The following is a 139361-nucleotide window of genomic DNA, read 5'->3' as shown; positions in this document are numbered from 1 at the left end:
AAGATGAATAGGATGTCATTTATATCTTGTGTGATCTGTAATGTCGTGGCCTTACTCCATATCTACCCGGGACATGATTCTACGACATGGAATTGGCCTTTTGGTGATGTGGTTGAGGTTCCCCAAATAGAATATTAATTTTCACTCTTCACAGCCAGAGAAACATAATTCTGTTTCACAGTTTAGTAGGCCAAAGAGTCTCCTATCTTCTCATACTATCTTTTTATAAAAAAATAAAATAAATGTTAATTTCGTTTCTTTGTGGACCATTTGCAACAAACTTGTAATTTCAAGGCACTCACCCATCTGCAGGTGAGTGGACTCAGCTAAGGCAGACCATTTGGAGTGTTAGCCAAGAGTTCAGTGATAAAAATACATTGCTTGCGAAAGCTCTAATTTAGCACTCTGCTGCCTCCTGTGTGGTTTTGCCAACGAACTCTTCTTTGCCTGAAATATAGGGCTTTTAAGTCATCCGCCACTCTCTCTCCAAGAGGCAAGGCGGAGAGACTTTGTGGCTTTTGCATCCATCGTGAAGGACTTTCCACCCCCGTGTTGCTCCCCGAGGCTCCTGATTCAAATAGCAAAAAGTTGAGAAACAGGGAAATGAAAAAGTCTTGCCTAGACATGCAGTAGTTAGTTCTTTTGAATTAGAAAAATGTGTATTCATAATCACCAAATTTGAAATGTATAGCCATCACTGCTGGAAATTTGGGGCTGGTTCAGAGTCAGATCAGCTGCTCCCTGAGCCCTTTCCCACTTAAGAGGTATCTGTCTAGCCTGTAGTCAGGCCTGTCAGAGCTTGCCCTGCCTCAGAGCTCTGGTGTTCCTTCTCTCAAGTTCCATCTATTCCTTCTTGTCCTACCCAGAAAACCTTCTCTGACACCTCAAGGCTTAGCTAGGTATCCTGCCTCTGTCTCAGTGCAATCTGCATATTCTCCATCACAATATTGAGATCGCCCTTTCACTTATCTTTTCATGGGCTCCTCCCTCCAACTGAACTGTAAGATCCTTAAATCCAGAGACTAGGTCTTTTTTGTTCAACAAGACTCTCAGATAAGTTCACCAAGACCAAAATAGGGTTACTTGTTCCCCAGTATATAGCCCTGCACAGAAATTCAGTGGTTTTCGAATGAAAGAATAAATGAATGAATGAGGGACTTTAGATCTACCTGGGGCAGGAACTTCAGAGTTTGAGGCAGCTGCCTTTTTTACAGCCCGAGAGACAGGGAAGTTCCAGAGAAGGCCTAAATGAGAGGAGAGCTCAAGGTGGTGCCTGGCAGTTTGCAGCTGCCTCCCCTGCCCATCTTTCCTCTCCCAACACCACAGTCTGGCTGAATATATGACTGGCTGAAGACCCTCCATATACCACTAATGGAGCTTTCATTGTTCACCCCATTCTTAGAAAAGATCCCTGTGTTTCCGTGTTATGTCTAAAAGTCACTTAGCTCCAGATGCCGCACTGCAGAAAATGTGCAGAGCGTGTAGGAAATCTGTACCAGTGCTGGGAGACTTATTTTAATTCTTCCATAAAAGTGCACTTTTTGCTCAGTGTCTGATTTCATTTGGGGGCTGACTTCCTTTTTTGCAGGCCCTGGACCCATGAAATCTATATTAATTTGTGTTTGTGGCAGAATGATATCAGCCGGTTCTTTCCCCACATTTATCCTCCTCCTTCCTTCGCCTCATTCAAGCAGCAGCTAGTGTAGTTTGTGCTTCTTCTATCAGAGGAGGGATGTGATAGCAAGAGACAGAGAAATAAGAGTGTCTTCCTGGCTTTTGGTTTCAGAACTGCCCTTAGGAGAAAGAGGGAGGGAGGCAGGAGGAGGAAAAGAGAAAACTAGTAGCTTAAACAAAATGTTTGGAAGATAATTAAGGTAAAAAAAGTTCCCTATTCCTGAAGGGAGGTGGGGGTGGGAGCGGAGGGAGATGAACTAAATTCATGGGAAAATACCAAGAGCGGAGATGTTGCTTGGTCCTGTGTGCTACTCTGCAGGTTCACCCTGGGAAGGTGGCACAATCCCTGATTGTGGGGTGTCAGAATAGAGAGGACATGTTCCTTGCATTCTCAGTAGAGCCCCAGGAAGGTTACAAGGCCTCAGAGAAGAAATGGGTGCATAGTAGGTCCCCCTGAAGGGACCTTAGAAGTCTTGCAAAGTTGTCCATGCCCCAATGAGTTCTGGAAGCATATCTCCTGTGCTCAAGAGGACACTGGAGAAATGGAGGGCGCTCCTGGACCTGAAAGGGTCATGCAAACAGGATGAAGGATGGGTCGATAAATACCAGTGTGGAAGGATGCCCTTGGGGACCAGATTCCTCACTCCCACCACTCCTCCGCCTATTGCATACCTTGGCATCTCATAATCACCTCCCAGAAACTAGACACAATTCTTGGGAAAGGGGAGGCTGAAATCAACAAGTTCTCTGAGATTGAGTTTCTGACAATGCAAAAAAAAATGGAAGCTTGAAATAAAAATGAAGTTATATTTCTTTATATAAATGTGTGGACTAAGAAATGTATCCACTGCTTATAGCTTTTATTCCAGGATGACATTTCTCACAGAGGAACAGTTCTCAACTAGCTACTTAAATGTCTTCCTAACTGGTTTTAAGGTTCTAGACACCAAATGATGATATACTATCCAACAATTGCCAGTAGAACTAGTACCTAGAGGGAAAGTTTCTCTCCTAGTGGGAAGGTGTCCATATTTTCTGAGCTAAGAATGAAGTCAAATGATCTGACACGTGAACACTGTTTTGACATCAAAAAAAGTTTTTTTCTTAAACTCAAGCATGGTATTAACTCTACTTTTAGTATCAACTGATTAAGAAAACACAACAAAAAGCTAAGATATATTCAGTGCATTGTAAGTTCATTTCTTTTATTCATCACAACATGTATGCATATGAATGAGTATATTTTGCATCCAGTCTACGGACATAACATGCACATGGGTTTGGAGATCTGTAAGGTGACCCCACAGCAACCAGTTAGGACACGCTGGGCGATCAATTTGAAATTGGTCTAAGTTGGAAAATCCAATATGGATGATGGCAATGTCTTGCATAAATATTTCTTTCAGTATTCCAGTCTGTGGGCTCTGGCAGAAATAATAGTTTGCTGCAAAACAGATCACTCTTTTTTTTTTGTTTGCAAAGTCTTCATACCAGCTGAATCACAGCTTGCTTTTCACTTCTCGTTAACACCTTGCAACATCGCAAAATATTTGCCGAAGTTTGTGAAGGGCGGCTGCAGAATAAGTAAACTGAAAGGAGGCCTGCCTTCACTCCCACCCCTGTCAGCACCTTCTGTTCTAGCAGACCGACAGGCAGCTTGAGAACTCTGACTGCTTCTCCAGATTGGGACAACTTTTGGCACCGTAGCCTGGAGCAAGAGTGGAAGCAAAGGAAACAGGGAGTTTTGCAGGTGCCAGTACAGAATATTGTCACTTTACAGAACTGAATTTGTAAATGACTTCATGAAGGTGAATTGCTATGGAAACCAACCTTTTTAACTTTAACATAAATAAGGCTGGTGTGGGCCATTTCTATTTGGGATTATCTTATCTGGGTTTAATGACTAACTACCCATGCTCTAAATTCTAGTTAACTAGGCTCATATAATGCTAGACCAAGAAGGAACCTTAGCAATTATCTAGCTCCACCTCCCAGGTTTAAAAATGGGGAACTAAGACTCAGAGAAGCGATGCTACACAGCTGATGTCTCAGACCTGAGCCCATGTTTCCTCACTTAGTTTTCTAGTGCTCTTTTCATCGTACCATGCTGCCTTTTTGAATGGACTCAACTTCCACGAGTGGATAAGAGAAATGGGACCACAATTAGACATAAGGTCATCATCACTTCTTATGAAGGTGTTAAATCAAGTCTTATCGATATGCTGGTATCCAAGTGTGTAACTCTCTCCATCAGTTATAAATTCCAAATTCCAGCAACTTTCATTTACCCAGAATGACGGATGGAAGAACAGAGTGGGGAGGTGAGACGTGATCTGAGGAGACATGATCCACTAATGTGGTCCCATCATACACCATACATAGATGAGCAATTTGCAAAGAATTAGGATGTGCCAAAATTATATTGAACATAAGGCAAACTTCCTTTAGTGATTAAAAAAATATCCTTTAGGATTTTCCAAGGCCTAGTTTCTTGGAGAACAGTTCCCATTGCATAACTACATGCAAAGGTGCTTTGGATAAGAGCGTTCGTTCCAGTTAATAAATCACCAGACCAAGGAAAATTTAGCTATTAGGAATTTTCATAGGTTTTTGTAGAGAGGAATGGCAGAAGCTTAGAATATTTAGTAGCATTCTTTTAAAAGCAAATCAAAATCCAAAGTTAAAGCTAAACAGTGAAATTAAAGAGTGTTTTAGAGGGACATAGTGTTTTAAAGGGACACATGAATACAAATGTTAGTCCCTAAAAATCTTTAATGTGTGCAAATCACCTGGGGATCTTGTTAAAATGCAGATGCTGGTTCAGGAGGTCTGAGATGAGACCCAAGATTCTGCATTTCTAAAGAAGCTCTCAGGTGGTGGTGTCAGGTGATGGTGTCAATCCCACTGATCTCTGGTCCATACCTAGTAGGAAGGAACTAGTTTACCTGCCTTCTCCTTAAATGCATTTTCTATGAAGGTCAACCCTGATTTTTCAGATCTGACCACCCCAGTCACAAGAATCCTTCTGGCCTCTGGTCCTAGGACTCTTCTATTTGTATGTATAATCCACGAGGCACTTAGGTATTGCTGTGTATTATGTCCCATATGTCTTATATGTCTCTTATGTCTTATGTCCCCAGATTGTAAGGCCATCTGTGTTTGCTTAGCCCTGTGTGTGCAGCACACATGCTGAATGAAGAACTATTGATGATTGCTAAATTGAAGATTATTTCCTCGTCACTCAGAATGCTACAACCTAGCTCATTAATGAGCTCAAGATTTAAATCAAATGTCAGGTCTAAGAGCCCTGAGTTTATTCTGCCTCTCATTTCCCCCTGTCCTGTCAGCTGACTGTTTAGAAATCTACGCCGTGAGGAGAGTTTTGATGAGCTATGTGATAAAATAACAACCAGCTGTGAGGGGCAAAGGGGGCGGGGCAACCTGTCACAGTAGGAAGCATGTTTATCGGTTGCATGAGACCACTGAAGTGGAAGCACTGGGGTATACTGAAAAGAACACAGGCTTGGAGGCCAACAGACCCAGGTTCAGAGCCTTAGACACATCGTACAAGTTGTGTATCTTTACAAAATTTACTCAAAATTACTAGGAATTTCTCTCTTCATCTGTAAAATAGGTATTTTCTCCTGTGGTTATTGTCAGAACTACAGAAAATTCATTGTTAATTATCTACCAAGTTGCTCAATAAGAGACAGATGTTATAATCTCAGCATAATCGTTCCCAATTCAAATTGGAAATGGAATGGGCCACCCATCCCTCTGGTTTCAGAAGCCAGCTGGATAGTGTACATGCCTGGTGTTAGCTTCTCCTAGTGGTGTGCCACTGCCTAAGCTTCCTTACACAATTCCGTCTTCCCCTTGTACATACTTTTGATGGTCACTTGATTGATTTGTTGATTTCATTCCACAAACATTTATTAGATGCCTCCTGTGTGCCGGCGCTGATTTGGCTGCTGAAGCAACACCAGTGAACAGATAGAGTCCCTGCCTTTAAGGCATTTACAAGCAGGTGGGGAAGACAGAAATTAAATCACTGCCCAAGTAACTTTTGAATTCGAATTCTGAAAGCAGTATGAAGGACTACAAGATCCTGTGCATCTGTGATAAGACTTTCCTAGGGATGGGACAGTCAGGGTAAGAAGAGAAGCTGGCTAACAGACCACGTGGGCATGCGTCAGACACCTCGCATCTCTCTGGATCCCTCAACTCCCATTTAAGAGCAGGATCTTGCCAGTCTATTTGGCACTCCAGTCTTAAACTGTGGCCTCTTTCATCAGTCATTTAGTAACTATCACATCCTCCACGATGCAAGTCGCTGTGCCTTCATCATCACTGCTCTGACATTATCCTTTTACAGATGACAGAAAGGTTAAGTAACTTACACAAAACGACATGCCACAGACAGGATTCACACCCAAGTCCTTCTACCTTCAAAGTCCATATTCTTTCCGCTGCTTGTGCTGTCTCCCCAATGCCAAACCCAGACCTCTTTATTCTGCTACTTGCATGTGGCCGAAAGGAAACTACTAGAAGAAATATTTGGAAAGAATGAAAATGTGAAGGGAAAACAGAACAATAGCTTGGTGGGTCATGTGTGAAGGGCAGAGAGGAAGCTGCTGAATTACCTCGCTATGCTCCATCAGTGTGTTTTAGAAAAGTGAACCTGAGAGATCTCCTCTATCAGGGAAGAAAGTCTCCCTAATAATGTTCATTATGCTCTTGTGATGCAGCTGTTGCTAAATTAAAATGATTTGAGGGATCAATTGGAGAAGAGAGATTATTGTCTGGAGACCTATAGGAAAATTCAAGGATTACCAAGCACCAAGAACAAAACTTTACTGGGTCAGGAAATGGCTGCAGGCCTATGCAATGGGTAGGGTAGTTTGCACAGGGCTGAAAAATTTCCCATAACACAGGACTTTCAGCTTTAAACGCAGGACATTCCTGGGCAAACCATGATGATTGGACATCCTAGAAATGGGTTAGACTAGGAGGGTCTGATATACCCATGGAAGTTAGGCTGGGGCAGTTCCTGAAACGGGCTCCAACTGGGAGCTTGGTCATAGACCAGGGCAAAAAAGGTGGGACAGAGGAAGATAGCTTTGTGCTGAGTCCCTGGGTTATCAGCTCAGGGCTCCTGCTCGAGGCCCTGAGGCCAGAACTTGTTGGCCTCAGGCCTGAGGGAGGGCTCAGGTAGAAGACAGGTATGACAGCAGACTCAGGCTGGTCAGTGCCTTGGTTTCCTCATCTGTAAAATGGGATAACACCACCTACCTCCTAAGAGTCGTGTGTGAAGTATGTGAGTTAATATGTGTAAAGTCCTCAGAGCAGTGGCTGGCCCAGAAGAATACATAAAGTGTCACCACGTAATTCTCAGGAAGAGAAACGTGTATCGCCCTGGACCGATCACCTTCTATAGCTGTTCCCCCATCTTTTTAAAGTGGAAATCAAAAGTTCTGCCAAAAGCTTTTAGAAGAAACAGAACAGGACGCAATCAACAAGGAAATGGAAAGTGGTTAGGAATGTGTGCTCTGGAATCAAACCATCTGGGTTACATCCAGCTCTGCAATTTAGATGTTCATTTATTATTTAGCAAGTGCACACAACCCAGGCACTTTTCTGAGCACTTTACACATATCAGCTCATTCAATTCTCATAGAAATCTTATCAGGTGGGTACTTTTATTATTCATCCCATTTACAAATCAGGAGACTGAGGCACAGAGAGGTTATAACTTGCAAGTTTGTTGACATCTATGTTCCCTTATTCCCCCAGAAAAGTGGGGCTATAAATTATGCTACCTACCTCATAGGGTTATTGTGTGGATTAGATGAGATATTCTATATAAGGCACTTAGCAAAGGGTCTAGAACATAGTAAGTGCTCCGTACTTAAACACAAAGTACCTCACTACTTAATTGGGGTGCCAATACATGTATTACTTGCTGTAACTATCAAAAAAATAGCCAGCGGTTTAAGAAAATGGCCAAAAGAGTACAGTAGTGCATGTCTGGGGTGGGGCGGAGTCTATAAAAATATCCTGAATTTAGGGATAGGAGGACAGGCCTAAAGAGCCTATTTGCATGAGAGACCTTGTGGGCCTGTGGGGAGAAATAGTGAAGAGGACTTGAAGGATTGACACTTGGTCCCAAAACTCCAGGCTTTCCTGTCCTGAGCTAAGACAATGAGCTGAGCTACCTGGAGAGGCCCACACCTGGGCCTGGGCTGCATGGCTGAAGTGGCCCACAAATGCAGCCGATTCTTGCCTCCTGCTGTAGAAAGCCTGGACAGGGGCAGGCGCCAGCCCACACTCCAAATTTCTACCATGACTGCCCTCCTTGTTTGCAGGCTTCAAACCACTGTTGCCCTGGCATTATCTCTCTGGCTTCATCCATTTAGACTCACGTTTGACTCACTAAACTCAGCCTTCATCCGTCATCTGCTCTGTGTTTGATTGTGCCCCCTGATTCCCGACAAGGCACCTCACTCTATGTGTCCTAAGTGGAGGGACCTTGAGGGCAAAGAGGATTGGCCAGGGATGGGTGAGGTGAGAGGAGTCTCTCTGAGATGTGGCAATGATAGCTCTAGACTCTTGGCCAAGTCCTAGGAAAAACTCACCCCAAGTTTTTCATCAAAGAGGGCGTTAAGCTACATTTTGGAAACCTAGTACGAGCTGTAATTAGCAGCAGTAAGAGAACAAGAACGCTTATCCAGGGTGCGTTATACGAGCAGTTAGCATTGAAAGGACACTGGTTGTCCAGCCAAGCCACCATCCCTTTGCTCCTCTCTCACCTCTTAAAAAGTGGCTGGAGCTGTGTACCCGGGCTCAGGGCATTATTTCATGTGGCACTGCTTTGCCTCCAGATGGATTCTCCATCTCTCCTAAGCCTTTCCGGATAGATGGTACTTGATCAAAGGCACTTGATTTTAATTTCTATTTCTCACCTGGATGCTGCCCTCCTTGAATCATTGGCAACCAGTACTAGCAAATTCCATTTGTCCCCTTTGGGTGGATGCTACACCCTACCCTGGGCCAGCGCCTCGGGGCCCCTTGTCTGCGTGGAGGATTTGGGTTTCTTGGGTCTTGGGATGTGGGTGGGATGCTGCAGAGTGGAGCCGCCATGTGGCAGAGTGGCACACACTGGGGCGAACCCCTGCAAGGGTCAGGAGCGAGGGGTCCTGTGGGAGGACATGACCGGGAAACCCTGATGGTCAAAGGCGACTGAGTTGTTTCCCACAAACAGATGTTGCCTGGGGAGACTCAGCTAAAGTCACCGTGTGTCTCTAGGGTTCCACTAAAAAAGTTTCCAAGAAGACACTGGAATTGGGCTTCGTTTGAGCTCGTGGGGTGATCCACCCACATTGTGCATTTAGGTCTGCCCTTCTGCTCCAAGTTGTCCTCCAGTCCAACGTTACATTTTAGTAACGCTCTCTTTTCCATGAATGTTCTGTTTTGTTCTACAGATCCTATAGGAGACGGCATGCTATTTGGCTTGCCGTTACGAAGAGACTAAATTAATATTGTATGGCACTTTTTTTTTTTTAATGTAGGCTCTGTGTGAAAATATCTAGTACACAAATCAAGTAGTCTGCTTTCCATTGTCAAGCATCTCCGACACAGGAGCTATACGAAGTGTACCGAACATAAAACAGTTTTTAGAATCACAACTTTGGTAGCTGGGATCTGCAGGCTGGCGAGCCCCTCTCTGCCCAGGCCACCAGCGACGGATCAGGTTGGGCATGCCCTGCCGTTAGCTCAGGATGCTGCAGAAGAGGGAGCTGCCTCTCCTTGGACGCCATCCCCAGGCAGCCCCTACATTTCTGACACTCCCATTCCTGCCCTGGGGACTGATGAGCACCCTGCCGGTGCCCTCCCAGGCCCTGTGCACTGGCCTCCTTGCTTACACAACTCCCACGGATGGCGTTCCGAGGGCTCACCGGGGAATGGAGCCTTGTTACTCATCTCTTGCGGTCACTGTCATCTTCCCTGCCCTCTCTGTGGCCTCTCCTTCTGGAGCACATTTCTTTTTTTAACTAGGAAGAGAGTCTCTTCTGACCTTCCATCGGGAGGCCTTTTCTTTTCAGTAAATCCACAGCCGCTCCAGCTCAGCCCTGGCACCTAGTGTCCTTCTCACAGTCCCCGTCACAATGCCCTGGGCTTATCTGGGCCAGCTGGGACATTTCTATTTACGTTTCATTACAACGTGGACTTGAGGTGCACTGTGGATGAAATAAGGTGTGAACTTGTTTTTGTTTCTTGTGATTTTCAAGGGTAGGGAGGAGAAAACGAACGAACAGGGAGGGAAGGAAAAGGAAAGTAGCATTTATTGAGCCCTTAGAGGGCTGGAGATAGACACACATTAAGTTACTCATCCTTCCAGGGGTCTGGGGAGGTGTCTTGTATCCCATTTTACAGAGCAAGACATGGAGGGTAAATAACTTGTGCAAAGTACCAGGGCTGGTAAACAAAGAAGCCCATTACTAGTTTGCATAAAAATTAATGAACATTTGCTGGATGATTCAGTACTTTTTAACAAAGTATTCATGAAGCATGCCATCAATTGAGCTATGTGACCTGGGGCAAGTCAATGAACCTCTCTGGGCTATCGTTTGAACATCTATAAAATCGGGAGGCTATTCTAGAGGCTCTACCATCTAAGAGCTTCTGACCCAGTCTTTAATTACCCTTGTCCTCAAAGAAGCACTTCCTTCTGCCCAGCCCAAATCTCTTGAGAACCTAAAGCATGTCGGAAATAAAATGATTAGCACTCACGCAGTATTAACCAGGAGTACATGGGAATTTCCATCCTTTCTCCAGTGGAGCGGCAGTTGTACAGCCATGCTCTAACTCTCCTAAATCAGGACCTGTGAGTGGGCAGAAGGATGAGAAAACAGAATGAGTGCTAAAGGGTTTCTATGTCACCTAGATTTCTACATCACTCCTCCTCCACAGCTCCTGCCTCAGCAGCTGGAGCCAGTGTGCCTCGACCCTGCCATTCTTCCCTCTGCAGTCATGGTCTCCCCACAGCTGGCTGCCAGCACCCTGGGAAGAGCCAGTGCCCACCGTGCTTTATCCCTGGGCAGGCCCAGCCAAGGCGAACAGGCCGGACTTGCATGGCTCCCCTGCACCCTAGGAAAAGCACTGCCCATGTGGGGAAAATAAGATTCTATGTATGAGAAACTATGAAATTCTAGGAGCCTTGAAATGAAAGACCACTTCTTGACTCCCTGTGCGATTTGTACTTGCCTGGCCTAGGTGGAGGAAGGACTCTCTCTCTCTCTCTCTCTCTCTCTCACACACACACACACACACACACACACACACACGTGCACGTGCACATGCACATACATGTATACACATACATATATGTATATATATGCATATATGTATGCTGACTATCTCTTTGGGATTTGGTAAGCCTCGCACATGAAACATCAACAACCTTAGGAAACTACTTATGAAGTCTAATTCTGCTGGAGCTTGCCAGCATTCCAGGGCCAACTCAAGACTTTTAAATAGCCGTGGACTAGATTCTGACCTGGGAGCATAGACTGGAAAAAGTAGGGCCCAGAGTTGCCAGGGAAGCTGAATTTAGGAGGAAAGCCAATGCCTGCCCCTCTCACCATCCCTATCCCTCTCTCCTTCCCAGCCTTCCCAAGCCTACCCCTTAACACACACACCAAAACAGCATTAAGTCCTAGAATGAGCAAGCGGGTATGAGAGAGACAGACGGGGGTTGAAGCTTTGTGTGGGCATGTGTGTAGCTGTGCCCAGGACTTGCTCTGGCGATGACTACCAGACGCAGTGTTATAGTAGTTTAAGTCAAGTTTTCTTTGGCAGTCACGGCCATCTCACAGCTTTTCCTCTTTGTTCCTATCCCAGCCCTTCTCGGGCACCCATCCAAGCTGCTCTGTGCAGGTCAACTAAATTTATAGAGCGCTCCTCCACTCATCACTGCGCTGAAGAACACAGAGTCATTCGGTACCAGGTCTGTTGCAAGCTCTGTGACCTTGGGCTTCTCAAGTGACTGTGTTCTTACTCCACCTTAGAAAAACCGGCATGATGCAAGAAAGATGACGAGGAACTTGTGCTCAGATGAAAATCCTAGGCTTCTCATCAAAAGACTGGCAAATAAACCTGTATCTGGATGTTTTAAGTTAAAATAAGACATTTAAGGCTGGTGTTTCATTGTCTTATCAGCTCTAACCCACTTTTTCAAGTAACTCATCGACAGTCCCAATTACATTTGATGAGAGCTTCTGCAATAATTATCTTAATTCCTATGTTTATTAATGTCCAAACTTTGTAAGGGACTAAGAAGATACTACTGGAGCCAAAGGGAGGTCATCCTGAAGGGGTGAGGTTTGGGGCGAGGGTTGAGCCAGGCTGATTGACCTGAGGAAAGACCAGTCTGGGAAAGGACACAGGACATGGACCTACTCTTATGTCTGGGCATAGGACGAAGGTCGGGGTCAGGGAGAGTGGGTTGGCTGAAGCACAGGAACTTGTAAGAGGGTAAACAATAGGACATAGAATTGCGTAGGTAGAATAGGGGAGAGGAAAAAATATTTATTTTTCACCAGTTAGTATATCACGTGATTTCATACACTATATATAATCCTCACATCCCTGGAAGTAAGTGGGGCTTGGGTTTCTCAGCCTTGAACAGGGTTCATTAAAGAGATTAACTTATTCACTTAATCTCAAAATTGGTTGCAGTTCTCTACCAAAGACAGGCAGGTATTTTGTGGTAAAACTTAGATTCGAATCCTCCTTTTCTGTCTCCAGGTCCAAGGATTGCTTCTTTTCATTATACCTCACCTACCTAGTTACTAGCATGTTAACTTTCTAAAAATATATGCAAATGAATATAAATAATATATATGTATTGTTGAAGAGGAATAAAATAAGCACTTGTGAACTCACCACCCAACTTAAGGAATAGAATAAAATATTACCAACATTCTTGAAGCCCACATATGCCTCTCCCTCCCTGGCCCCAGAGGTAACCACAATGCTGAAATGTGTGCCAATGGTTCCTTTATAATTTTATAATTTTATAATGGTCCCTTATAATTTTACCACATGTATTTGCTGTGTAATTTCCATTTGCCCCCCCCAGATCCATTCTCCATCCCGTCCTGTGCCCCACTGGGGGCTCCCTTGATCCCTGGCTTTCTTATCTATGTGGCTAAAGTGAAGTACTGCCAGGAGATCAGAGGATGAGGAGAAAGAGGTCAGGGTGTTTGCCCCCGTGCCCCCTCCCTGTTGGGTCACCACCATAAATTGGTTGCAATCCTCTACCAAAGACAGGCAGCTACCTCTCCTTATAGCTCTTCCCTCCCTTCCCTCTCCTTGGTAAAGCTTCCTGACTTTTGTTAGCCCTCTAGGGCCCTTCACCATTCTTTGTTGGTTTCCCAAACGCAGTGTTTCTCAATCTCTTCTTTTTTTTCATTATCACCTCCCTCTAAGCAGCCTTTTTAGATTTTTTTTCCTAATCGTCTTCCCCACCGTGAAATTTTAATACCACAGACATGCTGTATATCTGTTTATGTACTGTAAATATCTTCTGTGCTTTGTACATGACAATAATATGTTTTGCCCTCAAGAACCAATTGTCACCCCCTTGGAGGTGACATTGCCCTCATTAAGAACGCATGTGCTAACTCAAGTCACACTTTTTTGTAGAGAGTCCTTCCAATAAGCTGTCCTAACCACTCAGTTTGTGGGTGCCATCTCTTTTTTGCCAGAGCACTGACTAATACATATCTGTGTCTCTGACAATATATTTTTAGTTTTTCTGGATTTTAATCTTTACACAAATGAAACAACACGGTGTATTTTTTTCTTTATCTTGCTTTCCTCACTCAATATTTTCTGTGCAATTCATCCATATTAGTGTGTATAGTGGTTGTTCATTTTCACTGCTCTATAGTATTGCATTGAATCAACATATCAAAAGTTACATCTTCATTTAGTGTTGATGGACATTTGGGTTGGTTATTCTGAACATGTGGCGTGAAACATTCTTGTACATGTCTTTGGGTACAGTCTTGGGTACAAGACTTTGGGTACAAGGGCCAGGATATAGAGATATAGATGAGATAGAGATAGAGATAGAGAGATGGAGTGTCTAAGGTACATACCTGGGTGTAGAATTGCTGGGTTGTAGGGTGTGCCTATCTTCTTACCAGGAAATGCCAACTTGTTTTCCTAAACCTGTACCAATTTACACTCACACGGATAAGGTATGAGAGTTCTGGTTTCTCCACATTCTTTCCAGCATTTGTTATTGTTAGACTTTAAAATTTTTGCTGATCTGGTGGATATGAAATAGGTATCTCATTGCAAAACGAATCAAATGTTGGTCGTCTTTTCACTTGTTCACTGGTCATTTGTGTTTCCTTTCTGTGAATGCCTGTTTATATATTTTGTCTATTTTTCTATTAGGATATTTCTCTTTATTTTTTATTCTTTGGTGCCCTTCATATATTCTGGATGCTAATCCTTTACCCGTTACATATATTACAAATATTTTTCCTAGATTCTGGATTATGTTTGTGCTCTCTTTAAGGTGAATTTCAATGAATAGAAGATTAACTTTTAATGTACAAAAAAATGTATTAATCATTTCCTTTATGGTGTGTGCCTTCTATGATTTGAGATATTCTTTCCTATCCTGAGTTGATAAAGCTATTCTGTAGTTTCTTTTAAAATAATTTTGAAATTGTGCCTCTCACATTGAATTTATTATTCTATCAGAAGTTCTTTTTTGTGTATAGTAGGGATCCATTTTATTTATTTTATTTTTTCTCCCCATATTAATTGAAACTGATTTTCCAGTGCCACTTATTGAATAGGCCCTCATCGCCCTTGTCTATCTTTCGTGCCATCTCGGTTATATATTTATATACGTGTGGGTCTGTTTCTTGATTCTGTCTTCTATTCCCTTGGTCTGTTAATATATTCCTGCACCAGTAACGCAGTTCTAATTTCTATAGCTTAATAATAAGCCTTGATCTCTGGTAGGGTAAGTCTCTTTTCTTTCTTAGAAGTGTCTTGCCTATTCGTTGCTCTTGGATCTTCCCTGTAAAAACAAAACAAACAAAAATTGTAATGGTTTGTCAAGTTCCAAAAAGAAGCCTAGCACGCAGTGTCATAGATAAATAGCAGGAGCAGGGAGCAGCATCCACGTTCAGAGCGATGAAGGCTACTTGGGACAGAGCAGGTGATGAAAGGTGGTGCCAGTGATAGAGCATAGCTGAAGTCCAGGGACCGAGGCTTCTGAGAGCCAGAACAAGCCCACCTGGTCTGGGGAAGCTCAGCCAGTGTCAGAAAGTGATGCGAGGCTGTCTCTGCCTGTTTTTATTAGCCCAGAGGCCCAGGGACATCATAAAGATACTACACTTCAATCATAAGCCTCCTTTATTAAGGATCTGGACTTATTTATTCTAAAAAAGAGAAAAACTAGCAGTGACTTAATTGTTCAGTACTGTTCCAGGCTAAGAACAGAAGTGAAAATGGAAAAAGAGACCAGAGTTGGGGAATCAGATTCAAAGACATCTATTAGTATCACAGGGAGACAAACCTAGATGAACCCATAGCACCAGCCCATTTTCTCCCAAAGAGAATGTAGATGGTTCCAGTACAAATCCATGTCCACTACTGGTATTTTTGTTGTTGTTGTTGTTTAGATGACACTTGTTGAGCATTTACTATGGATCTGGCTCTCTGCTAGGCACTTACCATGTGTTAGTTTATTTATATTCCCCCCTCTGACCCAAATCAACTCATGTGTCCAACTGATTGATGATTAATCAATCAATTGGTACGTTCCCATGAGGAATAGATTACTGAGGGAAGTTGAAGAATTCCCTTTATGTAGAGACCTTCAATAACCACTCTCCCAACTGGGCTTTTGAACATTTTCCTAGAGGATCTTGTTCATTTGCTCTGAATGGGAGAACGTAAAGCCAGGAAACAGGTTATGCAGTTTAACAACAAAAATAAACTGGATCGTGGTGACCACATTTTCTCTGTTGGGGGCAGGCAGAAGGAAGGAGTGAGCAGGTAGAGGGCTGTTCTGGAACAGACTGCCTGGAGTAACCATTATACCTTCCACAGAGGCTGTGTGAACAAAACTTGGCCCCTTGCTGTGGGCCAGAAAGTCCACTGTCTCAGATGCCAAGTACTGGCGTCAGGGGGTTTCCAACAAGACGGCAGTGCCTCAAATCCTTTGTGGAGCAAGACAGGTTATAAATAGATCTATAATTTTTTTTTAACCAGAAGGCAACAGGCTTAGCACAGCTATTCTTCCCTTTGGTTCTCCTCCCCACACGGCTTTGCCTATTAAAGCCCTGCTACCAGGCAGATCTACCTACCTCATAGCCAATCCTCTGCAGCAGCCGCAGGAGAGCCAGCATGGAAACAGGCTTCTATTACGATTCCAGGTTGTGACCTTGCTTGTGGAAAAGAGTCAATCTTCCTATCTTATCTCTGGCTAATTGGGCAGGAGGTAGAGGAGACAAGAATTTATTATACAATTTGCCACCTGCTGAATAGAACACTAATGTGTCTATTTCAGAAGCAGGCTCTGATTTTAGTGACAGGCAGAAGAGAAAAAGGACATAGACTGGATTTCTGCGACATGTAGTAAAGACCTGCTCATGGGGCTTTTAACTACAAGATCAGAAGACTGGTATTTTACAGGTGGCCAAGTTATATGCGGCTGTGTGTGTGTGTGTGTGTGTGTGTGTGTGTGTGTGTGTGAGAGAGAGAGAGAGAGAGAGAGAGATGGATTTCATCTCTTCTAACAGATCCAAAGGCATTTGAGCATGCAGGGACTGAGAAATCATTTAGCCCGGTGCTTTTCAAACTTTGTCATGCATCAGAATCACCTGGAGGCTTGTTACAGTACAGATTGCTCAGTCCCACTCCCAGAGTTTCTGATTCAACAGCTCTGGAGTGGAGCCTGAGAATTTGCATTTCTCATAAGCTACCAAATGGTGCCGATGCTGCCAATCTGAGGACCACACTTTGAGAACCACTGATTCAGCCCAACCTCCTGACGTCCCAGAGGACGAAACTGAAGCCCACCACTTGATAAGAGCACATGTCCAAGGGCCCACGACTGGTTACCGGCATAAGCCAGACTGGAGCAGAGACTCCTGACTCCTAATCTGGTGCTTTCCCCACCACTTCAGGCTGCTACATGGCCAGAGTGCCAGGGAGGTGCTATTCTATCTAGTAATAAACATGTTACCCTTTATGGCTGAAGTTTACCCGTCTCCACATTGTTTCCTCTTCCTCTGCCATCCTCAGTCCAGCATCACTGGCCCTGCTGCTGGCTCAGTACATAAAGAGCCCAGTCCAGCCCACTCACCCCATCCTGCAGTGGGACTTAGAATCAGGTCCTGTTCCCACAGCCAGGTACCCACTTCCAAAGGCCTAGTGCCTACTTTACTCCCTTCATGCCCTTTGCTGGTAAATGAACTGGAGATCGGGGGCCTCTTCAGTGACCACTGGTAATGCGTATTGGACCTGAATTATAGCTCTTTCTACATCCTCCCTGTTCACCAGAGCTTTGGCATTGGTGTCTGAGATTTAGCTTGCCTACCACCTGTCTATCTTCTAAGGCTGGAGCTCTACTCTGAATGACCACCCAGCAGTGGGGGACTATGCTTCTGTAGGTCCCATTCCTGGGCTGGAGTGTTGGCCTACGCCCAAACCTAGTGGCCAAGACCTGCAGCCCATGGGCAAACCTACATGGTGTCTGCCCACCCAGAGGCTTTCTGAGCACTGACTGCCTCTTGAATTCTTTAGGGCTACACTCTGGCTGCCAGATTGGAAACCCCAGGCTTGGCCTGGGAAGAAATCAAAGCTGAGGTTTTCACTGCCCTGCGAGGCTCATCTGCCCACCACTGCCACTTCCAGAGCCAGCTTCTGCAATTGGACAAGTTCCCCAGCCCCATCTCACCCAGTCACGTTCCTTCATTTGCCCAGTGAGATCCAGCACAGAGATGTTCCCAAGAGTGCAAACACGTAGTTTTCCCCCAGCCTGGGGAAAGGATACACTGATCCATCCATATAATACCTTAGAGGCCTCTTTTCACATGAAGGTGATGTTCCAAAGGCATGGTCTGCACTGGCTAAATTATTCTGCAGAAAGAATTGCTAGGTACTGGAGGTGAGGGAGAAAATACATAGAGGGTGCTGGAGAACGTTGGGGTAGTATGAATGTCACAGCAGGAAGCTGGAACCTAGAGGGAAGGTAGTCAGTAAGAGATGCCCTATATGGCGTGGACTTTTGCTGTTCAATTTTAGTTTGTCTGCTGTGGGGCAATATGATCTCGTCCTTGCTCCAAATTTTGATACATGTCTACAGCTCTTGTGGTGGTGACGTGGGGAGTGATAAAGGAGGGCAATATACAAAAGTGTGGCTTGTTCCGCTCACCTCTGCTGAGACTCGTGTAGCTAGCAGCATTGTATCTCGATTCCAGGTTGTCATCTACTAATTCCAGGTGGTCAACATCAAGGGGTAAGCAGTGGCTAAAAGTGGGGCTGGGAGAAGCTGGGAGGAATGCTTGACCCAGAAACAACTGCCAGGTGGACGTCTCAAGCAGGGAAGTGAAACATATCCCCAGTTTGCTAAACATACTAGAGGCTTCAAAGGCAAATCTTAGATGATGGGGCTGGGTTTTTCTGGGATTCATTGTCACTGTACTTCAACCATTTGAGAGAACAAGCCTGATATGAGACACATAAGATTCTCTTTAATTTGGATCCAATTAACTTGGAATCTCTGCTCCCTTGGTCAGGGATTTGGGGAAAATATTCTTTTCCTTGTCTATGAAGAAACAAATCAGAAGTAGAGACAAGATGGTAGGAAACATGTTTAGCCTTTGTAAAGGAACAATTTAATAATTCTTGCATTCTGTTTATCGCCCGAGGAAAACATAATTTGCAACAAATGCAATCATAGTTTAGGGGTTTATGATTTTAGAGAAAAAAAATTTTTAACTCTCAATCCTTTTTTTTTACAATTTGGTTTGAGGGGACTTCCAAACCTCTTCCTAACCACTTTCTCCCTTTTATTTCTCCCAAGTAGATCTTTCATGATGAGGAGATAATATGGAGAGCTAGGGTGCCAGTTTTCTTTTTAAAGGCTCCCCAAAGTATCCTGGAATGGGACACGTTTTCTTTCTCCTCTCCAAATAAGTGTCAATCATTAGGACTTGTGGATGGTCAGGATATTGCAGTGGGACTAGAAAGAGAGGAGAGGAAAAGGTTCTTGCTGAAACCATTCCCTTTCTTTTATTTGTTCCTAGTCCAAGAACTGCTGGAAAGTGTGTCCCAGAGCACACCTTGGTACTTTTCCTGAGAAAGCCAAACTTGGAAGTGAGTAGCAAGTCTAATTGTGCCTCTATGGAATCCAAATTCTGGAAGGAAACAAAGAGAGGTCTGGAGGCCTCTGACTGGAGAGCCTGATGGATTAAATCCAAGCCTCGAACGGTCCCAAAAAGCTGTCAGGGTGCCTGGGCAATGTTGGAGCCAATCTGGACAATGCATTCCAGATGGTTTGCCTTCCTTCCTTGGGTTTGGGACCAGTTGGAGCTCTCGGGCGGTCTCCCAAGGTAGACCCCCAGAGAGCTCACGGCAACTGTCCAGTGGGAGGGACCAGGCTCAGGATGACTGGGGCAGGCTAAAAATTAGCAGAAGGGCCCCCTCCGTTGTGTGGAGCATCTGGATATCATTTTTCAGGCTATTAAAAACACTAACTCTACTCTGCTAAATACAGCCAATTCATTAAAAAAGAAGAAGAAGAAGAAGCACTCGGGGGACAGTCCAGGCCAACCAGTTGCCCCCAAACGGATCCAAATAATTTGAGGCTACATTATATGGTGGAGCTCAGAGAAGGGCTCCAAAATTCTCTACTTGATGTCCAATCACCACACCCATGCCCACCTCCCAAGGTCATCAGCTCACAAGCAGTGACGCCATCCACTGACAACAAAGACTCAAGGGCAATGTTAGGGCTTTGCAGTCTATTTTACTTTTTGTTTTTGTTTTATTTTAGCTTGTGCAAAATGTATAAGGCAGAGGTAGAAGGTTTTCTTCCACATTCAAGGCTGTCTGACTAGTTTACAGAAAATAAGCATTAGACAGAGATAAGGGTAGGGACAGGAAGAGCACGTGAGAGAACGGAGAAGAAGCAGACTCAGTGGATGAGCCACCTGAAAATTCCCAGTGAATTAGCTTTGACCAGGATCAAATTTTTTACTGTGAAATAAAGGCTTATATGCCTGTGGTCCTGTTGCAACCATGTCATTGGATGGTAACCTGGGGTCAGTCAGCTAACAGTAGCCCCCTCTCCAAGAAGCCTGGGGAGGAGACAGGAGGTACAGAGCGTTCTTCTGCCCAATGAGTGTCCAAGGCTGGATGGGAGAGAACCAGTTCCGTCTCTGGGGGAAGCCTAGCTAACAAAGCAGCCGGTCCCAATGCTGGGGAGCTTCTGGCTTACTAGAAGAGAATGATCACAGAGCAACATGCACTAAACAATGTCAAGGGAAATGAGTCCATAACTATTGAGGGGACACAGTGAAGGAGTGAACAGAACAGGCTGGGGTCATTTGGAAGAAGAATTGCTAAAAGAGAGAAAACCCTTTTCTACCCAATTGTCATACACAAAGGAAGCCCAGGTACAGGTCTTGCCCAAGCATTCCAATGTCTATTCTGTTGCTTTTGGAATTGTGCTTTAGTGAAACTATTTTGGACACATTTCCAGAAGGTAAATACCAGAGAATTAAAATCGTATACATCCAATTAATCCCTCAAAGTCACCTTGTTTGTGGAGTGGAACTGTCATCTATATGTATCTCCAAATTCTATAAACTACCGCTGATGGGAAAAACATACATCCTAAAATTTTCAGTATAGTCCACCGTGGGGGAAAATAATGGCATTCAGTACATAAATGTCTACTGTAAGTATATATTATTATACAAAAACAAGCTATGAATAGGCAAATACATAAATCTGTAGACTGCAATCCCGTGGTGACATACCCGTACGGCGCACATCCTCATGCTCCTCACTACTTTATCTAACTATGTCCTTAGGAGGCAGACAAGAGTATCGGTATCCCTATTTTTGAGACCTCATTTGACCCTAGTCCTCTTGGATGCGTCAGCATGCAAATCTACACTCTTGAGGCTCAGACCCTCACCTGTCTTGACAGGGCTTTCCTGGGCTGCCAAACAACGCCCTGCCAAGGTGTTATAAATTAGTGTTGATCTTGCTCATGGCAGCTCGGCTGTGAAATGCCAGTCCTGATCATAGCTCACCAGTGGGCTCTGGGCGTATCGTCATCAAGCTACACCTCAGACCTAACCTTTATCTTCTCTTGCAATATTAAGACATTGGCAGACTCTCAAATGCCACAAACAATAATTTTCTGAAACCCAACCATCTTGTGGTAGCTGACACACAACATGAGCGCCGGCCAATCCTTCTGAAATAATATTGATGGAAGTGACAGGCACCCAAGGAAATGACAGACATTTTTAGCTCCAGATTTAAATGGGGATGTTTGATATTGTTTCCTAGACCGGGAGATTTACGTGGTGGAGAACTCCCTGGACTGAATGTTTCTTGCTCATCTGAATTTTAAGAGAAACTTTTTCAAAGGGTCCAGACAAGTGTTGCTCAGATTGTTCACCTGGAGCAATGTCAGTTCTCGTCTTGTCCCTACCTGGTAACCAGCAGCACTGCTCTTCCACATGATGTTAGGTACTTTCCCATAGTGGTGGGACCTTTCCCTGTGTGACTTGTGCTCCTCAATGACAGGTTGAATGAAGGAGCTCAGGATTTTCCCAGAGACACCTGAAACGGGCCCCAAATCAGCTTGCCTAAGGAACAGAAGGAAGAGATGCAGGGCATCTCTGCCCAGCCCCAAATTCCATGGTCACCAGTCCTCATTTACTTTCCTGGAACTGCCCATAAGTTCTACGTGAGACGTAGGCCCCAGTGTTTGCTTAGGAAGAAGATGCCTGGGGAACTACTCCATGATGAAAATTGGAGTCCTTGAGACTCTGCTCCATAGGAGTTTGGTCTAGATTTTTCTAGAATAACTCACTGCACTGTGGGAAATGAGCTCATCTGGTCATGGACCCAACAGATGGCAATGACTCTGGTCAACAGTGACAAGGAAAACTCCCCGGAAGATTACTGCTCCTCCCTGCGGTTTTGGTGGTAGTGCCGCATAGATGGGTCTGTCTGCTGGTAGCCTTTTCATACCCACAGAGTGTAAGCACCAAAAGAAGCCACATTCCCTGCAATCTGCATAGGGGATTTCTTGGTGGGCATCTGACCTGATTAGAGTCCGCAGAGGAGAATCCATCAAACCAAATCTCATTTAGGAAATGTGGGGCTGTTCTTAGACTCTGACCTGATAGAGTCCACTCTGGGACCTAAGGGCAGAGGAAAATTGGCAGAAAACAGCAAGACTCATCCAAGAAACAGGATGGAGGCACACCCATCCTGCCCTGCTGGCTGGCTGCCAAAGTGGATTGGCTCCAGGTAAGTCACTGGCAAAGAAAAAAATGCTTCTCTCCGCACTGCATCAGAAACATAGACATGGGTCATGAGCTGCTGCAGCAAGGACATGGTGTCCAATTGGAAGGCCACCCGGATGCTCTGTCCTCCGACGATATTTCTGGGGCTCAGTGAACTCTTCCATCCGTTCTCCTACTTCCAGGAGGCTTCCTCCCCTGGCTTCTCTCCAGGTGCTGTGATGGGCCTTTCATTTGATATTGAGCAGCTATATCACTGAATGTCCGTGCCTCCATCTAAGAGACGTTGTTATGTTCTTGGCTGACCCAGGTGATCACAGTCTGGGCTTTCCCCCCCCAGCTTCTTTCACTTGTAACTGAGAAATGAGATTACCCTGCAATAAGTATTTTAGGAAGAAGGTACACAGATTTATTGTTACCCAAGAGTATCTAAATTTACTTGAATCCATAGCAATTCATGTGAGGAAAAAAGGCACAGCAGTTTTCTTTTTCCAAAAGTTTTCCTTCTGATTGTTCATTTTACCCTTGTAACGCTCGGAATCACCGAAGGACTACACAAATTACCTCCATTTGACAGCTGAAAAAAAACACAGCCCCATAGTAACTTGTTTGAGGGAGTCCAGGGAATTGGTGACAAAACTTCTATACGACTCCCATTCTGGGGTTCTTTCTATCAGTCTTCCGTATTTCATTTATTCAGGGTAGCAACTAAAATGACGAAGTGCCTACTACATGCCATGGAAGAAACAGGTTTCTAGTCTTATCTCCCACAGCCCACCCACACAAACCATCTGTCCAGCCACACCAAAATAGGTTGTGTTTTCAGCCTTTGCACCTTTGCTCCTGCCATGTGACTTGCTTGAACTGCCCTCCTCTAATTCTTTGTTTAATGAAACTTAATCATCCTTTAAGCCCAAGCTCACCTGTTTCTGTATTGCCCTCGTAATTATTGCAGCAGGAAGTAATTTCTTTTGCTGGGGATGAAGTTAATTTTAAAAAGGTAACTTTGGTGCCGTCATATATTGCTTTGGATTTTCATTTTTTGCAGGTGAATTTTACCTCCCCAAGTAAACTGTAAGCCTAAGGGAGGCAGAAACTGTGTTTCACACATTTTAGTGTTCCCCACAGCGTCTTGTATATAATAGAAGCTCAATATTTATCAAATGAGCAGAGACATGAGGAGGTTAAGTGGCTTCTCTGAAGTTTCACAGTACTTGGACTTGAATTCAGAACTCCAAAATCTGATCTCCACCTACTTTCCACCAAGTTAGGCTGAAAACAATGCAGTTTCCACTATGGTTAGCCTCTTTGTAGGTCAAAAAGGGTTGAACATAGGTTATTTCATATAGCTCAATCTAATACAATGCATATTGAGCTGTTCAGAAAGAATAGAATAGTTTAAATAGTCGGGCTTTAAAAACAACTTCCTGTGCTGTTGGCTGGCATGAAATGAGTAGCCCTCTTTCAAGGATGCCTTCTTCTTTTATAAACTTGAATTGATTCTTATGATGGGTCAGTGTACGAATAAAGTATAGTGGTCATTAAGGTGCCTTCAGGGACCAAACAAAGAGGAGAATGAGAGATTGACCCAGCGTTATCTTTCTTCAGTCATCCATGCACTATTTCCATCAGCATTGACTAAGCACACTCTTTCTGCCCACACTGAGCTAGATGTTATGGATACAGAAGTAACACAAAATCTCCACCCTCTGGAATGTCAGTCTGGTAACCATTTATGGCTACTGCCATAGTAGGAGTAGAAATCTTCCTTTTGTTTTATCTGAAGAGTTGAATTAAGAATGGGATTCCAGGCATTCATTCTGTAAATGAAATGCATACTCAATCTATACTGAATCAGTCTGTATACAGTAATAGAATAAAATAGAGATAATTATGCTTGCTAGGACTCCTTCAAGAAGCTTCTGTGGGTGGGAGACTCCCAAGAGAGTTGCTCAGGTAATAACAGAAGGTCACTCACTTGCCTTCATTGAAGGGTAGAGTGTGGTTAACTGTCTCTTCTGCTGAGCCGAGGGTACAAGTTTGGGTCAGAACTAAATTGTTCAAGCCAACAGAGCAAAGACTTCCCGTATGTTCTTTCCCCTGTGGTTGTCAGACTGTCTTTAAATAAATATTAAGCACATATTGAAAGAATATGGGTTTGAAGTAATACCAAATTGGCCTATTAAGATGGCAGTCTATCTTGGTCTAGCGTTGCTTGTGTCATTTTACTTATCAAAGGGAATGGACCGCTCTGCGGACAGTAGTAGCAGAAGCCACAGTGGATTCGAGAGTCTTAACCCAGTCTTGCATCCTCTGCATTAATATCCCATTGCTATTAGCAATTCATTCCATTTGTTTATTTATAAATGACAATGATCTGCATTGCTCCAATGACTTCCTCATCCAAACTAAACATTAGGATATTCGGTCAACAACATCAGTCTTTTTGAAGGCTATACCTCTCTGAAGTACAAAAAGGATTCAACAAATCAAACAAAAACCAATTGCCCACTTCCTACCGGTTACTATGCTAGGTACTGGATGCCACAATAGGTAAGAGCTAGTATGGTTCATTCAAAAGACTATTCTGATTGACAAACCAGAAAATGTTTCTGTAGAAGGCAAAAATAATCATCATTACATCATCTTTACAAAATTATAGCCACATCCTAAACAGCTCTAGCTCCCTTTAATAAAAACTCATTATGTGTTCTTTATCTATGCAGTTACGTAAACTCCTATAGCATTTACTTTGTTCATGTCTCTAGCACTTCTTGATATGATGAATTTATAACTCAAGGACTAAAGTAGAGTTTCCTCTCACATATTCTAAAATTACTTCTTTCAAAGTTCAGGGGCTCCTTCTTCCCTTTGGTTTTCGTGTTGGATAATCTGGTGAATCATTCCTGATTATACAGTATCTAAACTTCATAGTTTCACAAAATTTAGTCATGTTCCTGTCCAGTCTTCTTTCCAAAGTCCTTTACCTGCTGCAGTAAGTCACCAGTCCTCAAGGCATTTCTGAGGCCTTTGTGGGACTTTTCTAGTTCTTCACATTTGTATTGATGTGTCAGGTTTCCAGAAGAGGAGGCGATGCACGTGAGGTGTAGACTACCATGATTCTGTATATATCCAGGCTGATGCCTAGATAATTATTTAATCATAAACAGGTCAGTATTTCACACAACCATTTGTCATCAATCTCTGTTTCTTATCCAGCAACTAACAGTCTATTCTGTGAATGGTATTTAAAAATACAGTTGTTGATACTTTACACTTCACAAATGCCAATTGTGAGACTTGCATTTAGGTAATAATTAACTACTTTAAAACTGGACTGCAACGTTGTGGATGGAGGTCATGTGATGGACTGATGAGGAATGGATGCAATGGGTGGGTTTTAAGTTTTTAGGAAGTACTATTGCCTTCGGGACCTTCAAGAGAGTTTGTGGCCTAGTATTCTGTAAAATGAATACAACTAGTAATACATTTAAATAAACGAATTAGTTCTAGAAACGAATGCTTTTTAATGTTTCATTGGTACATCTTCAAAAAAGGCAGCACTGTACCCATTCATTCAGGAAAAGCTTTTTTTTATTTAAAAAAAAGAAAAAGCACATAAAAATTGGTCGTCTTCCTCTGAATTGTCCATTCTAAGTATTTTTACTAGAGAATTTTACTAGAGAATCTAGTAAATAGAATTTACTAGAGAATATTTTTACTAGAGAATTGTCCATTCTAAGTATTTTCTAGAGAATCATCATTGGCCTTGAAACTCCTCCAAAGAAAGCCTCTACTGAGTTTTCATCCTGAGTTTTTTAGTGATATACTCAGGGCTAGTCGGGCTGCATGAAGATGTAGGTGAGATCTTCGCTTTTCTCTGATCAGGCCACTGAGTAGGTGGCATCATATTTCAGTGAATTGGGAGTGAATATAAAATTAACAGGGACAAGTGTTGACACTGCATAAGGAAGAAGATTGCTGAGTCTAATATTTTAAAACTATAAATTAGTCAATGTCTAGGAACTCTTCCACACATCAGTCTGGAAAGATAAGTCAAGTACAGAATGTTTTCTTTTTCTACCGTAAATATCTGTACCAGTTGACTAGACAATGCTATGTGAGTTGCTAACTTTAGAGGCATTTTTACAGTATAGACATCAACTAAATATGAAGTCCAAAAAAACTAGTTTTTTGAGAATATGACAAAAAGTCCCTGTCAGAAGCTGTCTGTTGTTAATGAGAAGCCTGTTGAAATAGAGAATATAATAAAAACCAAGTGTCCTTCCCAGCTGACTTAATTTTTGAAGGAAGCTGAAAAAATAGACATGTGACCTGGGGTTTGAGAGATGCCCAAATAAACTCGTCCAATATATTTATATTCAAACTTGACCCTGCAGAGATCTTCAGTTTCTGCTTTAAAGATACTATGCTAATGGAAGAATTCATATGCGCATTCTTCCTGAGTGGGCCTCTGAAAGGCAGTATTTTCCCTGTCCTCCGGCTGCATTAATCATCTCCGAGAAGCCCATAAAGATTCTGTAAGCATTCTACAGAATTTAAGATCCCACCAGCTCTTATTTCCAAAGCCCTTTGATACGTATTCACAGACTTTTGGTTCAGAATAAAAATGCATAGGATGTATAGCCCTTTCCTAGAAAAATCACTATTTTCCTTTTGCTGGTTAGGAATAGGAGTCTAATGATTTAAAGCAAATGTCCACAGGAAACACATCATCCTCTAGGTAGTATAGAAATATCTACCAAATTTTAAAATTTGGAAGAGATTCTGAGAAGATAGAATGGGTAGCAGCATAGCTTTGAATCTCCCCAGATCCCTTCACAGAAACAGAATAACTAGATAGCAAAACTAAAAAGCTTGATATATTACAGTAAAAGTTGAAATATTACAGTAAAACTTGAAATACTACAGTAAAAAAGAGCAGCATTGTACCCATTCATTCAGGAAAAGCTTGAACTTTATGAACTTCAAAATACAAGCAGAAAGGGTTAGACACTGCATTTTATTGCACCTAGGCAGGAATAAACAAAGGGAAGGGACAGTGTATCCAAAAGATCTGAGAACAGGAAAGATTAAAAAATAGCCAATAGGTACTCACTGGAAAGTATAGTGGGCCAATGTGATGCCAATAGCTAAATCTGGAGGAATTTTGCCCTCCATAGTGGGTGAGTGCATGGAGCCCACAGTAAGAGAAGTAAAGGGATTGAAACCATATAATCCCTACGTACTCTTGAGACTGACAAGCCAGAGCATCTTTGCAGGTCAAAGCCGACAGGAGAAACTCTGGCGAGTAGCACCAAAATTAAGCTGGACTAGGACAATAGAGACCAAAAAAAAAAAAAAAAGAAAGAAAGAAAGAAAGAAATTTCAGATAAAAATAAGGAGAACAGAGCCAGGAAATCCCAGAAAGCCAGACACCTTGTTTTTGAACACTCCACAAAACAACAAATGAGAGAACTCTGTGAAGTTAACTTTTCTAATTCCTGAGCCATGAAGAACAAATCCTGTGCAAACATTGTTAGAGAAAAGACCATAAGGAGCAGAATAACATTCCTACAATGAAATCACTCTAGAAAGGCAAGTCTTCAAACAAAATGAAAACTGTAAGTTACCATTTCAAAATAAGTGAAAAACATTAGGAAAGTTACACAACCTATGAAAGGATGACATAAATCAAAATTAGAAAAATAAGAGAAATGAGCCAGAACTGAGAAAAAAATTAGAAATAAAAGAAAAATTTATTTCAGAAGTAAAAATGAAATTACAAGGAACACAAAAGTAAATAAATACATCAACAATGCTTTAAAATAAATATAAGGTACAAAGGAGGGAAAATCTTACAAACTATATGAAATGAAGAAAGAAATAAAAACGTTGACGAAAAAGTGACCAATATTGACAGTAGCCAAAGAAGATCCAACATACAATAATGGGAGTCCTTAAAGAAGAAACCCAAAGCAAGTGATTTCTTTTAAAATAATCAAGAAACTTTACTGAAATTAAAAAATTATATAGAACTACACATGGAAATAGCATACCATGTACCTGAGAATATTGATTCAGAATGATGAACCAATACATAGTCTAATAAAACTACTGAATATAGTTTTTATTTTATTTTATTTTATTTTTTGAGGATAGTTTATTGAAAGCAAAGAGTCAGAGCTCCTGAGCGAGAGGGGGTCCTGAATGGGGGTGCCCCTGAATATAGTTTTTAAAAGACAGTGTTACAAGGGCAAGAAAATTAGGTTAGCATCAGATGTTTCAATACTAACAGTTAATGTCTGAAGAAAATGGAGTAACATATTTAAGATTCATAATTAATGTGAATTCAGGATTTCCTATCCAGAAAAACTGACTTTCAGGTACAGAGGACACAAAGTGTCATCAACATGTAGGAGATCAGGGAATATTGTTCCTGTGAACCCTTCCTGTGTCTCTACTAGAAAACAGGCTTCAGAGTGACAAGTGCCACGTCAGTATGAAGACTAATGAGTGTTAAAATATATAGCTACTTATAGAATCAGAATAAAGTGAGAGATAAAAGGGAGTGAGTACTGTGTGCAATGGCTATATACTCTGACCGTGTAGATATAGTAAATATTACTTTTAAAAAGAGAGGCAAATGCAGAATGCAAATGAAAAAAAATATAACTCCGAACAATTATATTGGTGTCAGTACTAGCATTGTTCTGAGTGTATCATGTTTTTAAACCTATGGTACTAAATTCTAATTGGTATTCTCAAAATGAACTCATAAGGTATTTTATCTTCCAATATATCGGGATATTTCATAGCTCTGTCTACTGAAAAGGCCTAGAAACCATGACCAACATAGAAGGTGATGAACATACTTAGAGCCTAGATTATAGTTTTGAAACACCATTTCCTACTACAAGAAATCAGGGCTTTTGGAGAAATGGCAGCTTCCAGGTCTGGGGCATGAGACGTACAAGATGAGGCTAGAATATCTTGTCACATCAGATAACAAGGAAGCTATCAAAGGCTAGGAGGCTCATGTCAAAAGGATTCAGGTGCTAATGGGAGAGGCTCTCACTGGCCAAAGATGGGACAAATTGAGCTGCGATAAAAATAACGATTGCAATGACTTGAAACCCGTAAAATACGATGAATGTATGAGTTCATGATGACTAAAATTAAAAAATCACCTTTGTAGGATGACAGAAAACAGTCACTATCTTGAAAATCGGTAAATTCAGGCAAATAATCAAGCATTTACTTTGCCTTTCCTATCTGATCCTTATCACTGATTAAACAAATAATAGATAGGAGGAAGTATCTTTTTATAGACATATTCCAGCTAATAAATGAAAAAGAAAAAGCAGAATTAAAAAGTTCTAACTGCACAGTAAATTCATGGATCTAGTCCTTGAGCATCAACATTTACTAACGTCACAAAGAGAGACAACTAGACATTATGTACCTCCTGATGTACTACCCAGCATCTTGCCAAAGGTGAGATTCACAACCTGAGGCTCATCACGCCTCCAAATCCAGCTGCCAGCTTGCAGAAAATACAAAGGACAAGGGAACATGCTGAACTGCATCAAAAAGTATGCAACTGGCATCATCCAGACTGCAGGAAACTCTGCAGGTCAAATGCCCTGAGTTCTTCAACAGAGAAATTATATGGACACAACTAGTGTTCAGGGATGCCACTTGGATGGGAAAACCACAAAAAAAATAGAACGAAGTGATTTCTACAGAAGTCAGTTCAGTGGTTACTTTCAGGGGAAGGGAGGCAGTTGCGATCACCACAGAACACATGGAAGGCTTCTATTTCTTGATCTGGGTGATGGTTAAAAGGGTACTTACCTGATAACAATCCAGTAAGCTCTGCATTTGTTTGGTTTGGTTTTCTGTATTTGTGTTTTATTGTATAATTTAAAAATGGCTTTAAAATTAAAAATGCACGTATCCTTTGGCCTAGCAATTCCACTGCTAGTCTATAAGATAAACTCATTGAAATATGGGAAGATCCATGTACAGGTATGTTCACTGCAACACTGTTTATAATTGCAAAAAAGCTGGGGTGGTGGTAGAAATGAACACCTTTTAGGTGGGGACTCATTGAATAAATTACGGTACATCATTACGATGGAACATTAGAAGCCAAGAAAAAATGAGATAGATCTATATCTCACACATATCATTAAGTATAAAAAAGGAAGGTGTAGAATAATGTGATGATGATCTCATATGTGTATACACATGCACACACATTGTATTTGCATTGAAAATATTTTCAATAAAATATCCCAAATGAGAAAACACGGAGGCCAGAAAGGGCTGGTGCAGGAAAAGTATGTTAGGATGGCTGGCAAAAGTAAACCCTTTGGGGTTGGTGAAGTCAACACCAAAGAAAGCAGATTTCCTATGGTGTGCAAGATTTATTTAGGCTTAGTTTTAATAAATAATCATGAGACACAAATTAAACTAATGGTCATCTTACCACTGATGGTTCCTGAGTGTCTTCAGAGTATGGTAATTCAACTTAAACTTGGAGCCCCTGTGCTGTTGGGTGGACAGGAAATTCAACTCGGGTCAGTCTGAAGTATCTTTTGTATACTCATTGAGGGATCTGGCAGGGACAAGACATTGTAAGCAGTGCAAGAACATCTGGAGGTCCTTACCATCATGACTCCACACGGGCAAGTCCCAATCTGCACGGTCCCTTTGGGTTCACCCCTCTGCTATTTCCTAGAAAAAAGGGACTGTTTGGCAAAGACACAACCTCCCTGGAGCATACATAGCAGGGGCAGTGCCAAGAAACACTGTGGCGTCATTGCTGTTTCTAGGAGAACAGATCTTCACAGTCTGGGGCAATCCAGTTCTCCTTACACCATATTCCCCTCCGTGGGTTTATTTGGAACTAAAGCCTGGAAGTCCAGCCACAAGACTCTCCTGAGGCAAAGATACACAGAACCCTTTAGAATGGGAGAGAGAAAGGTGAGAAATACGGAGAGGACAAAAATAAATACTTCATAAAAGACTTTCTCTCCGAATTCCTTTTATTTTAGAGTTGGGAAAATAGACCTGGGCATAAGGACCAAGGGCATACGACTAGTGACTGACAGAGCTGGCTCTTTCTGCTAGATCACCGTGCCTCGCGGCTTTTCTGATTTCCAACCTCTGTTCTATTCTAAATTGCCCTTGTTAATTGGCATTTAAGTCTCTGCACCTCGAGTTTTAGACATATTTGGAAACTTCTTTTAAACATGTTGATCCACTCAGGGCTGAATTATTTGTGACAGCAAGAATAGCTCCACCCTGGGGCATATCCAGCAGGATGAGGGATTCTGGGATAAATTATGGTGTGTTTCATTCTTTCTGGCCCTTGATATTTTCACACAGGAATCTGGTTCCTGAGAGTTCACAGGCCCCAAAAGGCCATCCTAGTGGTGTTTGTGAGGAAAACTCCCCCTGTGGAGGAAAAGGCAAAGTCGCATGGGTCCAGATACCCTCCACAGACACCCTTAGGATCACCTTGGAATCTAATTCCTCCGTGGCAATGATGTTTGTGGACTGGGTGATTTTGGTGAATAAGCATTATATGTAGGTGATTAAGTTTTTGGTCCTTCTTAGTGACAGCTGGCAAGACCATGTCCTTCTCCCACTGCCTCTGAGAGTCACCATTCAGATGCATCTAGACAGGGAGAGGAAGAGGGAGTATTGCATCTAATTTTGAGAGCAATCATTATTGTATCTGTGCAAATGACATGTTCCAATGGACAGTGTAGGAGTGTGCAGGATTGTCTAGTTATCTTGTATATTATAGGCACAATCTAAGACTTTCTCATACTCTCTCTTCTAAAAATAAATCGCAAGAGAACAGGATGTACTGTCGTGCTTCATAATTCAGGCAAACAATGCATGTATTGGCTAACATGGGTTGACATGATCAGCTGCCTTTTTCTTTCTTTTTTTTTTTTTTAAGCCAATCTGGCAGAAAAGCATTGGGGCATGGTGAGAGTTGCATTGGTCCTTCCAATACTTCTCTGTCCAGTCCATTAATCAAGCAGCAGAATAGCTGTAGTTACTGCACTAAAGCCCAAAGAGATCCGTGGTTGTGAGTGGGCTGGTTGGGAACACAGTTATATCATTCCAGTTCTGATTGATTAACACTGAAGTCATTGCTGAATAATGATTACCAGTCAGAGTTACCACAAATCATTCAGTGGGTGAATAAAGACTAAGTGAAACAAACTTGGGCCTTTGAACACTGATTTTTCTTGCAGTGGAGGCAGAGGTGTGGAAATGGTGGGGAAAGGGAGAGCAAACTAGGTCTGACTAGTTTTTTTTAATACTAAGCAAAGAGAAAACAACTGTGGTTCAGGTTCTCATGGTGCCTTCTCTCTGTAATCAGATTACCTCTGAATGCTGGCGCCATAGTCATTCCCTTCTAGCACCTTTGGCTCTCTCCTTACAGATTCCCAGGACCAGCCAGATGGAATTGCTGCCTACTCGAATGATTTAGACCTCCCCGCTCTCAACGCTTTTCCACCCCAATTCCTCCCAATAACTTGTTTCTAGCAAAGTACATTCCATAGCATTCTCCTTCTCTCTCTCTCTCTTTCTCTCTCTCTCTCTCTCTCTCCCTCTCTCTCTCTCTCTGATTGCTCCCATGTCCAAGTATTCGCATGTATGGAAAGATAACATTCATCTACTTAGGTTAGAGGACATTTTCAAAATGTTTAATGTATTTCCACTCATCCTGGATACAGAGTAGGTAGCATGTTAGAGTCGCAGGAATATTTGGGGCAACATCAAATTTAAATATTGCTATATCATTTGTGGTTCTTTGAGACACGTTCAAGCGACCCACGGGGTAAAAAATGTAAGTTTTAAGAAGCCTCTAATGTTGCTTCTTCACAGCTCTCCACTTGGTAGAAGATGCTTCCTAAAGATGCACTTTGGTGAAGTCAGAATCAGCATAGGCTGAGCCAAATCATGATTAAAATTCTTGCTGGCTGCCCCTTTTGCCAGTATTGTTCTGTGTTTCCACTTTTTGGAAATATATCTGCCTGTCCATGTTGGAGAACCTCAGTACCTTCTTGAAATTAAAAACTCAGAGTGTTCCTCTTTAAGAATGCCAGCATTCATAATTTCTAAGTCTCAAACTTTCAAGAAATGGAAGCAGTTGAATTCCTCTGCATTTTAAAGTAGAAATGGTAATATTACCTAACTGGAAATTTCTATAAAGTGTGGATTAGCAATAATGTTAATGCTTTCAAAAAGGGGGTCCTTCTAAATTTATGCTTGAGTATCAGTCACAAGTTAGTACATTCCTTAACTTCAAACTACTTTCTTGTCCCAGAAATTCTGACTGATTCCTATGATGCAGAAATTTACAGAAGTTTGAGTTGAAATGAAATGTTTCAAAACTCAGGTAGAAGTCAATTATAATTTATTACTGCGAGGAAAACGCTCTTAGTTGCAACACCTCTTCCAAAAAAGTTTTTAAATATTCTAGATACAACAAATAAAGATTTATGAGGTATGATTTCACAAGTAGTAAAGTATTTTGGTGAAAACTCCTTTTTTGTAGGTAAAATAAGAAATCACAAGAATAACTAGATGACCTCTGTGGAAATCATCTGCTAACTTAATTGAACAAATGAACTCCATTAAACTTTGGAAAACCAAACATGCATGTTTATTATTTAGTTTCTGGCATTGAGTTATTTTTATTTTCCTTCAGAGTTGTTTGTGGGATCTATTATTTTGAAAACATGCTATTGTAACATAACTTGATCCTAGTAATATAGTAGAAAAGGCATTAGATTAGGAACCACAGGGCCTGGCTGTCATTCTCACTCTGTTCCTCACCAAGTTTGTAACTCTGGTCATTTCTCTCCTATACTTTGGACCTCTGTCTTAACGATTCAACAGGATTAAGAAATACCTAATCTTGCCTCTTTATGTTGTTGTGAAGATCAAATAAGGTCCTAATTGTTAAATCTTTCGAAACTATAAAGTGCTATACAATATAAGGCATTCTACTCATTATCACCTCAGAATTCCTCTCAGATTACATTGCCTCAAATGCATTATTTAGGAAAAGTACAAACTTAAATGCCATATGGAGTTCTTGTTGACACTGCAGATGTTGGTTAATTTTAGATTCTAAAAGAACAAAAGAACAGAAGCACTACCAAGCAAATTATCCTCTCTTTAGCTTTTTCTTCGAAATCTCCTATTATATGAATACCAAGCTAAAAATGGCAGGCTAAATATTGTAGAAAATTACTTCATTTGAAGCATTGAAATTCTGTATCTCCAAGCCCTTTTGCAGAACATGAGTTTATTTCTTCTAGGGCACATTGCCAATGAATTTAATGCTATAAGATTAATTACGGTTATTTCTTTGAGGACCAGGTAAAAGGATTTTAATCTTAAACATTAACTTCAAATGACACAGAGCCAGGGGAAACGCAAGGTCCCAGAAGAGTCACAAAAAGATAAGCAGTCCATGTTGGTGGTCTTAGTCTTTCTCGAACTAGTGGAAAACTGAACTAAGTTCAGCTATCCCTGGGCCCCAATTCTTAAATTCGTATTTACAAGTGGGAATTTCTTTGCAGAACAGGTGTGACAGACATGCACATACTCATGACAACTGGTTTTACAGCCCCATCATATTGAGAAGACCTGCTCACGTGTGCCATCTGTAAGACATCTCTTTGCGTCTTGTCAAATCCCATTCCTGCTTACACGTGCATAAACAAGATGTGTTTTTGTAAAATATATAGATGGCATCTGGCATTCTCTCTTTTGTTTGCATACCATCCACTAACAAAAAATATCCTGGAACGAGCTGATCATTTTGTAAGTTTCTTGAAATTATTTATATATATATATATTATATAATATTTATATATTAAATGATAAATAATATATTTATATATTCTACAATATATTCATATAATTAACATTATATATTATATATATATACATATATATACACACACACATATATATATGAAGCAATAAAACAAAGGATACTTCATGTCAGACCGTATCCATTATATTACCTGAAGAAGTTCAAAAATGGTCCAGCTGATATAGAGTCTAGATTTTTAATAACATTTTCCAGAGAATAATCCTGTCCCAAAATTGCTCACTATGTCTTAGGGCCTTAAGATATTGACAGAATATCACTCTAATTGGAAATAATTCTCAGAGGCCATAAATGTTTTACCTATAAGATAGTTGTTCCTCTAAGAGAGGCAAAAATTTCAAAAGATGTTTCAACCTATATTTTAGAAATTTGGTGGATACTGTATGATATGATATGTTTAAGTGTGCTCTCCTGTAGATTAGAAATACTAAAAGTAAATTCAAAGGGTAGATTTTATGACACTGCTTACAATGGATTCAGTCTAGGCTGATTATTTTAGTATTAAGTATTCCGTTAATCACCTCCCTATCCTGACCATATGCTACCTCTTTTAGCACCCAAGACCAAATAAGACAGGTGCAACTTGATTCCGTGTTACATAGTTCTCTCAAACTGGAACAAAACTTTAACCTCCCAAAATATTTCCCCATGTGAAGGACTTCGGATTACTGCAAATGATTACAGGCCTGAACTAGAAGTACATCCAAACAACTTTCATTCACTACTGAAACTGAACTGGAACTGACCCCCAAAATAAATTGGCCTAATTCCCTGTAAGAGGAATATGAATCAGGTTGCCATCTGTTCCCTTCCTTCTTGTACCTCACCAGTGGGCTCTGTTTAAACGTGTAACTGGTGGAGTCCTTGGAGGGAGAGGGCCAGAACTCTGGCTTGGTGTCTGGACAGGTGTGCTGCAATGGTAGAGGCACTCCAAGTGCAAGAAGAGAAGAGTCTGGGAATTATCTGGGGAAATCTTGTCATATGTCAAACCATGGGAACAACATGAATTTAATTTGCCTAATTTGGTTTGAAGATATTGAATCAACTAAAACTCCTTTGCTTGCCAGAGATGTAAAACATAATCCAAACTAGCTTAATCAAAAAGGTAAATTTATTGGCTCGTGCAACTGAAGAATTTAAAGTTTCTGGTTCAGGTGAAGCTTGATCCAGGGCTCACACAGTGTGAGTGTGACCAAGGACCTGATTTCTCTGTCCAGCATCTTCAATCCTGGCTCCATTCTTGGGCAAGTTCTCTCCTTGTGTAGTCAATAGGGATGCAAACCACTCCAGGGACTACTTGCCTCTAGGTTCAAATCCAGAGCCAACTTTTCTAGTAGGTTTAGAATGGATTACTGTGGCCAGGGGAATAAGTTATACTAGATGCCGGAGACCAAGGTCACATGTTTCCCCTCTGAGGCAAGGGGGTGGGCACGGGGGTGGAAATATCACTCTTCTCCCCAAGCCCTGGACTGACAGTAAGGGAGGACCATAGACCCCAGAAAAAAATGAGAGTGTGGTGAGTAGAACTGATACTCTCTGCAGATGCTCGGGGACCAGATGCACAGATAACTTCATGAAATATTGCTTTTCATTTAAGAAGGGGTTCTGGCTATATCCTAAGATTAGTGTCCAAATCTTACCAGCTGAGGGGGAAAAATGTAATAGCCAAAAGAAAGACTATAGAATCCTCATGTGAGACATTTTAAAAATGGGAGATAGTTTCAACTAGAGCCAGGACTAGCTACTCTTCAGAGAGATTGGACAGTTCTCCAATTTCTACATTTTGTGATTCCTGAGGAAGAGAGCTTTAGAGCTATGAAAAACTTCCTGGTTAGCTATCTGCTGCACCTTGTAAACCTCATGGTTTATTTTTAAACACTTTCTCTCATGCTATAATTTTTTTTAAAACCTCCATAGACATGGAACAGAACGAAAGTACTATGTGGAAAGATCATTTTATTTTCTAATGTGGAAAGATAATTTTATTTTCTAATAATAATAATAGTAATATAGCTGAGTTAGCATCTTATGTATATAGATGTATATACAGAGGGTGCCAAAAAATGTATACACATTTTAATTGTATGCAATCATACCCGTATATATTAATGGCAGCTCCCACTGTCATATCACTTATACGTATTTCTGTATCTGTATATGTTCTCCCAAACATCTCATGTAAATTAACTACCTTAGGATTCTTCCATTCTGTTCTCATGTATCTGGAAGCTAATAAATAAAAAAAAGTCTTTGGGGGTGGAGGCTAGTGTAAAGATAGAATACTTACTTTACATGACCCAGTTTTAAGCACATTTACTAAAGTCTATCTTTTTACCAAGCCCTTAAATCTATTTTCCAAAAGCAACTATGCGAAAATGAAATATTCCTAAGGGAAATGAAAAGGGATGCTAATAAAAGATGGCCAAGGAGTATTTGGCCCTGGGGATAGAGTGGCACTAGAGCTATTTGGGGCAGTATACACCTTACAAGTTCTCAACTCTAAACCCATCATCCCCATCTGAGATTTCATTCTAAAGATGCTTTTATATGTTGCATAAAGAAAATGCAAGTATTATTTAGAGCTTGCGATTCATCAAACTGAATTTTATTATGCAGGAGTAGCAGATTAAATATGAAAAAAATTTCCTCATTGGAAAAAATACAAAGATATAATTTATAGGCCAAAGAATGAGGAACTATTCTTAATGGACTGTGAGAGTTAATCCTTGGAAAGCTGAGGTTCTAATTTGTCTTTTTTTTTTTTTCACTATTTACATTCTGTTTTTTTTTTTAATTAAATTTATTGGGGTGACATTGGTTAATAAAATTGTATAGATTTCAAGTGTACAGTTCCATAATACATCATCTGTATATTGCACTGTATGTTCACCACTGAGGTTCTAATTGGAAATTTAGTTACACTATTCATTGTAGAACATTTCTTTGGAAGATTTTACTAAAGTGTTTGGGAGACTTCTGGGAATATATCCTAAGGACATACCTGCAGACATACCTGCTAGGTTATTCATTACAACATTGTTTGTAATAAACAGCCAAGATTGTGTTCATCAATAGGGAATGGTTAAATACACTATGGCATATCTTGCAATGTAATGCTATACAGCTGTTTAAAAGAATGAGGAAGCTCTCTTAGTGCTGATCTGAAACATCTCCAAGATACATTGTAGAGGGGACAGCAAGATGCAGATATATAAGAATGCAAACTATAAGAATTGCTTGTATTTGCATGAAGGAATACTGGAAGGGGACATAGAGAAACCAATATAAAGTTATCTCTACCTATGAGTGTGGTGGGTGTGGAGACCTGGATGGAAGGAGCAGGATGGGCAGAGACTTTTCACCATATACCTTTTTCTTTTGCCTTGATCTTTGAAATAGGTGAATGTATCATTTGGTCAAATATAAGTAATTAAAGAAATAACAGATAGAATAAAGCTTGAGAGAAGTCAATCAGGAAATCATGCGGTGATTTCATTGACGTTATGGTTGCAACTAAAACTAACAAAAAGCCTGAATCCATCCTCAGCTGAAGGCCTACCGTTGGTCAGGTTTGAGAAGGGAGCCGCAGCAGTAGCCGAGACCATACTGACTCCCACTCCTGTTAGCTGAGCGCCTTGCCTCAGTATCTTCAGCCTCCTGGCTCTTTTTTTAACATTCTTCTTTCCACTTCTTTAAAAAAAACCAAAAACCAGGGTCTGTTGGCTACTATTACACTTTGTTCATAAAGAGTTCAGTTAAAGCTTTACCTAGAATGTAGATTATTGCCTATTCACGTCAGGGAGGTTCCCTAGTTATCTTCCCGAGAGTGGGACTCCTGGTTCACTTAACTGGACAGGGCTTAGGGGCTCCTTTTTGATGCTTTCATTGGAACCCATGCATAATTCTGTCACCGGGCTTAAAACATCCCACAGACATCACCACGGTAGGAAGCAGTCTTCCCCACTGGACGGCGTCTTATTCATCGAGCTCTGTATTCCCAGAGCCTTTACAGGCGCTGTGCAAACTCGGTGAACTGCAACTTCATCCACCTAATTGCTTAGCCCCCAGTCCTGGGTCCTTTTTAATGTCTTTCCCTCACTCAGTCATTAAGTCTATCAGTTAGACCTGTCAGTTTTCTCTGATTCAATAAAACAAAGCCCAAAACCTACTACTCTTCCTCCTCTTCAGCATCACCACCCTACCCAGACCACCACCATCTCTAGTCTGGACCAAATCAACGAGTCTGCCTTCTGCTCCTCTCTCCCACTGCCCCAAGAATGCATTCTTTGTACGCAGTTAGGGCAATCTTTTTAAAAACAAATGAAATCATATCACACTCCTGCCTAAAGCCCTTCAATAATTTTAAAAATTACAACTGGATTACCATTTAAACACGTTCCCCTCACCTCCAAGCCCTACATGATCTGGTCCCGTCTGCTTCTTGGATTTCACCTCCTACTGCCTCTTCCTCCCTCTGTACTACAGAGGCCTTCTTTCAGTTCCTCACATCTACTCTGCCTACTCCTGTCCCCAGGCCTCTGTCTGTGCTCTTTCCCCTGCCTGGAAGACTCTCCCCCTTTCTTTCTGCATGGCTGCCTCCTTCTCATCCCTGATGCCCAAACACCACCTTCTCAGGGAGGCCACTCTGACCACTCCACTGACATCAGACCCTGCACTCAACATCATTGTATTTGTAGCACCTTTGACTATATAGATTCACATCTTTATTTGTTGGTTTGTGCTGATTGTCCCGCCTATAATGTAAGTTCGATGAAGTCTCTTGTTCGCCTCTATATGACCAGTGCCTAGAACAAAGCTGGGCATGTAATGGCTCCAAAAAGTTTTTGTTGAATAAATGAAGGAATTTAAAATTAATTGTGGATAGCATATTTATTTCATTTCCTTAGAGGCCTTTTAATTATAAAAGCAATAAATAATTATTTTAAAAGGAGAGTGTCACGATTGGCTTTTGAAGAAACATTTTAGAAAGCAGGTTAACAGAGTTAACTGCAAGAACATGATTCTACAAAAAATGGTAACTTATTCACAAACCAACCAGGCAACGGGCAGGCCCAGACACTATGTTATGTAGAAGGGATATAAAGATGACCAGATGTTGGTTTTGCACTCAGGGGACTCAAAATCTATGAAAAGATACAACTTTGTAATTATAATATCTAACATCTACATAATGCAAATCACATTCACATTGGTAATTACTTCATTTGATCACCACAAGAATCCTATGAGGTAGGGTATTATCATAATTGTTATTATTACAATTTTATAAATTAAATAACTGAGGCTTAGAGAGGTTATGTGACTTGCCTTAGATGGCACAGCAAGTAATGAATGAGATTTTTCAGTTAGACCCAGATCTTTTGACTCAGCTCTCCTGTTCACCATTTATGTCTATTCAGTGTGATAAATATATGTGCAACTTGCTATGGGAGGTCAAGTGTAACTTATCTGGAGAGGTCTGGAAAGCTTTCGTTGAGGAAAAAATATATAAATGGGGCTCTGAAAGGTGAATAAAAGTTTTCAGGTGGAGAAGGAGACACATTTCAGACAGAATCTGATGAAAAAGAGCAAAAGATGAAAACGTGTAGCATGCTCCAGGTGGCAGGGAGCAGAGAAGTCCAGAAGGAGAGGTTGAGGCCATACTGTAAAAAATTTTCAGTGCCATTTTGTATGCAGCTGGGCAGTCTCTGAATGCAGAGGATTGAAACAGTCAGATCAGGGCTTTGAAAAGAAAATTAGTGGCAGATTGGTGGGTGAATTGGAGCATGAAGAAACAAGTTAGGCATTTTTGCGATCGTGCAAGAGAGTTTAAGTGTCTGAGGGAGGATAGTGGAAATGGAAAGGATTGACTACAAAATGTTTATGTGAATTAGAATCATTTTTGCAGAGGTAGAAGAGAGGGGGGAGTAAGATTATTTTTAAACATTTCTAGCTTGCATGACTTGGTAGCTGATTATCTCAACCAAATTGAAGAATACAGAAAAATGGTTTGAGAAGGGAATTGGAGGGGGGAGGAAGGGGGTTTTCTTATAACTGAGATAAAGCATTTGCTTTCTTTCACTCATTTTTGATTTGAGGTGCCTGTTTGTAACATCCAGGTAGATATGTCAAGCAGGTAGCTAAAAATATGGGCCTAGACTTTGAAAGCGAGGTTAAAATTGGACATCTAGATTTTGGAGTGATCAAAATACAAGTTGTATTAAAATCCCTACTGCAAAAGGGGCACAAGGGAAGTTTTTGGGGATGATGGAATTGTTCTATCTCATCATTATGATCATGGTTACAAGGGTATATACATGTCTCAAAACAGATCAAACGATATATAAAATCGGTGCATTTTATTGCATCTTAAATCCCTTAAAAAAACCCTGAAAACAAATGAACTGCTTTATACAACATAGTAAGTGCTAAATAGTTTTGTTCTTAATTGTTAATCAATTGTTTTAGAAAAATGAAGAGAATGGGATATTCTGCACACATCAGTTAAAAACAACTGATTGGCAGCATGGAAAGCTGCCATGGTTTCATTTGTTCCAGAAGCCAGTGCTAGATTGTCAGTTTATGGGCCATTTGGGAGTCTTCCATTCAAAATCATATTCCCTCCCCAAACCATCCTCTTCCATCCTCAGCCCACCCTGGTACCACCTGCATTGATTTCCGCATTTGGAATTGCTGAGACAATAAAGGCACTTGAAGAATATAATATGACTCATCGCTGAACAAAAAAATCTTTCCTTATTGATTGATTTTAGGCTTATGGCCAATTTGGTCTCATTTGGCTCCATTCCCTCAGCATCACTTCTGAATCATCCTTTCAGTGCTCAGCTTAAAATCTACTTTGCACAGAAAAACATTTTTTAATTTGATAGAGGGAGGTGAAGTCCGATATCTGTATCCATTCACTAATGTGGACACATCTACCATGAGTATACAATCACCAAATTTGTATCTTTATGTTGAAATCTCAGTTCTGTCATTTGCTAAGTCTTTGAGACCCTGAAGAAAATGAGGACAACAAAAACCTACCTTGCAGAGTGGTGTGGATTAAGTCAGATAGCATAAGTGAACACGCTGAGTATGGCATCGAGTAGGCATTTAATAAAAGGCAGATGTCTTGTCAAACCTGGCTATACTTTATGAATTATTTAGTCTATATCATAAATATTTTGAAAGTAAAAGCACTCTTACCTGTGCTCTGTACTCCCACCCTAACTAATACATCCTCAGGAGACATTGGGAAATGACGTTTAGGAAGCTGCCAGGTCAAGGATAAAGTTGAAAAGGACTTACACAATAAATATAAGAGAGGAGATCATTGTGGGGAGATGGGGATAAAAAGGAACTCGTTGCAGAGGTGGTGTCAAAGGTCTTTCTTTACATTTCCTCTTTCCATTTATTTAAAAATTCATGTTGCCAAAAAGAGGGGACAGAGGACTCATTTTGATGAGTGGAGCTGCAAGACTGTGTGCCAATACACCTGGTATTGATTCATGCCAGCTGGGAGAGGAGCTTGGCTTCTAAGTGTTTTACTACTGTGGTTTCCTGGGCTGGGCAGCTGGGGGCCTAATAATGATAAAAACCATAATAATGCTTCATAATTACGTACTGCCCTTTGCCAGAACTTGGGTTTAATTGCAATGACTATGACAGAATTGGCAACATCTGCCTCCCTGTTGGGGTGCAGTACTCAGGGGCCTGGAAATACAAAGTGAAGTGGCAACTGCAGCCTTCTCCTACAGAGCCTATCCTGGCAATTCACCCAGAGTGCTCTGGGTTTGAAGCTCATCACCAGAAACAAACAGTACTTTTAAATTGCCCACATGTACTTGGCACTGTCAAGTAAATAGTGTTTATGAAGCAGCTACTGCCACACATGGGGCACAGCATCATGGAATACCAGGCCTGGAAGGGACCAACACCGGTGATCTCATTCATTATTACCCTGTGCCCTGCCGTGAGGCCTCAATCACAGCCGCTACTCTAATAGGTGACTTCGTTGACCCTCCATTCTGATTTGGGCCAGAGACACTTTTGTGGCAGCCTGATTCAGGTGTCAGGGGATTCACCAATTCATTTAACACTCATTTTGTGGGTGCCTATTCTGAGCCAAGTCACTGAGGAGACGCAAAGATGTATAAGGTACAATCCCTGCCCTCAAAGTAGCTTATCTTTTAGTTGGGGGATTTGTATTCAGGCAGCTGTAACATAAAGATAGTGGAAAGTTCTGGCATATGAAAAGGAATACATTCAAGACTCCAGGTGAAAGGATCAGGGCCTTATTCTCTTTGAGAATAAAAAGGAAGGACGAGAAGGTGTTGGGAGTACTGGGGGAAGAGTGAGGTGAAGAGCTGGGTAACAACTTCAGGAGATTCTTGCAGGTTTCCATTTCTTGTTTTGTTCTGTTTTTTATTTTTGGTCTTCATGGCACTTAGCAATGCCTGAATTATCTTATTTATTGGCTACTTTACTCCTGTACTTTGTCTCACCCCATTTAGGAACCTTGTTAGTTTTGTTCATCACTATATCCTAAGCATCACAAACAATGTCTGGGGCACAGTAAAGTGCTTAGTAAATATTGGCCTAATGAATAAATGGCCCAGGTGAGGCAGTGTCTTTAGAAATGGAGAGGAAAAGGCATTTAATAAATATAATCAATACGACAAACTTAGAAGGGGTAGGGAGGTGTTACAGCAGTGAAGAAGTAGCATTCAGGATTATTCCCAGGTTCCTGGTTTGGCTAAGTGAACGGATGGTGATGTTATCAAATAAGATCAGGAACAGAGAAAGAGCAGGTTTTGTGAACTTCTGAAAGTATTTGAGTTCCAGTTTGAATATGTCATGAGGAGACTCAAGTGGTGATGTCCAAAAGCACTTATATATGCAGATCTGGACCTCATTAAAGGTATACTCAGCCATCAAAATGGTTAAATCACCAAGTATGCAGCGGAATGACTATGTACTACTGAGGAGAGGACTAAGGATCAGATCCTTGGGACTCTCTTAAAGAGCCAACAGAGAACCGATTTAGGTTAACCGAAGAGAAAGACGACCTGAAGGTTTACGGTTTCAGGGAAACTGGGATGAGTGGTGCACCGGGGAGGTGAAAAAGCTTCGAGAAGGATGTAATCCACAGAATCTACTGCAACAGAGATCAAATAACTAATAAGTGACCCTGGAGCTTGGTCACATGGATGTCACTGATAGCCTTAGGAGGAGCACTTTCAGTGGACCAGTAGGGGGTATAATTTAGTCTATATTTGAAGCGTGAATTAACTAAGGATGAGAGCTTGACAAGGAGGCGTTTGGAACACGATTTGGAGGCGTTGGAATACGATCATGGGTATGCCTAACACAGCACTGTCCGCTAAGTTTGTGAATGAGGACAGGTTTCTAGAAGGGCAGATGGAGTCCTGGAAGCGTCATAATGTCTCAACTATGCTTCTACCCTTTCAGCCTTTGCTAGGGCGGGGGCCCTTCCATACAAAGTGCAGGCAAAAAGTGGGAGATACACATCCCTCCATCTGATCTGTGAGTTATGTTTGTGCCAGCTGGGCGTGGGAATGGCAATATATGAATTAAATGATGTTCCCAGTTTCCAGTAGATCTTGGAATGTAGTAACAAGGAGGCTCCATGCTGGAAGACGCTAGGGAGACTCATTCACATTTTCCGACCCCGCGCTCACGCCATCCATTCATCATTTTTCCTTTCCTTTTCCCTAGCGGAGTTGAAACCAGAGACAAAGCGTTTTCCCTTTTCCCACCTCGGATTGACCTTCTGCCCCCAAGCCCACCGATGACCCTTCTCCAACCACATGATCCTTCTCAGCTCTAGTGACTCGCCGCCGCCGACCTCTCCCCTCCAGCCGCTGCCCGCTTTGTCCCGCCCCTCTAGCCCATGTGACAGTCTCTCTGCCACCTGACTGGCTCCTCCCTTTCCCCTCAGGCCGGACCCGGCCGCCGTCACAGCTGCCAGACTCCAAAATGGCAGCCGCGCATAGCGCGCACCGGAGCGGCCAGACCTCCCTGACTCCAGGGCCGCCCCCCTCTCGCTCCCTGCCTCCCTCCTCCGGCCATCACCTACATGCCTTCGGATTGGCCTCTAGGAATCCCGCCCCTCCAGAGCCCCGCCTGCTATTGGTCACGGTAGGCTGCCCTTCAGAGAGGCGTGCTCCCGCCGCCCCCCGCCCCGGGAGGTATTTTCCATTCTGGTGGGGGTTGGGGGGTGGGGGGAGGGGAAAAGGGTGAAGAAGGGGAGGCGGCCGGGGAAAGGGGTGGGGGCCTGGCGGGGGCATCCGGCGGAGCTGGGGTCCCCGAGCTCCGTTCGGAGGAAGCGAGACTGCATTCGCTCGGGCAGTCGGAGGGGACCGGACGGGACCTGCGGGCGGGCGGACTCGCCCTCTCGGTGACTGCGCCGTGCGGACCCGTCCTGCCTGGCCGCAGGTGCCCCTGGATGAGGCCGCCCCGCGCGCCCTGACCGGTGAGTATCCCCGCGGCCCGTGCCCGGCCGTGCCGGAGCCCGCTCCCCGGCCCCCGCACCGCCGTTAGCGGCCGCCTCTCCGGCCCCCGGTGCCCGCGCCCGGCGCAGTCTGGCTTCGGCCGGCGTCTCCACACCGGGGTGGAGGCAGCGTCGGCCCTCTGGTCTGGAAGAGGAGGACGGCGAGCCCCGTACAGACCGCGCCGCGCGTAGTGGGAGCTTGCATTTAGTAGGCTCTCGATGCATTTCCCTGGAATTGTTTTTCTGGTTGGGGAAACGTAGGGCGTCAAAGGGGAAGGGGGTCGCCTTGGTCTAGTAGGAGGGCTTTCGTGATCCGGGTCGTGGTGGAAGGGGGGGAACCGGAGAGTGTGGGGCAGTTGCGCGCGCTGCAGGGAAGGGGGCTCCCCTCAACTCACTTGGGGCTCTAAGGCTCCGACCTGGGGGCCTCTCAAGGTCGACGGGAAGAGGTCCACTGGGAGATGAGAGAGGGAACTGGGGCGCTTGAATGGGGGAAGTGACCGGAGCACCTCCGAGGTTGAACCCGAGGTGGAAAGGGATGCGCAGGCGGTCACGGGAAGACTCCTCTGCAGATACGTGGGGTCCTAAGATTCTTGGGTGCTGGAATTTGGGCATTCAAGTAACTGAAGTGAAGTGACTTTCTGGAGAGGAAGTTGCATTTAAAGAAGGATGCTGAGAAACAGTTTAAGTACACATCCTGGCTTGGTTCTGAACTTTGAAGGCTGGGGGATTACAGTCACAAGGTGATTTTGACATTTTCTTTTGACATTCCAACCGAAAGGTGGCTCGCAGCTGGACCTTGTCAGTTATCCTTTATTTTAAAATGTATTTCTGTGTTTGACGGAATTTCACAAGTTATTAGTTTTGCTGGAAATTCTTGTAACTGTACCTTGAAGTTCTTGTAGAAGCCTCTCCATCTGCAAAAGATCCTTTCCTCAGGTCTCTCCATCTAAAGCAGTGGCGTAGTTCTTCCCAATTTAACGTTTAGACTGGACTGTACTATTATCATTTGCTACTGAGTTTTGTTCTACAAGATTAATAAGCAATTGGCATGCTTTCTTTCCCTTGCTTTTAATTGTTTCTTTACAAGATCATGCAAAATTGATATAAGTTTTAAGACATTTTAATATGTTGAACTGGAAAGATGTTGGTAAGCTAGCAGCTCTAGAAAGCAATACTAAAATCAGGTTGAGTTTTCTAACAGTTGGGAATCTTGCTTAGCATGTCACATGCTTAATTTAATAATCTTGTATTTGCACAATACTCTTAAGCATGAGTTAGGGACATAGAAAATGCATACCAGAGTTAGGCAGTGGCAGTCCACAGAATCCATCTCTGTGGCAGCCCATGGAGGTTCTTCATGTCACTGAGAAGCAGCAGTTAAGAATTGCACAGCTAGCTCTTTAATCTTTTAAATATTTCCTTAATCATATATATATATATGTTCATATATATATATATATATATATATTATCTTACTAACTCCTCATACTTTACAAAGTGAAAGCTTTTTTTAGGGAGTACTTAAACATATTTGAGAAATTTTTGTAGATCAGATTTTGCCCTTTAATGTAATTCATCAGTCAGAGAAAACATTTCTACAAAAAAGTGTTAATATTTTCAGTTGGCACCTTTTTAGTTCTTGAATAATTAGTGGAAAATTACATTTTTTCCCCCTTCCCATTGTCCTTGAGTTTTACTACTCATTGGTAGGGAGAATGTACTGGCACATAAAACAGTAGCCTAAAATATTGAAACCTAACACCTTTTAACATTTTAATTGCTTCTGTATTATTCACCTGGAGACTTATTTCTATAGCACAACAGTATTTGGAAAGGCTATATCCCCCTAAGACCTTTGATGAGGTTGGGCTGTTTTCTCCACTTGTAGAACTAAGGGGCAATAATGCTTATTGCCTGCAAATTAGTGGTAATAACTAAATAGAAGGGAGCATGGAAAGCTTGGTAAAAAGACCTATGTGTGAGTCACATTTCTTCTAGAGCTGAAAGAGTAGATCATGGAGATGATAATTTTGCAGATCTGGAAACCAGAACAGTCAAAAAAAGGGACGATGAAATTGCTAGTGATGGAACCAGGGTTGGTGGGCAGGTCCCTGGGTGTTCCTTGTAAGGATGCAGATGTTTGAGTTGACTACTTTTATACATGAAATGGTGTAACACTGGATGAGCTTTTACTGAAAAGTTTAAAACAATATGCATTATTAGTGGAAGTGCTGATATTTTTCTCATTGAAAAGAAACAAACTCATCTAGATTAAAATATTAGATGAACTTCTTAGAGTAGGTTTATGGTGCATCATGTATATGCAGGCACTTGTATGTCCATTTGTTTTCTTGCTGTTAACAAAGACACTTTGAAGCTACAAAAAAATTCCTAGATAAATACATGATCAAATAATAGTCTGCCTTAAGGGTCAGTTAGTGCAAATGATACTCTAATTTTTTTCCCTCCTTCCTCTGTTCACTTGGGACCTTTAATTAGGTGTGCATATCAAGTTTGACTAAAGGTGTCACTTTTTCTGAATGTCATTGGGAGCCTTGTTGCAGTTTCATTATTCTAGAACCAAAATGTTAATAATTGATTTGCAATTATTAACATTGCATTGAGTTCTAGAGGCCCACTGGATAAGCTTAGATGAAGAAACCAGGAGTTTTTAAGGTCTAGTATTAATTGCAACCCCTTTCTCCGAATGGAGCCATGAGATCATTGAACGTTACTTTCTATTAAGTGAAATTTTTGGTGACATCATTAAACTGTTGGATTTTAGTGATAAAATTTATGTAATTCCAGTTTTGTTACATTTTGTTCTTTTTAATTCGCTATAACCCAGGTCTAATTAGTGTCATGAACATGTAGTTTAGCAAATGTTTTTTACGGTGACAGTGGCAGATTTCTTCTGGATATTCTCTGCTTCTGCCTTAAGAGGTTCCTCTATTGCTTTTATAGCAGCTCTTCTTCTGTTTATAGTCCTCTTAACTTTGATTCTTAGGCAGCTCACAACATCTTTACCTGTAACAACGTGTAACTTCTTACTATTTGTCACACATGAGCTTACTTTTATATGCCTCTTTTAAAACATTAATTTCAATTATTTTTAAAAGTATATCACATAATATTTTTTAATTGCCCTTATTTTTAGAATTTCATTAAATCAACTTTATTTCACAGATTAGAGATTAAATTTAAAAACAAGTTATAACTCAAATGCATCTTCATAATGGCAGTAATAGATTCTTGCTATATTGCTTTAGATCTCAGACAGGTATTATGTTGGTGGTACTTTAGATGATAAATACATGGGTCATCGCTTTAGTCTGAAGTAATGCTAGCAAGGCTAAGAGAGTTACATGGAGCCATCAAAAGTTTCCAGGGTCATATTATTTTTTAACTGATACAGAATTTTGACGTTTCAGAGTAACCAACTCCTAATTTTCTTTCGATTAACTATTATAATAAAGATTATGAAATGACTACAGTTTATTGTACATTTTTGGACTCATGGCATGCTTCTAGGAATTTTATAGAACTTAGACATACAGATCTTTTCTTTAGGGCTATTACATAATTCAATTATGTGAATAAAATATTTAGTTAAATAATGGTGTCAAAAGACATCAGAAATACCATTTTATAATAAAATATAACCATTGCTCAAATTTTCATTAAGTTGGAATTTTCTTCATTTAAAAATAATTATGGCATTGTAAATTGCTTGGTACTCATATTTAAAATTCATGGATATATGAACTGAGTAGATACAGACCATGCAAACTACTTAGCTTCAATGTAGATGTTAGAGAATGACAGAGGGGAAATATGATTCATTTGCCTCGCCCAGCTTAATAAATTCTTTTTCTGAGTTGGCCAACCTTCCAGCTTTTAAGGGGGGAAAGGGCTTTTGAATCTGGTTAGAGCAGAAGTAGTCTTGAAGGGTAATTGGCTGGACTGTTGATTCATGTTAATACCGGTAAATTTACATTTCAGTGGCTTAACTGAGAATTAGTTGCCTGGCTTTATTCTATATGGAGGTGAAAAATTTTAAGGATGACTTGAGAGACCTTAATGACACTATTGCCAAATGTGGTATAGTAATAATAATATGTTTCCACATGTTCTCTAATAGCTCGTAAGCATTTCCCTTCTATGCTGTTTAACACCAAAATTTACTGTGATGAAGTGGCATACACTATTCTATTATCAAAGCTAATATTAGGAAGCAATGATGAAAATAATTATTTTTGAAATGGGTTTATCTACTCTGCATTTGTCTTCAAAGTATGTCTTCTTTATTTTATTTAGACTATTATAACAGGAAAAATATCCAGTCTTTTTATTCTAAGCAAGATTCTTCAGTTAGAGATGGTAGTCAAGTGTATGATATGCTGTATTTCAGCAATTCAAAAGGATAGAAGCTTACTTAAGTAATATAAGTCCTTAAAATAAAAAGGTAGAATGATGTAATAGAAATGATTTGGGGGCTGAACCTTAAACCTACATATATAGTGGGTAGTCAGAAGGGGAGCTCAGGAAGCCATATGAAGATGGATAGAGAAAAATGTTGAGGAAAACCAAGATTTTGTAGAAATTTAGCCCTAGAGTAGATTCTGGGTTCTATAGATAGCATGTTTTTGTATCAGGAAAACTGCTGAAGTGTTTTCTAAAGCTAAAGGATAAACTTACTAAACATTAAATATAATCTGTTGGGAGAAGTCCACGTAATTTCTTAAGGGTTAAAATATGTGTGTAGCCAAAGGGGAGCTCTTTTATCTATATTTATTTAGTCTTTGACTTTGGTTATTAACATGAAACAACAGTCCAGCCTCATTATCTTTCAGGTGATCAGTGCTGGGACAATTTCTATTTTATTTTATTTTATTTTATTTTTTTATAAATGATTGAAAAAACAGATTGGCAGTAAAATTTGCCAGATTTGCAGCTGACTCTGTGTGTTGTTCCAGGTAGTTGAAAGCTAAGCCAACGAGGAGAAGCTACAGGAACATCCTTTGATGAGTTTTCGTGCAGCAGAGAACAAGATAATGCATTTAGGAGGAGATATTCCAAATTATATTTCTAGGACCTGAGTTATGACCCAGGAAGGGGATCCAGAAGTCATGGAGATAACTTCCTTGAAGGCATTTATTGTGGTTGCTGCTGGGCCACGAAGTCCTGGAATGTGTTAAGAGTTGGTTGTTGGGTATGGTTTTGAAAACAGTAATGGTGTACATAAAACAATTATAAAAGGGGTTACCATTTTTTCACTATTACGTTTCAGGCTAAGTGATTTGCAGTCATACTTTCATTTAATTCTCTTAATTCTGAAAGGTAGGTGGCATTACCTTATTTTATCAAAGAGGAAATTTGACTCCAGGAGGTTAAATGACTTTCCCAAGTCAGACAAATAATGTGGTGGAATTGGGACGTAAATCCTAAGTGTTTCCCAGGATATTAAGAGGCATCTCTTAAAACTTGTACTACCATGTTTCCCCGAAAATAAAACCTAGCCGGACATTCAACTCTAATGCGTCTTTTGGAGCAAAAATTAATATAAGACCCAGTCTTATTTTACTATAAGACTGGGTATGATATGATATGGTATGATATTATATATGATACCAGGTCTTATACTAATTTTTGCTCCAAAAGACGCATTAGAGTTGATTGTCCGGCTAGGTCTTATTTTCGGGGAAACACTTTAATTTAGGGTTTATGAAGTGCTGTTTCACTCCTTTGCTGTGGCAGCTTCAGATGTCATTACCTCAAGAGATAGTATCTAGATTTTTTCTAGAGGATTTAGAGACATTCCTTAAACTCCTGATTTTTAAGGAAAGCTAGGGATGTTTTGGTGTACAGTTTTACCCTCGACATTGGTAAATCAACATTGGCTACCTATAAAATGTTTCTTCAGTTGACTTTATAAAATGCTGGATCATTAATGGGCATTAATAAAGATAACATTAGTTAATAATGAAAATGTTGTTTGGTAATAAAGACACCAGAGTAGGAATCCAGAGACCTTGATTCTTCTAGTGGTGTGAAAACATTCTGATAGCAATGAAACAGGAATAACATTGTAGCTCTGGGAGGAGGGGAAGGCGTGAGCTGTGTCTTAAGAGATGAGCAGGAAAGGAGGAATTAAGGCGCTCCAGGCAGAGGGAATAGAGAAGTAGGTAAGATGAATCACTGAACTTTGTGAACTGCAATTTCCTCAAATTCAAGTTAAAATATAAGAAAAGTATCTTATATTTTACTTATAAGGGCAACATCTGTTGTATATAATGTTACACATATAAAACAATTTTATATTTGTTGATTTTGGAATCCCAAAAGTGAGTTTCCAAGAACCAAGTAAGTAAGTATATGTGGAAGTGCTTTGTAAATTTTTAAGCGTTCTACCCATGAGCATGATAGAGGAAATGCTGCTGATCTTGTGCAGGTGGACAAAGCGGTGCTGTGGAAACGTAGGTAGCAGAAGGAGAAAAGTGTAAGAGAAGAAACAGCGGAAGTGTGGAAGGGAGGTGTGAAAGGTGAAAGAAAGAAAATGGACAGATGTGAAGAAACTTGAATTGTAGTATTCTTTGTACCTGTCAATCAAAAGAAGGGTTAATATGTCTGTATTTGAAGACTTTTAACATTAACTTATTCTAAGGAAGAAAATCAGTAGGTAGTTGAAACATTTTATTCACTTTTCCATTTAGTCTGTACTGACCATGTTAATAAATAAGCTAACTGAGAGTTGGCTCTATCGCCTGATTGTTTCTTCACTCATCTCATTACCACTGTACAGGTTTAGCTAATGGCTTTAAATAGTATAAGGGTGCTCATAAAAATAAAATAAGCTGGACTGAGTTCCTATTTATTCTAGATTATTAAAAATGAAAGGGCATAGTGTTTTTAAGGAGAAAGGTAAAGTTTGATCTGTTGAATACAAAAAGAAAATTAGGAAATCACACTAGGTAAAACGGGAACGAATTGTGAATAGTTCCATATGCCATACTGGTAATTTGGATTTTTATTTTGTTTTATAGGTGCGGAAGTGACACACATAGTTTGGTGTTTTAGAAAACTGATTATAGCAGTAATAAAGAGAATAGTCTGTAGGAACAGAGAATGGAGACATTTATTCACCGAGTAATACATATGGCAGGGGTGAGTGGCTGAGGCCGTCTCTCTGGCCTTTGGCAGGTAGATCAGTCAAGGATACTATTTAAGGCTCTGCTCCAGTTCAGGAAAGAGACTAAGATGGTCTGAATTACAGAATTGTAGTGGGGATAGAAACAGCACTGATTTCAGAGAGATTTAGGAGTTTAAGTCTTTCTGACTTGGTTAGTGTTTGGAGATGACAGAGAAAGTTAAGAAGGAATCCAAGGTTCCTGACTTGGCAGAACAATAATGTGTGCAAGTTTGAGAGGCGGATACTGAGTTTGCTTTCAGATAAGTAGTTACGTTTTTAGATAAGTAACTGCAAGACCGATTTATCAGTTGGAAATACAGGTCTAGCTCAGGAGCATGGTCAGGTTAATAGATATGATTTGGCAGGCATAAAGTTTATAGTTGAAAGTTGTGAAATGAGATGAGTAATGACTGTAATTCCTAAGTACAAATGCACGCAGAACAAAAAGTAACTGCCAATACTGGCACTTAGTTTGAGAGTGTAGACGTTTTTTAGTATTTACTTTTTGCCTACCTCCAGTCAAACCCCCACCCGCTAAGACTTAACAAGGAATCCATAGAAATATTTGCTGCCAGAAAGCCAGAAATATTGCAGTGTCCTTGAAACAAGGCTTCATCCGGTCTGGCCATCCGGTACAATACAGGGAATTCGTAGACAAACACACTTCCTTATTCCTCACCTAAAGTCTCTGAAATCCTGTTTGCTTTCTTTGGGCTGTGGAGTAGTCTGAACAGATATTGAAGCCTAAAGGTTTTTTTCAACTTTAAAATCGAGTCCAGAGCAGCTCTAATCTACCATCTCTTTGCCGCTGTTTCTCTCCTACCCACTTCATCCCTATGGAGTTTAAGCCTTTGGCAAATAGAATGCACTCCAAGAAAGAAAAGTAAAAACAGCACAAGAGAAAGAACCTTGAAGAGGACTGTAATCTTTTCAGTTCTCCCCCAAAGGTTATACTCTCTAAGCCAGGGGATGGAGGTGGTGAGTCATTGAGAAGAGAGGTCCAAATTCAGTAAAATAAATACATCTATTTAGGAGCAAGATCTTCAAATGCTGAGAGAATTTGGAAAGAATCTGAGGTGGTTTAGCACTTGTGGAAAAGATGAGTTTTTGGTTCAGTTTTAAAGGAGGTAGAAAGACAAGTCTGTGCAGCGAAAAGTAAGAATAACACTACTAACGAGGTGGCAAAAATAGTACCAGGGAAGAAAAAGCAAAGGAACTGGTGAACAGGAGTTCTTATCTAAAATGTACAGGTTGAGTTAGGATTAATGAGAAATTAGGGTAGTTAGGTGATTGAAGACCAAATTTTGGAATTGGAACCTTTTGAAGCACAGAAGTAGAAAATTGAACTTTAACAGAGGAGTATTGTAACACGACTTAAATGGCAATTAAGCACTTACGTAAGATGGCAGCTATTACATATAGTTTATGACATATGTAACACTGATGAATTTATAAACTACCTATATCCCTTATATCTTCTTTTTGTGTTTTTACGTACTTACATAACTGTGGTATAAATTTATATTTCTGGGAATAAAAATTACATAAAGCTCTGGTTTAAAATATGTATTTCATCCATGTTACATGTAACACTAGTTAGTTCCTTTTAGTTTCTAGCTAGTATTCAATTGTATGGATATCTGTACTTTATTATTATTATGGAAAGGGTTGTTTCCAGTTTTCAACTGTTAGAACTAACGCTGCTCTGAACATTCTTGTGCGAGGCTTTTTGTGACTCATGTTGTTGTGGGTGAATACTTAGCAGTGGGATTGCTGGGGAATAGAATAGGTGTGTGTTTAACATTATGACTGACAGAACAAATTCCAAAGTGGCTTTACCATGTTACACTTCTACCAGCAATGTTTCTTTTCCCTCTCTTTTATGGAAAAGTTTGGGTACAATTGATGTTCTTCGTTAAATGTTTGATAGACGTCATCAATGAAGCCATCTTGGCCTGCGGTTTTCTTTGTGGAAAGGTTCTTAATTAAGGATTCAGTTTTTAAAAGACTGGATACAAGACTGTTTAGATCTTCTATTTCTTTTTATGCCTGTTTTGGTAATTTGTGTCTTTCGAGGAATCTGTCCGTTTCATCTAACTTGTCAAATTTATCAACTTGAAAATAAATTAGATACAAGCAGGGTTAAGATTGTTAAATCTTGACCTCTCTGTCATCATGAAGTTACTATCCCTGGGAACTCCCTTTGGTCTCAAGTCTGTTTCTGATACTAAAATTCGTTTTGATTAATATTTGCGTGGTATATCTTTTTCTGTCCTTTAAACCTATTTATATCATTTTGTTTAAAGTGGGTTTCTTGTAGAGAGCATAGAGTTGGATCTTGCTCTTTTATATAGTCTGGTAATATGTCTTTTAATTTGGTGTGTTTAGACTCTGAGTTGGCAAACTGGCTGGCAGAATAAACTTGACCTGCCACCTGTTTATGTAAATAAAGTTTTATTAGAACACAATCATGCCCATTCATTTACATAAAGTCTATGCCTGCTTTTGTGCTACAGTGGCAAGGTTAAATAGTTGGGGCAGAGAACATATGGTTCTCCAAGCCTAAAATATTTTCTGGCTCTTTACAGAAAAAGTTTGCCAACCACTAGTTTAGACCTTTTATATTTATGTAATTATCGATATAGTTGGATTAAAATGTACCATCTTACTATTGTTTTTTTCCTTAGTTTACTATCTGCTTTTAGGTGGGTTTTTTATTATGATGCCATTTTATTTCTTCTATTGGTTTATAACATATCTCTTAAAATTCTTTTAGTGGTGGCCCTTATAGCTTATTAATTACTTAATAACAGTCTGCCCTCAAATAATATTATACCATTTCATGTGTAATGCAAGAATCTTATATAATAGTATGCTCCTAATTCTTCCCTTCCATTTTTTGTTCTTGACACACATTTTGATTTTATGTGTGCTTAAACCCCATTGCTATTCTTTTTGGTTTTCTCAGGTAGTTACCTTTTAGAGCAATTAAAAATGAGAAATATATTTTTAATATTTATCTTCATTTTATCCATTTCTTCAGATCTTCATTTCTTTATATAGATCCAAGTTTGTGTCTGGTATCATATATCTTTTGCTTGAAAAACTTCCTTCCTTTTGTATTTCTTATAGTGTAACATTTTCTCTCTCTCTCTCTCTCTCTCTCTCTCTCTCTCTCTCTCTCTCTCTCTCTCTCTCTCTCTCTCTTTCTGTCATTTTACCTTCTATTTTGAAAGTTACTGTTGTTAGTGGATATAGAATTCTAGGTTTTCAAGGTTTTTTTCCCCTTTTAGCACCTTAAAGATACTATGCCACTATCTTTTTTGCATAGTTTCTTACAAAAACTTTGTTGTGATCCTTATATTTGTTTTCCTGTGTGTAATATACTTTTTCCTTTTGGCTACTTTTAAGATTTTTCTCTCTATCACTGGTTTTCAACAGCTTTATTATGCCTCTTGGTGTAGTTTTGTTTCTGTTTATTCTTGGAGTTTATTGAGGTTGATCTATGTATTGTTCTCATCATATTTATAAAATTTGTAACTACAGATTTTTTAGTTCCCAAGTATTTCTTTTGTGCTCAGACTATAGTCCTACATGTGTTTGACCACTTAATATTAACTCACAGGTCACTGAAGCCCTGTCCATTTTTCTTTCAATCTCTTTCCTTAAGTGTGAAAAGTTTCTGTTTCCTTGTCTTCAAGTATATTGATTTTTTTTAAAACATTAACTTTGTCTCATACGCTATTATGCCCATCCAGTTAATTTTTTATGTCACTTTTTTTTTTCAGTTCTAGAATTACCATTGGTGTTTTAAAAATTTCCTCTTCTCTGTTGAGATTTTTCTCTAATTTTCTTCATTATGTTCATCTTTTCCTTTAAGCCTTTGAACTCTTTTCTAATAGCTATTTTAAATACCTTGTATTAAAATTCTCTTTATACCTGCCAATTCTGGATCCCAATCATAGGGGTTTTTTTTAAATTTTTTCTTATGTCTAGTAATTTTTTATGAAGTTATTATGTTGAGTGTCATGATTTTTTTTTTCCTCAAATGTTTTGTTCTGGCAGGCAGTTTATTTGTGGATCAGCATGACCTTTTGAGTTTTGTTTTTAGGGATTTTTGGGTTTTGATTTGGGGCAGTTCTAGAATACATTTCAGTTTAGGGCTAGTTTGGGCCCATTGCTGAGGCGTGTGCCTTCTTGTGTCTCCATTGGTTGCCCTATATATTCATCGAGGTTTATTCACCCTGGTTGGTGGCAACTGAATGATCCTGGCACAGTGTGAACTCTGGGAGTTGTTTGGCTTAGAGATCCCCAGTATTTGTTATTTTCTTAGTAATTGTTCTCTGTCTAGCCTCATAAATTTACACACCACACATATGCAGATTGGTATTTATCCAGAAACTCAAGGAGACCCCTTTTGCAGATATTTGGAGCACTTCTGTTTAGTTTATTCCTTTGTGGTAATATACCTTGCAAATTCTAACTCTCTCAGACTCCACAAACTCTAAGCTATATCACCTCAACTCAGTGAGACCATTGGCTCTATTTGGGTTCCCACTGTCTGAATTGTAGTTCCAGACAGAAAGCTGGGATAATCTTAGGGGTCACCTCATGTGTTTCCCTTCTTTCAGGGATCATGTTTCCATACTGCCTGTCATACAGTATCTGAAAACAATTGTTTTGTATTTTGTCTAGTTTTCTACTTGTTTATATCAGGAGGACAATTCTGGATGTTGTTATTCCCTTTTGCCTTCATTTTTGAAGCATATTTATGCTGGATATAGAATTTTAAGTTGACAGATTTTTTTTCCTTCTTCTAGCACTTTAAAATCATTTTAGTATTTCCTAGCTTAAATTGTTTTCTGATGAAAAGTTAGTGGTCATTCCTACCATTGCTCATTTGATATGCTTCCCCCCACCCTCTGGCTGTTTTAAAGATCTTTCCTTTTTCTTTTTATCCTTGGTTTTCAGCAGTTTTATTAATTCCAGGACAAATTTATCCCTAATACAGAGGCATAGCCTTTCTGGGATCTCTATTGGATGCAGGTGATAGTAAGGTCTCTCCACTGTAGCTGCCAGTAATTTGAACAGCTCCCAGACCTTTGCAAGCTCAGAAGTTGTTCAGCTCACATTCCTTACTTGTTCTTTCCCCAGATTTTACTCTTTGACTGGCTTCATGGAGTCTTGTACATACAGCTTAATCTCCAGGCAATGAATTAGGAGATCTCTACAGATTTCTGAAACTTTTTCTTTCTATAGCTCCCTTCTTTTTTGTAATCTGCCCCTTAAATTCCATCGACTTCAGTAGCCTCAAACTTTGATCTCTGTTTTCTCAGCTTAGTGAGCTCTCTGTGCTCTTTTGGGGTTTGCAGAAATCCAGGGCATTCTTGAGTCTTTGTTTCCCTTCTTTCAGGATTCACAGCCCTGAGCTGTCTATTGTCCAGCATCTGATAATAATATTTCATACATACTGCCCAGTTTCGTGGTCACTTACAGCAGGGGGTCTAGCCCAGTACCAGCTACTCCATCATCACTGAAAATGGAAGTGTAGAATTTTATTTTAATTTTTCTTCTTTTAAGAACTTTATAATCTTTGATATGTCATAATTTTTAGAGTGGCTTCATTAAAAAGTAATGATAGCTCATAGTTTAATTTTCATACAGAGAAGTAAGTCATACAGAGAAGTAAAAAGAAGAAAGTTTGGGGGGAAAAAACCTCATTATCCTCAAATCCTTAGTTCCCATGGTTATCTTCATCATTTCAGACATATCTTATTGCAAATATACACATAGAAGAATAGTCTTATTTTAAAAATAGATTTATGCAGTTCATACTATTTTTAATTAAAAGCATTTAAATTTAATTAACACAGATAAATTTGTTAAGCAAAAGTGACACTGGAAAAATTGGTCTAGTATAGATAAATATTTATTTACTACAAGAGATATTACTTCTAAAAGACGTTCCTCTCAGTTTAGGAACTAAGATTATAGAAAAAGCCTAAGAAGTTAGAATCATTATGTCATAGACTGCATGCTTCAATAGATCTCTCGTGTAAAAAGCAATCAAGTGTTGGCAAATATTTGCTGTTGGTAGAAGCCTAAATTGGTACAACTTTCTAAATGGCTATCTTAGCTCAGTCTGCTGTAACAAAATGCCATAAATGTATGGTATCATAAACAACAGCTGGCTTATAGACAACGCAGTTTATTTCTCACAGTTCTGGAGGCTGGAAGTCCAAGATCAAGGTGCCAGCATGGCTGGGTATTGGTGAGGGCGCTCATCAGGGTTGCAGACTGCAGACTTCCTGTATCCTCACATGGTGGAAAGAGCTAGGTAGTTCTCTGGCCTCTGCTTCTAAGGGCACCAATCCTGTTTTATGAAGGTTCCACCCTCATGACCTAATTAATTACCTTGCCCCCTTTCTAACTACCATCACGTTGGGGATTAGATTTCAACATATAAATTTTGGAGGTTCACAAACATTTCAGTCCATTGCAATAGCAATTTGGCAGTATTCAGAATCCTTAAGAATGTTCATACCCTTTGTCCAAAATTCCAGGTTTAGGAATTTATTAAGAGGGAAGAGATGTGCACAAGTATGTGTGTGCATGTGTGTCACTCATTACAGTGCTATTCATAATGTTAAAAGTTGGAGGCCTCTTAAACGATTAGATTGTGCCACAGCCGTTATAACCAAATGCTGTGAACCATTGTAAATCATGTTCTTTACAACGTTTGTTTATTATATTGATTATAATAAAAATAATTGGCAGGTGATAAAATCATGAGCTTTAGGATACTGAAGAGTATACGGTGTAAGAAGATGTTCACAGTATAGTAAATGAAAAAAGTAGGATGGTACTTTTGAGTGTCTCAAAAAGGAAACATTTATTGAAAAGACAGGATGTAAAATAAAATGTGCTGAGTAGTTAGATTTTTCAGTCATCTCTTATACTATTTAATATTTTTCACATTTTCTACAATAAGCGTGTACCTTGACTCATAGTCATCCGAAAAACGACTTAAACTTTAATTTTTTAAATTTGATAAAATTAATGATTGTGAGGATAAGGGAAGAAGGATTTCAGTGATTTTAGTTGTTTCCATCCTGACCATGCATGCCTCTTTTCTATTTTTGCAGCTACTTTAGCTTGAGCTTTATCAGTATAGATTTAGTGAAAAAGACATTTATTCATACACTAAATGTGTAATATATATTCTGAATTTTTTCCCAACTAAGGCAGTCTTTCATCTTTCATGTTTCATAGTTTAAAATTGTGACTTTTCTAGCAAGTACTTCTCTGTATATTTGAAGAGATTTAATATTGCTTTCTTTCTTTCCTTTTTTTTCAGAGCTGTTTTTTTAAGTGTTTGTCTTGCTTTCTCAGCCACTATTTCTGCCCCCATCCTTGCAGATGTCCTTATGTTAAAGAAAGAATGGAAGTCATAGTCTTTCATTTTCTCAATAAAATATTATGTATTTGCTGTCTATCCCTGGCATCTTAAGCATATGGACCTGGTGCTCTTTAGGAACTCACTCTAGTGACTCAGCGTCACGTTTTTTGCTATATATAGAACATATTAGAAATCCAGTAGAGAAAGTTAATATTCAAAAGAAGAGACAAAGGAATGTTGTGGTTAATGAGTAAAGAAATAGACATGCCCTCCAGGGAGGTGCCATTCATACCAGACCTCAGAGAGTGACCTTAACTCGAATAGTCTGGTGTCTGTTCCTCAGCGATTGCAGATCTAAGTAACTCAGTTTGCTTAGGGGAAATGATTTCGTGCTAAGCAAATTTACTGAAGACTCAGATGGAAAGCAAAGCTAATTTCTAGTTTACATTAAGAAATATCAAGCCACGATAGTTTAGTAGCCCACATCTTCATTGTAGGGCTACATCTACCAAAGGGATGTGAACAGTTGGGTACAACGATCAGAGTGTGTTTTCCTGGAGGCTTGAGATATTGGTACATTCATCTTTGATTACCTTATTTTTAGACTTTGTGAAGTGCTGTGTAGCTGTGGGCAAATTTCCTAATCCCGAGCCTCAATTTTCTCATCATTACAATTGTGATAATTACTAGCTACCGCGTAGGATTGCTGTGAGAACTAAATAAGGTAACGCATGTAAAGTGACTAGTACAATGCATTGAACATGTAGTTGCCATTCATTAACTCTTATCAGTAACTGTAAAGATGATTTGTTTTCTGCATTTGAGGTCTGGAAGGTAAGAAAAGTGCTCATTTTGAAAAATTTTCATTAAATTTATTGGGGTGACATTGGTTAATAAAATTATATAAGTTTCAAGTGTACATTTCTATTTTACATCATCTATATATTGCACTGTGTGTTCACCAACCATAGTCAGTTCTTTTTCCATCACCATATATTTGACCCCCTTTATCCTCTTCTATCACCCTGCCTGCCCCCTTCCCTTCTGGTAACCACTAGACTGTTACCTGTGTCTGTGAGTTTTTATTTGTTTGTATTGTTCATTTATTGCTTTCAGTTTTATATCCCACATATGAGTGAAATCATATGGTTGTCGACTTTTTCTGTCCAACTTATTTCACTTAGCACGATAATCTCATAATCTATCCGTGTTGTCACAAATGGCAGTATTTCTTATGGTCGAATAGTATTCCATTGTATATATGTACCACATCTTCTTTGTCCAGTCGTCTGTCAAAGAACACTTTGGTTGTTTCCATGTCTTGGCCACCATGAATAATGCTGCAGTGAACATAGGGATAAGTGTTTTCAGATTTTTGGGGTAGTTACCCAGAAGAGGGATTGCTGGGTCATATTGTATTATTACTATTTTGAGGAGCCTTCATATTGTTTTCCATAGTGGCTGTACCAGTTTACATTCCCACCAGCAGTGTGTGAGGGTTCCTTTTTTCCCTACAGTCTCTCCAACACTTGTTATTACTTGTCTGGTTGACAATAGCCATTCTAACAGGTGTGATGTAGTATCTCATTGTGATTTTGATTTGCATTTCCCTGATAGCTAGTGAAGTTGAGCATTTTTTCATATATCTGTTGGTCATTTATGTGTATTCTTGGGAGAAGTGTCTGTGCAAGTCCTCTGTCCATTTTTAATTGGCATGTTTGTCTTTTGTTGTTGAGTTGTACAAGTTCTTTATATATTTTGGATATTAGACCCTTATCAGAGACGTTGTTTGCCAATTTCTTCTCCCATTCGATTGGTTGCCTTTTTGTTTTGTTGACGGTTTCTTTTGCTGCGCAGAAGCCTCCTGACCTTTTCTTGCTGCATGCAGACTCTGCTGGGATCTCTGCTGCACTTGGGTGGTGTAGAGGCGCTAACACTACATGATTTACAAGAACATTGTTCTGAGTCAATCTCGTGAAGAATTGTGATGAATCTTTGCACAGGTTATTCTTCATTGTGAGATCTAGCCATTTTAATATTTTGAGACTAAGGTAAGAATCATTCTTTTAAAGAATTCAGCAGTGTCTGCTTTTCCAGTTTGGCATTTCTCAAATAGTTTGATATTTCTTGTAGAACAAACAAGTGAAGTCCATATAACAAACATAATAAGCTCTTTTTACTCATAGCTGACAACTTAGTAAGGTTTGCGTTCTATGGTTAATATTTCTAATTTTTGTATTTGTAGACTGTGTTGCTGTAAAGGACCTAATCCGATTCCATTCTTTCAGCTCAGCTTACTGAGCCTCAGAACCAGACTGACACTAAGCCACACAGCTGAGGCATAATAGGGGGTTCCTGTGCCTGAGGTACCAGTGCAGCTGGGGTCCAGGACAGTGAGGCCCTTGATAGAAAAGTTTGTGCTCTGGAGGAGCAAGGAGAGTGGCCAGCTCCTTCTTTTGGGTGTCAGCATCTTTCCTCTCACATGGTTCTGAGAAGGCAATATTGAATTAAAGCAGCGAGCTTGCTATAGTTGTCGGTTGCAGACATTCTGAGTGAGTCCGTTCTATACAGAGCCCCTGCCTACCCCTCTTTTCTTGCTTAGCCAAATCCAAATCAGAGGTAAATGAACAAATGTCCTTTTTGTGTCAAGTACTGTGTCTGCTAACTGTGCACTGTGGAGCAGTTGGAACTTAACCCAAGAGTTTTTCATGGCAGAGCTGAGACAGGTCTTTACACTTCAGCATACTCTTCTTTTCACTGTATCCCAGTGCCTCTCTACAGCAGATGAATTTATTTTGTCTTCTGAGTTACCATTTGACTTACATGAGAGGTTTGTCAAAGAATGTTTTCATATCTTACGTAGATGTTATTGTACATAGCACTTTCTTATTTATAGTTCTGGTGTCTGTCTCTCTCATGCGTCTGTTGTCTCCTCAGCCAAGTCCTGGAGAACCTATACCGTGGCGATCTTTCTGTGTGACCTCCCCTTAGGGCTTGGAATGTTTAAGCACTCAATTAGCCTGTTGAACAGTAGGTAAATAGTTGTTGTCAATTTTTTTAATTGCACCAAACTTTACATTTTAACATACTTCAGCTCTAGAAAGATCTGGATTTGCTACGGAAAGCTCATATCTTCAGAAGACTTAAGATTGAAAAATTATAAAAGTGTGGTTGTAATTTGAAAGGAGTTGAGTGCTCCCACGGATAATTTACATTTAATGCTTTAAAAACTAGGACACAGAGATGGTGAGGTTATTTACTTATTTAAATAAGTGACTTTGGTCATCTGGTTGTGTTTTGTTTCCTAAAATCACAGTCTAAGATCTACTAACTTTAATGGCAGCCATCCAAAAATATATATATACGTAGTTATAGAAAATAGCTGTCTTGAATTATAATACTCTGGTGTTACAGTGGACTGATTTGCTTTGGGTTTATTTCTTGGGAGAAAAAATATTTCATACCTTCTCAGGATGGTTTACAGAATAGTGCAATTGTGCCCAGTCTTAGTATTTAATCCCAGTCAGCGTTCCCCCTGCCCTTAGCTTTACTGGGGTATAATTGACAAAAATTGTATATATTGAAGGTGTATAAGGTGATGATTTGATACATGTATACATTGTGAAATGGTTACCACAATCAAGCTAGTTTACATATCCATCACCTCACATAGTTAACCTCCCTTTTTTGAGTGAGAACATTCAAGATCTGTTCTCTTAGCACATTTCAAGTATATAGTACAGTAATATTAACTGTAATCACCATGCCGTATATATTAGATACCCTAAAATTATTTATCTTATAACTGAAAGTTTATATCCTTTGACCAGTATCTCCCCATTCTCCCTACCACTACCCACCAGCTCCTGGAACACCGCTTTCTTCTCTGCTTCTATGCATTTCATATTTATAGATTCTGCGTATCAGTGAGGTCATACAATATTCGTCTTTTATGTCTGGCTAATTTTACTTAGTTTTATGTCCTCTGGTTTCATCCAGGGTGTCACAAATGGAAGGATATTTTTTTTTTTTTTTTGTGGCTGACTAATACTCCATTATATCTATCTGTGTATCTATATATAGTACATAATGATAATGGACAGTAATGTCATTTCTATTCCAAGGACCAAAATAGCATCTAGTATGAATGTGGAATCTTCATTTAGACTTCCTTTGATTTGATATATATTGTATTTGTCTCAAATTATTGTTTTTATTTTTTTATGTGATAGTAAATATTTGTGTTTAGTTGACGTTAGTTATTAATAGCCTTTATGGTTGGTTTAAGGATATAGTTGTTTCTGAGTCTAGAATTTATACCTGGGCCATATCTTTATAGGTGATTTAAAACATTTTAAGTCTCCTGTTAGCTGTCTCTGCATGCTCCCATTTCACTGATATACAAACAACTGAAAACATTTACTTTTGAACCTTAATTTGTAAAGAATTAGAAAGTTCTAAAGTATGGTATGCTATATATTTTTAAAAGTTTAAAAAAATTAAAATCAACATATAGTAAAATTGACTTTTTGGGGGGAGGGTGTATAGTTCTATAAATTTTAACCTATATGTAGATCCATGTAACCACCACCACAACCAGGATTCAAAACTTTTCCGTTATCCCCAAAACTCCCTCATTCTATCCCTTTGTATCACACTTCTAATTCCTGGCTATCTTGTCTTAAGCTCTGACAACCACTGTTATCATATAAATGAAATCAAACAGTGTGTAACCTTTTCAGACTGGCTTCTTTCACTCAGCTAATGCTTTTGAAATTCATCCAAGATATTGCTTGTGTCAGTAATTCATTCATTTTATTCCTTAGTGCTATTCTATTGATAAACTGCACTACAATTTATCTAGTCACCTGTTGAAAGACATTTTGCTTATTTCCTGTTTTGAGTAATTACGAATAGAACTGTAACAAACATTTATGTACAAGTTTTTCTATGAACACAGGTTTTCATTTCTCTAGGATATTTATCAAGGAGTGGAGCTGCTGGGTTATATGGTAAGTGTACATTTATTCTTTATAAAAAACTGCCAAACAGAATGGCTGTTCCATTTTGTATCCTTACTAGCAAAGTATGAGAATTGCAGTTGTTCTGCATATTCTCTTGTATTTGGTGTTACCAATTTTTAAATTTTTTTTTAGCTGTAGTGATATCATTATGCCTTTAATTTGGATTTCCCTAATGGCTAAAAATGTTGAACATCTTTTCATTAGTCAGTTGCCTTTCATCTATTCTCTTTGGTGAACTCTTTGTTCAGGTCTTTTGCCTATTTTTTACTTGGGGTCTATGTTTTCTGTTGAGTTTTGAGAGTTCTTTACATATTCTGAATACAAATCTTCTGTCAGATATACTATTTGTAAATATTTTCTCCCGGTCTGTAGTCTGCTTTTCCTTCTCTTGACAGTGTCTTTCACAAAACAAAAGTTTTTAATTTGAAGTCTAATTTTTAACTTTTTTTTTATGGATCGTGCTTTTAGTGTCATGTCTAAAAATTCTCTGCCTAACCCCATGTCACAACAATTTTATCGTATGGTTCTAAAAGTTTTATAGCTTTGCTTTTTATATTTAGATCTATGATCCATTTTGAGTTCATTTTTGTGTAAGCTGTGAGGTTTAGGTTGAGGTTCATATGTTTTTACTTATAGATGTTCAATTGTTACAACACCATTTTTGGAAAAGACTACTCCATTAAATTGCCTTTGCATCTCTGTCAGAAATCAGTTGGCCATATTTGTGTGGATGAAATGAAAACTTGTGTTCACAGAAAAACTTGTACATAAATATAATAAATACAGTTTTTGCCTTGAAAAATACTTGAAGTTTGTTTGTGGAAGTGGGCATGGGAAAGGTTGCCTCTTGTGAGTTATTTTGAAGTGGTGGAAGGAAAATGTCTGTAATCTGAGAGAAAAGTTAAAAACCTGACGTGGATGGGTATGGCTCCTGACACAAGAGGTGAACTAAGGTAGCTGGGAGATGTTTGAGGTATGTGTGTGCTATGTATTCCGACTGCTCAGGGTTCGGTGCAGCTGGGTACAGTTTTCTGCATCCATCTACCATCTAATATTTAATGGCACATAAGCAAATGGGATTAATATTGTGCTCATGTTACTTCCTGATATAACAAGCACATTGAAACAATTTTGAGTTTTCAAAACAAATGTTATAACAGGACTGACTATATCAGGGTTTTTTTTTCCCCTTCTGAGAACTAATTTACCAGCACACCACTGGAGAAGGATCTCTTCGGTTGTCCTGGAGGAGTCTTCGAGAACTTGATGAAGATGGCAGTTGTACTCAGACTTGACGAATTGAGTATAGTACTTTGTCAGGTATTGTACAAGTAGTGGAACATTCTAGGTAACAGAACAGCAGCATTGTGAAACAGTACACAGATGTAAGCCTGGTGAGTTCAGGAAATCCTTATGTAGTTCAGTGTTAAATGAAGGTTAAAGCTTGGAGGGAGCAAGGGAGGAAGGAGATAGTTAGATTCTCAATGGCCTTAGATGCCACTTGAAAGAATTTACATTTTAATCCCTCAGGGGGTAGAGAACACTGAAAAATTTTGGACAGAGAATTATATTTTCTAACACTAATTGATATGGCACTCCCTGGTGACAGTATAGCGGGTAGATTGAAGGAGGTCCAGCTGCAGTCTGGGAATCTAGTGAGGTAAGGAGGAACAAGTGTGAATCTTTCATAGACTTGACCTCTGAGAATATCATAAAACTCTAGATGCTTACTAGCAACTATTCCTTTCTGTGTCCCTAGAAGTCATTATTACTATAATCCTATTTCTTAATGTTAAGGTCTAGGGCCATGAGAATTAGTCTTCTATATAGTGACAAGCAAGGTGAATTTATAACCTGCCTTCACAATAGCCAGTTTCACGGTTAGCTTCATGTTTACAATGCTTAAAAATGGTGTGGTGAATCATCATTGGAGTAGTTTTATTATTGTAATGTGCATTCATTGAAAAATAATTACATGGGTCAAAGGTCTCTCTGCCCTCTGGATTCCTATTTTTGTCCGAATTATTTTATACTATAGAATAACCATTGTAAGGGATGAATAAATACCAGGTGAAACTCAAGCGTTTAAAAAATGATGTAACTGCGTTCCCTCAAACGAAAGTTAGATGCAAATTACTTGAATACTAAGTCTAAATTAAGAAAGCTATTTATCCCATCCTTTAAAAAATTAAATCTTTTCTTTTATTGTTCCTCACCAAGTGTTTTGATGTCTGTTACCAGAGTAGGGTACTGATAATCTGGTTGAAGATACCAGAGACACTTTCTAAAACTAATTGAAAACAGGAATATCAGGATAAAACTATTTAAAAACCATGTCCTACAGTTTTCTAGTTAATAAACTCCAATATCCCACACAGTATGTATGGTCTTATCTGCATGTAGTAAATATTTGTTAAAGGCTAAAAGGCAGTATTTAAGTATAGGAAGAGCTAGAGACAAAAATAAATGGAAACATTATGAGAATTTTAAAGAATTTTCTGGTCTTTAAAACTTTGGAGAGTATAATTAATGGATTATGGATTCACAGAGGTCATATATCCTCTCAGTAAATTGTCTCTGATACTTTTATGAAGTAATAGTTGCTGTCTTTTCTTTTTGATAAGGCATGGGTGGTGGTTTTTTAAATTATAAAACTATATGAGGTGTGATCAAAAAATACGATAAATGTTTAAATAAAAAATTATTACAGTAAAAGACACATTGCCATTAATCCTGCTCAAAATACTCCCCCTCACTTTGAACACACTTATCCCATCGTTCTTGCCACTTTCTGAAGCAGTTCTGGAAGTCCTCTTCCGTGAGTGTCTTTAGTTGTGCTGTTGTGGCTGCCTCGATGTCCTGAATTGATTCAAAACGTTTACCCTTCATGGTCATTTTGACTTTGGGGAAGAGCCAGAAGTCACATGGTGCCAGATCTGGTGAATAAGGTGGATGAGGACACACGGTAATATTTTTATTTGACAGAAATTGCCATACCAGAAGCGATGTGTGACATGGAGCCTTTCCATCATGATCAAGAAACGAGGTGAATGCTGCTGCCTAGTGCCATCCAACAGAAAGGCAGGGAACTTCAATATGAGAAGAAGCGCATCGAACCTTAGTAACGGGTGTGACAAGTTTCAACTTGTTCGGTGGAATCAGTCAGGTGTGAGCTACAGTTGAGAGAAGGTGTGTTTTAAAGTGTGCCGTAAATCATCCTCCATCATGACAGCGCTCCGTGTCACACATTGCTTGTGGTATATGGCAATTTCTGTCAAATAACAACATTATGGTGTATCCTCATCCACCTTATTCACCAGATCTGGCACCATGAAACTTCTGGCTTTTCCTCAAAGTCAGAATAATTCAGGACATCCAGGCAGCCACAATAGTGCAACTAAAGACACTCAAGAAAGAGGACTTCCAGAACTGCTTCAGAAAGTGGCAAGAATGATGAGATTAGTGTATTGGAAGCAAGGGGAAGTATTTTGAGGGGGATTAATGGCAATATAGCTTTTATTGTAATAATTTTTTTTTATTTGAACAGTCACCATATTGTTTGCTCACACCTCATAAATGTACAAACATAACACGTGATTATTTCAGAAAAGTAAAATAGTACTACTTGCTTGAGTAAAAATTAAAACTCTAATAACCGTAAGGAGCAGTGAATTCTTTTCCCCTCACTCATGTTTATAACTTCTCTGATAGGAAAAAAGTTCCTACTAGAGACTAGATGTTGTTCAGCTATTACGATGACAGCCACTTGTAAAAGGAAATCATGGGTATAGGTAAATAATCAAAATAAAATGTATTACAATCACACGGTCATACTGTAATTCATTGAACTCAGTTCACTTTTAAAGGCAAGTATTATAATGTTTGCTTCATCCAAACATTGCCAAATTATACATACCCTCCTTTTTATTGTTGTCCAGACTCCTCTCCCCTCTAACCATGTCAGGAGCCCTAATCTTTTCTTTGTGCCAGATATTTCTTCTAATCCTCCACGTTTACAGAAATACTAGTGTGCTTTTCTCTTACAGAAATAAGATTTTCTTTTTCTCCCTTACCCCTTACCATACCTTTTCCATACTGCTTTAATTGTTTGCTGACAGAGCCATTTGGCTCTTCTAAAATACGCAGACAATCATCTTTGAATTCGTAGTCATTTAATTATGACCAAGTATGGGAAGAGTAAAAGCATCCTTTTTAGCATGGCATGGAAGACCCTATAGAGTCCACTTTCCCCAGCTTTCGGGTTGCTTTTTCTTTTGCTTCACTCCGCCTGCCCTGTACTTCAGCCATCCATCCAAACCACTCCTCATCTTTTGGGGATCCAGACCCTTTCCTGAGTCTGTGCCTTCACATTTTCTCTTCCTGAAATGCCTTTCTCCATTTGGCAGGTAACTATTCATTCTTCGAAACCTAGCTCAAAGTCACCTTTTCTGTGAAGCCTTCCCTGACCCCTGCATTCATTAAGATTATGTACAGTGACAAGTAACAGAACCACCAAAGTAAGAGTGGCCTAAAAACAAAAGAGATTTATTTCTCTCCTATAAAAATTTGGAATTTGCAGTGTAGGGCTAAAGTGACAGCTCTGTTCCATGAAGTTACTAGGGAAGTAATTTCCAACTCTTGGCTTCAGAATCTCTCAGACCTTTGTTCTCATGGTCCAAAATTGAAGTATCTTTGCTTTAAACAGTATGAGTATGAAGGGAAGACTAAGGGCACATGCAAGCTGTCTCTTAAAGTTTCCCTAAAGCTCCCACACTACATTTCTGTTTGTATCTCATTGGCCTGAAGGAAGGCTGAGAAATAAGTCTTTATTCTTGGTGGCTCTGTACCAGCTGATTATATTATGGAAGAAAGAAGAACAGGTAGGGAGTGCAACTAGCAGTGTGCTCCACTTCCCCAGGTAGAGGTAGTTGCTTTGTGTGCCTGATAGCACTCTTTAATTAGTTAGCACTTAGGTTGTATTGTAGTTTATTTGCCTTTTCCACCAAATCGTGGACTTCTCAGAGATTGAATGTATTTATTTCATGGTTTAATCTCTAGCACTTTACATAAAATTTTGCACTCATAAAGTGTTACATGAAGAGATAAAGACATTCAGGAAGATTACAGCAAAATTATCAGAGATAAAAAGTGATGATATTTAAATACCCATGTGAACAAGGGTAATTGCTTATGTAGACATTGATTTCTTAGACTTAATTTTTTTTCCTGTTTTCTCTTATTATGTAGCGAGAAGGTGGACATTGCCAATAATAGACGGCATAGCTTCTTTTCAATAATGCCTTAGATTTGACCACACAGATAGGACACAAAGTTATTTGAAAGGTTGTGTATTCTCTGTGTTATACTGGTTTTTTTATTTTGGTAAAATAAACATAAAGGTTACCGTTTTAACCATTTTTAAGTACACCTTTCTGTGGCATTAAATACATTCACATTGTTGTGCAACCATTACCACCATCCATCACCAGAACTTTTTTCTCTTCCCCAACTGAAACTCTGTACCCATTAAACACTAACTCCCCAGTCCTCTTTCCCCCCAGCTCCTGACAACCATCATTTTACTTTCTGTCTCTGATTTGACTATTCTAGGAACCTCATGTAAGAGGAATCAGACAATATTTGTCCTTTTGTGCCTGGTTTATTTCACTTAGCATACTCTCGTAACGGTACATCCATGTCGTAGCATGTGTCAGAATTTATTTCCTTTTAAGGCTGAATATATTCATATATATATATATATCTTTACATTTTATTTAGCCTTTCATCTGTCAGTGAATGCTTGGGCTGCTGTGTTACACTGTTTTTGCAAGATTTTAAAAATTTGTTTTCTACAAGTATTTTCAATACAAGTAGTGTCTTACTCTGTGGTAATCTCACCACCACTACCCTCAAACAGAAGCCATATAATTACATACCGTTTCATCAGAAAACTTAAGAAAAATGCAAAGAAGACAAAAAAAATCATCTACATTAGGAACTTATTTTTATAGGAAGTAATACACCCCCTTCTCCCAATCATAGTTTCTGAAGTATAAATTTAAAAAACAAAATTAAGTTATGAAAAACGTTATCTTGGTGTAAATCTGGAAATTAGGCACAAGAGCAGAATTAGAAGGAAATATGGTAGCTTTTCACAGGAAATGATTAGATTTTGTTTTAATGAAGAATCTCTTGATTATATGATAATGACATAGGAGAGTACAACCTGTGAATCCCTATCCTTTTGAAATAGGAAGATATTATAATACCATGACTGGACAATGAGAAAGAAATTATAGCTGTAGCTTGGTGGGTTTGCTTTTATGAAATTTCTGTAACATTTTTTTAAATTAAATTTATTGGGGTGACAATGGTTAATAAATTACATAGGTTTCTAGTGTACAATTCTGTAATACATGATCTATGTATCACATTGTGTGCTCACCACCCAGTCAGTTCTCCTTCCGTCACCATATATTCTAGCATTGACACGAAAAGTGTCAAGAATTGGTGGAGTAAGGAAAATTAGCTCCATTCCTATCACCTGACCTCATTTGTTATCAGAAGGAAGTTTGTTTAGTGACAATAATTATTATTGAATGTTTGACTGCCAATAATACGACTGATGCCTAGAAAATTCTTGATTTTGGCCTCTATCCCACTTGGTACATAGTCCAAATTAGCAATCAAATTCTTTTACTAAAATTCTCTGATCAAGCTTTCAAATATTAGGTTGGTACAAAAGTAATTGCTGTTTAAAACCTCAATTACTTTTGTACCAACCTAATAATTACTTAAGTGGAATACATGCCCCACAGTTTAAACAGAATCTCATAGACACTTTCCCGTTGCAGCTAATTGTTTAGTCCTTTTGGCAGAATGGTGAGTCATACTTCACTAGCCAACTCTCAGACCAGCTGTTGATTTACTTAATTACCTGAGCCAAGACCCAGGCACCAGGATAGAATAGGGCACCTTGGCTCTGGCACCTTTTGTCTTTTCCTAAAAAATTGGGATGTAAATTTCTATCCCTCCGCTTGGTGTACTGTTGTAGAAATAAAATTGACATGCCTGAAATGATCTGAGGAAAAAAGAACAAATTGTGGTGTTCGTAGTAAATCCTTTTAGAGAAACTAGAACTTGATGTAGATGTTAAAAATAGAATTGAATGGTGAAGGACAAAGTAGTGGAGGTATTTCAGAGGAAGGAGAATGAAGTTTGGATAAAATGGGGCCTAATCATGGATGGCGGTGAGAGTCAGGCACAGGATGCTGTGTATGACTGTTGGATGTTCTTGAAAGGAAATGAGTGTAGGAAGAGAGGAGAGACTAAGGTTGTAGAGATCTGGGAATGTGGCGTTAGAACTCTGCACTAGCTTACTGGCAGTGGAGGTGCAGAGAGAAAAGGTAAATTTGAGAGCCATTCTGGGAAAGGAAACTGTTGAACTAGGTTACATTAAATACAATGGTGTTAAGTGGAAGGAGAGTAAAAACAATTTTGCTAAGAACTTGCGCAGAAATGTGGTCCTGATAACCCCCTTTGGGGAGAAACCTTAAGTTAATTTTAGATACTGTGAATTTGAGGTGCAATAAGGAATAGCCAAATTGAGACAGACGTTTTAGGCTATTAGTGGACTGTAACGTGGGTGGGATGTGTGCACTGGAATGTGCTCCCGGCACACATCCAGAAAATCCCGGTTATAACTGTAAAGGCAAGAACATACGTTCTCATAGCGTCTAGATACATGCAAAAACTCTTAAAATCCGGTAATTTGTTCCCCCATTAGCTTCATTGCAACTGACTCTTCTAGGTTAAATAGATGAAATGCGTAAATTACATTCAGGAAGCTGAAGTTCTTCTCCCATGCTACTAAATAAGAAAGTGGAATCTAAATTGCCTTATTAATGCTAATCTTTTTTTTTTTTTTTTGTAGATCATTTTGTCTTTATCTTTTTTTGTTTTTATTTTCTTTCTTTTCCTTTTTATTTTTTTGTAGATCATTTGGGATTTTTGAAATACACAGTTATTTCACCCGGGAATAATAATTGTTTGTTCCTTTCAAATCTATAGAGATGAAGTTAATGAATGCCTTTTTCTATCTCTCGAACTAAGAGGAAAAGGTCATAATGTTTTTGTGCAATGCATACTTTGTTCTTTAACAATTGTGAAAAATAGCAGAAAGAATTAAGGAATGCTGTACTCGTGACCCATACAAAACACCAACATTTTGGGTTGATTATAATATAAAGAAATGTCTCAAACACTTTTTGAAATACTCTTGTAACTAGTACATAGAGGCGTGGCTTAGGTGGGCATAGGAATACAGTTTAGAAAAGAAGAAAAATCACACTGCAACTACTGAGTTTCTTCAAAATTGAGCAAGAAAAGCAACATTGAACCACCATAGTGATGTTACGCATTTTTTGTACAGTACCTTGACTTAAATCCAAGAGCAAAAGTTAAGACACTCCTCCTCTATTTTTAGTAAACAACTGCATGGTAAACTTAGATGACTTCCCCCCTGGATTTCACCTGGGAAAGTGGCCTTTTAAATTTTTTATTTAAAAGAGGGCAGCTTTGGCACTTTTATACTGATTTCACCAATGCTGATATTTCTTGGGTTCCCGGGAAGATTCATATTCTTTAACAGCTGCTGTATCATGGGCTGGAGCTCCCACTAAGCCAGCCTCAGATTTCTCCTGTTTATTTTGTGTGTCAGTTGGTGGTGTAACAGTTCTTATTCATGTTGGTCACCAGTACCATTCCCCCCATCACCATTTCTGCAAAAATATTGTGAACCTTGTCTACATGGAAAATTAAATCCAGTTCACAGACATTTTCAAAACACTTGTCTAATGTTTCCAAAATACTTGACATAGATCTGAAATGCCAAGTTCACTTTCTGAAGAATCCACAGAAGACAAAATATAACATTGCATAATATCCATAAATCAGTTTGTTGTCAGATTCTCCAATTAATAATCCTCCTTCTAGGAAATTACAAACATTTTCATCTTTTATAGATACCAAATGGAATGTCTCCCTGATAATTTGCTCTGTGTATCTTCACTGTGAGGCTGGTAGAACTCGGAGAGCTGCGGCTTCCCGGTGATTGTTGAGGATAAGATCACTTGGATCGTGTCTGAAGGGTGGGCACTGGGGTGGGGGCTGGATTGCCTTTTACTTCTTAATTTGCCTTAATCTGCTCACTAGCACCTTTAGGACAATGTAAAATAGAAGTGATGATAATAAGTATTCTCTTATTCCAACCTCAGCATTTCATCAAGGATAAGGTTAGCTGTCATTTTTTGGAAATGCTCTTTATTAAGTTAGGTAAGGTTTATTTTTCAGTCTTAGTTTGCTAAGAATTTTCATCACAAGTATATGTTGAATTTTATGACGTGCCTTTCTACATCTAAAGTGATTATCATATATTTTTTGTTCTGTAACTATCAGTGTGATCAATTACACTAATTGATTTTCTAATGTTCATACAACCTTGTATTCCTAGACGATGTCTAACTTGATCATTTTTATATGCTGTTGGAGTGAGGTTGCTAATATTTTGTTTAAAAAACTTCTATGTATACCTATGACTGAGATTGGCCTGTATCCTTTCTTTTCACAGTGTCCTTGTTAGGCTTTGGTATCAGGTTATATTAGCCTAATAAAATAAGCTGGAGACTTGTTTCTCTCTTTTAGTCTTTGGAAGAATTTGTATAAGATTCGAATTTTTTATTTTTCCTTAAATGATAATAGAATTCACCAATGAAGCCATCGAGGCCTAGGATTTTCTTGTTGGAAAAAATTTGACTATTGATACTTTTATTTCCTGTGGATGCTTCTTTTCACTCATGATGTCTTCTGTATGCCTATATTTGACTGTGCCTACTGCTGATTGTCCTTAAAATTACTTGTAGGTATTCTCTGAGGCCAATAATGAAGGTGTCTTTCTTCAGTAAAGGTTCATGTTTTCTTCTTTTTTTTAATTTTTAATTTTATTTTTCAATTACAGTTGACATTCAATATTAGTTTCATGTGTACAGCATAGCAGTTAGACATCTATATAATTTATGAAAAGATCACACCGTTAAGTCTGGTACTCACCTGGCACTATACATAGTTATAACAATATTATTGACTATATTCTCTGTGCTATACTTTATATCCCCATGACTATTTTGTAACTACAAATTTGTACTCCCTAATTCTGTCACCCTTTTCACCCAGCTCCCCAACCCCCTCCCATCTGGCAAACATCAGTTTGTTCTCTGTATCTGTGAGTCTGTTTCTGTTTTGTTTGTTCGTTTATTTTGTTCTTTAGATTCCATATATAAGTGAGACCATATGGTATTTGTTTTTCTCTGTCTGACTTACTTCACTTAGCATAATACCCTCCAGGTCCATCCATGTTGTCTCAAATGGTAAGATTTCATTCTTTTTATGGCCAAGTAATATTTCATTGTATATATGTACCACATCTTCTTTATCCAGTTGTCTATTGATGGGTACTTAGGTTGCTTCTGCGTTTTGGCTATTGTAAATAATGCTGCAATGAACATAGGGGTGCATATATCTTTCCAAATTAGTGTTTTGAATTTCTTTGGATATATGCATATACCCAGAAGTGGAATTGCTGGGTCTTAGGTAGTTCTATTTTTAATTTTTCAAGAAATCTCCCTACTCTTTAATGTAGTGGCTGCACCAATTTGCCATCCTACCACCAGTGCATGAGGGTTCCCTTTTCTCCATGTCCTTACCAATATTTGTCGTTTGTTGATGTATCGATGATAGCCGTTCTGACAGGTGTGAGGTGGTATCTCATTGTGGTCTTAATCTGCATTTCTCTGATGATTAGTGATGCTGAGCATATTTTCATATGTCTGTTTGCCATTTGTATGTCCTCTTTGGAGAAATATCTATTCAGGTCCTCTGCCCATTTTTAAATTGTTTTTGTTTTTCTGGTGTTGAGTTGTGTGAGTGCTTTATAAATTTTGAATATTATACCCCTTATTGGATGTATCATTGGCAAATATCTCCTTCTATTCAGTAGGTTGTATTTGTTTTGTTGATGGTTTCCTTTGCTGTGCAAAAATTTTTTGGTTTGATGTAGTTCCATTTATTTTTTCTTTTGTTTCCCTTGAATGAGGATATATATCAGAAAAATAAATGTTATTAAGAGCAGTTTCAGAGAGTTTACTTCCTGTGTTTTTTTCTTGGAATTTTATGGTTTCAGGCCTTACATTTAAGTGTTGAATCCATTTGCAGTGTATTCATGTATGTGGTGTAAGAAGGTGATCTAGTTTCATTTTTTTGCATATTACCTTACCTATCCAGTTTTCCCACCACCATTTATTGAATAGACTGTCTTTACCCATTGTATATTTTTGCCTCCTTTGCCATAGACTAATTGACCATATAGGCTTGGGTTTATTTCTGGGCTTTCTATTCTGTTCCATTGATCTATGTGTCTGTTTTTATGCCAACACCATGCTGTTTTGAGTATTACAGCCTTGTAGTATAGTTTGGTATCAGTAGTGTGATACCTCCACCTCTGTTCTTCTTTCTCAAGATTGCCATGCTATCTGTAGTTCCATATAAATTTGGGGACGATTTCTTCTGTGAAATATGCCATTGGTTCTGTGAAAAATGCCATTGGTATTTTGATAGGGATTGCATTGAATCTATAGATTGCTTTGGGTAGTCTAAACATTTTAATGACGTCAATTCTTCATATCCATAAGCACAGTATATGCTTCCATTTATTTGTACGTTCTTCAGTTTCTTTCTTCAGTGTCTTAGAATTTTTTGAATACAGGTCTTCTACCTCGGTTAAATTTATTCCTAGATATTTTTGTTGTTGTTTCAATGGGATTCTAAATGGGGTTGTTTTCTTAATTTCTTTTTGTGATAGTTTGTTATTGGTATATAAAAATGCAACTGATTTCTGAAAAATAATTTTGTATCCTGATACTTTACTGAATTCATTTACCAGTTCTAATAGTTTTTTGGTGGAATCTTTGGGGTTCTCTACATATGGTATCATGTCATCTGCAAATAATGACAGTTTTACTTCTTCCTTTCCAATTTGGATGCCTTTTATTATTTCTGTTTTTTGTCTGACTGCTGAGGCTAGGACTTCCAATACTATGTTGAATAAAAGTGGTGAAAGTTGACATCCTTGTCTTGTTTCTGATCTTAAGGAAAACGTTTTTAGTTTTTTGTTGTTGAGTATGATGTTAGCTGTAGGTTTGTCATATATAGATAGCCTTTATTATGTTCAGGTATGTCCCCTCTGTCCCCACTTTGCTGAGAGTTCTTATCATAAATGAATGCTGGGTTTTTCTGCATCTACTGATAGGATCATAGGATTTTTATTTTTTATTTTGTTTATGTGGTATATCACATTAATTGATTTGTGGATATTGAACCAACCTTATATCCCAGGAATAAATCCCACTTCATCATGGTGTATGATTTTTTTAATGTATTGCTGAATTCCATTTACTAATATTTTGTTGAGGATATTTGCATATATGTTCATCAGGGATATCGACCTATAACTTTCTTTTTTGTAATGTTTTTGTCTGCTTGTGGAATCAGGGTAATGGTGACCTTGTAAAATTGAAAACCTTCCCTCCTCTTGAATTTTTTGGAGTAGTTTGAGAAAGATAGGTGTTAAGGCTTTGAATGTTTGGTAAAATTCACCTGTGAAGCCATCCAGTCAAAGGCTTTTGTTTGTTGGGAGTTTTTTAGTTACTGATTGGATTTTGTTAGTAGTTATCAGTCTGTTCAGATTTTCTATTTCTTCTTGACTCAGTCTTGGAAGATTGTATCTTTCGAGGAATTTATGTATTTGTTCCATATTGTCCACTTTGTTAGCATTGAATTGTTCGTAGTATTTTCTTATAACCCATTGCATTTCTGTGTTGTCAATTGTCACTTCTTTCATTTCTGATTTTATTTATTCAGGTCCTCTCTTTTTTTCTTGATGCTTCTAGTTAAGTTTATCAATTTTCAAAGAAACAGCTCTTGGTTTCATTGATCTTTTGTATTGTTTTCTTAGCTTCTATTTTGTTTATTTTTGCAGTGATCTTTATTTCCTTCCTTATACTCACTTTGGACTTTGTTTGCTGTTCTTTTTCCAGTTCCATTAGGTATAGATTGTTTATTTGAGATTTGTTTTTCTTGTTTCTTGAAGTAGGCCTGTGTTGCTATGAATATCTCCCTTAGGAAGGCTTTCACTGTGTCTCATAGATTTTGGGTCATTGTATTTTCATTTGTTTCAAGGTATCTTTTGATTTCTTCCTTGATGTCATTGCTGACCCATTCATTATTTAGTAGCTTGTTATTTAGCCTCCATGTTTGTGTGTGTTTTTCAGTGTTTTTCTTGTAATTGATTTCTAGTTTCATACCATTGTGGTTGGAGAAGGTGCTTGATATGATTTCAATCTTATTGTGACTTATTTCGTGGCCTAACATGTCTGTCTTGGAAAATGTTCCATGTGCACCTGAAAAGATTGTATATTCTCCAGCGTTGGACTGTAATACTCTAAAAATATCAAATCCATCTGGTCTAATATGTCATTTATGGCTGTTTCCTTGTTGATTTTCTGTCTGGAAGATCTATCCAGTGATGTTGATGGGTGTTAAAGTCCCCTACTATGATTGTATTACTGTCTATCTCTCCCTTTATGTCAGTCAATATTTGCTTTATGTACTTAGGGGCGCCTATGTTGGGTGCATAAATGTTTACAGAGGTTATACCCTTTTGTAGAATTGGTCCCTTTATTATTATGAAATGCCCTTCTTTGTCTTTGTTTTAAAGTCATTTTTGTCTGACATAAGTATTGCTACTCCAGCTCTTTTTGATTTCCATTTGCATGAAATATCTTTTTCCATCCCTTTACTTTTGGTCTCTGTGTCTTTTACTCTGAAGTGGGTCTCTTGTAGACAAGATTGACCGTCAGTGACAGGCTGTGAAGATTGCCCATGACCACAGAACATGAGCTGCTGTGTGGAATCTGACCCCACAGAGCAGGATTCACCCCAGTGAGCACTGGTGCCTGCTGAGACCACCCTTTGGAGCTAATCAGGTGGTGCTCTGTTGTGGTCTGAAGCCGGCCACCAAGAATGTTAGTTCTGGGGCCTCTTGAGAGGGGCTCCCATGCAGGGCAAGGTCAGCCACTGCCTGTGACTGCCCAAGGCTAATCTATAATTATTTTAAAATTTTTAAAACTCCTTCCAGATGCTACCTGGTATCACATAACAGTCCACTTCTTTTTGTGCTCCTCCCCCTCCAAACTTGCCTGTGTTTCTTTCTTTTAAGATGTGAAGGTATCACTAGCCCAGTAATAGTTTTAAAGAATTTCACAGTTTGAAGGAGTTCATGCAAACCCAGACTACGAACCCTGCCCAGGCTGGTCAAACTGTTTAGGGACCCAGGTCCTAGATGTCCTACCTACCATTCTTTTTTTTCCTTTCACTTCTGTCTGAGCTAAAACAACCTTCCCTGTCATTTCCTGGGCATGAGATCAGGGTTTAGGCTTAGTTATTGTTTACCTTTACCTGAGGTTATATCTTGGGGATCCCAGTTTAATGTGGGGAGATGTTCCCTTGGGCTCTACCCCTTTTGAGGAATCTGTACACTGGCATTTGTTCCCTAATCCTGTGAGGCCACTGAAACCAAAGGTCTAATTTGCTGATCTCTATCTGCAAGTGCCCTAAGGGTCAGTCTTCTGGGGTTTCTTATTACCTCTCTGGGTTCCCAATTGTCCCTAGAATTTGGTCCAGTTGTTTCCTACCATCTTGTCAACTTTTATTTTAGGGTTTTGGGTTTTTGGTTTCGAAGGATTTTTACTTCTTTACGGCAGGAGGGTTGTTTTGAAAAATCCTAGTCTGTCATTACCAAAAATGGTAGTCCTCTTGATTTTTTTCCCCACTTCTCTTCCATTTACCTTCCATTTTTACTTCCGCCTCCATGTTAATGACTTCTTTTCACAAACATTTATATATTGAGCATCTAATTCATATATTGAGCATCTAAAATGTACCAATCATGACACAAACAAAGTCCCTGCTTTCTTGAAATAAACACTGTAGTAGTGGATTCTGGATTGTGGGGAAAGATGCAACACAATAGGACAACATTTTCCTAGAACAATAGGACAGAGCATCAGTGTCCTGCTAAATAGTAGGTTGCCATTGTCAAGTAAGGTTGGGAAACAATGCTAAGGAAGATATCCTTTTCAAAGAGCTAAGGTAAACTTATTTGAACTGAAACCTTTATTTATAAAATACCTTTTAACATCTTGTAGCATACTAGAATCCCAGGGAACATGATTTATAACTGCTTGAGTAGTACTAAAGCATTAAACATCTCTATATTATTACATGTTGTCACAGAGTAGTTTCAGCTCCTGTTTTCCCACAGTCATGTCTAAGGGGAACATTTGCTGAGGGAGTAAACCAAGGCAGCTGTGCCTTGAATGACCATCCCTTACTTGGCCATAGGTGGCTGGACTGGCATGGGTACCCATATCAAAGATGCTGCCAGTCATAGATCAGCCACTGGCCAAGTAGGTGCACTAGCCCAATAAGTTTTGTCCAAATGGGAACAAGCTAAACCAGTCAGGTTCTCACAGATCTCATTGTCTGGGTAAAGAAATATAGCTCTTGCTTTTAATTTTCTGTCTGGATGATTTCAGGACTGACAAGAAAAGATGGTTACTGGAAGAATATACATGATGATGTAGATCACAAAACTCACAAAAAGAAACAGGGATTTGGTAGTTAAGCAATGGAAATAAGCAGAATTTGAAAAGTCAAGAGAAAGAGATAGGAGGGACCTGTGATAGACTGAGAATTAGCCAAAGGTATGGCATTGACAAAGTGGCAGCTATGAGGTAGAAAAAGAATAGAGTATTGGAGTGGGGAGACCACCTGGGAGCTGGAGGCAAATCAGGTACCAAAAGCTGGTACCCAGGGAGGTGCTGAGTCACAGTAATGGCAGGAGCACTAGAACGAGGACGCAGAAATTCCTGCTGCTTGATCTCCTCGGGCAACCGTGGAACTGCAGCAGGCTCTCAGTTCCAGTGCTAGGAGGACTAGGCCCACTTGTGTTACTGATTTTGTTCTTGGATTTCAGTGAGAATTCTTATTTCCCTTCCCATCAAATTCACACTTCAAACCAGGACTTCTCTGTCACCACGCACACCTACATTTGCCAACCTGAGTGAATGTGGTCAGTACCCAGCAATGAGAAAAGACTGATATATAAGGAAAGAGTTGAATCCTTAAGAGATTGATATGTAAGAGTTGAATTCATATCAGAGTGCTACTTTTTGATTAACAAGTAGAAAACTTTTATAACAATGGAATACCCACCTTTCCTACCACCTTTATTACATTTTGGAAATTAATCGAAGCTCAGCTGTACTAGAAATGTTAATGTTACATGACATCACATAATCTATTGCTGTTGGTTATCCTATAAATAGTATCTCTATATCCAAACGAATGCACATTACTTTCTGGTACTCTCTTGGAAAGGGTGTTTCCTACTTCCCAATCTAATGTTACTACTCATCCATCCCTAATACTGTCTGAGAAAATCAGTCTGGATTAGTGGAGATCTCTATATTTGTTATTCCTTTCTCCACTGATTGTATTAATCTGCCCCTCTCATCCCTTCTTTGTGTGTCTTTTGCTTCCACACTGTTCCCCTACCTTTTCTAAAAAAGTTTTTTTTTTAATACTCTTAATTTATTTGGTCTGCGTTTTACGCCTAATTTTCAGTTATGAAATTAGATTGGTCTTTTTCAAAATCTACTTCCTTTTAAAATAGCATTTTTTTTCCAGCCAGGAAATTAAAACATTTAAATGTAATGTTTTGGAAAATACAGAAAAAAAAAGAAAAATGAAATTACAATAGTAAAAAAACACCCAAGATAACCACAATAGAATTTCCTTCCCATAATCTTTTTATTAAAACATGTTTGTGTGCATATGTGTATGTGTGGAGGTCAGTTTACACATACTGTTTTATAGCCATATTAATTTCATATGAACATTTCCAGAAAATTAAATGCTTCCAGAAACGTGGTTTTTAATGTCTTTCTGTTATTCCAGCATATGAAAGTACCACAGTTTATTTAACCAATCCTCTGTTAAGTGAATAATACGGTTATTGCCAATTTTTTGCTACTATAATGCTATGAGGAGTATCTCTTGTACATAAATCTTTGTGTCCTTAATCTATTTTTAAAAATAAATTTCTAATTGTAAAATCTTGGGTCAAAATGTATACATCTTTTTAAAGCTTGGATATGTAATATAAAATTTCCCTCTTGAAATGCCACATGGATTTATATTCTCATATGAACATGTGAACATGCTAGTTTCCCAGTACCCATGCTTAGATATTACCATTAAAATGTAAAAGAAAAAAACAAAACAAAAAACTTTGCCAAGTTGGTAAGTGAAAAATCTTAAATCACATTTTATTTTGGATATCTTTAATAAATTCTAAGAATTACCTTTTGTCATATATTTATAGGCCAAGTATATATCTGATTTTGTGACTTTTCTGGATATGTCCTTTGCTATTTCCCTTTGAGGTGTTGCATCTTATCATTTTCTTATAAATACATTAACACTTTGTCATATATTGAACATGTTTTATCCAGATTATCATTTTGTTTATGGCATATTTTTTAATATGCAAAAGTTTAAAATTTTGTCATTAAGTATTAATTTCCCTTTTGGTTTCTTTCTTGAACAGTTTGCTTAAATAGGCTTTCCGTCTCTTCTTTGAGAGATCATATGGTTTCCTATTAATTTACTACTTTTATTTTACGGTGGGTTTATCTATTTTACAGTCCATTGAAATTCTCATCAGTTGCTCTGTAGGAACATTTGAGATTACTAGATTTTACACCCAGAAGTATAGTTTTCAAGTTTCTGAAAATTTGACTGTTAACTTTATTTTTATTCCTGTCTACTTCCAAAAAGAAGGGAAAAAAGATGATTAATAATAAACTCATACTTGGACATTTAGTGTAATGATAATTGATATAGAATTATACTAGGAAATGGAGGGGATCTCTAAGTCTATCAGAAATTTATAAACTAAGCCTTCCATTTGAATTTCCTGTTGGTAATAGCAGAAAAGAAGAGGAACACAATGATTTATATGTTTCTCATTGTCTGCTTTAAGGAAGCGTATCAGTTTTTTAAGGAGAGAAATGTTGGCTGTAAAGTCAAAGAGGAATTTTTTATGTGAGTCTTTATATAAGGAATGGTGTCTTTGATGCTATTTTTATAGAACATGAAATGATACAAGGCCATTTATTTTATAAACTCAATGAAGCTTAAGGGCATAATATTAAGTTGTAATTCTGGTAAAGTGTATCAGTAGGGAGTCATAATAATACAAACCACGTATTATCTTTCTGGTGAAGTAATTTGATAAGGGACAGAGCATAGAAAGTCTTTGTGGATGATTAGCTATTCCTTAAACTAGCTCTTTGAACACAACAATAGTTTTTAAAAATCAAATTTTGATTTATGTATGTTTATGATTTCTAGTTAGACACAGCAATTGTGGAATGGTTCATCCACATTAGATCCAAGTGTTAAACTGAAAAGTTTGATCTTTTATTGTGAAAACTAGTCTATTGTTATTTGACAAGGTGGAGAATTACCTCATAAAGTGGGTTTCCAGGATTACTTGCAAGCAATAACAGACTATTTTTACCTGCTACACTTCAAACAATTGTAATGTGAACTGTTTAAGTAAATAGTAAATCTTCTTTTCAAATCTGACAGAATGTTGAAGAATTTTTTTTCATGAAGCACTGCTTCCTTCATTAGCAAAAAATATTACGAATTAACTGTACTTTAAACTGCTCAGTTCATGTTTGCAACTATTTAAATTTACTTTTCTTCACCTGTAAAATGTAAAAGAACCCTCATTTTTAAGTTGTGTTTATGGGAAGAAACTATACCTTAAACTATGTAGGAAGCGTTGTTTTTTATTTTTTAGAGGAGACAGGAAGGAGAAAGTTTGTATTGACAGAACAGTATTGCTTTTATTAGTATTTTTGCAGCTTGTACTAAACTTGTAGTGTTTAAATTGAACATTAAGTTAGCACCTGACTGGAACACAACTAGATATAGAGTATAAGACTATTTAGATAACTCGGTATCTTGGACATTATGATTATACTTTAGTTTAATTGGACAGTTGTAACTGCTGTGCTATTGCTAGACCTTTAAATAACTCGAGTCTATTTGTGGAATGCTATGCTTATTTTTTAAATCCGAATTTTTTGTTTTTAAATCACAGATCTTTGAGGTTAGTTAATTCAGTTGCTTGTAGAGAAAGGAATACCTGGGCTGGCTGGAGACAGAGGGTGGCTTATCCTCCTGAGCGTCTCCCATGAAAGACTCCTCACAAATCTCTTCTGGTTGTTTATTTACATTTTTAGTATTTGAAATATTAATCTTTTTCTAAGTGTTTTTTTGTTTTTGTATTTAGATAGATTGAAGAGTGACCAGAATTTTCCTTTTTAGAGAAAGACTCTTCATATACATAAAAACAACCATTTGGTCACCTTTTTTCTCCAGATGACATAATTTTAGCTGTGTTTTGTTTATATTCCTAAATTATAATACTGAGAACTGTTGCTTCTTTTGTGCTAAGTTCTTAAAGTGTGGAGGAAGTGGCCAGACATAGAGTCTTCTTGACTTTTCCTAAGCTGCTTGAAATACTGGGATCAATATTATGGAAGATGTTCTAGAAGGGAGTGACATGGAGGAAGGTAGACTATTGAGGCAGCTGTTACAACTAATGTGTACATGCAAATGATGGTGAAGGCAACCTGGGAGAGGGCAGTGGGGGTAGAGAGGAGGGCTGGACCTGATGTATCTGTGGAGTGGGCTGGAGACCACATTCGTACCGTTCACCTTCCCTAGGGGAAGGATAAAGGCAGTGGTGACTCTAGGGTATCGAGCATATTTTTCTCCAGACATTTGAATCTCATTCTGGAGCATACAGAAGTTAGGACTTTTGCTAATGGAATAATTTTAAAGAAATATCCTGTCAGTCTGTTTCCTTTCCCTTTAAGTTCGTATTCCTTGTTGCATCTCTCTTAACTTCAGTCTCCATGTGTGTGCTTGTTAGCATATAGATACGATTTGATTTTTGTGTTAATCTTATATCTTGTGACCCTATTGAACTTACTTAGTTCTAGGATTTTCTTTCCTTTTTTTATTTTTTATTTTTAATTAAAATTCCTTCGAGTTTTCTATGTGGAAAATCATGTCATCTGAAAATGGAGAGTTTATTTCTTCCTTTTCAATTAATATGCATTTCTTTTTCTTGCCTTATTGTGCTGGCTGTCACTTCTCTTTTGACCCTAACCTCTTGCTATGGCCACCAGTGATAAGAAAATCATAGTTGTCAGACAGATTGACGTTTGCTTGGAACACTTGCCTGGAGTGGCACTTTCTTTATGCAAAGATTTTTAATTACTGATTCAGTTTTTAAGAGTTACAGGTCATTGATTTTTTATTTCTTCTTGAGTCAGTTTTGGAAATTTATATTTTCCTAAAAATCTAGCTATTTCTTCTAAGTTTTTCAATTTATTGACATAAAGTTGTTCATAATAGTCGCTTATCTTTTAAATATTTTTTTATATCCCTACTTGTTCACTTTTTTGTCTTACAGTGTGTACCCATGTAGTTAGTGACCCCAGGCTTTCATGCTCTCTAAGGTTTTTGGTCTTGTTCCGGTAAGTGTACTTGCTCATAGCACTTTTCTCTGACCATCCTTTCACACCACCTTTTCTGATTGGCAATTTCTAAACTGCTGTGGATTAGGTGTCAAGAGAATGAAGTTTACTTAAACTATGGCTTCGTTTAGAGTAAATACAATTAAGTTCATGGACAGTTAAGTTCACAAACTCATCCTAGAAAAAGTGCTACATACCTCATTGCTGAATATCACTACGGTCACCTTCAAAGTACTCCCCTTTGGAGTACTTTGTATAGGGAAGCTATACACCGATGCCAGCGCCCAGTCCACCCTTCAAAGCAATTTTGGAACTCTTTTTCTGGAATGGCCATCAGAGCTGTTGTCATATTACCCTCGATGTCCTGAGTGTCATCAAAATGTCTTCCTTTCAATATTTCCTTTATCTTTGGGTAAAGAAAGAAGTCACTGGGTGCCAGAGCAGGTGAGTAGGGAGGGTGTTCCAATACACTTACTTGTTTACTGGCTAAAAACTCTCTCACAGACAGTGCCGTGTGAGCTGGTGCATTGTCGTGATGCAAGAGCTGTGAATTGTTGGCGTCAAGTTCAGGTTGTCTTTTTCACGCAGCCTTTTTAGCACTTCCAAATAGTAAACTTGGTTAACTGTCCATTTGGTACGAATTCATATGAATAATTCCTCTGATATAAAAAAAGGTTAGCAAGGGGCCGGCCCAGTGGCTCAGGCGGTTAGAGCTCCATGCTCCTAACTCCGAAGGCTGCCGGTTCGATTCCCACATGGGCCAGTGGGCTCTCAACCACAAGGTTGCTGGTTCGACTCCCGCAAGGGATGGTGGGCTGTGACCCCTGCAACTAGAAAACGGCAACTGGAGCTGAGCTGCGCCCTCCACAACTAAGACTGAAAGGACAACAACTTGACTTGGAAAAAAAGGCCTGGAAGTACACACTGTTCCCCAATAAAGTCCTGTTCCCCTTCCCAATAAAAAAAATTTTTTTTTTAATTAAAAATAAATAAAAAGGTTAGCAACATCGTTGCAATGAGTTTGCAAACTTATTTGTCAGTCCTCCTATGCATAGAGCAAGGGCTTTAAGTATTATCGTCTGAGAACTTGAGCTTTATTATGTTTTCCGCATGTGCTACCAGTAAATGTTAAAATGAATATATTTTATCACCTTTTCAGCTTACTTGTTTCTCAGCTTTTGATAGGTGAGGTTTTATTTCAGTTCTTTACAAGCAAAAGGGTTTTTTTATTTTCCTAATTTTTAAAAAGTAAAATTGTACGTTATATGGTAACACTAACACAAAACTGGGGTGTTTACTTGGAATTTCTGTAATTTTGGTCAAAATGCTTCTCTTAGCATTAGTTTTCTTAGATGATTAAAAGATATCCTTATTTGCCTTTATTTCTCCCGGTACCCCTCCCAAATCTCTTTCTAAAGAACGGACTAATTTTGAGATGTTTAAATTTTCTCTCTTCTTATGCTAGTAAAGAATCTAGATAAAAAAAAGGAAACTTGTCCTGATTATGTTTTCTTCCTTTCCTCCCTCCTTCCTCTCTCCTTCCCTCCCTTTTTCCCTTCCTTCCTTCTTTCCTTCCTTTCCTTCATTCATTCATTGTAACTGTCACATTATTTGAAGACTTTCAGCTTTCTTCGGGCCTTAAAATTTGGCATAGAAGACAGTAGTATCCTTTAGTTCATAAAAGGTTGATAAATGTCTTTAAGTAGTTTCAAATAAAAAATAAAAGGAAAGTATTGTTATAAAAAATCATTTTATTTCAGTCCTTAAAGTCTTTGTATTTCTCGTGATACTAAACTGCTGGGGTTATGAATTGGTTATCCTTTTTAGAAAAAGAAATGGTCCAGATTGCAATTGCTCACCTACCATTGGTAACTGAATACTCTCTATAAATTATTTGTAGGATCACAATAAGCTCACTGTTAAGCAGTTCCCCAAATTAGAGCTTCTGTTTTGGATTAAGGCTAGCCAGGGTGGTAGCTTGATCCACTAAATTCCTCAACTGAGAGTTGTTGGTTTTTGTTTGTTTGTAGCTGCCTTTTGTTGTTGAGGGAGATTTATGGGATGGTTTAATGGCTTGTGCTCTAGGAAGCATGATCCATAGAGGCAGTGTTTACAGTACTAAAACACATGGAGTTGCATTGCTTAGCGAAGTTGCTTGATTTACCTAACTGAAGTAGCCTCCCTTGAGGGGGACATAAAGGCAGGACTAATTGACCCATGATCTCTCCCTAGACGTAAAACAGCTTTGCTTTTTGCCACTAGCACCAACATGTATCTTCTCCTACTTTGGATTGATTATATAACATAAGCTACCATTTTTGAGCCACCATTACATACTCAGCTGTACTTACCTTATGTCGTGTTATCCTCTTAAAACCCCTTGAAAAGAGGGGCAATTTTTCCTGTTTTTAGATAGAAAGCCTGAGACTTAGATTTCACACAGCTAGTGAGTGCTTGAGTTTGATTTTAGGACTCTCTGAAGCTAAAGCACATGTTCCTTGTGTTCCGTCCCAGTCTGCCAGTAATACTGGCCAGATAAGAAACATTTCAATGAGTAGTATATTTGTTAGTATATTACAGAAGATACTTTCTCCATAGAAAATGAAGTATAACTTGTTAGGATTTTATGCTTCTCTAGTGTGCAATATCTATATAGTAAAGTTTAAATTGTGGCAGTGTTTTATAGACTAAAAAGGAATTTTGAAGCAAAAAAAAAAAGAATGAGGACTGCGTTCCTGGGCTTTGTCCCGTACTGTACAGCTCAGCTGTGGTAGTTTAGGTTATAGATGAGCTGTAGCTTCAACTGCTGAGGAACATTGAAATCCTCATCGTGTTTCCCGGGAAATAGCAGAAGTTTAAATGATGAATAGAACTTGCAGTCTGGCAGATATGGTACATAGGACGATACTGACATTTGTGGCATGAACCACAAGAAACGAAAAGGAGGATTATGTTTAAAGGAAAGAAAAGCTAAAGCTTTATGCTAGATAGTACTGGTAACATTTTAAAAGCCACTGTCTTTTCAGTGTCTCCTGTGAGCCAAAGGCTTTGTAGATAAGGTTTTTAATCCTCATATCCAACCCGTGAGGGTAGGTATTGTTAACTTCATTTCCCTCAGAGACAATTTAGGCTCAGGGGTGTGAAGGAATACATTCAGGGTCACAGTATTCTTAGTGGTACAGCTGGAGTTGAACGTGCTCTCTTCCTACCGCCTCCCATTGACTATCTCATGTTTATCACCTAAGCGAAGCACAGGCGGTGTCTCTACAAGTGATGTGGGTTTAAGAATGGCAGTCTGATGGCCTAGAGCGCCCTCCTACATGACACGGGAGGTGAGAACTGTGTGAGTAAAATTCAAGAAGTGGAGATGCAAATTTTAGATACTTATTTTTTATTAGAAAAAGAAACAGCCCTTAAATTATCATTTTGGGGGGGGTATTAATGCAGAATCTGTATACCACTGTGACTCTTAATTTGCTTTTATGTCCTCTTTTTCCTTCTTTTTTAAAAGGGATTATTATATTTTTCTTAACATGCAGAAAGAAATATAGGAACTTCTTAAACTTAATCACTTGAATTAAGCATGTGGTTTCAAAACACATTAACTGGCCATGTATTTAAAAGTAGTATTCTAGAAAAGAAACAGAACTTAGTCATATATGTAGATCCACTAGTTATGGTAATATCAGAACATTTCTGAATGATATACAAGCCTATACAAAGCGTGATGACTTTCATAATAGATAGGCATAGAGTATAAACACCAATACATTCACAGCTGGTCTATCAATCTGGCTTTTTCTCTGGATTCTTTTGGTCAGAGTATTGTTTCACACATTACAATAAAATGGAACAAGTCGGTAATTTTCTTTTGAGAATGCATGTGCTACCTTTGTCAAATTTTAATATCAGTTCCATCACTTTTTTTGCTGTGCAGTTTCAAAAAGTTGAAACTTTTCCATTTCTGTTACTGAAAAAATATAGAAATGATGTATTCCTTGAGGTTTTAAAGAGCTTGTTAATCACATTCCTCGGACTTAGAATTGTTAATATACAGTTCCAGAGCTGCCTCAAGAATAGTAGAAAACCTGAATAGATTAATAATAATGGAAGAAACTTAAGCCCAGTTTATTATTAATAAGCCCAGTTTATTATTTACATAGATAAGGAGTGCCCAGATGAAGTTGAAGACGTAGGGCCTGTAATCCACGCTAAGAGAACAGAGAGCATATTGACACTGCACTGAAGACTAGTACTGTGTATCAGTTTCTACATCTATAAAATTGAGAAAACTTTTACTCATATGGTTGTTGGGAGAAGTGAAATGCTTATACCAGTGTCTGGCACGTGGTTAGTGTTCAGTAAGGTAAACAGACATCACAGCCATCACCGTCATTCTCTTTTTTGAGCTTCCGAGAGGTTTGTCTTATTGCTCACTTCAGATTCTCTTGGATTTATTTATCAATTTAAAAAATACAGCTGCCAGAAGTTTTTCTGTTTTACTAGTCTGATCCCATTTCTGACATAGATAACTAAAAAAGAAAAAAGAAAAAACTACTATTCAAAAAATGAAAAAGGAATATAGTCACAGACAGGAAGGAGACTTTTTTAATTATAAAAGATTGTGTACAACTTTTTGCTTAAAAGAGAACATATGGAAAGATTTTCACCAAAGTAGTAACAGTGTCATCTCTGGGTGGTAGGATTTCAGGTGAAGGGTAGACTTTTTTTTTTTTTTGGGGGGGGGTATGTTTAAGTAGCCTTTTACTTCTATAATATGTATATGTTTCATTTTTACAAATAGTTTGCAGTTTTTTCACTATTACGCTCTAGGGACCATCCATATTGTTTGTTATTATGTGCTCAAGATTATCTTCTTAGAGTATTGTTTCCCCAAATTGTTCCATAGAATGAACATTGTTTTAGTAAATGTAGTATGCAAGGTTTTATGATATACCATATCAGAGGTTGGCAAACTATGGCCTCTAGGCCAAATCTGGCCTGCCACTTGTTTTTGTACAGCCTCTGAGCCAATGGATTTTATATTTGTAAATGGTTGGAAAAAACAATCAGGAGAAGAATGCTTTTGTGACAAGTAGAACTTATATGAAATTTAAGTTTCGCTGACCATCAGTAAAATTTTATTGACATATAGTTATGCTTATTCAGTTACATGTTATCTGTGGTTGCATTCAGACTACAATGGCAGAATTCAGTAGTTGCCACAAAGAACCTACTGCCCACCACGCGTAAGATATTTACTTACTATATGGAAATTTGCTGACCTTTGTACTACATTAGAGAAAACTGTGTTTTGTTCTTGTTGTTGGTTGTTTTTTCTTTTTCAACTCTGCCTGGTTGTAGGGTAACCATCTAGTCTAGAATGTGATTGTCAAGTTAAAGAGTAAGAGCATTTTGATAAATATTGCTTAATATTAATAGAAATATTGCTTAATATTGATAAATATTGCTTAATATTAGCAGAAAGTTTGCAAAATATTAATAATGCTATTTTCTAAACAGTCTGTAATTTTCGTTTTTGAATTCCTGTTTTACCTAAGAGTTATGAGAACTTTTTATTTTCCTGGTGGTTTTGTTGTTTTGTTTTGTTATAATATTTGGTTATTAATTCCCATTGTGGTCAAAATGTGGCCTGTATAATTTTAAAAATGTTATTACGCAATGTATAATACACAAAAAAGAGTGTATAAAATATAAGTGCAATCTAAAGAATACTTAATAAGTACAAACTATGTACCCATTACCCAGGCTAAGAAATAGAAGCTTTCTGAGTACCTCTTCCTAATTCCGTATTCCTCCCCCAAATAGGTAACCATTTCCTTTTTATATTTTCCTTTTTATATTTGCTTTTTATATTTTTTATTATATATGTATGTATAGCTAAACAATGTATTTTGGGATTTGCCTGTCTAAAAGGTAAATGAATTCATAATGAATATATCATCTGTATCATTTATTTCTCTAAGCATTATGTTTTTGAGATTTGTGTGTACAAATATAAGTAACTATAATTTATCATGCCTGCTGTATAGTAATCCATAATATAAATACACACTAAGGGACTAATGAGACTTCACTTAGATGTTTCAATGACAGTCTCAACTGTAACATTTTCTAAATTGAATTTATTAACTCCCTCCAACCCCTCACTTGCCAAAACTGCTCTGTTGTGTTTCCTGTTTCTGAGATAGCATCTCTCTCCAACTATTTCCCCAAGCCAGAGACTTGGCAGTCATTTATGACACCTCCCTCTTCCTCATTCCCCATTAGCCATCAATCATTCATCCTGTAGATTTGACTTGTAAACATTTCAAATCCATCTGTACTATCACCACCCGAGGCCAGCTCTTCCTCAGATCTCTGCGGTGGTCTTCAGTGCAGTGTTAATATCCTTTCCTGTTCTCTTAGCGTGGATTACAAGCCCTACGTCTTCCACTTCTTCTGGGCACTCTTCAGTCTATGTTAACATTAGCCATTATTCATGCCATGGTCATTCTTGCTTCAGGACCTCTGCAGATGCTGTTCTCTCTGCATACAGAACACGATCCTAATTCTTACTCATCCTTTAGCACAAGATTTTGAAATATCACCTCCTCAGAGAGAAGTCTTTCTTGCTTACTATCCCGTAAACTAGATCGTGTCTCCCTGGTACCATTAGGACTTTGTACTTCTCTCTCCTGACATTACTATGAATTTTAATTAAATGGTTATTGAGGAAGACCTCTTATCTGATTCAATCAGGATCAGCAGTCTACAAAGTCTAATAAAGCAGGAAATCTTAAAAAGGATACACACCTTGAATATTTTACTCTAAGAATAAGATTGCATGTTCACTTGTCAGTCTCTCAGTTAAGGGGCCAAGGAAGGTCTTTTCTGTGAAGGTAGGTTCTCTTGTTGCAGTTCCATATTATTTATCTTGCAGAAACCATATCCATAATGTATAATCTAAGATTTCCCTTTTGAGTTTTTTAAATAGAACACAAATTTAGACTCTTGATGCATTCTGAGTTTAGAATCCTTATAGATCTTTGCAATATGTTTTCTAAGTTTTTAAACTATTTTCTTGCCTATACCTAATTCAACAGCATAAGTATCTCACTTTTATTAAGTATTTCAGAGTCATTCAACTCATTCTTCCCTACTCTTCACATTTCATTAATGAACACTTAATTGATTCACATAATTTCAGTAATAAGTGGCATGAACATATTTGGAAACTAACATAACTAACTCAGAAAAATACAACTCAACCAGTGGGAACAGAAGTATCTGTGTACTAGATCAGTGGGCTCCATGTTTTGGGTGCACATGTACATCTACTGTGTGAATATATTATGTATATTGTAATAGTTGAACTCTGAGGTTGAATTATATGACCATTTATTACCCACAAAACAGTAATTTTATATGGTTGAATGTAATATTAAATAGCAGTATAAAAGATAAATAGGCATCCAGTCGGATAGTCACAATAAAGAGTGTAAACAACAAGAAATAAATAATTTTTTAAAAAACCCAAGTGGTTCTTAGGTTATTTAAGGGCCTATAGCTATGATGGCCATGCATCCCTGGATTTCTGGGTCATATTAATACTGAACATTGTATTTTTCTAAAATTTATTGAAATGCCACCAAAATATCCATCAAACGTTGACTCTCCTAAACTGCCTCTTGTACCTGAATTTGGCACAGAAATACTTTAATCCATGTGTCCCAATTTTTGTTATTGTAACTGAAAGAATTTCTACTGGAAATGTATATCATGCCTAAGTAGTCTAGATAGACTGAACAGTATAGGAGGGATTTGAGTTGTCACATTCTTCCTCTTTACCCACTATGGCATGCCATATAGTCTTTTTTTTTTTTTTTGACTAGCTTTTTTTTTCCATTTATTTCAGGTGTACAAAGCAATGTAATAGACATTTACACCCCTCACAAAGTGATAACCCCTCCCCCTACCCAATCTACTACCCCTCTAACCCATGTGTAATCTTAAAACTTGTTGAATTTAATTCTTCTTCTAGTAAAGTGTGAATTAAGTCCCATTGAAATGAACTCCTGGAAATTACTTCAATTGTTTTGTGAAAATTTTGTAATAGTTAACAAATTGGCAGTTAACTATTGACTGTAGTCTTTAATTTTTTTATATATGTAAATTTTTCTAGTAATGGAATTTGACCTCTTATTTTCCATAATTCTGATTTATAACTTACCCTGTTAAATATCATTGTTCAACAAAAGCTGTTTAACTTGCAGCAGCATTATAAAAGTCTTTTAAATTATGATTGTCTTTGAAGGAAGGAATGAGTATTTAGAAATTTGGATAGTTTAAGGATAACTATGCAGGTGTAGAAATGTGAAAGATTGTAATGGATGTTGAACTTTCATTCTAGAATCAACGCAATTGAAATTTAACACTTAGCCATGTGTAACTTTATATAAAACCATATGTAGAGTTGTAATTTAGGTCTCAAGGGGTTTCAGCTAAATGTATTTCCAAAAATTTAACAAAACAAACAAAAGAACCTCAAAAACGACATTGTAAATATTAAGATAGTTGAAGTGCCTTCTTGATTCTTGTGTGGACTCTTCCATAAATCACTATCAGAATTTTTTTATTCCCAGTATTATAGCCGCCCACATAGCATTTCCCACATCAAGAAAAATTCCTCTTTCTATCCCCATGGGGTGTGGAAGCATAATAGTCTCTCTTTAAGTTAGAATATTTTGTCACGACGCAGTCTATCAACAGTATTCAGATCAGGAATAGAGAAATCACTCAATTTCATGCTCTGTCTATAAAAGAGAAGAAACTGCCTTCTGTAACCTGGCAAGTACAAATGTTTTCTGCATGTCCTACTTGTTTATTCAACTTACAAATAACTGTATACGAAGATAAGTGATTTTAAGTTTGGTGGCTTTCTAAAACAGTCACTTTTTTCAGGTATAATTTGCTTGTCAAAGAATTATCTTCAGATAGCTACAAAATTTATGTTGTAAACAGAGAAGAGAGACTTCTGGACTTCGTGAATAGTAATATTCTGATGTATACAGTGGTATGGTTTATAATCTTACACACTATAGACCAGGGTCAGCAAACTTTTTCTATAAGGGGCCAGATAGAAACTATTTTAGGGTTTGCAGGCTACATGTGGTCTCTGTCAATGTTCTTTGTGGGTTTTTTGTTTGTTTGTTTGTTTTTTAATATCTTTAAAAATGTAAAAACCATTCTTAGCTAGGATCCATACAGAAACAGGCCACAGGCCATATTTGGTCCTCAGGCTATAGTTTGCTGATCCCTGTGCTAGATCAGTATTGTCCAAAAGAAATATTATTTGAACCATATATGTAATTTAAATTTTTTTAGTAACCACATTGAAAAACTAAAAATCAAATAAAATTAATTTTAATAATATATTTAACCAATTATATCCAAGCTATTATCATTTCAATATGTGGCACTAGCCACATTTGAGGGGCTCAATAACCACATATATTGGACAGCACAGCTCTAGACCAAAGCTACTCGAAATATGGGCCACCAATTGGTGCCACTGTACAGTTCATTACCAGCCTGTGACAAGTTTAGGTATAGAAATTAAAAGCAAGCATTTAAAATATTTTATAGCAGTTTGACAGTTAATTTATGTCAGTTCAATCTAATAAGAAAATTGGCACTTGTATTTCATGTCTTTTTTTTACAGTTCATATTTCCAGTAATTTATTCTTATTATATTTTATAAAAGAATCAGTCTGCAAAAATTAAAAAGCAACTGGCTCTTTATAATGGATAGTTTAAGAAGCACTGCTCTAGACGATCTCTCCTAAGATTCTGTAGGCCTCTTGTATACAGTGACAAAAATAAAAAGAAGAGACATGCTGATGAGATTGTGGCACCTAGTTTATTTAGTACTATTCACACCCCACGACAGAGCAGTGTTCTTTTACTTGTCTCTTTGGAAGCTACCATTGGAGCCTCACCCAGAGCTTATAAAAAATAGCAGTGCTCATGCCCAACCCCAGACCAGTTAAATCAGAATCTCTCAGGAGGGAGCCTGTGTATCACGTAGTTTCCAGGTGATTATATTATGCAGCCAACATTATCGTGCAGATCCCTCATTCTAGAAAAATTTGCTATGTCTGCATTTGGAAGGAATTACTGATCTGATTGGGCGACATTCTGCCTGGTACCATTCATGTCTTTAACAGTGAAAAGAGGGCTTTTTAGTTAAATATGTCAATTTGACATTCTGTCTTTACTCCCTCCTGGAACCCCACTAAAACTAAAGGAATAAAAAAAGATATAAGGCATAAACTCACAAGTAAAAAGCAGGTGAGAAAAGACAGAAGTAGGCCTGATTGGTCAAGTTTTTGGTAGAAGCAGGTAGCCAGAAATTAAGAGAACTGAGAAAGGTGATCTAAGTGCCAACAATCAAGTATGTTAAAAAGAAGCAAACCAACTTAAACTGCTGGCCCGGAAGTTAGAGAAGACAGTTACTTAAGAAAGTAAGAATAAAGTATGGAGCTGAAAACAGGAATGGTTTCAAGTCTGTATCAGACTCCTTCACCCTGAGCAGCCAGGAGACTATTGTTCTTTTACCTTGGATATAACCAGAGGTTAGAGCTTGGAGAAATTGAAGAGGTTCAGTCATAGCTGGAGTTGGGATATGTTTTATAAATAAGGACACCTTTTGAAAAAACAGGAACTTAAGCGAAAGTCTGAATATTCAGGTTAAGACCTCACCATTTCCTTGCCCTGTTCGCAGAACATGGCAGTCAGGTATATATGCCCCAGACAGGTGATTGGAGCATTTCTGTCTGAGATATGCAGTCAGGAGACAGGCTGACAGATACTGACTTTTGGGGATTCCCTAATAGGAAACTAACTCATTGCCTCATCACCTTGTGGTGAAGCCAACCAGTTGACAAACAACCCCCACCCCCCAATTAGAGCTTCTCATTAGCATGTTAGTTAGCGCTGGTGGATAGCCAGGGATCATCAGACACTTGTGAAAGCCTCTAAAATAAAATTTAAAAATAAAATAATAAAGAGACCTAAAGAGACGTAAAGACTTAAGGGAAAAAGGTACTGAGAAGAAACAGATAAAAATATTTGAAATGTTAAAAGAAAAAAAGGAAAACATTTAAAAGTTTTATATCCTTAGAAAAATGAGATATTATATTCAAGAAGTTAAAATAGGATGCTGTTAAAAAGAATATTGGGGCCGGCCTGGTGGCTCAGGCGGTTAGAGCTCCATGTTCCTAACTCCGAAGGCTGCCGGTTCGATTCCCACGTGGGCCAGTGGGCTCTCAACCACAACCACAAGGTTGCCAGTTCAAGTCCTCGAATCCCGCAAGGGATGGTGGGCTGCGCCCCCTGCAACTAGCAATGGCAACTGGACCTGAAGCTGAGCTGCGCCCTCCACAACTAAGCCTGAAAGGACAACAACTTGAAGCTGAACGGCACCCTCCACAACTAAGATTGAAAGAACAACTTGACTTGGAAAAAAAAAGTCCTGGAAGTACACACTGTTCCCCAATAAAGTCCTGTTCCCCTTCCCCAATAAAATCTTAAAAAAAAGAAAAAAGAACATTGAGAGAACAAGAAAATGGTCTTGCAAATTAAAACTGTTAATAGGAAGAATTGTAACTACAGTGGAAGTGTTGGAAAGTAATGCCAAAGAAATCTACCAGACAGTAGAAAAGGAAAAGAAATGCAATATTGAAAATAAAATATAATCAAAAGATGAGTCTAAGAGTTCTAGTGTCTAATAAAAAGGACTTTCAGGAGGGTGGGGCGGTGGGGAAGGACATTGAAAGGACTCAGGCTAAGGATAAAGAGAAGAAGCTGCAATTTTTCATGAAATAAAAACAGATCACATAAGAAGACTGGGAATTGGTATGATTCTGAACTTTTCAACAGCCACACTAGAAGCTACTAGAACAGTGGAGTAATACCCTCAAAATTCTGAGGGTAAATTATTTGCAACTTAGAAATTTATCAACCAATAGCAATATGAACATGTTATCTATAAATGAGGAGGAAAATACCAGGAGGAACAGCTTAAAAGAATTTAAAGTAATTTTCCTTGATTCCTAGGGAATCAAGGATGGAAAGGATGTGGCAGGCAGTGCTGTTTTTTGTTGTTGTTGTTGTTATAAGCCTTGTAATATTTAAACTTTGAAACTATGAATGTATGAATAAAATAAGAAGAAATAAAAGGGTAAAATTAAAGGTAAAAAAAACTTAAAAGTAAAGAAATGAGAAGAAAACTGGGCTAGGAAGGGCTAGGCTATTAGAAGGGTACATCTACAAAGATTTGGGGAGTCACCAAGAATTAGTGAGTGACTAGGCAGAAATGAACCCCGTACATATAACCGGACTATGAGCGAAGAACAGAAATCTCAATGTAAAAAAAAAAAGAACAAGTGATAACAACAAGGCGTGTTAAGTTCAAGTGGTGTAAGCCTCAGAAAAGGTTCAAAACAAAACATTTTTTTTAAGGGGAGGAGACAAAATATTCTGATAAAGTCTAATAAGATTTAACAGTTACATCTAATAGATTTTATTTAAACACATACCACCTACCATGCAAGCTCATATGAACCTAACAGTATGCTTTTAATAAAGAATAATCTGAAAATATATTTCATGATTTCAGAGACAAATTCTGTTTTCATTGTCATTAGTCCAAGAGCATTATTAGTCCAAGAGCTCTTTATGTAAGAAACTAAAGGGAAGATTTATCATTCATTTTAAGAAAGCTTATTCTTTATTGTTCTCTTAACCCTAGTCAACTTCTTGAAAATGGAAGTATTTATGGCAAAGAGGATTAGTCAAAATTATGGAAGGATGAGCGCTAATGACTCTTCACCACTGTAAGAAAACAGTGCTCAAATAGCTTGCCAATACTGATTCTAAACTGATGAATAGTACATAATGAAATAATAAACATGAACAAAAAGTTCTGGAGGAAAAGAGTATCATACTGATTAAATAGCAAAATAGAAAAAGACATTTTTTAAAAGTTTCTGCTGTCATGTTGTGACAAAACCAGTTGAATTTTAAGTTCAGGCTTTTCCATGTCTTCTATTGTTGACTGATAGGTTGCTGAATGAGACTGTGTGCCTGTCAGTGTTGTAGTCTTAAAATAATTTATTTGTAGAGTGCGGTAAACTGCTTTAGATTTTTTTAAAGGAGCAAGAATAAAGATGTTTTGTTTATTATTACAGTATCATAACTTTTTTCTATTACTCTATTCTAAGCTCTTCTAAGATTAAGAATTGGGAAGCTTAAAGACACCTTTTCATTCAAGCCTAAATATTACATTCTCTTTCTTTCCTCCTGTTTTCCTTTCTACTCAAGCTCCTTCAAAATCATGGATAAAATTTGATACATTGTAGGGTGGGAAGGAAGATAGGGAATTTTTACAAGTGATTGACCTGTGAGCTTTAGATTGCTACATGAGTGGAGTAGCAATTGGTAAGTGAAGATTGCTACTTAAAGGTTTTTGAACTAATTTTAATGTGTTACACAAATGTGGTCCTGATTATAACTTTTGAGAAGTTGAATACAGATATGTTTCAACAATACAAAATATATTTTCCCTTTTAATACATGAGGCAGTATCTAAATTATTTGGAGTAAGAAGACAATCAATGTCATGATGAAATTAGGTTCATACATGGCAAAAAGAAACCAGTTTCCTTGAGAGGGTCGATTGCCTTTCCCCCGAGTTCTGAGTATTCTATCTGACAGGAAATGAGAAGTGAGGACTAGCTCGCAAAATGGTGCAGTGCCACAAAAGGGCCTGGTGACCTGAACGACTCCCAGACAGAATGTTTGCCTTGTCACTTTAGTGTGGCAGTATAAGGTGAATTTTAAAAATTTTTATTAAATTGATTGGGGTGACATTGGTTAATAAAATTATATAGTTTCAAGTGTACAGTTCTATAATACGTCATCTATATATTGCACTGTGTGTTCACCACCCAGAGTCAGTTCTCCTTCCATCACCATATATTTGACCCCCTTTACACTTATACCATCCCACCTCCCCGCTTCCCTTCTGGTAACCACTAGACTGCTGTCTGTGACTATGAGTTTTTATTTATTTTGTATTGTTCATTTGTTGCTTTCAGTTTTGTATCCCACATATGAGTGAAATCATATGGTTCTCGACTTTTTCTGTCCGACTTATTTCACTTAGCATGATAATCTTGTTGCAATGATAATCCACATTGTCGCAAATGGCAGTATTTCATCTGTTCTTACGGCTGAGTAGTATTTCGTTGTCTATAGTACCACATCTTCTTTATGCAATCATCTATCGAAGGACACTGGTTGTTTCCATGTCTTGGCCACCATGAATAATGCTGCAGTGAACATAGCGATACAAATTATCTTTATGGATAAATGTTTTCATATTTTGGGGGTAGTTACCCAGAAGAGAGATTGCTGGGTCATATGGTAATTGTATTCTTAATATTTTGAGGAACCTGCATACTGTTTTCCATAGTGGCTGTACCAGTTTACATTCCCACCAGTAATGTATGAGGGTTCTTTTTTCTCCACAACCTCTCCAATACTTGTTACTTGTCTTATTGACAATGGCCATTCTAACAGATGCGAGGTGGTATCTCATGTGGTTTTTATTTGCATTTCCCTAATAGCTAGTGAAATTGAGCATTCTTTCATATGTCTGTTGGCCGTTTGTATGTCGTCTTGGGAGAAGTGTCTGTTCAGGTCCTCTGCCTATTTTTAATTGGCATGTTTGTTTTTTTGTTGTTGAGTTGTACAAATTCTTTAGCTTGGATATTAGCCCCTTTTTAGAGGCGTTTGCAAATATCTTCTCCCATTCGGTTGGTTGCCTCTTTTTTTATTGATGGTTTCTTTTGCTGTGCAGAAGGTTTTTAGTTTGATATAGTCCCATGCATGTAATTTTTGCTGTTACTTCCCTTGCCTTTCAGGTCAAATTCATAAAATCCCCTCTGAACCCAAGGTCCATTAGTTTAATACATATGTTTTCTTCTATGCAGTTTATTGTTTCAGGTCTTATGTTTAGGTCTTTGATCCATTTTGAGTTAATTTTGGTGTATGGTGACAAATAGTAGTCTAGTTTCATTCTTTTGCAGATGACTTTCCAATTTTCTCAGCACCATTTATTGAAGAAGCTTATTTTTCTCTGTTGTATGTTTTTGACTTCTGTGTCAAAAATTACTTGCCCATATATATATATGGGTTTATTTCTGGGTTCTCAGTTTTATTCCATTGGTCTGTGTGTCAGTTTTTTCCTGCCAATACTATGCTGTTTTGATTGTTGTCACTTTGTAGTATAAATTGAAATCAGGGGGTGTGATACCTCTGGCCTTGTTCTTTTTTCTCAAGAATGCTTTGACTACTTCCGATGTTTTGTGATTCCATACAAATCTGATGATTTTTTTGTTGTTGTTCTATTTCTTTAAAAAATGCCATTGGGATTTTGATGGGGATTGCATTAAATCTGTATATTGCTTTGGGTAATATGAACCATTTTAACTATTTTGATTCTTCCAATCCATGAACACGGAATATCTTTCCATTTCTTTGTGTCTTCTTCCGTTTCTTTTAAAAATGTCTGATAGTTTTCACTGTATAGGTCCTTCACATTCTTTAAGTTTATTCCTAGGTATTTTATTCTTTTTGTTGCAATTGAAAAAGCAATTGTTTTTGCATTTCTTTTTCTGAAATGTCATTGTTACATAAGAACACAGTGGATTTTTGTGCTTTGATTTTGTATCCTGCAGCTTTACTGTGTTTGTTGTTTATATTAGTTTTTTGGTGGAGTCTTTAGGGTTTTCTATATAAAGAATCATGTCATGTGTGAAAAATGACAATTTGACTTCTTCGTTCCCAATCTGGATGCCTTTTAGTAAGGTGAATTCTTGACCAGTATCGCTGAAATTTCCATTGAGAAAGGGGGTGAGTGCTGCCTTTTCTGTTTTCACACACCACTTTAACTTATTTTTCTCCTTTTTCTGTTTTGTCTTTAGATCATATAATCAATGGATAAAGTAGGGAAAATGTGGAATAACTTCAAATACAGATGTCAGAATCTCTTCAGTCATGAGGGAGGAAGCCGTAGTGAAAATGTGGACATGAACTCCAACAGCTGTTTGTCTGTCAAAGAGAAAAACATCAGTGTAGGAGACTCAGCTCCTCAACAACAAAGCAGCCCCTTAAGAGAAAATGTTGCCTTACAACTGGGATTAAGCCCTTCAAAGAATTCTTCAAGGAGAAACCAAAACTGTGCCACTGAAATTCCTCAGATTGTTGAAATAAGCATTGAAAAGGATAATGATTCATGTGTCACCCCCGGCACAAGACTTGCGAGAAGAGATTCCTACTCTCGACATGCTCCGTGGGGTGGGAAGAAGAAACATTCCTGTTCTACAAAGACACAAAGTTCACTGGATGCTGATAAGAAGTTTGGTAGAAGTCGAAGTGGACTTCAGAGGAGAGAGCGGCGATACGGCGTAAGCTCTGTACATGACATGGACAGCGGTTCCGGCAGAACTGTAGGCAGTCGCTCTCTGAGACAGCGGTTGCAGGATACTGTGGGCTTGTGTTTTCCCGTGAGAACTTACAACAAGCAGTCGAAGCCTCTCTTTTCTAATAAAAGAAAAATACACCTTTCTGAATTAATGCTTGAGAAATGCCCTTTTCCTGCTGGCTCAGATTTAGCCCAAAAATGGCATTTGATTAAACAGCACACAGCCCCTGTGAGCCCACATTCGACGTTTTTTGATACGTTTGATCCGTCCTTGGTTTCTACAGAAGATGAAGAAGATAGGCTCAGAGAGCGCAGGCGGCTCAGTATTGAAGAAGGGGTGGACCCGCCTCCCAACGCACAAATACATACATTTGAAGCCACTGCACAGGTTAATCCGTTATATAAACTGGGACCAAAGTTAGCTCCTGGAATGACTGAAATAAGTGGGGACAGCTCTGCAATTCCACAAGCTAATTGTGACTCTGAAGAGGACACAACCACCCTGTGTTTGCAGTCACGTAGGCAGAAACAACGTCAGGTATCTGGAGACAGCCATGCCCACGTTAGCAGACAGGGAGCTTGGAAAGTCCATACACAGATTGATTACATACACTGCCTCGTGCCCGATTTGCTTCAGATTACAGGCAATCCCTGTTACTGGGGAGTGATGGACCGTTATGAAGCTGAAGCCCTTCTGGAAGGGAAACCCGAAGGCACGTTTTTGCTCAGGGACTCTGCACAAGAGGACTACCTCTTCTCTGTGAGCTTCCGTCGCTACAACAGATCCCTGCATGCCCGGATTGAACAGTGGAATCACAACTTTAGTTTTGATGCTCATGACCCGTGTGTATTTCACTCCTCCACTGTAACAGGACTTTTGGAACATTATAAAGATCCCAGTTCTTGCATGTTTTTTGAACCGTTGCTTACTATCTCACTAAATAGGACTTTCCCTTTTAGCCTGCAGTATATCTGCCGTGCAGTAATCTGCAGATGCACTACATACGATGGAATTGATGGGCTTCCTTTGCCATCAATGTTACAGGATTTTTTAAAAGAGTATCATTATAAACAAAAAGTTAGAGTTCGCTGGTTAGAACGCGAACCAGTTAAGGCAAAGTAACTGGTCCCCAAGTGGCTTTAACGAGCTCTGCTTTTATGTGCGTCAGACAGTCCCCCACAGCAAGCACACATATCAGTGTTAGGTTTTTCTCAGTACAGTATGTAAGCTTAGTGTTAGTATCTGTCAGATGCGATCTGCTGTTACGTACTCAGAAAAACGTGGTGCCTATTGAGACAACAGAGAATAGAACTACAGGTGTTCAGTAAGGCTACAGAAACGTTTTGCCGACTTAGCTAACCATTTGGTTTTCAATGGCTGTAGTAATTGAGTGAGCAACTCTGGGGCATTTGCTATGAAGAATTCTATTTCTTACTGAAGAACAAATTGCTGATATTGGATGAGGATTTCAACAATGCGACTAATGTTTAAAGTTGTTATTTTTTCTAAGAATTTTTCTATAACCTTCCAAAAAGTAGTGATGTTTGTAGTTACTATAAATCAAGCTTTGGAAGTCCAAAAAATAAAGACTGCCTTCCTTTTAGAATAAAAAAAAAAAATGCAATTTTCTGGCCACAAGGGCATAGTGCAGTTCACTTAAGTGTTGATATAGTTTATAGTCAGTCTCCTTTTCTCTTCTGCAAAAGGTACTCTTAAGTAAACCAGGTTTTCTAAATAGTAGTTCTTAAAATTTCAGACTTATAAAGTTGGTAGGAGAATTTTATTTAAAGGCCTTGGGTATTAATTTTTTTTTTATGAGTGCTTTAACTTAAAACACATTGGAAATAGCTGCTGCAATATAGTCCCACCTGTGATTTTTTAAAGTTGATATGTGCAGTCTCATTGTTGATTGATTAATGTTGGATCTTTTCCTATGCCCGTGATGAGTTTGTGAACCATGGAAAACAAGGAGACTAGATGCCCAAACAAGTCAGATAATAGTAACTACAGTGGTTGCTGATATTGAGATTATTGTTAAACTGTAATAATTTGGATGGCAGTACTTATCTTTGTTGTAAACTCATAGCTGAATTGCTTAAGTACAATTTATAGAATTTCAGTGCAATTTTTAATGGAAAATCTGAAACCTAAATTGCAGATTTAAAAGGTACTGTACAACCATTGTGTCTGTAAATAACTTTACTTAGCACCTTTTTGTCACTTAGAATAGTATGCAATACTACTTGAGTGAGCTATTTTGGAAGTAATACCAAGTTCTAGTGTTTGCTTCTTAGTATTGAACTGAATTTACAGTTCTGTCCTAGACATTTTGCACTAAAGTAGTCGAATCCATTCTTGTGTCTTTTTGTTAATGTGCTCTGTACCATTGGTGAGTGCTCCTTAGTTTCCTTACCTGCTGCTACAGAAAGTTATTTTACATCCTGGTGGCTATTGCCAAGGCTACAAAAAAGAAAAGCTATATTTGTATGCAACACTAACCCTTTGACTGCTAATGTATGTTTCTGCTTGCCGTGCCTTGTTATGGCTGCTTTTTGTGCTAATAAAGTATGTTTGGTGTTCTCCTTGTATATCTGCTGTTTTATACATTTGCAACAATTTCTCTTGTAAATGGAATGGTTTGGGGTTTTTAAATAAGCATTACCTGACAACCTACTATAGTCAATACAAAATTACTGTACAGCCTAATATTGACTTATTCTGAGTAAGGTAACTAAATTTAATGCTATACATCTTTCCAATCATATATACTGTGAAACAATATAGTTACTGCAAATTACTGTACAGTTTAGATTATAACAAAATGAACAGAGAAATATTGACTAAACCTATTGATTTCTCTGCTTAGAAGTGAAAAATTGAAAGTATCAATGACATGTCATAGTAAATGAGTATGTATAGCTTCCCACTGTACAAGAAACAGGTTAAAGGAAGTCTTGTAAACTAACACATCAGCACCATTTATTGGTTTGGGGACCATTTTAATTAATATTAAATGCCCAAAATGTAGAACTTTAACCAAAGATTTGTCCATTTTAAAGTAAAATGGGGATTGAAGGGACTTAAAATTCCTGTTATTTCTAGTAGAAGTCCCTGAAAAACATATACCAAAGTGTTTGAGAACTTTATCCAAACCTACTTTAAAGCATTATGTGCAATTATGTTGTTAATGACATAATTATATTGCATAATTGTTGAGTTCGTTTTCTTGAGCTTATAATGTACCTGGAAAATAAACCTCTTGGAAAAAGAAAAAGTTCATATTGCTTTTTGGAGAAGGACTGTACATGCAAGCAAGATCTTGTTTTAAAGAGGTAACTTGAAACTCCAAGAAAGCACTTAATATTTTATATGCTTGTAGCAAATTGATGTTCTGACTGTAGTTTTATAGTAAGTATTAATGCTTTTATGTATTTCAGAACTTTCATATGTTAAATGGAAATTGTTTTAAATGTGTAAATATTTGAGTTTATGTAAGCATGTATACACTGTGCTAAAAGTCACTTATGTTTCAGTTCGTGTGTAATATTAATATGCAACTTTTGGGTTAAAATTTTTTCTTACAAAATTAGTGGCTTACATTTTAAAAAAGAAAAACCACCAGCATGAAATTGCACCTAAGTCTATATTCACTGTGTCTTTTTCTGAATCCCATTGTAGTCTGTCAACTAAATTTGTGTTTTCATGGTCTTTTTGAAGTGCATTTTAATACAAACCAGGAAACTCTTTAGAAGTTTGGACACATCTTCATAGTGAAGTAATTAATCCAGAGACAGGTAGCTCTGATTCATGCTCGTTCTCATTCTTTCACTCATTCATTCCCTCTATGTATGTACATGTACACACACACACACACACACACATTTATGGTGTTAATACTGCTTTGACAATAATATTACCATCTGATTTTAAATCATTTAGAGGCCTTATTCTGTATACTCATATATAGACTATCCTTGTACCATTCAAATTTGATTATCTGCACCTAAAGTTTAGTCTTGCTACTATTAGTTTGTACAATCACCTTATAAAAAAAAAAAGCACTCATCAGTATTTTCTTTTCTGGCTAAACACAGTAAAAATTTTTTGAAAAAGAAACAGCTTGGTTTAAATACAGTTATTAAGAATCAACTAAATTTATATTTCTTAGGCAAAAATTTAGCCCAGATAATCATACCGCACACACTGATCTGTTTCCCTATGGTCTATTAGAAGATTTATATGAGATTTTAACGGCTTGAATCATAAAAATTGATACTTCTGAGCTTCGTTTTGACAAAATTCAATGTTTATGACCCTTTTAATTTGACATTTTGATCTTGTTGCTATTCATTTTCACCCCAAGCTTCCTTTGCTCCCTGGCACTAAACACTAGTTTGGTAAGTTTTATGGAGCTTGGTCTTAGATCTCCTATTTTTGTTGCAAAGAAAGCTATAAAGTTGCTTTTTGATGGAGGGAAAGAGGCTGTGAGTCAGGACTCCAAGGAAAGATGCAGACACTGTAGCCATCCCTGCGAGTGTCAGCGCGGAGCAAATCACAGCACTTCACTCGCTTGCTCTGTACCTCAACACAGTTTTACCTAGATGAAATTACATCAAAATTCACACAAAGGGCTGACTTAAAGTGAGAAAAGTTTCCAAAGGGGGCAATACTTTTTGGTGTGTATGCATAAAAACTATGTATCAGTGAGGCTCAGGTTTTGTTTCATATTTTTGTTTCACATTTTTGCAACAGTCAATACAGAACATAGACTTTCTAAATGGTGTCTTCTAAGAAGGTTTGGGGTGGGATTTTTGTGGGAGGAGGTTGGTTGTTTTGGGGGTTAGGTGGAGGGCTTGCCATTGAAAAGTGTGGATCAATTGGAACAACTGTTTATATGCTCAGGAAGCTTGATGGAATATTTAGACTTCAGCCATTCATTCAACAAATACTCATTGAAGACGCGTACCCATCATTTTAAGTGATGGGTATACCTTGGGGCATAAGACAAAGATACAGGGTCACTGGGGAATAGTGACCTTGAGTGGTGGGAAGAGAAGAGAATCACCAAGATCATAGAAAAGAGCATTTTGATAAAAGGAACAATAAAACTAAATGTCTCAAAGCAAGAATGAGTTGATATGCTCAGAAAGAGTATGCCACTAAAATGAATCCAGTGAGCATGGTGGGAAATGAAATGGTAGGTTCTGAGGTTGTAGAGATTGGTGAGTGCCTAACCACTTAAGGCTATGAGCCCGTAGTAAGGAATTTAGGTTTTATTCTGAATGTGTTGGTAAGCATTGGAGGGCTTTAGGTAGGGGAATGACATATTCCCTATGGAGAACAAGCTATAGTGGGGCAAAATAAGGGAACCTGCCTTAGTCATCTAGGTGAGAGGAGGTTGGAGCCTCGACTCGTGTGGTAGTTGTAGGAAGAAAGCAGATTCAGGATGTCGTTTGGTGGTAAAGCTGACAGGATTTGGTGGTGGATTAAATGTGAAGAAAAAACAAAAGAAATCAAACATGACCCCAGTTTTTGATCTGAGCAAGGATGGTGATTCTGAGATTTCAGAAAACTGAGTGGAGGAGCAAACTTGGTGTAAATGAATCCTGCCTTGGATATGTTGAGTTTTGAGATTCTTACTAATTATCCCAATGGAGACATTGACTAGGCAATTGAATGTATAAACGTAAAGGTAAGGGGGAAAAATAAATACGGGGAGTCACTATATGGATAGTATTTAAAACCATAAGATAGGGTGACAACAGCTAGGGATTTTGCATGCAGTTAATTTCTTTGGGGCAAATAATTATGGCAACATTTAGTTTGTCCATTCAAGATTCTGTGCCTTTTTTTTTTTTTTTTATAAAGCCAACTAATTTTAATAAGAAATTTGCCTTTCAAAAAGTTTTTAAATACTGGAATCATAAACCTTGCACTCAATTTTAAAACTATTCATATGAAATTTGTTTGTCATGCTCTTCCTGTCAAGTTTACTTGTGTATTTTTTTATACAAATTTTTATAGAGAAATGCAAGTTCATTAGGGAATATTTAGAAAGTACTGAAAATTATAAAGAATCAGTACTAAAATAAAAAGTCCATATTATTTTCTCAACCATTGCCAACCCCAACCCTCCCCTTCCCAACTCCCATTTTGTAATCTTCCAGGGGTAACTGCTATTAACATTTATTTTATTCCCTTCCACTATTTTTAACAGTTAAAAGATCAAAGTTTATAAAATAGAGATAGATGGTAACATACAGAAATGGGAAGGGAGTTGTAGGCCTCGAATCACTTGTATACTCAGATGTGCTCCAAATTCTACTCTTCACCTGATTCGTGCAGGCCTCGGTTTCTTAGGTCATTTCAGACTTTGAGGCAGGTCATTCAGTGGTTAGAATAACAGATTGCAAAGGCCCAGTCACTGATAGCTTCTTGAAATAAAACTTTAGTAGAAGGTGAGAACCATCACCTCATGGAATTTATAATGTGAGGACACGGGCAAATATATAAATGTATAATGAGAATATAGGGAAATCGACCGAGCACAAATAAGCAAAGACTAATTGGATACTTAAGAAGGAAACAACATATTTGATAAGGAAAAACAAACGTGACTCAAGTGGAAGCACGGTGATTTGGAGTCTTGGATTTGTTTCATCACAAGAATGTCTAAGATTTGACTTAGCAGAAGATGGTGGAGAAGCACGATGGGGAAATACAGTGGTAAGTAGCAACTGAAGAGATGCAGGGCTGAGGTGGAAGAATCCATTCACTGTAGCATTTGTGTATGTGAGACTGAAGAGTCTGAATTTAGGTTCTTAATCATAGAATTAGAAATTATGCAAGAAGTTGCAAAATGGAGTATAACCAGGAGAGACTGGAGGCAGGAGACCCTGTGAAGTTTGCCTAGATCAAATAGCCCTGGAATTAAACTGAAGAGTACATCTGAGAGAAGGAGAAAAAGAAAAGAACACAATTTGAGGTAAGGAAAAGCAACCAATTTGCGCAGGAGTTTTTCTTTAATTACGTCATACTTTCTCCAAATTTAAACAAATCATAAGAAAGCCAAGCTAGTATCTTCCATTTAATATGAATATATATCCTGTTTTTAAATAAAACTAAATATGGAAAATATATTTTGAGAGGCACATTTTTAATGCAAAAAACTAACATTTGATCAAATAAAAACATCACTTCTAGCTATAGTTACGTAGAGAAAAATAAGAAAATTAGCTAAAACCTAAACATTAAAAAAAAATTTTTTTTACTTGAATAAAGTGCTGAGAAAAGGTGGCAAAATAAGATTTACAAGGGAGTTAATTGAATTTAATCCCCAAAATGCTATGTATTGGTGTGCAGTAAGGTGTCACTTAAGATCGCCAATAGGTCCCATGACCCTAAGCAAAGTGACATATAATGGAACAAATTTTACCACATGCTAATTGATATAAGCAAGAGTTAAGATCCTATAGCATCTCATCAATGTTACAATAATTGAGGACCTGCTATAGCTTTTCTCATAATTTTAAAGTGAAAACTGCATTCAATTTGTATTTAGTAGTTAATGTTACATTTAGAATTGTATAGTATTTACTGCCTGACATTTTTTTCTGTACGTATTTACAAAGCATCCCTTTCTAACTAGAAACCCAAGGTTTTAGGGTATTTTCTTACTGTAAATCTATCACTACACCAAATTGTTTAATGTTTTCTCATCTGTATTGAATATAATTACGCACTTAATTCAATACTTTATTTGCTTCTATTTTTTAGGATGAATTATTTTAAATTTTGAATGCTTTTCATAAAACTTTTAAGATATTTTTTAAAAACTGGAATAATTTAAAGCTTTGTCACCTAATTTTATAAATATTTTAGGTGCCCTTTGGTGTAATTTAGATAGTATTGAATTTTAATGACTATAGGAATAGAGAAATATTTTGGTATAGTAGTTCCAACATTGAATGATACAAATTTATAAATTGTACCTTTAAAATATTGTCTAACTTTTAGCAATTTTCTAATACTGATAATAGGATTAAAAGGCTAAAATTAATTTCTATAATTTGACTATGCTCAATTTCTCATCCTTCAAACATATTCTGAGAGACAGTATAGTTTATTGGTGACATGGACAAAATAAATGTAAGGGCCTACATTTGATCCATAAACAGTTCTATCAGAGGCTGTGTGACGTACCTAAAATTGTCCTAGAGGAAAAGCTACCATAATGGCTTCCTGGCCCAGCAAACAAACCATATACAGAGGGTGCCAAAAAAATGTATACACAGTATAAGAGATGTTATCTGTGTAACAGTAGTTTGCCATAATCAGAAGTGTCCGGATGCTGATGGTAACCACTTTGAGCACCTCTTGTAATTTCGGAAGTCAAACGTGACTATATATTGAGTATTACAATTTTAATACAGTTTTTTCCTTTCTTAAAATGTGTGTACATTTTTTGGTACCCTCTGTATATATCCTGAGGCAGCAGACATATTTTTGTGTAATAGGGAAGGTTCACCTGAGCTGCCTGTGTCTAATCCTCTACTTGTCTTTGATACCTGACTTGGAGGGGTTAAGTAATTTGTCCAAGGTCACAGAGTAAATGTCAGAGGTGGAGTTCAAACATCTGAGACCAGAACCTAAGCTATTACCCACTATGTATGTCGAATCTTAACTTTTGGCAGCCAAATTAATATGTCTTTTGACATTTTCTTCTCTTATTATCATCGTAAGATGACAACAGATTGTAAGCAACTGATAAAAATAGATTCTAAACATTGATAAAAATGTTAAAAGACCAGGTCACTGGAGTCTCCTTGATGCATATTTTCCTGTTGCTTGGGGAGTGCCCCTGCCTATTTCTCCAACTTTATCTAGCACAACTCTCCCCCTTGCTCACTACTCTCCTGTCACACTGGCCTTCTTTGAATAGCTCCAACACTTCATTATCTTTCCCACCTCAGGGCCTTTGCACATGTTGCCCCCTCCTGAAATTCTCATCTTCCCACTCTTCCACAAAGCAAGATAGATTCTTGTCATTTTTTTATACCTAAACTTAAATGTCACCTCCTGAGAGAGACCTGATCAAGCCATATAAATGAGATTTCCCCCTGACTCTCCTCTTTTGTTGCCCTGCCTTTGTTTTCGTCATAGTTTTTATTACAAAAACTTGCAAATATTTTATTTATTTGGGTTTTGGAGTTTTGACACTCCCTCTTGAGAAACTCTAAAAACAGAGACCGTGTCTGTCTTGCTATTTTATTCTCCATGCCTACCAGAGTGCTTAACACAGAGTAGATACTTAATATTTGTTATAAATGAATGAATGAATCCACTTAATTTATTTCAGTACTGACAAAAAATATCATGAAAATCTTATTGCATGCCCTTCTAAAATCTATATTTCTCTATTTCCATAATTGGTTTCGTCGTTTTGTCCTATGAAAACAGATAGGGTTCTTGTTGAGCCCGAGCTGGTTCCTGGAGATTACCGCTCTTTTCTAAATTCCCACAAGGCCTACCTTTAGTGATCCGTCCCGGAATGTTGCCCAGGATTATGCCCAGTTCAATACTCTGAAGTCTGTGGAACCACCTGCCTCCGCTTTTTTAAATATCGGACTCGCTCTAGTCTTCCAGCATGCCTTCCATTTTCCTCAACACCTCTGGTGCCTGAGCCTTCACAGAAACCTCCATTGGAGACACTCAGTTCTCTGGAAAACACAAGTCTAAGCCAGGATGTTTGAACATTTACAGCAGCTAATGTTTTTTCTAGAATCTCTTCACCCGTATGGACCATCAGTTTCTTCTGGACAGTATTTGTTCTGCCTTTTTCAGAAAAAAGGTAGAAGTGTAATAGAAATTGAGTAGCTGAGTTTTCTCATCATCCATTAACATTATGCCATTGACTATTTCTTTATACATCATCTGCTTATCTCAAACAACAAATAGTATGTGTGTTTAAATTGAACTACTTTCTTAGTAGTAGGTCAGCTATCTTTGTCAATTCATTTGGATCATCTTTCAGCATACCACAGCTGTGTAGCAAAAACAGGTAACTCTAAAATAGTTCCTCTTGAAAAGCTTGCAATTTAAGATGAAATATGCTGTTGTAGATGCTGAAAAAGTACAACTAGATGCAGGCTTCCTCCACTATCCAAAAGTAGAGAGTTCTATGAAACTTTTCATAAGCCGAAATGGCATAACGTGAAAAAATAATTAAGATACATCTTGCTAACGATGCACAAAATAAATGGAGATATACCACAGATGCTCATAGTCACTGTTCAAAGCTGTGGAGGCTTGATGCTGAGATGTACGGTGTGGTTCCCGGCGAAGGAGCTGGCGGGACCACTCTCCCTGCTTGCGGTGCCCGCTGCCTCTATAATGGCCCACTTTAAAACGGTGAACACTTTTCACTTTTTGTCTTTTATCGTAAAAGCGAAAATCCTCTTTGGATTTCTTTTGGTTAGCAAAAACAGGTACTCGTGTAGGTCTTTCATAAAAGCAAAGGGGCATAATGTGAACTTTTGAAAACACCTGTATTTAAAAGAATGCAGACTTATTAAGAGCAGAAAATTGGAAATAGCCATATCTGAGGCTTTTAAAAGTTGTTTCAGAGTAAATTTCCTACAAAAAAAATATATAGATTATATTTTCTGCCTGAATATCCAGCATGCAGGTCCCTAGGGGTGATAAAATCAAAAGGACAGAGCTCTACCTTTTTCCCTCTTCATTTGTTTCCCCAATCTTGTTTTCATACTTAGTGTTCAGATCGTCTTCCTTCCTTATATGTTGTGATTTTTCTAAGCATGCATGTTTTTTTCAAAGTTCTTTGGGTAGCTTCTAGTGAGTTCTAATACAAAGAAGGAAGATGATAGATAGATAGATAGACAGACAGATAGATAGATAGATAGATAGATAGATAGATAGATAGATAGATAGATAGATAGATACCATGTTTCCCTGAAAATAAGACCAGGTCTTATACCGTATTTCCCCCAAAATAAGACAGGGTCTTATATTAATTTTTGCTCCATAAGATGCATTAGGTCATACTTTCAGGGGATGTCTTATTTTTTCATGTACAACAATCTACATTTATCCAAATACAGTTGTGTCATCTTCTGGAACATCGTCATAATGTACTAAATGCATCCGTCTGGCTGACGATCTTAACGGGGGCTCATTTTCGGGGTAGGTCTTATTTTTGGGGAAACACTGTAAATAGAAAGATAGATAGATAGATAGATAGATAGATAGATAGATAGATAGATAGATAAAGCAATTGCTTTTATAACCTTAAAACTAGTAAAGCCACGAAAAATGCTGCTTTGGAAATAGAGAAATACAAGTATGGTATCATGTTTTTAAATGGATTGTGATTATAGTCTCAGTTCACTGAACTAAACTTCTAATGTGCAGGTGTAGGATTACTATTTCTTCAATCCTTATTAAATGAGGGAAGAGACTTAAGGGGACTCATGATCATGTTCGAATGGATGAAGTGTAAGTATGTGTTCTCTTTTGTGGTATGGGCACAAAGCTGTCCATCCAGGTAGCTTTAAAAAAGAGATGAGATAATTAACATAATGGCTTTCCTGTAGTGAATGGATGAAGCCAGTGAATAATACACAGAACAAATGAATGCCTTAGGAAACACTAAGGCAATAGTCTCATGCCACTGGAGGTAACAATACCTGTGAAAATACAGGATCTAAGTTACACGGTACTGAAAGTCTTTTTTTAGTGGAAAACAATGCCCTTGAATAAACATCCAAGATCTTAGGAGATGTTAGGGAGTTGCGACGTGTGGGGGGTGGTAGCAGACTTGAGTTCAGTTTAGAAGACTTGTATGGTCTTGGTCAAACCACAGTTTCTCTTGGCCTTTGTTTCTTGTCATAAAAAAAAGAAAAAGAAAAATCTGCCTGTCTCAGAATCGTATTTTGGAAACCACCTCAGATAAGAAATGGCAGATAAAGCATCAATCATTTTCTGAACTCTGTTGCATTTGGAAAAATGAACATTTTGTAATTTGTGTATATGAGTTAATGTAAGATAGATTTACTTAAAATAATTTTTAAGCTAAGAAAGTTATTCTTTATATCACTTTTTTTTTTCTGATGAACTCAAAAATTTCATAGCTGTATAGCTATTGTCAGACTGGCTGGGTTGTGCTTCAGCTCAGCTACGTACTAAACCGTAAGTTTCTTAACTCCTGAGGCTCAGTTTCTTCATCTACCTCGTCTACCTACGTCATTGTGGTGTGGGAATACTACACTGAATAACCCCTAAGAAGTGCATACCTAGCACAGTGCCTGGCATATAGTAAGTGCTCAATAAATGTTGTTATTGATTTCTTTATCCTTATATCCATCATGCATATTATTCCATTCGTAGAAATGCAGAACTGAAATCTAGAGCTCCTGAACAAAACTGGTCTTTCCTTTTACCGCTGAAGGCTTCACTAAAATGTAAATTCAGCCGGTAATTCTCCTAGATACTGTTGGTATAGTGTGGAGTTATATTGAAAGACATAGTCAAAATGTTGAAACATTATCTCTAAATCTTCATGATGAATAAGTCTATAAAACTTCTTGCTCAGGAAATTACTTGGAAGCAGGATAAAGCCAACCATAATTCTATGCAAATTTTTACTTCAATGCTCATAAAATGTTTTAGTGTTTTCACAAAGTGAAAGAATTTATCTCTGGAGTCAGAGAAGGATAGTTATTATAAATTTAGTTCATGTTTTTACATCCTGGTAGAAATATGGCAATACACAATACACATAGAAAAGTTTCATTAAAGTTTATTTTTCTCTAAATGCACCATTCTATTTTATAACCTTGGCTATGACCATAGGACTGGGACACACACACACATAACATTGCGTGGGACATGGCTGCAGTGAGCCATAAGACCTGTTGTAGCCGTCTTGTACCACCAATAGAAAATATCACAACTGTGTCATCCTGTGGGAAATCCACATTGTTACCAGTTGCTGCCTGAGACTTTGAGAACAAGTGTGGCTCCTTTCATGACTGAGATTTCTGGAAAAATTCCCTGTGTCCCTTTGCATCACATTTGTTCAACGCTCCCCATTTTATACACGGAATCATAGCTAGGTTGTTACTGTGGGCCTCTTTAGGGCCACGACCTTACCATTGTGTTGCCAGCTGTACCCCTAGTACCCGGCCCAGTGCTGGGCTCATGGCAGGCACTCGGTAAGTACTGCTTGAAAGAAAGAATTAATTTTCAAAGATAAAGTCATGTATCTATTGAGCATATATTTTGAAAGCATAAAACATGGTCTTTTGCCCTAAAACCTAAACCTCTTTGATTTGAAAGAATTAAAGAAAAAGATAGCATTGTGTCACTGCTAGTTTTACACCTTACATCAAAAACTTTAATAAAAAGTCATCATTCTTTATTCTAACCTTATGACTCAATTAGCTAACTGCCTTATAGTTAAAAGTCTCTTACTTTGTTAATTTTAAAATTGAGACTCAATCTCGTAGGCCTCTCTTTATGATTTAAAGGAGGGTATATATATGTATATGCATATATGTGTGTGTGTGTGTATGTATATATATATATATATATATATATATCCTCCTTTAAATCATAAAGAGAGTGCATTCACATCTGATTCTAGAACTGTAGAGGATGCTTAGTGTGGAGTTTTATTGAAAGACATAGTCAAAGATGTTGGTTTTGAAGTTCAAGTTTCTACCATTTGTTGAGAAGTGGGGCCCAGAGGACCTGCGGTGCATCAGTAGGAGGTAAGTACTTCTACCTAGTTACATAAACTTTTTCCTATAAAAGAGATGAGACAGTGGGACATCGGTAAAAGACCACGTAGCCGTCACTCCTGAATGTTTCTGTTTATGCCAGATGGATACCAGAGTGGTGCTTTCATTCTCGAAAGCACAAGGATTTTGTCCTTGGACCTACCTTGGAGTGGTTTCTAACAGAATGTTCTGAAAACTGTGTTACCCTTTGAAGGAGTGTCCCTGCACACACAATATAGATCAAGCCAAAGAAAGGGGTATTTTGACTTTTGTGTTCTGTCCTCCTCGTGGGCATCTCGTCCTTAGGCCCTGGCTTGAGTAACAGCATGTGTGCTATTCAGTGCACAGGCCCATGTGTCGCCCGGGTCTGGCTGTGTGGGAAGGAAGGTCAAGGTGAACGAAGGGAATTCCAAAATACACTACTCTGACCATAGCCTTAGAATCGAAGCTCAATTCTACCTTAAATCATTTGATTCTTCTTTAAGTTCAAGAAAGCTAATACCATGATATTTTTACCGAAACCAGAAACATTTTGAGGAGAGCATAATTCCAATCCCAATTTACCCCTGATCTGTCTTTGGGTGATTCTAGTTCTTTTAGGTGTAAAAGCTTTATAGTTTTTGATCCTATGATTATTTATTCTGTTACTGAATGAAAGGAAAAAAGTGACCCAAAATATCTTTCATTTGAATTTTTTTGGTTCATTATATTAAGTGGTTAAAAATAATAATAACCATCTGGGATGTTCCAACCCCACATCTTGGAAAAAGAATGTCACCATACTTGCCAGGAAGTCTCAATAAATGACTCCTCCAAGAAAAGACATGGCCCAACCCTACAAAACCTGTGTTCTCGTCCCACCAGACATTCAGGCATGGCCATTGCGTGGCCTTTTACCTGTGTCTATGTTCTCTTGTTTCTTTCTGGAATTAGAACTACTTCCTTCCTTTAACTGATGCATACCTCAGGTCACTTGAGTTCATTTCTAACATACACTAGGTTCTCATCAGTTTAGGACAAAGGTCTCAAAATTTTGGTCTCAGTATTCCCTTACACTCTATAACATTATTGATGACCCCAAAAAACTTTTGTTTGTTGCTTTATCAATATTTACCATATTAGAAATTAAAACAGAAATTTAAATATAATAAAAATCCATTATACATTTAACATAAATAACATTTTTTGAAAAAGACTATAGTTTGTAAAACAACCTTTAGCAAGAAGAGCAGTATTGTTTTAATTTTTCAAAGTCTAATATCTGGCTTAATAGAAGACAGCTGGATATTCTTAGCTGCCTCTGGATTCAATATGTGGCAATAAGTTGCTGTGGCTGAAGAATATGAAGAAAATTTGGCCTCACATAAATATGCAGTTGTAAAAGTAGGGGAGTATTTTAATAGCCTTCTCAAATAATTATGGATATTCTTTAATGATACCAGAGCAAAACTCAGCAAATGGTAGTTTCTTAAAGGCTCATTGCAAAGTAGAGTCTGAAATTCTATCAATGAACTTACTACATTAAAATGGTTCATCTTGCACTCTGAGTGGATTTTATATCATGCATTGGTCATTTGGAAAATATTAGTTCACTTATTATGCAGTTCTTCCAACTGTTTACTCATTTCAATATACAATATTGGGAAAAAAAATCACACTTGGTAGTAACACCCCTGATCTCATCTTTAAGTATTGAGCAACTCATAATATTGGATACAAGTATTCTAAAATTCTAGTTTTTGCTTGAGAGCTCAAATTTTATTATTACCAACAAATGTTGTCAATTGTTTTCCTTGAAGTGACATTTTTAAGAAAATGTCTGCCAGGTATTAGAGTCTGATAAACGATAGTTTGTCTGTCAGTCATTCTTTCAAATAAAAATGGTGTTCCATTAAAAAGCAGCTGGTTCAGTTTGAAACTCAAAACAGTCACACAAGTGCTTTTCTTGGAGACAACCATTTACTTCAGGGTGCAGCAAAATGCTTTGGTGCCCTTCCATTTTGTCACACAATATTAAAAAGATGTGTATTCAAGGAGTTAAAATTTAATAAAACTAATCATTTTTACTGCTTCATTTAAGGACATTCTTAGCTCGAGCTGGCTTTTTCTTTTTTGCCAGCACATGGCAGTAAAGAATGCAGTAACTCCTAGTACAGATTGGTGCCACTGCTTTGATTGGTGTGAAGGCACCATTTTTGCGCATCATAGCTTTTGCACCATCAATGAAAATTTCAATACGATTGTGTTGAAGAGATTATTCAACACTTTGACCATTTCAGCACATGTGTTTGTTGCCAAGCATTCATATAACAAAAGATCTTCAGTGATTCATTGGGGGCTAATATGGACAAATAGAAGCAAGACAGCATATCCAGCCACATCTGACCATTTTTAAGGCAAAGGTGTAATTCTGTAGATGAAGTACTCACTTCATGTTACAGTGAAATCTGTAATTTGACAAATTTTGGGGTCTTTGAGAAGGGGCACTGGTTTCCTTTACTGACTTTTTATCCAGCAGGCATTCAGCAATGTCAACTATGGAAGTCTTTATTATTCTTTCAGCTGTTGTGTATGCTTCTCCAGCCACCCCCAAAATTAAGATCTAACCGGAAAATAAGCCCTAGCATGATTTTTCAGGATGACATCCCCTGAACATAAGCCCTAATGCGTCTTTTGGAGCAAAATTTAATACAAGACCCGGCCTTGTTTTCGGGGAAACATGGCGATCCGCTCCAGATCCTTGCTCCCAGAATTACTGTTTGGGCCTCGGTGACATTAATCATAACTGTGAGTGCTTGGTAAGAATGGACGTTACTCCTCTGGTAAATATGGTATGTGGAAGGTCAAAAGCCACTTTCTCAACAGTACCTGGTGTGACTCTTAGTTCTGGTTCCCTCTATTCAGTAGCACTGAGCCCCTCAGCTTTGTGTGCCGTGCAGAGGACCGCGGTCTGATCACAGTGGATCTGTTTGCAGGAAACTTGAGCAGTTTCTGGAAGAACTGCCATCAGAGAAGGAGTTGGACTAGAGAATCCCTAAGATCCCTTCTTATCCTAACATCCCAGGTCCGAAGTTTTGTGCTGTGTTGCCACATAGGTTATTTGGGGTCCTGAAAAGTAGATTAAGTGGTGATTTTATAATTTTGTTTTAGGCAAAGCTTTTTATATAAAACATCAGCAAGCAAATGTGACACCCCTAGAACTCATCATGAGAAACAAGCATTCATTTCATGAAGCCCAGGTCGGGGGCCAGCCCTGGGCTTGACTATAAAGCAAGCAGAGGCCGCGGTCAGTGTCCCCCCTACCGCTGCTTTCTTTGCCTTGCCCTGGTTACTCAGGCCTGCCCCTCTCACCACAGCTCCTGAATAGCACTTCTCCAGGTCACTTCTCCACTGACTCCGAGGGCCATAAATGCAACCCAGGTCCCTTAGGCTCCTCCCACACCAGCGCCTCTGTGGTCTGACCACTGACGGCCTTTCCCTCCCTCTCCCACCCGTGCCCTCTGTGCTCTGCTTACTCTGGCTCTCGCAGCTCCGAACACACCACTGCTCTCAACTCTGCCTTTATGCCTCCTGTTCCTTCTCCTTAGACCGCCTGCCCTTCCCTCTATCCACCCACCCACCTGCCTGGCCAAGCGTTGCTCAACCTCCGGCCCTGTTACCTCCTCTCTGTTCTTTTCTCTGACATCGCCCACCCGCTCCGTGCTCCGAGTATTCTGCTCACACCTCCATTATAACTGGGGTGGGTTTGGGGGGGGGTTGTTTTGCACTACAGACCTCCCCCGCATTGTGTTCATGCCAGACACTCCACTGGGTTGTGAAGGCCTGAGGGCAGGAACAGGGCCTGTTCACCTTCGGTCACCAGCACCATCACGGTCACCAGCACCATCACGGTCACCAGCACCATCACGGTAGTCGGCCTCAGGGAGTGTTGCATGTTGAACACATGGCTTCCCCTTGCCCTGCCCCCAACCCGCTGAAGGAACTGGTTGTGTCTTGTTTTGGTTGCTTCTTTGAATGTCTCATGAGGTGTCTAGGACAGTAACAGGAGAAAGAAGAGAGCCCTCTTGACTTTTCCACCGGCAGATGCCAGGGCACCTTAGGGATGTCCTCTTGTTGGGAGGGCGCAGGATGCGCTGGCGGGAAAGAAGGGAAAGAGAAGAAACAGCAGGACTGGAGGCTGGGAGAAATCTGGGATCAGGCAAGGAAGAGGCAGGCAAGTAGCGGATCAGCAGGAATGCACCGGGATAGCCACACCGGCCCTTGCTAATATTGAAGCTTGCATAATGGTCAAGAGTATGACAGTAACTGCAGGAGGTGGCAAATGAATCAAACTAAGGTTTGGCACGTGTCATTTCTCAAAAACCACACAGCAATGCCATTTCAGGATTTTTTTCAGCTGTGGGCAGTGGCGTTCAGAGCTGGGGGCACAGGTACGGTGTGCAGGGTTGGCAGATATCCTGTTTATTTCAGGTGTTGGGGACTTGCTTCTTCTCCATGATCATTTAGGTCTCAGGAGCCCTCTCCTCCTTTGGGGATGACAGCATTCTGGGGCGGGGGGAGTATGAGCGTCCCCATTTCAACTGAAGAGCAAAACAAGGCTTAGAGGTAAAGATAGCTGCTCAGGGTTGACTCTGGGGGCAGAGCTAGCTTCCTGAGTCCCCACGGATGGCGTCTGCAGTGAGAGCCAGCCTTGGCGCCTTCGTCAGCGTGGCATGGTCTGTGTCCCACGCACACTGCCCTGGCCCACCGGAGGTCACCTGCAAGCTCAGAGGACTGTTCCTGTACACGCAGGTGACTTCCTACCCCAATCACCTGAGACTACCTCAGATCCCAGAAGCATGCTATGTCCTCTAGCAGGTTGGACTGAAAGTTTGGGGGAGGTAATGCCTTTTAGGAGCACCCCTCAAATCACAAGGAACCAGAGTGGGTGGAACCCCAGCATCCGGCTACTCCACCCTCCTCACCCTCAGTGGGGTGACTCCCAGGTGAATTCTGCACTGACCCTCAGTGAGGCCTCGGCAGCATTGACTCTCAGCTGACCAGAGCTCACGGCATATCAAGGGCTCTCTTCCCTTCCCCATGTCTCTCCCTTGCTCTCCTATAGGAGTGTGTGGGGGCTCCCAGAGCCTGGCATGTGCCCCCCAACTCCCATCTGGGGCCAGCCAGCACTGTGACAGTAGTGGGCAAAGCAGGCCCCTCGGGGCAGGAAACCAGCACTGGATGAAGGCACTTGAGGCCCAGGCCAGTCCTGATCCCGCTGCACCTGCCCGCTCAGGCCCCCACTGCCACTGGCGGGACTTTCTCACAGAACGCTCTCTTGACCAAGCAGATTTCCAAGTCTTAGTTCTTGCACGTCTTGAGTCTAGAGATGACAGTGTTTGGCTAGAGCGTTGAACTTGGCCGGTGCTGTCTGGCCTTGCTGAGGCAGGGCAACCTGGTGACATGAGGCCGAGCTCAGGATCAAGTGTGACATGTCTCAAGTTCATCTGAACTTCAAAGCCCAGACAAGTGGCCAAGTCTTTGTAGGCTTGAATTATTATAACATCCTGCAACTTCCAAGTATGTGATTTTGGGCATTGAAAATGCTTGTTATTCCTGGTGTTAATATGACGGAAGCAATAATAATGAAGGGTGGTCTCTCAGAGGCTACGTGAACAGCGCTGGGCTTCCTGCTCTCCTGACCTTGGGAGAGGTGGCTTGTTCTGTGGCCATGTCAGCTTTGGCTCTGGCAGAATTCTGTGACCCTTCCAGCAGTTTTGATGCCCCAGCTCAGAGCTTTTAGCCTGTTGCTTCCCAGGGGTAGTCCCAGGCCAGGAAGCAGCTCCAAACCTTCCTGGCAAGGCTGGCTGAGGCGCTGGAAGTAAGGGCCCTGCCCATCCCCACAGACTCTAAATCCTCACGGAGCCTCATAGACGGGAGAATTCAGAATCCCAGAGGTGGCTTAGGTCTCCCGCTTGGTGTGGGGAGCACAGAGGCTGTACGTTGCTCAATGCCCTTTCTATGCTATACCTGCTTGTTTGTCGTGCCCACCACCTTTAGGGACTCACAGCCTGTCTTTTCACTTTAACCTTCTCGGGTTCCTCCCAGGATAGTGAGGATTTTAGCAAAGCAAATTATGAAACTCCTCTGCTGCAATCAGACAAAAAGGAGGATCTTTACATAGAGAGTCAGTTACGGATGTTGTGTTGTTATGCCTACTTTTCCAAGAGGGCCACGGTAAACTAATGTTCTCTTATCTCCTTTTCAAACCTTCATGGTCTAAATCTAGCTGTTGCCACATAGAAACTTTTTCTGTGTGAAATTCTTGAACATTCCACAGTGGTCATGAAATTACCCTGGGTTTTGTAGATGACATTTGCTTTCTCTTTGGAGAAGAGAAGGCCATCTCTGAATTCTCAAAAGAATGGCCTTTGTCTCCTCTGTTCCCATTAAGAAAAAAGATGTCAGATGAGAAGCCAACCTTGTTTCAGCTTCCCATGAAAACTGCCCCTCCTCCCATGTCAGGTACAACTAACTGGACCAGGTGGACCTCTGATCTAAAGATACCTGAGCTGTGACCTGGTGAAAAAGATGATCTGAGCCACTTAAGAGTCCCCCTTCAGGACCTAAGTGTGGGAAACGGAGAAGCTGTTGACATTTGGAAATGGGAGCCAAAGCAGAAGGTTGTGGCACAGCAAGGGGAGAGGGGCAGGTGGTCACCATCATGATCACTTGAGGGCAGAGGACATGAAGGACCCAGAGGCAGAGACAGGAGAATGGAGCAGACACTCAGACAACAGCAGCAACTAGAGGCCACAGGTCCCTGGCAAGATGGGAAATGTGGCCTTAGCTTGGAATAGGTTTCCCACCTCAGTCCCTATTCCCAGGAGAGCCAGCTGAGTCAAAGCTCCTACTTTAGGAGTCGCTGTTCCTTCCACATAGATTCTTGAACTAACCCCCCTTCCCTGAGCCACCTCAAAGGGGAGGGTCTCTGTTTCTGAAACCCCTCTGCTCATCAAGGGAAGGTATTTAGATCATTTACATTTAATGTAATTATTGAGAGTCAGGTTTCTAAGTACCATTTTGCTACTTCTTTTCTATTTGCCCCCTCTGTTCTTTTTTCCCTTTTTATTCCTTTTGTCATTTTTTTGCATGAATTGTGTATTTTTTTAATATTCCATTTTATCTTCCTATTGACTTGCTAACTATATCACCTTGTTTTATTTTTTAAGTCATTGTTGTAGGGTTTAAAATGTGCATAATTAATGTGTCACAGTCTACCTTCATATAATATTATACTACTTCACATATAATATAAAAACCTACCAACACTATACTTCCATTTTCCCCTTCTGTACTTTGTGCTATTGTTGTCATGCCTTTTACTGCTCCATATGTTATTAACACCACAATACATTCTTTTTTAAAATAATTTTTTAGTTATTTATTTTTTACCATTACAGTTGACAGTCAATATTCTTTTATATTAGTTTCAGGTATACAGCATAGTGGTTAGACATTTATATAAACACAATACATTCTTTTGCTTTAAATCATTATTATTTTTTAATTTTTAAATGAGAAAAACAAAGGGCTTTTATTTTTGCCCACATATTTACCATTTCCTGATCTCTCTAGTCTTTTGTGTCGATCCAAGTTTCCATCTGGCATCATTTTCCTACTGCCTGAAGAACTTTAATATTTTTTAAGTTCAGACCTACTGGCAACCAATGTTCTCATCTTTTGTCTGTCTGAAAAAATCATCATTTCACCTTCATTTTTGATTTATATTTTTGCTAGATTTAGAATTCTGGGTTGATTTTTTTTTCTTTCAACACTTTAAGATGTATTCCACTGCCTTCTACATTACATTGTTTCTAATAATAAATCGTGATAAGTGTTATCTTTATTCCTTTGTACAAAATGTGTCTTTTTTCTCTGGATGCTTTAATGATGTTCTTTTTGTCACTGGTTTTCAGAAACTTGATCATGTTGTGGCATGGCATAAGACATTTGGATCTGTAGATTTATAGTTCTCCTCAAATTTGGGGAAGAAAAGATTTGGTCATAATTTCTTCAAACACTGTTTCTGTTTCCCCTTTTCATCTATCTTTCTGGAACTCCACAATTTCATGAACACTGGACTTCCTGATATTAGCACACAGATCACTGACACTATACCCTGCACTTAAAATGAGTGCATTTTCTTATGTGTAAATTAAAATGAAATAGAATTGATGTAAATAAATGAAACAATATATACAAGCTATTGTGTGTCGTGATGACACACAATAGGTGCTTACTATTATTCTTACCTCCCACCCCCACCTCTTTAATTTGCCTCTGAGTCCCTGCTCTTTTGACACTCTCAGCCCCGATGCTTCTCACACCCCTCTGCCTCTCCAAATTCCTCCCATACTTGAAGATGCATCTTAAATCCCTCCACCCTGAATGTTTGCCAGGTGACTCCAGGCCACAGTTTGGACTCTTAAAGCACCACTTGCTTCTCCAGAATCAGGCATGATTGTATATTGACGTGTGTCATTCACAACTCATGAATGCATCTGTGTCTTGCCTCACCTTTGGTTTTGAATGCCTCAAGGATGAGACCTACTTTTTCCCCCTCTGCTGCTTCATCACTGCCAGCTCCAACACTGCCAGGAGGTTTTTCTCATTGTCTGTTACCTGGAATGGAGTTCTGCAGTTCTCCCTCCCCTCGTCCCCCCGGCCAGCAAGCTCCTGGGGGAAAGAGACGGGTCTAGAGAGAAGATGTGCTCTAAAGGAAAATGGATTTTGGAGCCCAGCCATCCTGGTCTGAATCTCAACCCTGTTTGCTGCCGACCCGTGTGAATCTGGCCAAGTTACTTAGCCAAACCGAACCTCAGTTTCCTCGTCAGTTTCATGGGCATGATTGTTGGAGTGAGATGAGAGAATTGTGTCAAGCGCCTGGCTATCATCTGCTGTCCTTGAGAGCTGAGTGGATGGATGCGGGACCAGGCGCCCCGCCTGGCAGTGGGTACGTGGAGCGGGTACTCCTATTCAGAGAACACCTAGGCCTTTGGAGTTTTGCCAGTCGTGAACTCATTTCCCCAGAGAGGAGAGAAATCGGCTGTGTCGAGGGCTCTACATCCCTCACAAAAGCTTGTTGTATTTCTTCAGCCCCATCCACACATCTGGTTGTACTTACTGATCTAAAAATGTATCCATCCTGTTTGCCATGTTCACATTTCAGAACATGGTAAGCCCCGGGGGGGGGAAACTCATAAATACAATGCATTAAAAAAAATAAAAAAAAAAGCAATGCCGTGCATTCACACATTTCCAAAAGACGAAGGTCTAGGACAAGGAACTCCGCCAGTGGCAGGCATCCAGACAGCTCAGCACCCCAGAGGCCGGTGTGCCAGGGTCCCCAGGACTAGTGGTCTTTGCCTAGGAAAACCCCTCCAAAGCAGTGAAGAGAACGTCCTGAGTAGGGGATCTAGAAAATAAAAGCTGCTTTTGACTACCTAGTAAAGATTCACTTCCAAAGATGGGCAGAATAGCAAGGAGGGGCTAAGTGTCAGGACACCTAGCTCTGCCTTTGGATTTCCTGAGTGACCAAGAGTATGCCACGCATGTCTCTGGGCCTCTGCTACTCATCTGTGCATAACTGCTTGCCTCTCCATTGCAGCTGTGATTCTCTGAACGCCTGTTAAACCAGTGAGGCAGAGACATTTGTCTCCGTGTGTACTTGTCTGTGTCCTCACGGCCTCGAGCAGTGCCTGCCATGCAGTAGATACTCTACAAACGTTTTTGGAATAGATGAGTATTACAAGGTTGACATCCTAAGCCTCTGCTTAGATGTGAGCTTTGCCCTCGAGTTCTATGACATCAGGCAAGTGACTTCATCTCTGAGTCCCAGTTTCCTCATTCGTAAATAGATAAGGAGGCTACACATCATGATCAAATGAGATGTTTGTCAAGTCCATAACAGGCGCCTAATACCGAGTGGGTGCCCACTGAATGGGAACTGTCGTGGTTGTTGCTGTATCTACCACAGCGTTGCTTGTTGGTTTAAAAAAGGCTGTAGGAATTTCCCCTCTTTTGTCTCTTTTCTGCCCCACCCTCGCACTCCCAGTATAATGCTGCAGAGCCAGAAATTTCTCACTCAGTGGGCTGTCTCCAAAAGAACTGGCTTATATTGTAGTAGGAAATTAGATTCAGGTTAAAGACGAACAAGAAAGGTCAAACACTGAGATAAGTTATGAAAAGAGATGGGGAATGTTTCCCCAGGAAATCTGTTGGCGCACAATCTATGTTTTCATCAGTGACCAGCTCTTGTGTTGACTCACGAGAGTAATGTGGGACTAGATGACCTTTCCTTTGATGGCCTCTACCCGCCATGAATAGCTCAAGGACATTGCAACGGCCGTGGGCTCCGCCAGAGATGTTCTTTCTGCGTGTGATCTGCTCCACAGTGACTCCCAGGTCTTTGAGGTTAAAGAACTGCCGGAATGCATTAGTGCTGCCTGATGACAGAGTGAAAAGACGTAGAGCCTGCCTGGCGCCCAACCAGCCCTGATGCCTGGCTCTGAAAGAGGAAATACAGAAGGGCCCCACGAAACCTGTTTTTTCATGAGACTCACAGGTGCCGGGTCCTTCAGGAACCTCCTTACAACCTTGAAAGCCAACTTAGGGACACTCTGGAGCCTCTCTGGGGTTTCAGCGCAACCTCAACGGTCAGGTCTGTAGAGCCAGGGACCTGCAACTACCCCTTCTCTCGTCCTGCTCATTTCTCCCTGGACTCGGTTTGCAAGGGGAGGAGTCACACTCACCTGAGCCGAGTGTCCTCCAGGGGCTTTGCTGTCAGTGCTGGAGACCGCCTGTCACCCCCCAGCTCCCACGTTCACTAAAGGAGCTGGGCCTTGGTTCTGGTTAGGAGAGCCTGGGATGGGGGTAGGTGAAGGTAAAGGGAAGTGACTTGTCACGATTGAGGTTGGGACAGAGAAGATAGAAATCTTTGTGTGTCTTACCTATTTCACTAGCTTTGTGGAAGCTGAAGATAGGGCGTGCTGACCTGTGACTGGCAGGTCATGTGAGGAGCGAGGTTACCTGAGCTGAGCTGAACTGAGCTGTGCTGAGCAGAGAGTTGAGTTGGAAAGACAGATCGGTAGGTACCTCTTAGAATCTCCTGAGGTGAAGCATCCTTTCTGTGCTGAGATTGAGTTTGTTTTCCTCAAAACTGCTTCTGACAACTGAGGAAGAGAAATGCTTTACTTGTGGACAAGACATCCAGGAAGACGATCCTCTCAAGGTTCTCTTCTGGCCTCCAGAAGCAACACTCCCACAGGTGCCCCCATGAAGCTCCTCCCTGCAGCCCACCCCTCCCCCCACCCCCACCTCCACCCCCACCCCCACTGCCTCCATTCCCACTGCGCCTTCCTGTCCCTGCTCCTCGTTCCCACACTTCCTCTCTGCTCTCACTCCTCTTCCCACATGGGAATGACTTCCGGGAGCCTTCCAAAGGGCCTTTCTGGAATAACCCTGTGCCATGCAGCGTTTCTGCACTTACCTGATCATATATGTCTTATACTGACTCGCGTTCTCCGTTTGTTGTGTTATTCTAGGTTTTTCTCCCCTGAATAACTCTGAATGCTACAAAGGAGGGACTTGTAATTCTTTGATGTCTCCTAGAGTACACAGCTCAGTATACCATGGGTGCTCAATACATGCTCCTTGAATGAATGAATGAAAAGCTGTATTACCTCATATTTTAAGATACACTTTTAAAAACGTTGTTTCCTAACAGATGTGTACACCCCACTTATCCCTTAATGTTTCTCACTGAGAACTCCGGCTTTCCTCTGGCTCCACGCTTGGAGGGCTCTGTGGGTGGTGAAGAGCACTGCTCTAGGAGTTAAAGACATGAGCACTGGCCCAGCTCTGTCACCGCTTTGTGTGTGCTCCAGAGTGAATCAAATAGCCTTTCTCATCACCCGCCCTGTGCAGTGGGTCACCACCTTCTGTTACAGAGTGCTGTGGGCATAAAATGGGACAGGTTTGGAACAGCTTTGGTAAATGCTGAATAAATGAAGCAGATTATTATTCTAAGGGGTTCATGAGAGATTCATTCAACAAACCTTTACTGATACTCTGCCATGCATCAGGTACTAAATACGCAAATATAAAAGCACTTCAAAGCCTGTCCCTGGCAAGCCAAGGAGAAAGACTCCAATATTCACAATTGGGTAAGTGTCGTAGTGAAGTGCCAGGAACATAAAGGAAAGCATCTGGGGGTGTGGGAGGGAGTGGCATTTAAAGAGACCTTGAAGGAGACATCAGCTGTCCCCAAGAAGAAAGGCAGGTATGCAGTAGCCCATTCCTGAGAGTGGGCTGAAGGCTGAAGGTGTGGGTGGGAGCAGTGAGCGGTGCCTTGTGACTACAGCAGAAAAACACAGGGTGAAGAGGCTTCAGGAGAGCTGATTAGAGACGTGAGGTGACAGCAGGGTGGGTGGGGCAGGGCAGGATGTGAATGGTAAGGAGGGGAGAGGTTTCATGCCGCCTCCAGGACTCGGCCAGGTGCAGGCACAGGTTATGCCTGGAGCTACTGGGTGAGCAGGGACACCAGGCCCTCCAGGGAGCTCTGCTGGGAAGGGGAGAAGCACAGGGTCTGGTCCTTCTCGTTCCTGAGAAGCTCCAGAGGCAGAGAGAGCCAGGAGGGGACCCAGGAAGGTCTTGCAGGTAGTGGGTGGGAAAGAGCCCCACGGCCGGGTTATTGTCCTGCTCCTCAATAGGTAAAATTCTCCTCATGTCCATTACTTGTCCTGAAACACCCTCCCCTCCATACATACATGTTTTTCCTCTGTGTGGAGTGTGATTAACGCCTCTTATCTTCCAGGTCCCAGCTTCATGTCCCTCCCCAGAAGCCCTTGTTGCCCCTGGGTGTTCCTCGAGATTCTCCTTTCTCTGTCATGGCACACAATCTGTTCCTTTCACAGCACTTAAGACATTTTGTCCTTGTTGACTTTCCTTGTCTGTCTCTCCCCACTAAAGAGTCAATTCCATGGGGGTGGGAGATTTGATCTCTCGTCCTGGTATCCCTGGTGCTTTGCACACAGTGTCTGGCACAGAGTAGGTTCTGAATAACTGAATCAATGGTCTGGCTACACAGCATAACTTGAAGAGCGTTGTGTTTCTTTGAACATACAGTATCGTCTCTGGGTTACAGTAGAAGTCAACCTCCCATAGAGGAGAGTTCAAGATACTGGGGTCCCATCGTTCGTCTTAAAGATGTGTCACATTAGATTTCACAGTAAGTGACACAGTAAGTAAGGAAAGTCAGCAATGATGCCCCAAGGCTGAAATCCTGTCTCTGCACCCTCTCCCCCTACTCAAGTACAGAGTATCAGGTCTTAAGTCTTAAATCCAGCCAACGTGGATAGTCCAGAGTAGACGTAGTCCTAAATCCAGCCTGGTCAAGGGACACCCAGGTATGTACACGGCCATCTCTCATGGGGCCACAGCCAGCTACGGAGAATGGAAAGAACAGGCTTCAATGGGCAAAAGCTGCCATCGCCTTACTTAGCAATCCATGTGTCATTTTAAATAACAGATTTAAATAAGTAATGCAAACTGTGAAAATCTGTAGTTAAAAATGAACGGGTGGGGGTGAGGGGGGTGGGAATAAAAAATGTAGCAGATGGTTCCCGTGCTTCTCTCTCTGTGACAGGTGGGACAGAATCATCTGCATAAACACGTCTCTAAAGGTCTTTTTTATTGGCACATTTATTGGCATACTGCAGAATTAGCCCTGCACAGTCAAACTGCGCCGTCAGCCCAGCCGACAGCAGCTCTGGAAAGGAGGACCTTGCTTTGGCTGTGCCTCACCTGTGGCCAAGAGGAATAAAAGGAGAAAAACCATACATACCTGGTCAAAAGAGTGGAGAGCTGACCAAAGGTGGGGAGAGATGAGCTGAAGCTCACCTCTGGGGTGGCCGAGGCACAGCCCCTCCGCCATGCTGCCTCCCGCAGCCCCCTGCCTTCTCCCCACTGCTCCCCTCAGACCTGCTCTCTGACGAGCCAGGACGGCCAGGCTCTTGGGAAGATCCTGGCTGGCCCACTCATTGATCTGTGCGGAAGGATCTTTTGCCCTCCCATGGCCCCCCACAGGCGGCCATGTCTGAGCTGTTCCCACAGGCCTGGCACAGTCACCCTCGTTTCCCACCCTTTCCCACCCAACGTTTCCCTCGTTTCCCACCCAAACTGCCCATCAGTTTGGGGCCAGGCCCCACGGGCAGGGCCCCTTCTCATCAGCGTTCTGCCTCTCTGTGGTTCCCCCTGCGTGTTGCAGTCTGGCCTCCTCCCCAGGCCTCCAGCCCCTGCCTGGGTGAGCACTGAAGGCTGGACACTGGTGCTGAGTCAACAGGAGTCCACAGGGCATCCACGAAGCCTGCAATGGGACGGCGGGGAGGTCTCCCAGGAAGCAAATCACAGTCTCGGGAAAGCCTGCTATTTATCAAGCACTGGTTGGGCCAGGCCACTATGCTAATCCCTTTATATAAGCAGAATTGTATTAAACCCTTACAACCATCCTATAAGGTGTGTTGTCATCATCATCATCTCTCTTCACTTACTATCTAAGGAACCTAAGACACAGAAAGGGCAAAAGCCCACAGAGTTAACAAATGGTGAGGCTGGCAGTCTCGCTCCACACTTCTGCCCTAATCCCACTCCCAGCACGCTGTCACGGTACTGCACACTCTCCCTGACCTCACCTGCCTCACCGTGCGTGGCAGGCTCTGAAGCAGAAGCCGCAGAGTGCAGGCGGAGCTGGGAGGCTGCCCCTGGGTGGTCAAGTCACTGCCCCTCTCTGAACCCCCTGGTTTCTCATCATCAAGACAGGGTTTGTGATAGAAGCTACCTCACAGGATAATTGGAGGATGAAATGTGCTAATAATACAAGTCACAGTGCCTGTCACTGGACGTACTCAATACATGTGAGCTTCTATCACCGTCATTAAGGACGGGGTTGTTCCAGCTGGAACATTCCAGGTCCCTGTCTGATCCCCAGTCTCTTCTCCAAGAGATTTGTGTATTGACTTATAATATCCGCTCTCGTTTTAATTTGTTCCTCCATCTCCTGCTTCCACCTTCTTCTTTTCTCCTCCTTCCAACCCCAAGATGCCATTGAATCTGTTTAATTCATGTGAATGCTGAGATCTCTGAATGTGACAGATCGAGGGGGTGGGGAAGGGGGTGGAGAATAGAGGAGCTTGTGTAACAGGACATAAATAAATTGGCTCATGCTTCTATTTTTAAATTTCAGGTTTATCCCATAATGAGCAATTTTTGCTTTATCTTCTGTTGAATGAGAGGGAAGATGTTTTATGCACATCTCCCCAGCACGCACACAGTAGGTGCTCCGTGTGTGCTGGTTCTTTTGGTTCTGTTTGAGCCAACGTGCCAGATGTTCTCAGTGCCTCACACACATTAATTCTTTGAATGCTATGGTACCCTCTTAAAGTCCCCACACCTGGCAGATAATAAGCACTCAAATGCCTGGCTAATGAAAGAAATCTGTTCAGTTTCTATTCTTTTAAGGGACAGACCATTTTAAACCCCCTACTTGATTTTGTGGCTCCTTACTGTTCCCCCTTAGCTTCCGGTGTCACTCCCTTCTAACTTCAGGAAGGGTTTAAGCACAAATTTTCACCTTGGTGAATGGCAGGGCCCAGGTGACGATGACAACGCTGAGAGACTTCATGTTTTCCTACAGGGTTTGACTTGCGCAGCATCCAGAAATCCCCTCAAATCATCTGAAAACATCTCCCTCGACTCGGGAAAGGCATTCTTTTGGGTTACTTCTCAAATAGCCCTTCCTAAACTACAAATCATAGAGGCTTAACACACCACAGCATGTCATGGCCAGATAGGCCCAGGTTCAAATCCTTGTCCCATGATTTACAGAAATAATTCCTTACAGCCTCCTCGTTGATAGAGAAAGGCTGTGGGGAGATCACCCAGTTCAGTGTCTGACCTTTCATGGGTGCCTTTCTCGCTCTAACAGCCCTCTGAGCACAAGCCACAAAGGGAAGAAGAATTTTGAGGGAGACAGCAGAGGGAAAAGAAAGGAAGGAAGGATACTGTCAGAGTCTGTGAGGCCCCAGGGTGGGATAGGGTGGTGGGTGGAGGCTGGGAAGGGAGGGAGCTGTTTACCGATACTGTCAACAAACAAGGATTGAGAATATAAAGCCAGGCATTGTGCTAAGGGCTGAGGAAGTAAAAAGGAATTTTTATTTATGAGTTAGACCCCACCTACTTCCAAAGAGATTCTGAAGGTGACTCACAATGAAAACCACATATGCAGCAAGATCACGGAAATAGAAACTCAAATCCATGAATTGACGGAAAGAAGCCAACATTTATCAACACCATGCACCAAGTTCTTGAGTGCACTTGGTCACTTAATGCAACAACCCCATTTTACAGATGAGAAAGTGTGGGGACAGAGCCCCAAAAAGCAGTTTCCAGGCTCTCGGCCTCACATAGAAAGGTGCTGGCTCAGGTAGTAAATGGCCATCGACTGCGATCAAATGGCCATCAGCTGTGGCTAGTTGGTTTCAGCTGTAACCAATGAGCCATTGGGCACTAATATAACTGCCGTGGCTAGGCTAGCAGAAAAAGGGGGGAGCTAGCAAGGAAGATGGTGGCTGAGCCTGCAAGCGGCACAGTAAAGATTGAGAATTGTGTTGCTCCTGGTTCCTGTGTCTCCAACCCAGCCGCCAGCGAGAGTATAGTGGTGTGACTCCCCTACCTATGGCTGTGGGTGTTCCTTTTTGGCCTCACCATGTCCTGCGTTCTTATGTGGGGAGTGGGACCAGAGACCCCGCCTGACACCCCACATGACACATGGCAAAGTCGGCAGGATCCCCTGCACTACAGAAAGACAGGCAAAGAAGTGCGCCCAGGGCAGGTGCAGGTGAAGGAAAAACTTCTTCATTAGGGTCTGGGACCCATGATACTTTCAGGAGCCAAGGAAAATGTTTTAAAATTTCTTTTAAAATCAGAAGAAGGAAAAAAGGACATTTAGGTTGGAGAAAATATATAATATATATATTTTAATATATAATATTAAATTTATATATTAAATTTTAATATATGTTTTACATAATATATAAATATTTTTAATATGTAATTTTAGTTTTAATATATATTATTAATATATTTATACCAACATGATCATAAGATATAATTTTTACTTTTTAATGGAGGAAGGAGATGAGCAATGTAAAAGCGCCTAGGACCCCACAAAGTCATAACGCAGCCCCAGACCACAAACTCCATCTAACTCCAGACCTGTACTCTTTCCTATGCAAATATACTTGCTGTCATTGAGTACAACATGCAAGTTAGCTCTGAAACTAAAAAGAGACTGTGATGAGAAATAGTTCTCAGTGTCATAAGAAAGGATGTGCAGTCGGGCACATATACTCACTTTATCATGCAATTGTGGAAAAAATGGTTTTTGTATTGTCTTTATAACTGATCTACTCTTTCTTATCAATTCCACTAAGTATCGGGGAAAACCCTAAATTTTGTCCAATTTGGTAAACTTCCAATCTGATTCAGTAAGAGGATTGTCTTTCTCGGCAATGTGGATGACTCAGGTGGATCTCAACCTTTGGGAAATTGTTTTGTCTGCTGCGCAATGCGATGTGGTGAATTGTTCTGACCAGCTCCTCCTGGCAGCCCAGGAGAAGGTCCTTGGATTCCTGTGGGGTGATTCGGAGGCTCTCCACTCTCCACTGCGTGGGGCTGAACTAGCCTGCTCCCTGAACTCATGACCACTGCGGTGAGATGGGCCCCATTTGCTTTCCGGGGTGCTGTGCCAGGACGCAGCGCTAGGGCCCATGGTCCCCACCCAGCGGCTCAGGTGACCCCTGGCTCCCATTGCCAGCCCTGTCCTATGCCATTCTGCTGGCTTTCTCAGTACCTGCTGGGGTGCTGTCTAGGGCTCCCCTACCTACCATTTCCTGCCACACCTTCACGCCATTGTGTGGGTGCTTCTCCTGGCCTTGTGGTCTCCCCCACCGGCCTGAATAAGGGCACTTCTAGCTTAGATACTCACTATCTTCTCCTTCATACTTCTTCTGGATACTTCAAAACTACCAACACGCCAGGTTGTGCACTGACATATTCATGAGGAAGGTAGAAGAGGTGACAATGGCAGAGGCAAAACCCTGGTGCCTGCTCTCCCTGTCCTCTCTCAACCTCCCTTCTCCCTCTCACAATGTATTAGAGTAGAAGGAGGCTTTCCCCTCTTCATTTTCTAAGACGAGTCAGGCAGGCCTAACTCTTGATATGTTAAATGAGAGTTCAAGGAATTTAGAAAACCTTTTCTTCTAACAACGTCTAGCTTTCCATCTGAGAATCCTGCTACAGGGCCAGACAGAGTCTAATTTGAATATGTTGAACTAGTATTTTATCTGCCTTACCTGCTGCCCCAAACATGGCTTCAATGGATAAGAAACCCTAGAACAATAAGATTCACAGGATATAAAACTTCATTAAAAAATAATTCCCAAAAGTGTTAACTTTGTGGCAGAGACATGTTAATTCCACAGGAGAGAGCAGTGGTGCTGATATTAAATTCCAAAAGAAATGTATTCTGTGGGTCCTTGTACAGGAACACTGACTAACATGGCGAACACTAACTCCAGTAGTTAATTGGCAAACCTTCCAATAACTGCTATGTCAGTTCTCGACAATGGTAGATTAGAACAGTGGACATTTCTCTGATGAAAGGAGGCTAATGTGGTGAGTCCAGTTGTGCTATTCCTGATGTTCTTACACATGGATGCAGCTTAGCCAACTGGAGATCATAGCATCGCACAGAGTAGCCCGCCGCTGTCCTTTCAGGCAGGGTTTAGATGTGAGAGCGAAGACACTGTCCATCTCTCCCACCCTAAAGAAAGCCAGGGAAAGTTTCAAACAAGGGACGTGGGCACAGCCAACCTCTCGGCCATCACAGTTGTTTGGAAGATTAGGCGTGATTCAAAGTGTGAACCAGAAATGGTTTGGGAGTTTGAGGAGGAACTGAGTTTCAGAGGAAATGACTCAATGAGTGTGAAACGTTGAAGAATAAGGGCTCAGACTTCAGTTCTAGATTCAAGCCGGAGATATGAAACTCTCAAAGGTCTGGATACAAATTATGATGCTTGCTCTGGACCAGGAGAAAGACTAGCAAGCCATGAGTAAGAATACATATGATCATGAGGAAAATCAAGATCTTTGCATTGCAAGAGATTATCTTGTCCAACCACTCTTTGTGACAGAAAACAAGACCAGAAGGTTTACTATCACTACTTCTATCAACATTGTACGGAAGTCCTACTCATTTCAAAGGAAGAAAGAAAAAAATGTAAGGGTTAAGATTGAGAAAGAAGAAACAAAAGCTTAAATGTATACAGATAATATTCAATATTATTAGACGTAGTAAGAAAGTTTAGCGAGATTGCTTAGTGTACCACCGTCGCCTGTTTATCACCTGGCATGGAGAGAAGCAGGTGGTGGAGAATATGTTAGGTTATCACATATGGACTTGGAATCTTATCTCCACCACTCATCACCGGTGTGACCTTGGAAAGGTCAGAGCTGCCCATACCTCAGTGTGTCCTTGCTGAAAAATGGATACACAAAAGTTTCACATTATCCTTAAGGAATGTGCCCTGAGACACCTGCAGAGATTTTTCTTTATTTTTTTTCCAGTTCTCTCACCAAGATTGACTGTTGATTCCCTTTTGGGGGGCTAACTTGCACAAAGAATGCTCTCTTGACCTGTGCATGCTCCACGAGTGAACACCCATGGTACATCTGGGGTGGGAGCTGGTGGCTGACGTGCAGCTGCCCTGCACTGAGGTCATCAGCCCAGCCTTGGTGACATCCCTGTCTCCAGGCATCTTATGTTTGTGCTGCAGCAGGAAGGGCCGTGATGAATCTCTAGGGGCTCTTGGTGAGCTGGGCAGCCATCACTACCCCCAGGGGGCACCTGGGGCCCACATGGCGTTCTGAAGCCAGCCATCATGCAGGTGCTCTGTGTGTATGAAGCCCACAAACATCCTAGCACAAGAACTGATCAAAGCACTGCTGTGGCCCATCTTTCCCTACACTGCTCTGGGCCCGCAGCCCATCACCGGCTGCTCCCAATGCTTGAGAACCTGTTGGCTGCACGACTGTCCTCTCACCATGTAGTCTCCTCGCAGCCTCTTCTTTGCTCCTCAGGGACTCAGCCATAAATGACACACATCTAGTAATTTTGTGAAAGTTTGTGAACTCCTGTTTTAGCTGTGAACACATAACTTCTTTTTCCTCCTTCTGAGCTGCAAGACTAGTGGGTTACATTGGGCTTTGTTAATTCCCAGGGAGATGTCAGCAGAACCTGTTAAGAGAATTGAAGACCCAAACAGGTAGGTTAAAAGTGGAAGAAATGTTGCCTCTCCCCCAAAAAAGATTGCTTGGTATAAGATTAGTGTACAAACAATGAGTTTATTTCAGTACATGAACGATAAGCATTGTGAAAATGAAATAGTTTAAAAGTGATTATTTGCAACAAAAATGAAGCATTTATGAATGCATCTAACAAAATTTATACTAGATTTCTATAAAAAGGTATTAAACTTTATTGAGAGACATTAAAAGATGTTCTAAGAAATACAAAATTATACTATATTCATGGATGGATGAGTCAGTATTAAAAAGATGTCAGTTTTATCTCACAAAGAATGATAATTTTCTACAATTCACCCTAATATCGTTTACTATACGATAAAACCATAAGGGAAAGCAAAGTAATGATGAACAGAAAAGTCAGGATAGTGTTACCGCTGGAGAGGAGGGAGGGAGTTTTGATGCTGGGGGAACTTCGCATGTCCTGGAGATGTTCTAGTCTGTTTCTTGACCTCATGAGTGGTCACAAAGATATTTGCTTTATCGTTCTTTTTAAACTATGAATAAGTTTTATGTAGTTTTAAAATGACATTTTAAAAAATATATTGAGAAAGATGTAAATACCAACTCTAAACTCAGGGCACTCTAGCCAAACAACCACGTATGGTTGAGTGGCAGAAAGAGCAGGGTGCCTCCTACTGGAAGCCAGGGGACCCACATTACAGACCACTTGGAATAGTTGATTGGCACGGTAGATTTCTCTTGTCTTGTTTTTCCTAGATAACAATTGGTAATACTTTTATTATTCCACTTGTAATGGTATATTACAATACATTATTTATGAGTGTTTCCCCAAGAGAGGAGGAACCCGATGAGGACAACGATTGAGAAGTTTTCATGGTTGATCTGGTAATGTAGAGTGCCTGGCACACTGTAGATTCTCGACTAAAGTCAGTTCAAAGAGTAGACTCCAGAGGTGGCCGTTTAGCTCAGTTGGTTAGAGCGCGGTGCTCTTAACAACATGGTTGCTGTTTCGATCCCCACATGGGATCGAACTGCGCCCTCCACAACCAGATTGAAACAACTACTTGACTTGGAGCTGATAGGTCCTGGAAAAATACACTTAAAATAAATAAAAGTTAAAAAATAGAAGAGACTCCAGATGAATGGATAGAAGGATAAGTAGATGGATGGATAGAGATCTTAATGATTGCAGGTCTTCAGTAAATAGGGGATTTTATTTTCAGGACCAGCAAAGAGATTTTAAAATATATTTAATGATTTAGTGAATGGGACAATACATGCTGTATTTTGAGTACTAAGTTATATCCCCATCAAATTATGTTACTAGGACTTGCCAGCCACCCAGGGCCTGCTACTTCTTTGCACAGCTCCAGGGCACTTGCTCACTTTGTGTTTTATTTAGGTAAATAATGCTCCCAGAGTTGTGCAACGAGGAGGTTCGGAACCCGCCTTTGTGGGAGCACAGTGCTGACCCACGTAGTGGGGTGCCAGAAAGTCACTCCATGTACTGGTTCCTGATGTGCCCTCCTCACCCCCTCAGTCACAGAGGGTGGTCACTCAGATGACACAGTTTTAGGAAACATTGTCCTTCCTCACTCTCTGTCCTTCCCTTTCCTTCCTCCTGCCCGCTTTTCTGCCTCCCTCCCCTCCTCCTTTCCTTCTCTCCTTTCTCTCTTCCTCTCCCTCTCTCTTTCCCTCTCTTTCCTTTCTTTGTTTCTCTCTGTCACCTCTGCCTCTCTCCATCCCTATCTTTGTCCTTCTCTCTCGCTCTTTCTCCTCTTCTCACCCCTGCACTTGGCAATCTTTCCAGTCCCCTGTTTATATCTCCTACTGTCAGTCAGATAGGCTCAGTGGTAAAGAAACCCAAACATTTTAGCTATCCTCCTTTCCCTTCCCCAGGAGCCCAGCTCTGACTGTGTGGTTTTTAGGGGCTGAATTCCCTCCAGGCCCTTCACCCTGTGTACTCTCCACCCCACTCCCCCTGCAATCCACAGACCTCTCTGGGTGGCCTAGAACCTGCACCACCAGGCGACCACGAACCCCCTTAAGCTGGCCCAGGACCCCTTTCCAAAGCCACAGCCAGAGAACGGGCCATTTGTTACCTCTAAATGTATTCATCCTGAGCCCCATAAGCAAATGCTCCCTGCTTTCTGGACCCCATAATAGAAACACAGATTTTGGCTGCCCTTCTCTTCACCCCAAAGAAGGGCTGCTTTTGCAATAAGGGGCATTAGAAGATTGTCGTCTGCCAGGAATGCATAGATGTTTTTTCTCCACAGTCTCTGCCCTGGGCTGGTCTGGCCTGATTGACGGGAGAGATAGAGATTATGGAATGAGGAGAAAAGGGTGGGAAGGGGTCTGGAGAGGTGGAGCCTGGGAGGGTAGAGAGACGCAGAGAGAAGCAAAGATCAAGTTCCAGAATTTTAGAATTGGAGGAGACAGAAGATCATTGAGTAG

General features: G+C 39.5%; 1 protein-coding gene and 1 pseudogene across 4 annotated transcripts; one reads left to right on the top strand and one right to left on the bottom strand.

The window, feature by feature from the left end:
- The first annotated feature begins 45205 nt into the window (after positions 1-45205).
- Positions 45206-106434, top strand: SOCS5 (suppressor of cytokine signaling 5). Of its 4 annotated transcripts, none has more exons than XM_033125200.1 (2): positions 45206-45366; positions 102178-106434. In XM_033125200.1, the coding sequence occupies exon 2, from the start codon at positions 102190-102192 to the stop codon at positions 103798-103800; it is 1611 nt and encodes a 536-aa protein (XP_032981091.1). In that variant the 5' UTR covers positions 45206-45366; positions 102178-102189; the 3' UTR covers positions 103801-106434. The 4 variants fall into 4 exon arrangements, with proteins under 4 accessions (XP_032981091.1, XP_032981093.1, XP_032981090.1 ...); XM_033125202.1 differs by having other exon boundaries at positions 45209-45416; XM_033125199.1 differs by lacking the exon at positions 45206-45366 and adding an exon at positions 45434-45700.
- LOC117032804 (AP-3 complex subunit sigma-1-like) lies at positions 73888-80312 on the bottom strand (annotated as a pseudogene).
- Positions 106435-139361: the final 32927 nt, after the last annotated feature.

The sequence above is a fragment of the Rhinolophus ferrumequinum genome, chromosome 13 (genome assembly GCF_004115265.2).
Source record: "Rhinolophus ferrumequinum isolate MPI-CBG mRhiFer1 chromosome 13, mRhiFer1_v1.p, whole genome shotgun sequence".
In the NCBI taxonomy this organism is placed as follows: domain Eukaryota; kingdom Metazoa; phylum Chordata; class Mammalia; order Chiroptera; family Rhinolophidae; genus Rhinolophus; species Rhinolophus ferrumequinum.
This window is presented reverse-complemented; position numbering and strand designations above follow the sequence as displayed.

Bases quoted from the DNA above. Each gene is read 5' to 3' on its own strand.
- SOCS5 (XM_033125200.1), top strand. From the start codon at position 102,190: ATGGATAAAGTAGGGAAAATGTGGAATAACTTCAAATACAGATGTCAG.